General features: G+C 38.7%; 9 protein-coding genes across 35 annotated transcripts; 4 read left to right on the forward strand and 5 right to left on the reverse strand.

Moving 5' to 3' along the window:
* The first annotated feature begins 2,413 nt into the window (after positions 1-2,413).
* Positions 2,414-5,988, forward strand: tmem11 (transmembrane protein 11). 2 transcript variants are annotated; one of them, XM_023265402.3, is made up of 2 exons: positions 2,414-2,565; positions 4,997-5,988. In XM_023265402.3, exon 2 carries the CDS (start codon positions 5,004-5,006, stop codon positions 5,511-5,513), a length of 510 nt encoding a protein of 169 aa, XP_023121170.1. In that variant the 5' UTR covers positions 2,414-2,565; positions 4,997-5,003; the 3' UTR covers positions 5,514-5,988. The 2 variants fall into 2 exon arrangements, with proteins under 2 accessions (XP_023121170.1, XP_023121169.1); XM_023265401.3 differs by lacking the exon at positions 2,414-2,565 and adding an exon at positions 2,882-3,039.
* A 5,301-nt stretch (positions 5,989-11,289) lies between these two features.
* Positions 11,290-23,138, forward strand: dhrs7b (dehydrogenase/reductase (SDR family) member 7B). 2 transcript variants are annotated; one of them, XM_023265366.3, is made up of 7 exons: positions 11,290-11,349; positions 14,924-15,139; positions 17,325-17,443; positions 18,357-18,567; positions 18,770-18,862; positions 18,973-19,125; positions 21,243-23,138. In XM_023265366.3, the coding sequence occupies exons 2-7, from the start codon at positions 14,986-14,988 to the stop codon at positions 21,446-21,448; spliced, it is 936 nt and encodes a 311-aa protein (XP_023121134.1). In that variant the 5' UTR covers positions 11,290-11,349; positions 14,924-14,985; the 3' UTR covers positions 21,449-23,138. The 2 variants fall into 2 exon arrangements, with proteins under 2 accessions (XP_023121134.1, XP_054861133.1); XM_055005158.1 differs by having other exon boundaries at positions 11,292-11,350; positions 14,935-15,139.
* An 864-nt stretch (positions 23,139-24,002) lies between these two features.
* Positions 24,003-38,711, reverse strand: cramp1 (cramped chromatin regulator homolog 1). 2 transcript variants are annotated; one of them, XM_023265365.3, is made up of 20 exons: positions 38,597-38,711; positions 36,409-36,785; positions 34,335-34,537; positions 34,078-34,231; positions 33,520-33,603; positions 33,279-33,327; positions 32,737-32,822; positions 31,946-32,069; positions 31,299-31,380; positions 30,140-31,087; positions 29,577-29,754; positions 28,972-29,144; positions 28,806-28,880; positions 28,581-28,662; positions 28,260-28,370; positions 27,786-27,943; positions 26,546-26,732; positions 26,032-26,199; positions 25,429-25,574; positions 24,003-24,476 (listed from the first exon to the last, which is right to left on the reverse strand). In XM_023265365.3, the coding sequence occupies exons 1-20, from the start codon at positions 38,620-38,622 to the stop codon at positions 24,363-24,365; spliced, it is 3,525 nt and encodes a 1,174-aa protein (XP_023121133.2). In that variant the 5' UTR covers positions 38,623-38,711; the 3' UTR covers positions 24,003-24,362. The 2 variants fall into 2 exon arrangements, with proteins under 2 accessions (XP_023121133.2, XP_023121132.2); XM_023265364.3 differs by lacking the exon at positions 38,597-38,711 and adding an exon at positions 37,168-37,326.
* Positions 38,712-39,609: 898 nt separating this feature from the next.
* On the forward strand, positions 39,610-45,141 carry jpt2 (Jupiter microtubule associated homolog 2). The gene is made up of 5 exons (XM_023265369.3): positions 39,610-39,790; positions 41,257-41,408; positions 41,825-41,976; positions 42,444-42,480; positions 43,623-45,141. The coding sequence occupies exons 1-5, from the start codon at positions 39,735-39,737 to the stop codon at positions 43,886-43,888; spliced, it is 663 nt and encodes a 220-aa protein (XP_023121137.1). The 5' UTR covers positions 39,610-39,734; the 3' UTR covers positions 43,889-45,141.
* A 6,590-nt stretch (positions 45,142-51,731) lies between these two features.
* On the forward strand, positions 51,732-98,775 carry mapk8ip3 (mitogen-activated protein kinase 8 interacting protein 3). Of its 22 annotated transcripts, none has more exons than XM_035945990.2 (34): positions 51,732-52,722; positions 60,764-60,884; positions 61,542-61,612; positions 64,774-64,865; positions 65,625-65,648; positions 68,606-68,756; positions 69,854-70,085; positions 70,182-70,284; positions 71,349-71,467; positions 73,019-73,030; positions 73,587-73,604; positions 75,929-75,986; positions 76,189-76,341; positions 78,493-78,550; positions 78,742-78,893; positions 80,908-80,964; positions 81,078-81,248; positions 82,451-82,577; positions 83,706-83,756; positions 85,672-85,761; positions 87,243-87,398; positions 87,997-88,162; positions 88,651-88,848; positions 90,300-90,477; positions 90,617-90,736; positions 92,610-92,690; positions 92,784-92,851; positions 93,130-93,278; positions 93,379-93,550; positions 93,659-93,772; positions 95,846-95,884; positions 96,323-96,490; positions 96,781-96,927; positions 97,490-98,775. In XM_035945990.2, the coding sequence occupies exons 1-34, from the start codon at positions 52,417-52,419 to the stop codon at positions 97,618-97,620; spliced, it is 4,053 nt and encodes a 1,350-aa protein (XP_035801883.2). In that variant the 5' UTR covers positions 51,732-52,416; the 3' UTR covers positions 97,621-98,775. The 22 variants fall into 22 exon arrangements, with proteins under 22 accessions (XP_035801883.2, XP_035801884.2, XP_035801888.2 ...); XM_023265332.3 differs by having other exon boundaries at positions 51,733-52,722; positions 82,418-82,577; XM_035945992.2 differs by having other exon boundaries at positions 51,733-52,722; positions 68,606-68,714; positions 82,418-82,577.
* A 36-nt stretch (positions 98,776-98,811) lies between these two features.
* On the reverse strand, positions 98,812-104,990 carry nme3 (NME/NM23 nucleoside diphosphate kinase 3). Of its 2 annotated transcripts, none has more exons than XM_023265356.3 (5): positions 104,834-104,990; positions 102,092-102,222; positions 101,870-101,971; positions 101,541-101,653; positions 98,812-99,873 (listed from the first exon to the last, which is right to left on the reverse strand). In XM_023265356.3, the coding sequence occupies exons 1-5, from the start codon at positions 104,877-104,879 to the stop codon at positions 99,756-99,758; spliced, it is 510 nt and encodes a 169-aa protein (XP_023121124.1). In that variant the 5' UTR covers positions 104,880-104,990; the 3' UTR covers positions 98,812-99,755. The 2 variants fall into 2 exon arrangements, with proteins under 2 accessions (XP_023121124.1, XP_023121122.1); XM_023265354.3 differs by lacking the exon at positions 104,834-104,990 and adding an exon at positions 104,389-104,626.
* Positions 104,991-105,948: 958 nt separating this feature from the next.
* Positions 105,949-109,357, reverse strand: mrps34 (mitochondrial ribosomal protein S34). The gene is made up of 4 exons (XM_023265409.2): positions 109,245-109,357; positions 107,641-108,021; positions 107,087-107,129; positions 105,949-106,438 (listed from the first exon to the last, which is right to left on the reverse strand). The coding sequence occupies exons 2-4, from the start codon at positions 107,956-107,958 to the stop codon at positions 106,140-106,142; spliced, it is 660 nt and encodes a 219-aa protein (XP_023121177.2). The 5' UTR covers positions 107,959-108,021; positions 109,245-109,357; the 3' UTR covers positions 105,949-106,139.
* A 1,525-nt stretch (positions 109,358-110,882) lies between these two features.
* spsb3a (splA/ryanodine receptor domain and SOCS box containing 3a) lies at positions 110,883-117,963 on the reverse strand. 2 transcript variants are annotated; one of them, XM_023265404.3, is made up of 7 exons: positions 117,799-117,963; positions 116,759-116,969; positions 116,175-116,355; positions 114,711-114,898; positions 114,465-114,567; positions 114,249-114,374; positions 110,883-113,737 (listed from the first exon to the last, which is right to left on the reverse strand). In XM_023265404.3, the coding sequence occupies exons 2-7, from the start codon at positions 116,888-116,890 to the stop codon at positions 113,346-113,348; spliced, it is 1,122 nt and encodes a 373-aa protein (XP_023121172.2). In that variant the 5' UTR covers positions 116,891-116,969; positions 117,799-117,963; the 3' UTR covers positions 110,883-113,345. The 2 variants fall into 2 exon arrangements, with proteins under 2 accessions (XP_023121172.2, XP_023121175.2); XM_023265407.3 differs by lacking the exon at positions 117,799-117,963 and having other exon boundaries at positions 116,175-116,350; positions 116,759-116,896.
* Positions 117,964-124,322: 6,359 nt separating this feature from the next.
* On the reverse strand, positions 124,323-131,371 carry atp6v0ca (ATPase H+ transporting V0 subunit ca). Its single transcript, XM_023265396.3, has 3 exons — positions 131,138-131,371; positions 128,217-128,400; positions 124,323-125,471 (listed from the first exon to the last, which is right to left on the reverse strand). The coding sequence occupies exons 1-3, from the start codon at positions 131,208-131,210 to the stop codon at positions 125,267-125,269; spliced, it is 462 nt and encodes a 153-aa protein (XP_023121164.1). The 5' UTR covers positions 131,211-131,371; the 3' UTR covers positions 124,323-125,266.
* Positions 131,372-134,837: the final 3,466 nt, after the last annotated feature.

A 134,837-nucleotide genomic window follows, 5' to 3' on the forward strand; every position in this document is an offset into this window, starting at 1 on the left:
TTTTTTTCTTGGCCTTCTTGCCTTTTATTGGATAGGTGCAGTGGAAACAGACAGGAAAGGAGGGAGAAGAGCTGAGGGAAGACATGCAGCAAAGGGCCGTGGGTGAGAATCGAACCCAGGCCGCTGCGTTGGGGACCAGCCCCTGTACATGGGTTGAGCTATCCGCCCCCCATGTTTCTGACCCATTTTAACAAAATTTCTCGAACTTTGCTTGCAGAAATTTGTTTCTATGCCTAAAACAAACAAACAAACAAAAACAAAACATGTTACCCTGATTAAAGAACTAGTCAATAAGCCCAAGAATCTGATCTCATAATTTCAGAGTAGTATTTCTAAAATCCTGGTTGCAACTACTTCTGTCGTTCTTAATTGGTTGATTTTAAATTTAGGAATATGACATTGTTTGATTAACTATTTGTCTGCCAACAAAAAAACCCCCACATATCTTTAAATAACTTGCATTTCTTTTTTTAAAGTATTATTTTTTGGGCATTTTTGCCTTTATTGGATAGCACAGTGACAGAGAGACAGGCAACATGGGTAGAAGAGTGGGGGGAACGACACGCAGCTGGATTCAAAGCCAGGACCGCTGCATCGGGGACTATAGCCCCTGTTCATGGGTCACCCATCCAGCGAGCTGAGCGATCCAGGTGCCCCTATAACTTGCATTTCACACTACAGATGATTATTATTATTATTTTTTTTTTTAAACTCTGCCAAGGAACATGGTGGAGTTATGTGATGATTAGCATACGCTTCTCTGTCTGTTAGCTACATTACTCAAAAACAGACTAATGGATTTGGATGAAATTTGCAGGGAAGGTCAGAAATGAAACAAAGACCAACTGATTAGATTTTGTCAGTGGTGTGGCTTATAGTCTGGATCCATGGATTTGTTAAAGATTACTGTATCACTGCGAGATAGCATCACGGCGTCACTGTAACTATGACAGCAAGTGAACGTTACGTCAGCTGCCTGCTGATGATCACATGATTGTGATCCTACTGCCAGCTGCGAGCCATGATTTTTTTCAAGATTTCATCAATCAGAAATCATACAACAACCTTGCAGCCTTGGCAGTGTACTGCACTCTCTGACTGCTCTTCTTGTTTTTCATGCACTGGTCATTATGAGATTTTCTTTTATTTTTTCTTACATAACATGTTTTCTTTAAGAACCAGTGGACAGAAAATATCCAAAATACACATTTGAGTGTTTATTTTACTACACTTTGTGTTTTTGCACCTGTAGATTTCTATTACCATACATATCTACAGCCGTTTTCTCATAGTGAGTTCCCCCTCCCCCCTCACAATCAAGGCCAGAAATCTGCACTTCAGTAACTGTCACATATATCAAACACACCAGTTTTATTTTTATATGTATTATTAAGGTTTTCACAGAATGGTTTGTTTATAAATTAGACAGAGCCTGAATTATACTCTCACATAGAAGTGTATTATTCCCGAAGGAAATTCCTGTACCAGGTATTGCTCAGTAAAAAAAAACGTGAGAACAAATGCAGTGCCTAATAGAAAAGTAATAAATGAAAAAATAAAAATAAGTAGGCTAAAATAAAGCCAAAATGTTTATGTAAAAAGTAATATCAGCAATGATGAAGTTATAAAGTCATATTGCATATTATACTGAAAATGCTATTCAGAAAGTAATACTGCACACAATATTGATAATTTTGTTCACAATTATGTGTCTGATGTTTCAGCTGTTCTTCCTGCAGAAGGAAGACAAGTTATACAGTTTGATGGCAGCTAGTAGAAAAGCTCTCCTGTGTCAAAAAATATGGAGAAGATGGATTTGTTTGCAGACTGATTACACTTTTTTTTCAGAGGGACAAAGGATACCCAAAATCTCCTGTAAAAACCTTTGACTCCAATATGAAACAAGAATTCTGAAGTTGACTTTATCCAATGTTCAGATTTATATAGTGGAAACGTATGCAAAGTGGTGCATATTTAGACATATGTAATGTTTAGCAATTTGCATGATCTAGAAGTGCAATGTAAATGGCACTACTGTTTTTATAATCCCTAATGTACCAAATAAGTGATCTTTAAAAGAATGAGATATCCCACTGTTTCCATAGACACACTTACACATACTGTTTTACTCTTTTAATAAAATCTGACTGTGAGAATGTACTGACAGGATTGCTCCTTAATTTAGGATTGCTCTAATGTATTTAAAGGTGACATTTCAGAAAACTTGTTATAAAAAAGTAATTGTCTCATTGTAAGTAGAGGAAGTTTCATGGTGATATCTAGTCACCTGATGTGTCTCCCCTTGGATGTTCTAAATCCGGGGGGAGTCACAGGAGGTTAAATATCATTCAGAAGTCATTCAGACTGCACATTTGTCGATATATTTGATCGATTTTTGATTTCTGTATTGATACGTCATGTCCGCGTCACTTAGAGCTAAAGTTGTTGTTTCTGTCAGTGTTTGGTTCCAGCTGATCTGACCGCAGCCATTATTATAGTCAGCTTACAGCACGCAGCTCACACCAGCGCGCGGACAGAGACTGAGCACGCGAGAGCACAATATGGGTGAGAAGTCAACACATACATTTTCCTAGAAAACACACAAACAGACAATATGTAACACCGTGGGTTGTACTACAAACTGTATATTGTCACTGATTTAACTAATGCATGCATTACTACATTTATTACATATAAATGGCCTCTGTGATTATTTGTAGTTCAGTTTGGTGTAGTTAATTAATTATCATAGTTTAAACCAACATACCTTCATTCATTTCTGTTATATTTATTTAGATTGTGGTCTGACCTCTCAAACTTCTATGTGCCATTACAAAATACGTAAAGGGAGGTACTCTTTTTTGCACAGGATCATGGAACTAGTAGTCCGCTTTCCAGTTCAATCGGATGCGCCGATAATAGTAGGACACTACATTACCCAGAATACCAAGTGCTGGTAAACGTCAACCGCAATCACAGTAGTATCTCCAACATGGCGTCGCTGGGAAGGAGGCGCGGTGTCCCAGTAAGCAGGGAGAGGTCAGTTACTCCATATATTGGCCGTTAAACGAAAATATTTCCCCAGGTTGTATGTTTTTTTCGGTGTCACCGTTCGCCCGATCCCGAACATGCACACCGTTCGGGACTCAAAGTTAAACGCCGATACGAGAAGTCGGAATTTTAGCCCATGGTAAGCTAACGTTAGCTGGCTAACGTGTACGGCTAGCTAACGTTAGCGAGGAAACAAACTAGCAGCTCATGTGATGTTTTGGTTGTTCCACAGCAGCCGACTAACTGCGGGAAAAGTTAAACTTTACCGTGTGTCGACGCGGACACCGGAGCGACGTGCTGCCGCTCACACGTTGTTTGCTGCGGCTCAGCTAACTGTTGTCCGCTGTGTTTGTCGACCTGTTCGTTTCTCAACTTAGCTTTCAGTCCTCCAACTTTCTACCATGTAAGCGAGTTAGCTAATGTACCTAACCGACGCTCAGTTACAGCGTGTCCCCTGCTCCAGGACTCTAAAACGACCTTCACTTGAATCATTAACGGCATTTTAAAAAAAAATCTTAGCTATAACTCCTGTGTTTGAAGCCGCTTCTTATCTGTTTAGATGTTGAAGTTTGTTTGCCTTTTACTCAAAGTGCACTTCAAGGCCTCGGAGTGTTGACACTGATCTCACATATGTCTGTCATATTTAAACATAATTTGCAGAAAAAGAGTCATTTAATAAAAGTGTTAGGAGCGTACATAATGCTGGATTAATTAGCTAAACAATCGGAGACATGCTGTCATCATTTTGACATTTAATTATGATCTGACGTAGAGATTAACCGATATGTTTTTTCTTTTAAGATATAATTATTAGTAATGAAGAAAGCTAGTATTTACAAAATTTGCAGTAAAATTTATAATCATGGTGTCAAAATTCCAAATAATACAAACTTCACAACAAACTTTGTCGAAACGACTTTTTTTTTTTTTTTTTTTTTTTAAGTTTTACATATTTTTAATGGAAAAATAAGTTTTCAACATTTAGCCTTCAGCGTTGACTGGCTGTTATACACGTGATATGTAACCAATATATGTGACCAAGACATTGCTCAACACCACCAAGTGTTTACTACAGATGCAAGTGACTGCATAAGAATCAAAGTAGGGTATTTTCAAACTAACATTTTGCTGGGAATCAATTAAAAAAGCAAAACAAAACACACCACCAATAATTTGCAATTTTGGATTCAATATTCGACCTTAGTTGATCAAACTCTTACGTGAAGCAGATCATAGCAAAACTGCTAATGCAACCCAAGCATACACATTGAAATTAAGGATGTTAATTAATAATTTGGGGTTGCATGCAGTGTTGCCGGATCTTACCATAGAAACAAGCCCAAAAAAAGCCCAACAGCTGAACTGCTACATTGTGTAAATGAGATGTCTCTTGATAACAGTATAAATATTTAAGTTTATTTTTGTTTACAGTAAATTGACAGTAAACACAGTCAACATAAAAACTTTAAATAACTTAAATTTTTAAACTGATTAAAATAAAAGACATATGTATTATGCATAAGCAGCAGTAAATAAGCAACTACGCTTTAGAAAACAAGCCTAAAAACATGCAACCCATGATTGATGAGATTTGGAAGCGACTTGTCAGACAGAAAAACAAGCCTAAAGTTGCTTATAATAAGTGGACTTGGAAACACTGGTTGCATGTAATGTGGAACACGATTAAGAATTCGGATTGAACTTGTCTTTATAATAGCATATAATATCACATCTCACAAGTGTCATTTCAACTAAATGTCAATAAGTTATTAGTCTTGGTATTAGTATGGTAAAGTATTGACTGAACAACAGCAATAAATGGTGTTGTTCACCACAAGCAGATAGGAAATAGGATACGCGGTTTTTGAATATTGAGTCTTTTCATTCTGTGCGTGCTCTGTTCTTTCTCTTACTGTTACCTGCCTGCTGTTTTGTTTCTGTACAGGGGAGTGATGGCAGCGTCAGACTGCTACATCGTGCACGAGATCTACAATGGGGAGAATGCGCAGGACCAGTTTGAGTATGAGCTGGAGCAGGCACTGGAGGCCCAGTATAAATACATTGTTATTGAACCCACACGGATCGGCGATGAGACAGCCCGTTGGATTACCGTGGGCAACTGCCTGCACAAGACGGCTGTGTTGTCAGGCGCTGCTTGCCTTCTGACACCACTTTCACTGCCCGTTGAATACTCGCGTTACGTGGCGTTGCCTGCAGGAGCCCTCAGCGTGGCCTGCTCTGCGCTCTACGGGATTTCATGGCAGTTTGACCCCTGCTGCAAGTACCAGGTGGAATATGACAGCCAAAAACTCTCACGGCTGCCCCTGCATACACTGACCTCCTCGACGCCCGTGGTATTGGTACGCAGGGATGACATCCACAGAAAGAGACTCCATAACACGATAGCACTGGCGGCCCTGGCATATTGCGCCAAGAAGATCTATGAACTCTATGCGGTATGAGTGCACTCTGAAGAGGATTTAAAAACCAACAGAAAAAGGAAAAAACAAACAAAAAAACAGAACCTACCCACCCCCAGATGTAAGAAAAGTGGAAGTCACGATCAGGCCCAGCAGTTAGCTCTACATGTGGTGGGTGCTTCCATTTTGAACTTTGATCAGAGGGATATAGTTAAAACTAGAAGGAATTGTTTTTTCCTTTACATTTCCTTTACTTCTATGTGACAACACAGCACACTTATCTCCGTAGTACCCTTGCGCCTCCTCCCCTGCGCTCTCCACCTGCATCCTTCACACGCAAGAAGCTCACTCACAAGGGTATGGCAGCAGTTCCTGTGGACTGAATTGTATTGGAGTAAAGTGGACAGACATGTTTTGTGTACCAAACTCTTTCCCCTTTCCCTCGTAGTTTTACTGTACCCCTTTCTTGCTGATCAGTACATCACCCTTCATTAAACATTAGGATATTTCAAACTCACTTTTTTGTACTTTATTTACTTTTTTCATGAAATGGATTCCACATGATGTCCAGAAAAGAGCAAAAAGCTCCAACTCATTTGAAATTGTGTCTTGTTTATGTAGGTGTTTGGTTTAAAAAATGCAAGGAAGATTTTGTGAGACAAAGATATGGCTCAGTCTCCTCTTTTGAAAAAAATGTCAAACTTTTAAACATATATATTACATTAACATCAAGCTAAACCCAATATACAGACTGTTTGACACTACAGATCATTTACAACAAATTCTGCATTTCTACATTCTTCTATGTAGTATGCTTGTCCAATGACGTGCCTCCCAGGAGGTAGCAATACTGATTATGAGATGAAAAATAAGTATAAATGAAGTAAATGATGATGAAAAAACTGATTTGGAACAACTGGAATTCAGTTGTGGGAAATATAGTTGAGTAGTCAGTGTAGGTGATCACATTACAAAAAAATAATTTTCACCTCTATTACAAGTAGAATAGCAGATTGTTGGAATAAATGTCAACGTATCAAATAAATTCCCCCCAGTTGTTTCAAACTGGAGTCTGTAAAACATTTTCCACTGACTCAGGACTGCAGCACAGTTGCAAGGAGTTCAGTTGTTCATGAAAATATTCACCTGTTGACATTTATATTTGTCCTGAAATCTATGGTAATTACAAGTTGCTTTTTTTTTTTTTTTTTTTTTTTTTTTAAATATATATATCTGTGGTGCTTCCATAGGTAAAATGTATACCTTAACAATTGTGTACAGTGTATGAAAGCAGTTCAGACAACAGGGGCCCTGGCTATTGGCTTTAATCAGGAGAAGAGTCTTTGCAACCTTTGCCATTTTGTTCACATTCACTCATTGACTTTGCAGCCTCAACCTCAGTGTTTATTGGCTGCTGGATGTGGAAAACCACAGGCATCCTACATTTTTTGCTCAATCATTCTGAAATTGGAGAAAATAAATAAAATGCATTGATGCTCACAGAATCCAAATCCTCCTAAGGGTATTTATTCTCACCATATACAAATAAATATGTATTTATATCTTACTGGATAAGTAGAACTTATAGATGATAGCAACTCTGAAGTAGAGAGATGAGTTCTCAGAGGAATGGCCTGAGACAACCTTGCTACTCTGCTGATTTGTGGCCAGGCCAGGAGAATTATTTGTCAGCTGACGTGCTGAAACTAGCGGTCTTCCACAGAGGTTTGGCTGTTTGGTGCATTGGCTGTTTATCAACCAAATTAGGAAGAAACCACTGGGTCTGACCACGCACAGATGTCATCATACAGAGCAATAGGAAGGGCGATGACTGTCCTCAGTGGACAGTGAGTGTAAAAGCTAGCTGATGCTGTTGATTTACATAAATAAGAAACAGTTAACCTTCTTCTCACCCTCTCTTTTTGAAGAACGGCACAGCCAGCTAAAAGAATTTTGAAGAAGTGGAAGGTCCTGCTTACTGCCTCCATTGTTTAGCTGTTTTGGTAGCTGGCTGACATGTACAAGCTGTTCAGCACAAATGACAGCTAAGTGCAAGTGGCTTTTTCAGTTACAATAGAGTTTAAGTGACCTCTGCTGGCAAAATCTGTTAAAGGCAGGATACACTTACACCACTACTACAAAGAAGTGCAATAATCCAGTAAAATTAAGTTACAAGCACTCTTAACCAGCATGACTACCTCAACACTCTGCAGCTTAGAGGGACTTTGATTTTGATTTCAGCAGAACAATGAGCTAAAACACATTTCCAGGCTCTTTAAGGCCTTATTCATCCAGCACCAGAGTGATGCAGTGCTGCATCACATGATCTGGCTTCTGCAATTACTTGACCGGAAACCAACTTGCGATAGTTCAAGATCAGCAGAGTGAAGAAAATCAGCCAACAAGTACCTGTAATGTGTGGAAATTCCTACAAGACTGTTGAAGGAGCTCCACTGTACGATGTTGTGAAGCTGCTGAGGAGAATGACGTGTGCAAAGCAGTTGAAAAATGTGGTCACTGCAAAGAATGTGGTTGATTTTGTAAATCAAAGGTATTATTTCATAGTTCTGATCTTTTCAGTGTTGGTCTAGATGGAGTAAAGAAGAGCCTCTGAATGAGATAGTGTTTTCCAACATTAAACATTTTGGTGGTTTTATTGAAGTGGTCTTCAACCTCAGCATCGGACCACGTCTTGAATTGTCTTGGCTTATTTTTCAAGCTGGCTTTGCCCTCAAGGACTTTGCAGGCTTTAAGAACAGACCTTTGCAGATTTGAGTTCAATCTGCATGGTCTGTTTTGCACTTGATGTGGGATGTAATATGAAGTGTAGGTAGCGATCCTTTCTTGAGGACTTTCTTACTCTACTCATCCCTCTCAGAAGATGAAGGTAATAGACAACCATCCATCCATCCATTATCTATACACCGCTTATTCCTCACTAGGGTCGCGGGGGGTGCTGGAGTCTATCCCAGCTGACTCGGGCGAAGGCAGGGGACACCCTAGACAGGTCGCCAGTCTGTCGCAGGGCCACATACAAAGACAAACAAGCACTCTCACATTCACACCTACGGGCAATTTAGAATAATCAATTAACCTCAGCATATTTTTGGACTGTGGGAGGAAGCCGGAGTACCCGGAGAAAACCCACACATGCACAGGGAGAACATGCAAACTCCATGCAGAAAGATCCCGGGAAAGCCGGGACGCGAACCAGGGATCTTCTCGCTGCAAGGCGAAAGTGCTAACCACTACGCCACTGTGCAGCCGTAATAGACAACCAGTTTAGTGTTTATAATGCTGCTGGTGGATTTGATTAAAAGCAGAGCAGCTCTGTATGTTTTCTATGTCCTGTTGTGGTGGAAATTGAATGAAGTACATACTTTAGCATTAATGTTTTCCTCATCCTGTAATGTAGATATTACATATACAGATATTAGTAAGTTTCACTCTTCACTTTTTCCCAGTTTTGGCTGTTCTTTATCTAATTTATCTTTTCTTTATATCCAAAAAAACCTGAATTAGTCACATATAACAAAGGATCCTGTGGGGCTGATTTACAGTTAGCTGCTGTGTAGTTATTTATTGTTTATACTTTGAATGTAGAATCTATGACAACTAATCCTTGGTTGACTTTCAAGCTGTCCTTCAGCCTAATTGGTGGGAACTTGTTTGGTTGATTTCCAAGTTCTGAAATCCTCTGGGGAATAAAACAGAGTTCATTCAGGAAGCATAAATTTGATGGGTCATATGCCAATAATGATGATTAATTTTATTACTTCTTTCTGTAGTTGTGTAGCCCACCTCAGGTAGCATCTCCACTCCATCTTTTGTGGTCTTGGAGTGGCCCTGATGTCTGTGGGTTTTTTCTCCATTTAGATCTGAAACACGCACGCACACACTACCGTTCAAAAGTTTGGGGTCACTTAAAAATGTCCTTATTTTTGAAGGTCCACATTTTTTTCAATGTAAAGAACATTAAATTAATCAGAAATACAGTCTAGACATTGTTAATGTGGTAAATGACTATTCTAGCTGGAAACAGCTGATTTTTAATAGAATATCTACGTAGGGGTGCAGATGCCCATTTCCAGCAACCATCACTCCTGTGTTCTAATGCTACATTGTGTTAGCTAATGGTGTTGAAAGGTTAACTGATGATTAGAAAACCTTTGTGCAATTATGTTAGCACATGAATGAAAGTGTGAGTTTTCATGGAAAACATGAAATTGTCTGGATGACCCTAAACTTTTGAACGGTAGAGTATTTATGATGTGATATCTGTCATTTTTGCTTCTGCTAGGCGTTGAAGCAAAAATGCTCACACATATTTATCTGTTGTATTCTCTTTTTTAAGTTCTACAGGGATTCAAAACCAACCATATTCTTAACTTAAAGTTTTAATATCAGCATGCATCCACTTCAGGGATGGTAAGGGTCCATAATCTGTGTGGTTTCTTGACATCAAGGCAAGTTTATGGTGTAACAGACCTAACTCCAGAGTGCTGCAGATATACAAAGGGAAGTAATAATAGTCAAAACAAAACAAAACAACAAAAAGGACAAAATAAAAAGACTAATGCAGTGGGGTTTTTTTATTTAAAAAAGTACAATAAAATAGAAGATAAAAATAAACACAAATTGTCAGGTAAAATTTCAATATGTTAAGAAAGCGCTTAAATTTGTATTTTTGGTGCTTTCCATATGTTGCCTTTGATAACCCAGCACTTACTATTAACACAACATCTGCTGGAGTCAGTCTGATCACACATAGTTAAAGGCATTTATCACAACAAACACATCTTGCAGCTCCAGATGACATAATATGAAATCATGTAAAAATGAAAAAATACAAACAGGTCGCCAGCTTAAATTTAGTGTTTTCATTTTTTTTTAAAAAAACTAATCAGAATGCATAATATTAAGAGAATGTCATAGATAGATCAGTTCACAACAGATGCTGGTGGCTGGTAAGTTGTGTAAGTTGTTGCAGTCCGCTGTATGACTCTTTGCTGTGCAAAGGCCTGTAATGTATGAACCACTGACTGGAGGAACAGGCCATGTGAGTCGAAAAATAATTCAAAAATAAACGGGTTGATTGCTTCCCTCTAGAATGAGAGAAGGAATCTTATTTTAACGTCTGTATTTTTCATTTTTTCATTAATTGGTATGGAGATGCATTAGATAATCTGGCAGATGGTGGTGGAAGAAATATTCAGAAGCTTTATTTAAGTAAACGTGCCAATACAGCGAAGCAAAAAATGTAAAAGTACTGGTTTGGTGCCACTGACTGATTATTATGTATGCCTTCACTAGATTATTAATTGCATTGTTGTGGCTGTTGGATGTGAACTACATTGTCTACATTTGGCTCACAAGGACATCAGATACATTTTAGGGGTTGTCAGATGATGACTGGGCAAGGAAACATTGCATCTGAAATGTGACTACACATTGATTTTTGTAAGGCAAAACAGTTAGAAATTGCATGTTTAATATTCAACAATGCATATTTTAAAATCTTGTTTTATTAGGCTTTGTATTGTGTAAAATCTCCATCTTAACAGTTGCTAAGACTGTCAAATAAAAGCAGTGGAAGCATAAAGTACCTTTAACTAGAAATACTAAAAAACAAAAAGAAGTAAATGTATCTCAAAAGTATATTTAAATATAGTACTTGAGTAAATGTACACACTTATTGTCCAACACTGCTGGAAACAAACAACATATGACATGAAATGATTGTGATTGTTGGGTCAGAACTGTGGAACTCAGCCTCCCATAATTCCTAGCGGGGTACAGAGCGGAAGTGAGGTGAGAAGCCGGAACTGCTTAAAACACGAGAAGACACTGCAGCTCCGCACAGCTACACAACGAACCAGGTGAGTTCTATAAACTTATCTGTCGTGTTTGAGTTTGCGGTTTATTACACTGTGGGTGCTAGCTTAGTTACCTTCATCAGCTAATGTTGTAGTTTGTTGTAGCCTGTCTGTACAGAAGATGCAGTGCTAAACTCTGCTGCTGTATTTAAGGTTTTAGCCTAACGTATCGTATATATTGCCAGTGCAAATTTCACCTTCATTAACTCAAACCTGGTGTGTGTCACTAAATAGGTTAATGGTGGATTGTAATTAGTTTCAAAGTGACTTCAAATAACACGTGTAAGTATGAAGTTAATGTCATGGAAGGTGCTTGAGTTATTTTCCTTACGATTAGTTTATACACCTGTTAAAAACAGACAGAGGGACTGAAAGCATTGAGGTACACACAAAGAAAAAATATTACGGTTATGCTTCCTGTTTTTGATATTTGTTCAGGAACTAATCAGCAGCACATACTATGTTGATGATATAAAGTCTTATGAAGTCTCAATCATATCAAAGCTGCCTTTGACAGTTCACACATTGAACTTCTTCAAATGATTTTCAACCATCTAATTATTTACCATTGTTTCACTCTTGTGATGATATGTTTTCATGTGCATGTTAAACACACTTGGTAACTTAGACTTAGATGACTTTATTAATCCCCAGGGTGAAATTAAGTTGTTACAGCAGCATGGATATTCAGTAAAGGGGTAAACAATAAAACAACAAAAGAGAAGTGAAGGTAATATAAAATACAATAAAACAATATAAAAAAAAATAGAAAATATGGAAACAAATCTGCAGAATATACAAGAGTGATACAGAAATGTGCAAATGACATAAGAAGGTGCAGATAAGTTTGATAAAGCATTTCTCCGTCAATACACAATAAGAAAATACAAGAAAATGCAAAACCCTTGACATTATTAGCGTAGTGCACTGCAAAACCCTCTGTTTAATGTTTGTCATGTGGTGCATTGTCTGTACAGATGTGTTGACAGTAAAATACACTGCAGATTGTCAACATGCAGGCATAAATTATGCATTATTTTCTATGCACTCTTGTGCCACTCTGAATTTTTTTTTTTTTAAATGAGATTGTTCTTAATCAAATCTTTTCTAACTGACTTGATTTCTTCCTGTGGAGTTTTGGAAGCAGATTATACCACAATCTGGTTGAATACTCTTTCACTTTAACTACTTGGTAGGTGTCCTTTATCAGTAACTCATTGACACTTTGCAGTCAATCAAAATCAAGAACTCCCACAAACAATGGCATAATTCCCAATAAAGGACACCTTGTCAGGCAATGTGTCAGGGTCGACAGATACGCTTCTTTTCAGGGCTGATACCAATACAGTTAAGTGATCAAGGAGACTGATAGCAACACAAAACTTCACTGAAATGCCTTTGTTTATGTATGTTTTACACGTCTAATCAAAAAGAGAGCTGTGCATCATTTATCCTTCAGTGTTGATTGGCTGACAGCGAGTGGGTGGGACGTTGCTCAACACCACAGCGTGGTGGCTGCAGATGGAGCAAGGCGGCTGCATCGGAGCCAAAGCATTAGCCTGCTCCCTCACGTATTTGACACTGTTGCTATGCTAGTTGTTTGTGTTGTGTTTTGGATACAGGACAAGTGGAAGGGGCTTAACTAAATGATACAGACATTAAAACATCCACAATCCCATCAGTGTTGGGGTTTAAGAGCTTACAGAAAAGGTCAAAGTCACCTTGTAGCCTGTTGAAAGACCCTTTTTGTGTGCATTTTCTTCTAAAATTTGTAGCAAATAAGGTATTTTCTACCAAAACCAGTTATTAACCGACGACCAATACAGTAACAAAGAGTTGTTCGTGTGATCCAATGTCCATCCATCCATCCATTATCTATAGACCGCTCAATCCTCATTAGGGTCGCGGGGGGGGGACATGGGACATGGGACATGGGACATGCAAACTTCATGCAGAAAGATCCTGGGAAGGCCGAGACGCGAACCAGGGATCTTCTCGCTGCAAGGCGAAAGCGCTAACCACTACGCCACTGTGCAGCCCGTGATCCAATGTATTCTCTATTATTTTTTTAAAAGGATGATTCATTTTGCTTATAAGTTGTCAAAAATTATTGAAGATCATCTTAAAGTTACTTACATGGATGCAAAATAACTTTCTACAATTAAACTGTGACAAATCAGACATGATAATCATCGTCCCCAAATCCCTCACAAAAAACACCGACAGTTCCACCCTGACCATCGATGACTCCACTCTGTCCCCATCACCTCACATCCGTAATCTGGGACTCATTCTTGACAGCAACCTCACCTTCCAACAACACATCAACCAGATCACCCGGACCGCCTTCTTTCACCTCAAGAACATCGCACGCCTCTGCAAGTCACTCTGCTTCCCTGCTGCTGAAACCCTCATCCATGCATTCATCACATCCTGAATTGACTACTGCAACAGCATTCTTTATGGTTCATCTTCAGAAGTCCTCAATAAACTTCAGTACATCCAGAACTCTGCTGCCCACCTCCTCACCTACTCCAACTCCTGTGACCACACCACCCCTGCCCTCCAAAACCTCCACTGGCTCCTTGTCCCACAACGTATCCAGTTCAAAGTCCTCCTGCTGACCCACAAAGCCCTCCATAACCAAGCTCCCCATACCTCAGAGACCTGCTCCACCGCCACACTCCCTCCTGCAGCTTTCGTTCATCTCATCTCTATATACAGTCTATGGTTCATCTACTGCAAACCTTCTCTCCCCCCACCCCTGCTCAGAACCAAGCACCGAACCTGGGGGGACAGAGCATTCTCCATATCTGCCCCCACACTCTGGAACTGACCACCTTCAAATCACTCCTCAAGACCCACCTGTTCAGAACTGCTTTTAACACATAACACAAACTTATTTTTATGATATATTTTATGACTTATTTTATGATGTTCCTTTATTTTTAATGTTTGCTGATTTTACGTGTAAAGTGTCTTCGAGTGTTCTAAAAAGCGCTATGCAAATAAAATGTATTATTATTATTATTATTATTATTATTATTATTATTAGTGTGGATGGATGGATGATGGGCAGACAGACAGTATATTCTATCAATCCTCTAAAGGAAATTTTTAGTGTTGCAGCAGCATCACAAGACTATCTATATATATATATATATATATATATATATATATATATATATATATATATACACTAGATAGGATTTAGAATAGGATAAGATAAAAAAATCTCAAGCTGAAGTTGAACGTAAAAGCCTTCAGGAATCTCATCCTTTTACAGAAAGGGATGCCATTGTACAAAAAAGTATTAACTGTACCCTTTGAGTTAGCTGTTTTCTGATATTTGTTTAATTTTGTTTTCCCATTGATAGTGAGCTGAAATCACTGGCAGCCTGGTGTCAAAATAAAGATGGTCTATTCCATGTTATTGGTGGCGGCTGGTTAGGATAAGATGCAGATTTTAAACAGGCCTTTGCTGGGTAACCTTCTGTACAAAAGCAGTGGGTTTGAATGCTGTAATATTCCAAAGTTGCAACAGTTATAGATGGTAAAACTTTTTTTCTCCTCACTGAATTCTTCAGTCCTTGTGACTGGAGGTCATCTGGTGTGGAGAAGACAGCTGACTGTCAGCTATGGAGCGCTTTATGGGAGGAGGAATGCTTCCACTGGTGTTAACAAGCGTTGGGGTTTTGCTGCTCTACCGGATACTTGTCCACTTCAGAAAAGGAGCTCATGTGCAAGGAGCTGTTGTGGTCATCACAGGGGCCAGCTCTGGACTCGGGAAAGGTCAGACTACTACTCATCTCTTTTTCACTGCAGCTTAAATGTAGATGTTCTCCACAAATAACTTATTTGTATAGCGTCTTTCATACAAACATGCAACCCAAACTTTTGCAATATATGTAAGACAATCAAAGGAAGGTTTAATTACTGTGTTTAAGTGAGAATTAAAATTGAAGTCAGTCTAAAATCACTCTGAAGTTTGAGATCTATGTTTTAATCTTTGTTAAGGCCGTCAAGCTCCGAGTGCTGTTTTTCTCCTGCTACTTTGGGACCTCATTTATCAAACATTTGGTAATACCAGTGGAGTCATTTGGCAATACAAAAATAGACAATTGTGTAACATTGCATTAAAATGATAATTTCGTTGTGATGCCTAATATTTCAGAAATCCTTCCTTGAGGAGCTTCATGTTTAATGAGTTTCTGATACAGGCTGAAAAAACTGTCTACAAGTTAAAATGCATAGTAATTGTAGCTGCAGAACTTCTTCTGTGCTGCAGAATGAGCCTCCACCTCATTATCATACTTGTATAGCGGGAAAAACACTCTGACTTATTTGTGTATCTTTAAACGAATCACAATTTTGTTGGGTGGAACTAAGTAAAGGCCGCAGCGATAGCGGCCCCGCTGCCATTAAAATAAGTAGTTCAAAAAAATAATAGTAAAACTGTCTGATTGCATGATCCAAATCCACAGAAAAACTTAAAATTTTCAACATCTCGGCTGCTGCCTGGAGGTTTTTGGGGTTTTTTTTTCCTGTAGTGAAGAAGATTTTGAAAACTTACACACATACGGGCCGTGAAAAAATATTTTCCCCCTTCTTGAATTCTTAGTTTTTGAATATTTCTCCCATTTAAATGTTTTAGACCATCAAGCAAATTTAAATATTAGACAAATATAACCAAAGTAAACACAAAATGCAGTTTTTAAGTGATGATTTAATGTTTTGAGGGATAAAAGCTATCCAAACCTACCTGGCACAACGTAAAAAAATAATTGCCCCCCTTGTTACATCATGAATTAACTGTGGCTAATCACGTTTTTGGAAAGCGAGTTCAATTTCCACACCCAAATCTGATTACCTCCAAAACACACCAGCAAGTCGACATCTGAATGGCTTAAAAAAACAAAATGATGGTTTTGGAGTGGCCTAGTCAAAGTCCGGACTTGAACCTGATTGAAATGCTGTGGCATGACCTTAAAAAGGCCGTTCATGCTCGAAAACCCTAGTTTTACTGAATTAAATCAATTCTGCAAAGAAGAGTGGGACAAAATATCTTGACAGAGATGTGAAAGACTCATTGCCAGTTATAGAAAACGCTCGATTTCAGTTGTTGCTACTGAGGGTGGCCCAACCAGTTATTAGGTTTAGAGGGCAATTATTTTTTTTCACAGGGCCAGATAGCTTTGAATATTTTTTTTCTTTAATAAAATCATTATTTTAAAACTGCAGTTTGTGTTTACTTGGGTTATCTGTGTCTGATATTTACATTTGTTTGACGATCTTAAACATAGAAATGGGGAAAATATGCAAAAAATAAGAATTTGAGAAGGTGGCAAATACTTTCACGACACTGTAGATAGTGAAAGGGGTGGAGAAAGTGTGTAAAATGCCTGGCCACTGGCTGCCTTACACCTGCAATCTACATCTGGTGAGTCAGACATATCAATTAAAGTCTTGTGGTTGATTGTGTCAGAAGCTGCACTGGCACTTATATAGCTTGTTTTCTCCTGAAATAAATTGTAAATTGTAGGATTATAGGAAAGACAGCCACATTGTTTGTGTCCACAGTAATCCTCAGATCATTAATTTTCAGTGAAGCTGTGTCAGTAACTAGATTAGAGCTTTTCTAAAATGCTGTTGTTGTTTAGATGAACAAGTAATTCACAAAAAGCAATTTTCTCCCAAAATTTTGCCAAGAAACAGTTGATTAGGCATGGATCTGTAATTATTTAGCTCTGAGTAATATAGATCAGGTTTCTTGAGGAGAGATTTTACTATTAAATGCCTGAAAGCTGTGGTGAACATGACCAGGTTAAGAGAAATTAAACAGCTTCCTGCCAGTTACGATACTAACGGGGGAGGTTCACTGCTGCGTCTAATAGAAACTCCTTTTTCTTTTCAAAAGTAAACACATGGTATTCTCTGACATTCACAAATTACTAGAGATGTGCTTTTCGTGTTGCAGAGTGTGCACGAGTCTTCCACGCTGCAGGTGCTCGGCTGGTGTTGTGTGGACGAGATGCATCCCGTCTGCAGCAGGTGGTGCAGGAGCTTACAGCGAGCTCAACAGACACACAGCAGCAGGTTGCTACATTACAGGGCTCTGTTTTCTATATGCATGTCGTTAGAAGGACAACATTTTGCGCTGTCTGTAATTATTTTCACTCCTTTTTTCAACTCTGCTTTTCATGCATTTTTTAACCCCTAAGAATTCTAGACTTTGGAGCATCCTGTATAGGGCTGCAGCTATCAATTATTGTAGTAATCGAGTAATTGGATTCCGCGCTTGGCATACAGCATCAAAAGCAAGTGCAACAGAAATAACCATCCGGGTGGAACACGGGCGGACATATTGGTGTAATCTACATATATAGTATAGTACAGGTGTATTGTATAAATAGTATAGTGCAAGTGTATTGTACATATATAGTATAGTACAGAGGTATTGTATATACACTTCAATACAACATCATGTTTGAATATATGAAGTTTAATAGTTTTGTTGTGCAGCTGTCTGTTAGAAATAATCGACACATTGGTCAATAAAACAAAATACATTATGCACATTTAACAGTTTTCTACCAGCGTTCCTGTCTTAATAATAATTTCCTTAAAACATAATTTCCAGTCGCAGTGGTTTACCATCAGAACTTTTTTATTTTCCTCATTGTTATCCATTAAAACAACCTGTTTGCGATTAATTTTGTGCAGAAAAAATGCTGTAAACACTAGAGAAGCTGTGACACGTCAAAATTATAATCCCCTTATAATTTATTGATTATGGGTCCAGGTCTGTATACAATGAAGTCTGGGTCCAGACTAGTTAATGTCCTGGGGTGTAGTATGTAGTGGATTAAATGAAGCCTCGATTCAGGGAATTTTGTCTCAAGGAATTTTAGTAATCAAATTACCTGAATCACTCGAGGAATGGTTTCAACCTTAATCCTGTATATTAGTGAGTGCAGGAGATAACTGATCTGTGTTGTCTTTTCACCAGACTTACACTCCCAGCACCGTTATCTTCGACCTGGCTGACGCTGACACGGTGGACAGAGCTGCAGAGGAGATCCTGAAATGTTACGGACAAGTGGACGTCCTGATTAATAACGCTGGAATCAGCTACCGTGGCAACATACTGGAAACCCACATATCAGTTCAACGGGATGTTATGGAAACTAATTACTTTGGGACCGTTGCTCTGACTCAAGGTTAGTGATGAGCAGAGTGGAGACCAGGTTGATTTTTAATTATTTTACCTTTTGTTTGCTTGAGTTGAGGAGAATATGGCATTGAATAGTCTTAAAATGAACAGGGAGTCATTGATAGTGTCAGAGCTCACATTTAATGTGTGCTTTCCCTGATAAAGATGCAAAGGTGTCCCTAACCCTTTCTTCTTTCCTTCCTTCTCAGCTCTCCTTCCCTCCATGGTTCGCCGGCGAAGTGGCCACATCGTCGTCATTAGCAGTGTCCAGGGCAAGATAGCCATTCCTTACAGATCAGCTTGTAAGTTGTCTTGAGTTATTTCGTCAGAGCAAATGAAGAGGAAAGAGGTTTTTCCCTGTCCCAGTGTGACTTTAAATGAAACATGGCTGGTTTGTCCTCCCTGCGGTCAGATGCAGCATCGAAACACGCCACCCAGGCCTACTTCGACTGCTTACGGGCAGAGATCGAGCGCTATCAGATCCCAGTGACGGTGATCAGCCCCGGGTACATCCGAACCAACCTGTCGGTCAACGCTGTCACCGGAGATGGCTCCAAGTATGGAGGTGAGGCAGTGAAAAGAAGTAGTGTGTCTGACTGTGTTTGGACTAACGATAAGAGATTTAGTAATTGTAGAGCAAGTCTGGAAGGGTGCAACTGATGTGTGGAAACAAAGCAAAAAAGAAATAAAAGTGCTCGGGTTAGGGTTACTGATGACCAATAATGTGTCTTGCTTGGGTTTTTGTCTGAATTAGTAATGCTGTTTTATTTTAGAAAAAGTTACTTTCCCTTTAACATTACATATTAATTGACTTTTAACAATTCATAGACCCAACTTGCACAGGATGTACTGCCTTTTATTTTCTCACATGCAAAATTTTAGTTATCATTTTCAACCAAATCTACCAGAACAGAGCAGCTTTGGCGTTTGCATTAGTACGTTAATGGAACTCACACCTATTTGCACATATTAAAAACTGAGTAAGCCATTATTGGGAAAATGTGTTGACGTTTGAACGCCTCACCTGTCAGTGTTTCCTCAGGAGACTAATCTGTCAAACTAATGGACTATTGCTATGGCAAAGACGCCAACAGCTGGGTTAGTTGACCAAAAGAGAAATAGTCCAGCCTTTTAACCGTAAAAGTTGATGTCTTTTTCTTGGAGCTGAAGCAAAACAAAGATTATGGTATAAAATGTCATCAAAAAAAGGCATGCAATCACATAGCCACCAAAAAAAAGCACAAAGGAGTCAAAACTGGTACGTTAGTTGTGGAAATTGTTTTTACCAAACAGTGAAAGCGTTACCCTGGCTACAGACAGCATCCTTTCCCTGTTGGACAGAGCCAGCGACCTGTGGCTGCTGTGCAGATGAGCCCAGTATAAGATGGGAGTCTTTATCTGTGGCAGAGCTCAGTGGTGCTGAAACCAGCCTGTTGCTTCATATTTCCCCTTGGAAACTATGAAAACAGTAGCGCTGCTATAATTCCAGACTTTCATTGAGGAGACGCTTTTATCCAAAGCGATGTACATCTAAGAGTAGATGCAACATAAGCAAGGACTTAGTCAGGAGAAAACTACCTGAATAAGAGCCATAAAACAAGTTCAAGTGTGATAATAGGACTGTAGTGCCTGCAGGCAGTTTGGACGTAATTGGAATTTAAAAAAATTTTTTTTTTTGCAGTCTAAGGTCAAAAGCTGCTGCTGTACAACAACCATCCACTGCACAGAAGTCTTACCAGTAGTTCTCCACAAAGTGTGTAGTGAGTCATAGTGCGGTCCTGTGCAATAGCACAATGTGTGGATCAGTCTGAGCCTCCTTGCTGTTCAGGGATGTGTACAAATACACATTGTTTCAGTGCACATAAACAATGGACAGCTACTGGACCATGAAGAGATGTCCTCTGTGTTTGACAGAAAGTGTACTGAATGACTTCATCTGTCTTTAATGTTCTCCTACATAAGTGTCAGACTTCAGCACATCGTGATTGTTACTTGCTAGATTGTAATATATATATGAAACATGGGCTCCCAGGCAGCAGAGATAAAATCCATCCATCCATTATCTATACAGCGTTTAATCCTCATTAGGGTCGTGGGGGGCTGGAGTCTGTCCCAGCTGATTTAGGGTGAAGGCAGGGGACACCCTGGACAGGTCACCAGTCTGTCACAGGGCTACATATAGAGACAAACAATCACACTCATATTCACACCTAATGACAATTTGGAGTTCCAGTTAACCCAAGCATGTTTTTGGACTCTGGGATGAAGCCGGAGTACCTGGAGAAAACCCACGCCTGCACGGGGAGAACATGTAAACTCCATGCAGAAAGATCTGGCCCAGGTTGGGATGCAAACCGAGGATCTTCTAGCTGCGAGGCGACGGTGCTAACCACCAAGCCACTGTACATGCAGATAAAATTGTATTGCAAATTTAAACAACCATGCAATTCAAAGTGTTTTTCATGCGATGTAAAACTGCATAAAGACAGACTAAAAAAAACAAAAGATGATAAATTTAAATCAATCAAGTAGACATTTTTTTCTATGACACTTTTCATAAAATATGATATTGATGGGAAATATAATCCCGGTAACCGAACAGTTTTCTGTGTTAGCCGAACATACTGACTCCCTGGCGTCACTGATGCAACGTGTTTCCTGTCTGTGCAACTCTCCTTCCAGTTGTGGATAAAACCACAGCTTCGGGTCGGGACCCCAGAGACGTGGCTCAGTTAGTCCTGAAGGCTGTCCGTCAGAGGAGCAAAGATGTTATTGTGGCCGGACTTGTGCCCAACGTAGCCGTCTACCTCCGAACACTGTGGCCTGCACTCTTCTTCAAAATCATGTCCTCTCGAGCTCGCAAGGAGCAGAAACCTAAAGACGAGTGATGCAGCAGCAGGTGAGGAGCAGGATGTTAGTTTCACGTGGACCAAAGACAGGAGAGACGACACTACACGGAGCTCTTCAGTAACAATTCACCACGATGAGGGCCTGTGGTTAGTGGTTTGTTGTTGTGAGCAAGGATGAGTCGGTGAGCCGTTTCTGGAGATTAACTAGAAACTATCGAAGATGTGATGTTTTTTGACTTTGAAGAACATTGGTTTGGATTTAATTTCTGAAGTGCATGTTAAAATTACTGAGAGAGGGCACAGCATCAGATGGGATTTAATCTGTTTACATACACACTGTACTGCAGGCCTTGCAACTGCTAAAGTCAAATATATAAGAACTTGATGAACCAAAATGCAGAACTTGATATTAGCTGTTGCAGTGACTCTGCTGTAAAACATACACTGTGTTGTAAGAGTTACATTTCATCAACGATCTTTCTTATGGAACAGCACCTGACATGTTTCTGGGTCACTTCTTCCCAGTAGTTCTCAGAACACAACTGAAAATGATTCTCAGGTAATTTTAACGTATACGGAAAACACCGCTCATCTCTGTGCAGAATCAAGCATTTCAGTTTCCTGTTTAAGCAATTTTTAAACCATTTTTCCCCCACTTTATTTCAGTCCAGATGAGCAACATTACAACTCTCCTCTGATATTTGCATCCTGTATATTCCTGTTGACTTAGCTGAAAATTTTGCGTTCCTTTGAGGGGTATGAATTTATTTTCTGTAATGGGAACAGTGAAGGATTCAGTCTGCATGTAAACCACTTATCCATCTCTGGAAAAGCAGTCAAACCTGAAACTGCTAACGACAGCCCTCAGCTGACACACAAACCTGGTAAAAGTTTGCATTTGAACTGGCTTTACCACAGATTACACACAATAAATACAAGAAACAAGCATTTTTTTTTATAACTATCTTTAAACACAGAATAAAAACACCTTTTACAAACTGAAAACTTGAAACAGGTTTTTCCTTTTTAGATGCCACCTTAATATTAAGTTAAACAGAAAACACTTTTTTCTCAGAAATGTTAACAATAAATAGTTCAAATAACAATTTACATTATGTTACAAAAGCGCAGTGAATACTGGAATTGCCATTTGTACAAACAAAGTCCTTCAACAGGAAAAATAAACTTGCCAGATTCAAAGACAAAACCCACCGTTTATTCCTTATTAAGAATCATTTAGTGCGACAACAAAAATTTTCCTGATGTCTTTCGCAAATGAATAAACATCACAAGAGCTTTTACATCGTAAAGTCAAAGCCCCGAAGGTGCTTGAAGGAAACCAACGTTCTAAATTTGTGGAATGACAAGAGCTCTCCTACAAATTGCACTCAGATTCAGTGAAACATGTTGATGAGATGTTCGCAATACTGCATATTGAGGATGCTGGTGAATTAAAATTTGTCTGAATGCAATTCAGTCTGGGCTTCACATGGTAAGTGTGTATTCACTGTTAATAACAGTACATTGAAGCAGTGAAGCTGCATGGAAGTTGTAGGCAAAAAATGCTTCTAAGATTCTATTTACCTTTAATTTCATCACAAAGAGGGAGCTGGTGTTAAAGGGTGTTTAGAATTCAGTCAAGCTGAAATTAGCCATAGTGTTTTGTTAGTATCCAATACCAGTCAAATAATGTTTTGGGATGTAATAAAGGAATCACAACAACACTTAATGAGTCAACTATGGCTTTAGTGTTTGATTTAATGACATACATCTCACTGTCTGTTCTTACAGAGTTTAAACGGAGTGTAACACCACGGTTAACTTTTAATGGTACCCAAAACATTTTTAGTCTCTCAATGACATATTAATACCCAGCTCTTTTATTTGAACTTAGTAGGACTGCAAGATACAAGCAAGAGAGCTAAGGTAAATGAGCAATATTATTATTTTTTTATTGTAGCTCGGGAAAAAAACTGTCAGAGGGCTGTCAGCTGCAGTGACAGTGTTATGTAAAAGTAGACCAAAAATCCTATGTCTGGGTGTACCATCAACCTAAAATTATCAATCAGCAACTGAAAAATAAATATCAACTTAAAGGCCCTCTGAGTTGTTATTACTATCCCTTAAAAGTGATGAAAATTTCACACGACTAGCAAATTCCAATGTGATTTCAGCACAAAAAGTGGAGTCAACCATTGAGCTGCCGTTACGTACGTGGCTGCAGGAAATGATTCCAAACACGCATGGCTAAATACAACCAATAAAACCTGAACTGATAAGAGAGGAAGAGCACGTGAAATGGAGGGCAGCAGGAAAGATTTTACTTCAACCTGCCCTACTGTGTTGTGCTCCACTTTTGCAACTTAACAACGGCAAGTATTTTCACCTTTTTCCAACCTCTTTCTCGCGGTCATTATTTTCAAAATCACACTCCGGCAGCAGTTTACCACCAGGTGGGATCTGAACTGCACATTTTGGCGGATTTACACATTTTGGGGGTCGATCTGAGAGCATATACACACACACACACACACACACACACACACACACACACACACACTCATACACACACAGAGCAGGAACAGACATAAAAGATTGGTGAAAATATTTTGTTCAGATATGGCATAGTATTTTCCTGTACATGAGGTTGTGTTTTGTAAACGCATTTCTTTATCTAAAGTGTTTGTTTTTTAAAGGGCATTTTACCTTAGTTCAGTTCAGTCCAGTGAAACCATCGTGTTTCAAACTTCCTTTGAACGATGCTCACGGTTCACTGTTATTATTGCACTTTTACAAACAGGGCTGGGATGGCTTTGAAGGTCATCCTCCACAGTCGTCTTTCCCTCTGAAGTAAAAGGAAAGAGAAAGAGGAGAAGCCTCTCCTATCTCCGCTCACTCGGCGACTCTTGTCCTCCAGATGGCGGCGGCTCGGTGGAGCCAGTTCCTCTCTTCCTCAGGGAGGTGGGATGGAGGGCTCGGTTACAGCCAGCTCCTGAGCCAGGTCATTGAAGCGAGCGATGTAGTCCACACTGCTCTCGCTCATCATACACGCAAGCTGAGAGTCCATCTGCAACACAACCAAAGAGCTTTTTATGTGACAACAGCCAGAACAGCAGCAAAGACAACTGAAACAAAGATAACACTTTCTTCCTCAGGAACAGTTTGATATTTTGGGAAGTATACTAGATAAGAGGACTCATACTCTCATATACGACCATTAAGTATAAGGCTACAGCTCAGCTTAGCTTATAGACAGGGGGAAACAGCTGACTCATTCTGTCCATCTCCCAGCCAGGTCTGGACGTAAACACGGGGATTTATAAAATTGGAACTGACAGTTCTACAATTCAGTTCTTAAGAACGTTAAACAAAGACGTAACATGTTCATTACAAGGCTTTAGAGGTGTCCGTGGATAGACTTTAGCCAGGCTAATCATTTCCCCCTATTCTGAATGTCTGCACTAAGCTAACCAGGTGATTCTGCACGTTTAACATCTCGGTAATTTTGGCAATTTTAAGACCACCCACAATGACAATTTAAAAACAAGAAAAGCACTCAAATAGCAGAGTACTTTGCCAAGGCTGCTCAGTCATGTGATTTCCAACAGATGAGTCCTGATAATTCCGCAGCGGTCGATTTGTAGTAGGATCACAATCGTGATGGTCAGCAGGCAGCTGATGTGGCGATCATTTGTTGTCATAGTTACAGTGACACCGTGCCGCTATCTCGCAATGATACAGAAATTTTTTAACAAATCTGTGGATCCAGACTATACGCTGAATCACTGCCAAAATCTAATCAGGTGGTTCTTGTGTTATTTGTGACGTTCCCATAATATTTCATCCAAATCTGTGATTACTGTTTATGAGTAATGTTACAAACAAACATATGCCGATCGTCACATAACTCCTTCGCATTCCTTGACGGAGTAAAAACTGGATAAAACCTGTAAATCCGCAGATGACAGTGCAAGATTTATTTTAACTTTCATATCTAAATGGCAAAGGATCTGACTCACTTCTGCCACATCATGAAGGCCACGGGATTGAAAGGAATCATGAGAATTGCAGTCCAGGAGGCTTGGACCGAGCAAAGCTGTGCCACTGGAGGGGCCAGAGGGGGTTAGGGTGGTCCGCCTGCCCTTATCAGGAGACACCATGCTGGCTGGAAGGGGAAAAAAAAAAACAGACAGTGAATAGAAGGGACAGCACAGTGCCATTATGAGCCATCACTGCAAGAGGATGTCTCAAGGTGTATCAGTATATTTGTGTATTATTAATAGAATGAATTTGAAGATACACGGACTACCATGTATGAGTTTTCTATTAATAATGCCCTTTATTTGAATGTATTCAAAGCTGCTGTGCACTGTTCTACAGTCACATTGATTTTCAAACAGCACAGGTAGAAATAGGCCAGTCAGCATTCAGGATTAAAGGTTTTATTATTGTGCAAAGCAATCGTATCAATAAGCTCTGAGGCATTTTTTTAAATTACTCTGTGATTTAGTCCTAACGTTTAATTTCTAGCATCAACGTTGGAAACTGAGTGACCAGTAGATTTAACTAAAGCTACAATGAATAATGAACAGATGAAAAAAACAAAACAGACAAGCACTTACAAAGGAGGCATCCTAACGTGGAGTCAGATGAGTCGCTGGGGTACCACTGGGGGTCGTGGCTGGGCGATGGAATCCATCCTCTGGACGGGCTGACTGACGGAGACGAGGTCAACAGTTTAGAGCCGTCACTGTTGCCTAGCTTGGCTGGAGAGAGAGCAGCCTCCTCACCTGCAGCAGAGCAAGGAAACAGAAATTAGACAGCATACACAATGTTCAATACGCCTCTGAGGTTTCGTTGGTCGCATCTCAGCATCTTTTCTTTTCTCTTTCAAACCTCTCATAAGACCACAAAACCAAACTCGGTCACTGGGGATTAGAAAACTTCTCTTAGCTGTTGTCATTTTTAATTTCAGTAAACAATCTCTGCTGCAGACGTATAATTTCACTACAGTGAAAGATGCCCATCTCCTGTTTCGTTAGTCAAGTTTTCCTTTAAGCAATTTGGCAGCTTCACAGAAATAAATTTTGTACTTCACATTAAATTCCTGCATGCGGGAGTGAAAAATACACATACCATAGTGGGTAGAGTTGATGGCAAGCTCTATAATGGAGTCACTAATGTGTGTTTGAGGTTCTCCAGGGGCAAGAGCCTCTTCAGGGGGACCTGGGAGAGAGATGTCCAGGAGCGAGACGACGCTGGGTGGAGAGAGGAGTGAGTCTCCACCACCAGTCACTCCAGGAGACGGAGGAGGCAGACCGTTCTGTGGAAAGATCAACTTGAGTCAATACAATACAAACAACTTTAGTTATCCCATAAGGGGCAATTTGTTTGGAAGAGTGGGTGTAAAACAATAAGTTGCAGACAAATATACAATACAAAAAAGGATAGTGAATACACAAGGAGCTGCATGTAAGATAAATAAAAAGTTAACAATCAACCCTCTGAACCCCAAGTAGTTTAGGGGCGTTTTTGCTCCCGTCATACTTTGACTCACTGTGGGCTCATTTTTGACTGTAATATAAAGTCACGCAGCTCTATGGAAACAGTGCAACCATGGCTAGAAGTAGACAGAATTTAGAAATCTCTTATGTGCAGTAAGACAAAGTTATAATGCCATAAATCATTTAAAAAATTAGATAAAGAACAAATATACTAAAAACCTGGACACATGTAAAATTTTCCAAGTACCGATACTGGATGCAATGGTGGCTCTTCACAATATAGATATTTTACTACTCACATTTTTAATTTGTCTTGATATTCGCCTTCTATTATCTCTGTAAACACAGCCTGTAGTCCAGCTGAAAAGTCTCTACATTTTTGTCACGTGGCTGTTGTTCACAACTGTCTTGGTTTTTTACTTGTGCCAAGGGAAGCTGAAGTTTTTTACAGAATCTGGTAACTGTAAACAATTTCTTTTTTTTTAAAAAAAAAAATCAGGAGCATCACTGACATAATTTTAACAGTACTACATTATAATAGTTCATCTTGCTGAGTTTTCTACCTCTGCTAACAGTTTCGCACCTTTTCTCAAACTCCACATATCATCTGGTGTAGATATTTTGGCATGCAAAAAAAATAATAAACAAACAAAAAAAAAAAACCTATAAAACCCAGGCTTTAGTATAATAAATACAGGAATAAATAAACAGTTGATGGAGAGTTTTAATGAAAGTGTCAAGGTTTGCAGTATTACCTTACTCTGAGTGGCCTCTAAAGACATTGCCCACTGTTAAAGTAGATATGCACAACAATATTTAGCATGTGTGTGTGTGTGTGTGTGTGTGTGTGTGTGTGTGCGCGCGCTTCTGACCTCTGGGGCATTTTCCTGGATGAGTTGGGGGTCTGGTTCAGCATCAACAGTGGGTGTGGTGGTGAGCAGAGTGCTGTTATCAACAGTGGGAGAATCTAGCTCCCGGCAGGGACTGCCAGGGATGATGCCTGCAGACTTGGCTGCCAGGTCAATGGCACCTGAAAGAGTATTAGCAGTTTAGGAACACATGGGATTTGTAACACGTGTGTATGCAGACACTTGATGCGCATCAACAGTAAATGAGACTAGAATTACCAAAAAACAAACTTCTTCAACTGAAATGAACATACATAATATGACAAAATATTAAAGAACAACTATGTATGCTGTTTTTGTTTATCATAACTGGAGGATAAGAAAAAATGTTAAAATAATATTCAAACTGAAAGGTTTACCATTATTTACTCAGTACGTAGAATTTAACAGCATTCTAAGGAAACAGACAACTATATTAGAATAGAAGACAGTCCATACTGGAGAGCTGGCTGGTCACTGCAGAGCTGGACGCTGCAGAGGAAGTTTTGGACAGAAGAGGGCGGGAGGAAGGAGCAAGTCGCGTGTGGATTGGCCGGAAAGATCCAGTTCCTGGGGGAAAAAACAGGAAGAGAAAGAGTGAGCAATTAACAGCGTTCTTGTTGAGAAAAAGAAATCATGTTTATTAAAGCTAACACTTAAATAAGTCCATTCAAGGGCCTACTGTTAAGAACCAAAGTTTAACAGAATACTGTTCACTAAATGGTTACACCCTCATGTGATAACATGTTGTACTGATTGATTATGATGTCTGAAGCGTACCTGTGGCAGAGGAATTGGAGAGGATGGAAAAGGAGCAGACATGCTGAGGAGTGTCTCCTGTAGTTCTGGGCAGCAGTGTTCGCTGTTAACAAGACAGAAGCAACTGAACTAAATGCACAGTTAAATCAAAACAGTCTTTTAACCATCTGAACAAAGCAATCGAGATGGTGCTCACTTTAATACGAACAGTGGATAAAGTAAAACAACCTGGTGTTCTTCTCTTACCTGAACTACAAGTGGCTTCCGAAGTTGTCTGTTGCGAGGTTTTCTCTGTCTAGAAAGGAAAAGATCGGACTGCATCTGTCAGGAAAAAATTAATATTAACATTGGCGCATAGCTATGTGAATGATGCATCAGTTTGGTGTAAAAACAAAGCGTTGTTCTGTCTTACACTGATAGAGTCAAGCTGCTGTCTGAAGGCAAGCTCAGCCTCCTTGTTGGGGGAAAACATTCTGTTGTGACGTGAGCTGTTGGGGGGCAGTGTGGTGGGAACTGCGAACACTCCACCTTCTGACTCGCAGCCCGCAGTCGAGCCCAGCAGAGAGCGTGGAAGGTTGCGCCCACCTAAGGAGTGAAAGAACAGGTAAGATGCCATGTGAGGAGGGCAGATATTTGAACTGAGCTGAATAATTTTTAAGGCCATTGAACCACAGTTCAACGCCTACACTACACACAAATTATTTAAACAATCACCTATATAGCAGGAAAAATTGTAAGTACATCATTACTTCCCAGTCAAACAAATAAACGACTACAGCACCATCAGTATAAATAGTACTTAAATCCCAATCAAATCCACATCAGTAAAATCAAAGTTGTTATATGGGATGTAATTTATGATTCATTATATATGTGTCCTAACAGTCTGTGGCAATTGAAAGATTTAAAATTTAGTTAAATCCAAACTTAATTTTGTCGGTCTCTACAGTGAATATGACAGCACATTGCGTGACAGTAGTAGCAGCCTCAGAAAATGCAAAAGAAAGCCACAAATACCTGAGGCTCCAGCATTTGGCAGGTGTAACCTGGCCACTCGGACAGAAGCCTGCTGCCGCCCACAGCTAGGGCTGCGAACACCTGCTACAGGACCCTTTCCTGGAGGTGTGACTGCCTGGTTTTGCTCCTCTTGATTGGTCTTAAGAGGTGATGTGGCTGTGGAGCAGAGCTCTGGAGCCTGATGGGGAAGACACAAGACAGCTTTCACTCTTTATGTACATTTCTAAATAACGCTCTCACTACTGGTTAAAAAGAAGCATGGAGGGCACAGTTCACAGCCAGTTCCTATAATGGAAATCAGCATGTTTTGAACCAATCTAAACCTGATCTTTCTAAGGAGGACTTCATGTGGATGAGTGCACTAAAAAATGGAATTTGGTGAACACAGGAACATAAACCCTTAATATTGCTGTCACACTATATCGACTTATTAAAGACCCTATTCGCACATTAAACTGATTTGTAATAAAACTGCACAAAAACATCCCGACAGACATTTTGTTTTGAAAGTTAAAATGAGTATCTGACAACAAGACTGGGAATAAAAAAAAGTTAATTCTTACCAAAGGTTTAGGATTGACCTCAGTTGCAACCAGCTTGAGCAGGCAGCGCAAAACTCGGTTCGTCCTGTTGGACTTGGGCTGTACCAAGGCTTGTCCATTTTCTTGGTTGCTGGGAGAAACTGCAGCTGGAAGCCACTCATATTCCAGCTGCAGCTTTCCTGGCTTCCCAAACATTAGGTAGAGCTCAGCCAGGGTGACATTCTCAGCGTCCCGAGCACTCCAGCCCTCCTCTCTGATCTGCTCAACAGTCCGTTCTTTGGCTGCTGGTGCCGAGCCTTGCAACACAACGTCCTCTGAGCCAGTCACTAGTTTGGCTGTAGGAGCCTGGTTCACCTCTGGGGAAGAGGTGCTGGTATTTTGCTCTTCTTGGCACTGCTCCGATGAGCTCTCGACAACACCACACAACTTGTCCGTGCTTTTGGTCACTGCGAAGCCACCAGTGACCTCCTCAACAGAGCAGGTCTTACCTGCCTCAAAAGATACTGTCCCATTTCCCTCATCTCTGAGCGCTACAGTCTGCTGAGATGAAAGAGTCACAGAAAGAGAAGAGAGAGGTCTCTTCTCCTCTACCTTTGTAGAACTATCTGGGGATGGTTCAAGGTTAGGGGTTTCAGTCCGACGAGTGTCACCCGAGACAGTCGCTGAAGCACCAGCAACAGCAGTAATTCCCCGTCCAGATTTGCTGCCAGTTCGAGGTGGTGGAGCTGTGTGGATGCCTAGGATCTGAGCAGCAGGCAGTTCCTTGGCATTAGGCCGGTTCTTGCCACTCTCTAACCAGTGTACAGTGCAGGAGGCCTTGGAGTGAACTACACGTGCCACACCAGGCAGCGTGGTCAAGGTGCTGCTCTCAGCTGGAAAAAGAAAGAGCTCCTCTTGCCGTGTTTTGCTGGGAGAGGCTGTGCTGCACTGGCTGCCCTCGAGCGCCTCCCTCTCCATGAGACTCTTAAGCTGAAGCATCACTGTTAAGAACTAGAACACAACTGACAGAAACAGATACATCCCTCAAAAATGCATCTGAAGTGTATACAGCTGCTGTAATCCACACACCAAAGAGGGAAAAAAAATTGTACTGTGAAACATGCCAATATTTCTAAGAGGCAGGATAACATATGCTGTTACCAGCCAAGCTTTCAAACAAACAATGTGTTTTCAAGGATACAATCCGCTGGTCGTGGTATGCCCACTTCTGTTTCAGATATTCAATGAGGCTGGAGACTTTCCTGTGGAGCTCCACCACCATCCTGTGTTAGAAAAGACAAAAAAAGTTTACTGATAACTGTTGATTCACAAGCGACAGAACACTAATGGTCCTAACACTCCTGGCATAAACAGTGCTTTTAGGTTTCACACTTACTAAATGACTGAGTAAATATATATTTACTAGTGGATCTGAGCATACATACTTAATAGTATTGATAACTATTTTCCAAAGCACAGTTTTCAGTTATATTTGATAAAACACTTGCAAGCAAGCATAATTTCCCAAGTGCTTAGTGATGCTTTAATGCAGAAAATCTTTTAAAAAGTGTTGCATTTGCCACAGAGTATTGCGATACTGCTTTACTGTTGGAAATTTTTAACATTTTAAGAAAACGTGCATTTGTCTGTTCTTACATTACAAAATGTTGAACTGAAAAGCAACCCGAAATGTTAAAATCAGTTACTTCTTGTAGCAGTGTTGCAACTTGAAAACAACAAAAGTGGACAAAATGTTCATGGTTTGTAAGGAAGTGTATGTCTGTGATTCCAAGACATGGGAAGCAGAAGTAATCAGCAGCCCTTGGAGATTAGACTGCAATGCCTGACCTGAGGCGAGGGTTGTGCGCTAGACTCTGAACGCGGGCCCAGGAGTGGTTGCTGCGTGGCTGGAGCTCCATTGCCACCTTCAGGGGTAGACGCACTGGTTTCTGGTCCTCTTCGTCACTCGCTCCTGCAGGAACATGAAGATACACCATTACTGAATGGGAGCTGCCAACAAAGCTCTCTTCAGACACAAGGTCATGTGTTTTTGAAGAGCAAGAGCAGACGGCCAGTCAGAGGAGTTTTGTGACAGTATTCAGTGAAAGGCCACAAAAGCACTACATGAACAGAACAGTGGAGTTGTCAGTACATTTGCTATTAAGTTTAGAATAGTGTGTCGCACACTTCCATGCTCAATTAACTAGCACACAATGAAAAACAGTCATCAAACTCGATGACACTGGAGAGCAGACAGAACAGGTCAGGATGAGTCCCTTTTCCAAGATGTAGACACAACAATGAGAGCGATGGGACCAATACGTTCTACACTTGACTGAAGCTTTTTTTTTTTTTTTAACTAACTGTGGATGGTACTGAACAGAGGGGTTGATGACAGCTGGTCACAACAGTCATCTCCTGTGTCTTCCTCCTGCTACTCCTCCTCATTCTGATTCCCAGAGTTACCATGGAAACGCCACTAGCCCACACGGTGCCATTGTTTTTGCCAAAAACCCCACCCCCACAAGCCCCATGCCGCAGCATCAATGTGGTTTGTATTTTAAGCAATGATGTTTGTTTACTTTGTCTATGTTGCTTTGTATGTGCTATACGTCAGGTGTCTGCATGCACAGACTCACCGTCTGGATCACAAAGTTTCTTCAGTGCTCGGCACATGGGGGCTTTGATCCGTAGGTTCCTCCCTTTAGAGCGCACAGTGGTGGCCCTGGTCAAACAAACACAGCAATAGTGAAAAACTTTACTATTTTTGAAGGCCAACTTTCCATCAATCAACGAAGTTTCACCATTGCTCTTTTTCTTAAGAGGAAGTAAGCTAATCATTCACATAAATGTAGATTTACAGAATAAGTTGAACACTTGAAATATTTTATAAAACAGCAGCCACGTACTATGTAGAATTATACCATGAAATATTGTGCATATCATATTATACATTAGTACATAATATTTTGAAGAATTACCACTTGTTCAAGCTGCTAATGCACTTTCCTTGTATTTGAAACATGTCATCATGACCTCGGATTAGTTCAGTCTTTCTTAATAAGGGTGATAGCTTATTTGTGTTTCAGCAGATATGATACAGTACATGAAATAAGTACAAACATGCCCTTTTCGTTATTTAAAACAAAAACGGTAAACTATGCTTTTGCGATCAACTTACCCCTGCTGGATGAGCTCGTTCAGCTTTGCCACATTCTTATCATCCATTACTGTCAAACACAAAACACAAATCCAGAGAGCCGTTTGTGACATCGTCTCTGAGGGGCAACAGTCCCACAAGACTGGTCTCATGCAGACTTTAATCACATCCCTTGTGTCCAAAACTAACAGCAGCAAAACGCTCATGTACAAACAGCTTTTAAAAAGACATGCATTGAAACACTTGCACAGCCTTCACTTACATCCTCCAACTTTTTTGCGGAGCTCAGCATAGCAGATAAGACCATACAGCTCTTGAGAAGATTTCTTCAGCACTCGGGAGTACACTGAGAAGGAAAGGAAGCATAAGTCACAACCCTTATGTCACTAGTCACTCAAGAGTCCTGTGTATGCTACAAAAAGATAACACTGAAGGTTATTTGTAGAGGAAAGAGGCTCAAGCTTATCTGGTAAACTACATTAACATGTGTTTTGGCAAAGAATCTCCCCGTATAATAAATGTTACATAAACATTTGTGATCTATTTGATGAAAAAATAGTCCTGGAATACATACTGGTTTTCTTTGTCTTATTTCCAACAGGTTGTTCTACATCACTTGATGGCACTTATGATGCTACTGGACTTCAATAAACATGACTTTTCAGATGTGATGCCAGTAAAGGTCTGACATTATTATTGTGAACAAATGCTCTATGTGGGTCCCTAAATTTCAAAGATTTATTCATTTATACACTCTAAATTTAACTGAGACACTATAAGCTCCACCTGGTTTGGGTGACAAAGATAAAGGGCAGCTTACCATTGGCAAAGTCAATGTGTTTGGAGATCTTGTGCCAGGTGCGGTAGTAGAAGTGGCGGACCTGCTCCTTGTTCTTCACCATGTTGGCTGGCTTGCCTCTTTTCTTGTACTTAATTGCAATGTTGTTCTGGATAGCCTCAAAATCCTTCCCATGCTGGAGGCAACAGCAGTACAGGTGAGTATAAAACATCAAGAGATATACATATGGAAACGTTTTAACTTGGTTTAAGTTGGGTTAGTTAGGTTGCACTCTTTACCTCGTACAGCCCCTCGAAAAAGCTGTTTTTATCCTCTGCGCTCCAAGACTCCCACTGCCGACGGGCTCTCTTCTGGTTACCTGCTTGTTCTTCCTTCTCAGTACACCCTTGGCCCTTGGAGGCCTTTGACAGTCCCCCTGTGGAGCTGGCCAGTGACCCCGACTGTCCCACTGCCCCTTGGGAAGAAGAGCCATTCTCTGCCCCTGTTACACAAAAATGGAAGACACAAATCCATCAGTTATGGAGGATTCAGAGGAAAGGCACAACCTAAATATCAGAGTAAAAACGCAAGGATTGAGCAGAATATTTTGCTTGACCATGCTGGCTGTTTTGCATAGCATGGGAATAAAATACACTGTTGTCCTGCATGTGTGGTTTGGAAGATGTTAAAATACATGCACACAAAGCCACCTACTGCCATTACAGTGCACAATCTGCAGAGCTTCCCTCTCTGTGGTTCAGCTCTGGCAAGGAGGCAGGAAAAGCAATCAGTCCCTATGGCCAGGTCCACAGTACACGGATCCAAAACCAACCCGTGGTGGGCTCCACTGGCCAAGTTTGGGCCAGCACAGAGCACAATGCCAGGAGGCATTAACACAAACACCTAGGCAATTACTGCTGCAGCCCTGCGCTATGTTAAGGAAACAGTATTTCAAGCCTTAATGGGTGTTGATTTACAAAAGCAAATGTGTCCTCAAAAGCACTAACCTAGATGTGTCTCTTCAAAACAGATGCATACCAATATAGCATCATATCAAAATAAGTAGGGCTTTCTTGGTCAAGTGGTCAAAACTTGGGGCAATCTAAATATATTTTATGAAATAATCAGCCACTTTTCCAAAAGCAACACAAGAAATCCACCAGTCATGCCTGTCAGAGCAGAAAGAAGTAAACTGCAAGTGTTTATTTCTGTCTGATTAAACTAATTTATGAAGATATTTTCAAGACCTGAAAAACTGACAAACTGCAGTTGAAAAGCAGTGATAACACCCTGAACCACATCTATAATAATTTTATCTGCACCTGAGGAGAAAAAGAAAAATCTTCAGAAAGAAGACATGTTTCTTATGGGCAGCTTGTCAATAACATGCTCTCAAATGAACAGCGATCTCACTGTAAGTTTAAACCATATAAATATTAATTATCCTGCTACCGAATTGTTTGCCTCTTGTGGGATTTGTGGTTTGGACACCCAGGAGGTGATGCCTCATTTGTACAGATAGACTGACACAAGAAAGCTTTTAAATAGATTATTTGTGATTAGTAATCCACATGGCAATCCTTTGGTGTGTTTAAAAGTCAGCAAAGCCTGCAAGCATTAAGTCATTTCTAGCTTTTGTTCATTGCTTGGACATTCAGTATTACTATGTCAATTCACCAGTGGGATCTCCTGCAGGCTTCAGCAGATACTGTTCACACTGCAAGTGACCACAGCACAGCGCATCAGCAAATTAATTGCGAAAGTAAACCAGCAAGCCACCAGAACTAATAATAAGTGCTCTGGCAAATTAAATTATTAACTGTGGAGAGTCCGCTAGACTATATTAATTCTATTTTAGTGTTTGTTGTGATAAAGTTTAAACACATTTACAATTTTGACAGGTTTAAAAAAATTTGAAATAGTTAACAGGTTGAATAATATATAATTAGACATTCAGATCACTTTAGTAAAAAACAAAAATACAAATATCTTAATGTGGCTTCCTTATGGATATTTAAGTGTTAAACCTGTGATCCATTACTCCTACACCTAGCTGATTTTACTGGCCGTTGTGGCAAGTTTACTAAAAAACTGTGATTGAAAAATAGAAAAGTGGCATCCTAATTGAAATATAAGATCTGGCCTCTCCTCTTTTACTCAGAAGTGCTTCCCAGGATGGTGTTGTAAGTTGGATCAGCCAGAATTGTACAGCCCAGCCAGTGGCCCACAGGGGGATATACAGGAACAAAAACGGCGTCAGTTTAGCCACCACAGATGACAAATTACAAACATGGTGACAAGAAAAACTGAGAGCAGACACCCTGCTAATTCCACCTTCCACACACACTGATCTGGGCTGGTCAATCACGGTACCTTTCGATTTTGCCCCGCCATGTCCATTGATGGTCGAGCCGATTGAATCCTTCCGTATCCGTTTGCTCGGAGGTCGAACGCTGGATCGGAGAAAATGATGCTGGTCGTGACACGGAGGGGCGGGCTCCGCTGAGGTGTGGGTCTGCTGGGTCGAGCCTAGCCCGGTTCGGTTCGGCGGAGACACGGGGGGAACCGGGGCTGAACCGGGGCTGAGACCCGCGGCTGATGGATTAAGAATTTCCACTCCGTCGTCTCCCTTTGTATTGCGCTCCTCGCTCGCCTGCTCTCCGCTCTCCTCCTCGTCGCAACCTTCGGGCTTTCTGGACGGATTCCTCCTCCCATCGACACCGATCCCCTCCCTGGATCCCGGTGTCATGCTGTCAAAGCACATTCACACAAAATTTGTCACATTACGAGCAAAGCGGTGGGCAAAATTAACTTCTAAAGACGACGTTCACTGTCTCTCAACATGGCCGCCGCTGTTTGTTTCAAATCCCCTCTCCAGTCCCGTCAAAACAACACCAAATATATGCATTTAACGTCTTTAGAATAATTATTTCCAACAATTAAAACAGTTCAGCAAGTGGCGACGATGTTTTACCGACTGTCTTTCGCCTCTAACGGCCAATATTAACGGTATAATTTAAACTAAATTCAAATGCGAGCGCTTTTCAGTTTAGCGCCGTGCAGAAACGACAACGAAAACCCCTCGGTGCGTTCGACCTCTAAATAAAGTGTTTATTTCACATATAAATTTACCCATTTTCGTGCTCTTCGGTAGTGGGCGATGTCTTCTTTCTCTTCACCATGGGTCCGACCGGTTATATTGGCAATTATTGATCAAATTGAGCATAATAAAGCCGAGACCGATCTCTTCGCTTTCTGCCCTCTCCTTGCTCCTGCTACGACTGAGCTGAACTCTGCGCAGTTGAACTGTTTTCTATCAGCAACAACATTACTCAATGCTTCTTTGAAACAAGAAATAAAACTAGTAAACCGATGCTAAAATGTGAGATATTTGCTGCAAGCGATAGGGAAATTTTTTGTACAGGAGCTTGTGTCGGTTTAGTCATTTGAATTGGTAGACAGAGTTTTATTAACCTGTGTGCAAGTGGACTTCGCTTGACACTACGTCACCATCGCCTGCAGAAATTATGTCTGCAAACGAAATTATTTCATACACATACTGCAGTTTTAAGGCATTTGCACAACACTTCTACGATCTGTTAGCATTACCATGGCCTCATAAATATTAGTAATAATGCGTCAATACCAGGACCTGGCTTTGTGTGTGCTGTAGACAGGAAGAAAAAAGGGGTATCACTTCAGTAAAACTGTGATAAAATGTATTAACACCACCGAGCCAATATCACTGCATGTTCTCTACTGTTGTCTTCTGATTTATGCATTTCTGAATAATCAGGAGGAGGGCAGTGCAGAGGGATGACAGCAGTAGAAAGCTACACAAAGGAAGATTAATTAGACATGAGTAGCTTGAGTCTGAAAATGACAAGGAATTTCACCTCTTTCTAAATTCCGACACAGCATTTAAATCCCTTATCTCTACCATCTAAAAGCCTCTCATGCAAAATCAATCAGATTTATAATATAATAACTAGTAGCTGTGGGAACCTGAAACTACTAGTTAAGTTGTTCAACGTTAACTTGCGTTCTTTGGGATTTTGAAATAATTGTAATGTTAACAGATATATGTGACTACAATTTAATGCACTCGGTGTCAAAACATTGGTTTAGAGTGACTTGATGATGATCTAGATTCTCGTAGCAGCACATTTAAATCTAACGGTTTTCCACAGAATTACAGTACTAATTCTCCCTTCGATGTTACAGTGCAAGTAGCCCGGTGGTGGTTTTAGTACTCCCACAACGGGTAAGGTGTCATACCCGAAAGTCACTAATCCTTTAGAAGTGTAGTTTTGTAATAGTTTAAGTTATGTTCCGATAGTTGTTCAGTTCTTGTTGTAAGTTGTCATAAAAGAAGACAAGAATCCCCTCCATGCCTACCGTGGCACCTAGCATGACTGCTGTGTCGGCTAGCAAACGTTAACGCTAAGACCAGTCAAACAAGCCATAACGGTACCAAAACTGCTCCGAACATAATGGTTATTATAAGAAGAGTTTCGAATAATTTATTAGGTTGATAACTCTAAAACACTTTTGAAATTACCTGAAGTGGAAGCTTGTTGGTAGCATTCCCAGCCGAATCACGGGCTAGCATTGCTAGCTGACGGCAGACCTCCAGCTTGTTGCTACCGATGACAGTTCCTGCAGATCGAATGTCCACGCGCTTAGACACGCCCACTACAACTCGAAAACAAAGCCTGTGATTGGGTAGAAATCCACGAGGACAGCCGTTGAAATTTGATTGACAGAAAGCTCCGCTAATAGTTAGAGGACGAGGCTCCACAGAGGACCAATTGTGTTTCTCTTCCTGTCATGCCCTTTAAAGTTTTCCGATAAGTACTTTAAAACTTTAAAGTCATCTTGAGTCCTTTATAATCTAGCTTTTTATTTTTAGTAATCTTACGCTATTTCAAAAAAATTGGGATATCCTCAACGAAGGCTGCTGACACTATAAAAAATAAGTTCCGCCCAGAAAATGATTGACATTTTGAAGATCAAATCAACAGGCGGAACTCTGTAGGTGCGCTTGAATTTACAAAGGCGTTTGCTGAGAAATCAACCGGCTCAATGGGATTAGAAATTGATACTTAGGAGAGGGAGCAAAGCAAAAACTACAACTATGTTTGTAACGTGTGGTGGAGAAACAAAGGTAATATGGCAGAAGAGGGGTATGATTCAGCAGTATGTGCTTTTTACTTGAGTTGTTACCGCAGACGCAGCCCATATTGTTTTTGTCCTGGCTGAGCACAGAGATTTAAAACAAGCGCCCCATATGGCGGTAGGTGCTCGGGTGCGATTGTTTGAATGCTCTTGGGCAGACTAGCAGATCGGGGGTTACAGCTTTGTTTCAAAACATGTGTAAAGGATCGCATCTAGATGTAGCATATTATATGGCAAAGACAGCTATAGCATCAGCACTGTTGTACACTATGAAAAGTTGTATCCTCTCAGATTATATAGTCCTGCTTTTGTGTAAAGGGCCTCCGAGTGTAGTGAATCGAGCGCACCCTCTTGGCAGCCGACCAGTCAGCTCTCGGGGAGTCACAGCTGGGTGGACTCAAATTCTTCACTACGGAGTGTGGTTGGGCACGCGCACGCAGGCAGGGGGAACTTGCTGGACGTCCAGTTGGCAAACTGACGAAGTTGTCTTCGGAAACTTGAAGGCTCAAAACAAAACTACTATGACTTCGACGAACATGTTTCAGGGGTTGGATTCGGCCTCAAAACCAAGCTCAAGGTAAAAAAAAAAACAACATAAACACGCCGCGTGGCGTGTTTATCTGTAAAAGAAACGGCCGACAATGCGATATGTTCAGCCGCTTGGTGAGCTAGTATCTCATAATGTAGGTTAACGTTGTCTGACAGAGCGTCTTACTTTATTTTCCTTGCACCAACACTTTTTATGCTAATGTCTTTAAATGTAACACTACCACCAGGCGCTGTTGTAAGTAAGGGAGCTGAAATGCCTTCGTGGTGGTTTAACTTGAGCTACGCTGGTTGGAGTTGTCGTCTGTTAGCAAATTTAAGAGGGGAGATAGCTTTTAAGCTAGCTGACCAGGCGTTGTCTGCTGCGCCTGCGGAAGTGTGAAATGCTCCTCAGGCTGCTCTTCTTTGTATCCGCCAACAACGGCAGTGTGGCCACATTGTTCTAATTACAGAAGGTTCCGTTTTTTAAATCGAAAGCATCAGTTCTTGGGTCAACACTGCTAAATAGTCGAGTACACCCACACAGCGAATTTTGATAACGTAAGAAAGTTTAGCGACAAGCAGCATTTCAGACGTATGGCGCCGTTCCCGGGTCTATAATCAAATAACCTGTCATTTGGCTGCGTTGGCTCAAATTGTCGCCTCCACAGCAATATATTTGTATCCAGTTTACATGTGCAGTTTTCTACATGTCTTCTTTGTGTGTTAAAATATGACCTCGTGTTTCTGACTGACTAATCTGTAATGAAACTGTTTCACCAGAGTCTGCTCTTGGCACAGATTGACAGAACCTCAGATACAGTATGTACAGCTTTGGAAATGGTTATTAGTCCACCTGCTGTTTCTTTACTCCACAACAGGCTTTCAACATTGCTGATCTTATTTTTTTTTTAATCATAATGTATAAATAATTTCATCATTCTCTAACGTGCATAAAATAAGCCATGCAGAATATCAATACATGCAATAAATAATGTTTAAAAACTGTAAAAATTCACCCAAGAGGGCAGCAAACACTATGAGTCAGCATTATTTTGAGCATAACCTGTATATGTAAAGTGGACAGGTAATCCAAGCTTAATCATCACTTAACACCTTTTAAAAGATTATAGTGAGATGACAAGAAGATGACAGCCATCTTGGTGCCTAACGAAGAGGGATACAGCGAACAGACAGACATTACTGAAACGCTTGGAATCAGCAAAACAGCTGTCAATGACAACCTTAAGAAGAAAACACAGTACGGCTCCACCAAGAGCCGCAAAGGAAGAGGCATAAAACAGTGGTCTAAAATATTTCCAAAGCTGTATTTTTACTTTAATGTGGTGACCCAAATATGCGGCCTGTTTTGATTTAGTAAGATGAACTCTAATAGAAACAGTTTAAATCCCAGTCAATCTGTGCCAAGTCACACTTGTATATGTTAACTGATTTAACTGAGATAAGATCCTTTAGAAGCTGTGTTTTTTTTTTTTTTTTTTTTTGTTTTGTCTGCAGAGTGTTGCAGCCTCCTGGGGGTGGCTCCAGTAACGTGTTTGGTGGCTATGAAGATGATTCTGCAGCAATGAGAAGACCCAATAAGATGGCCTCTAAAGTTTTCGCTGCACCAGAAGAGCCCCAGAGTGTACCGAAACGCTCCAATCCTCCAGGTCAGACCAACCTGCCAGGGTTAATGGATATACACAGGCAGACCAATCAAAGCATCTTTCATTTTCCAGGGTGTAAAAACTGTTACTATAATGTGATAATTCCAGGATAAACACTTCATGCCAGCATGTAATCCACCTCCAGATTTTGTGAGGTATCTGGTATAACCAAGTTGAGTTTACTGAGAATTTCTACACACGGACAGGTTGGTCACCCTGACTAACTTATCTGCAATTTTTTCATCTGAATTGGCTACTAATGTAATGTGTCTACTATATGACACTCATACTGTAAGTGTAGAAGGAGCTCAATTTCCGTGTCAAATTTCTTAATCCAATATGTGAAACTAGAGAGGACAGTGTCAAAATGATACTGCCACTGCTGCAAAAGTGAAACATCTTGGTAATACTTTATATAGGTGGGAAGAGTAGTGGAATATTTGGTGAACCTGAAGCTCCAGCTCAACCACGGAGACCTGTGCCCCCAGGAGGACCAACCAGTAACATATTTGGGGCTGCAGAAAGTGCGTCTGTCCAAAGCCCAAGCCGAAGCCACCCAAATAAGCCAAAGGTACTCTTTACACCCAGATTTTAAATTTATTCTCCACTTTGACTATAATGTAACTTGCATTTTAAATTAGTTATTTATTTTTAATTATGATCTTAAACACACCAGCTAATGAGCTTTTAAAGGACTAGTTGACCCTAAATTAGGAGTGCATTTATGTACTCACTACTGTACAGGAATGTAAAACATTTGAATATTTTGGAAATGGTTTGCAGCTGCACATTATGTTGCTTGTATTCAGTTGCATATGTCTCTTTGTTGGTAGACAAAGGGAAATGTACCAATATTTGTGATAAAACTGATGATGTGGTATTAACCCAGACTTCTAAGATGACATGAAAGACGTTACCATCCTGTGTCAAATGTCCTGCTTGCTTTTTCTGACTTGCTTTGAATATACGATTTGAATAGTTAAGCTTTGAGTAGAGCTGTGACCTGAGTGAGGCATCTTTAACTTTCATTATTTACAGGACAATCTGAGTGTGGGACCTGAGCCTGAATCACCAGGTGAGTACTTCCCATAAAGACCTACATAAATGTTATTGAATTTGCAAATTTGTAATATTTACTGTCTTACTCTTATGATTATGAAATATCTGTGACCGAGATCCTCACTATTCAGATTTATCAGTCTGGGTCAAGTCAGTCTACATTATACAGTTAATGGAGTTTTCCACTAGGATTAATTCCTAGCAAATACATCTTAAATACCAAAGATTGTCTTAAGTTAGTACAGAATGCAGCACCCATTCATTATCTATGCCAGTGCTATCCTGTAAAAAATTGTCAGGGCTGGAACCTATTGCAGCTGGCTTTGAGCACGTGGCAGGGTTAAGGAAGGTCCATATAGCAGAAATGTCTATCACGATGAAATGTTTTATTTCAAGCGATGTTGATAATTATTAGTACACTTTTATTAAAAAGAAAAAAAAATAAAGCCCAGATAAAGTACACCCTGTACAGTTTGTCAGGGCTAACACAAAGAGACAGACTCCAATGTATGCTTACATCCAAACCCCGTTTAAAATTACCAGCTAACCTACAGTACATGTTGTTAGACTGTGGTAGGAAAACCCAGTGAAATGTAAATGCAACAACTGCGTGGTATAATCTCATTTGTAATGAAGCCAGGAGGACCCTTCGTCTATCATAAGTGACTGAAAGAAACACAGCCACTGTAGGCGATCCATGTTGTAGTGTTTAGTGCACTTCACAGATTTATAATTTTATTTATGGTGTCAAGAGCAGTTTTTTTCTGCTGGGGAGAACCGGTGCCTTTTGCTTGGGCTTTGGGTTTTGTAAGTTTACCGACCCCTTTACATGCACAAAAAAGCTCTATTACACTACAGGAAAGAAAACACCCTAAAAGCATAATATGGGTTGTTATAGTGCTGAAGAGTAATTTTCGACTGTAATGAGTGGAGCGGGACCAGTTAAGCGCTAGTTTCTAGTGTTTAAGTGGCTTCTGTAAATATGGGATGCATCCATTAGCTCTGTGTTCTCCCTCTTATTAATTCTTTCATTCTAAATGTGACTTTTAAATATGTAATTTCCATTATGTATTACACAGTGTAAGTGGGTTATTGATTTTTTTTTAAGCTATTCTGCTTTGGCCTTTCTCTAAAACTTTTTTTCCCCCCCGTCTAAAGCACCTGAACCCAAAGTCAGCCTGCCTGAGGTCAAGGAAGAACCTGCCCCTCCAGCTCCTGCACCAGCCAAGGAGGAGCCTGCTCCTGTGTCAGCCCCTCCAGCCCCTGCAGCCCCTGCAGCACCTGCAGCACCTGAGCCCACCTCCACCTCGACTCCTGACGATGCTTTGCTGAAGAACCATGAGCCTCGCCTTGGACCCAAGCCTCGCTCTCACAACAGGGTCCTCAACCCCCCTGGAGGAAAGTCTAGTGTGGTATTCTACTGATCAGCTGAGCACACTCCCAGTTTGTGTCCATACACTCCTTGTCTGCTCTTCTGTTAGTCTTCTCTCATTCCTACTCCCCTCTCCTGATGGTTATGCCACCTGTACGTCTGAACACAGACCAGAATTTTTTTTGTTGTTGACACCAGATTCCTGGTCTTGATATTTTGTCCTCAGCTTCTTGCACTTTCAGCTCTGTGTCTGAATCTCAGCTCCTTATCATTATGTTCTTCTTCACCGAAACTTGCAATCATGCAATCACCAATAAGGCAATCAACCGACTAGCTATTACCCAATCACTTTAACTGTAACACTGTTCAATCTCTGTTTTGCGGTTACTTTTTCCACTGTTGGTGTTTTTAAACGTGTAAATGTAGGTTGGTTGAAGGCACAATTTTCTGATTGTGAAAACATTTTTGCATCTCAAGAATGGTTTATAAGATGGAACATGCACAACTTTTAGCTTTGAACAGACCTAAATTGTCTTGATTTGGTGTAGCTAAAATCTATGCATTAAAAAATCAATGCAGACGTGCAGAAATTTCAGGTTGCTTATTTTTAAGCCTTAATGTGTAGGTGTTCAGTCAGGAGGGATGAATAGATCTCACGATGTAAAATGTTTCAGGGAGTTCCACTAGTACTACCTTTTTTTTGTGCTGCCAGATCCTTCTTGGACAACTTTTGTAAAAATATCAAATATTGCGTCAATGCATAATCAGAAGCCTTATTTCCGCTTAGCATTTTTCATCTTTCTCGCCTTCTCTTTAATTATTCCCAAAGCAGTATGTGGAGAACGTTAGTGATCTGCTGTCGGAGCGCAACCTCTGATAATGAACAGATGCCAAAAATTGACTAGAACTAAAACAAAGATGCGTGCTGTGGTTTACTCCCAAAACTTTCTGCTTCCTTAAAGAAATTCCATTTTGATTTTGTGCGAATGTATTGTGCAGGTACTTTTCTGCTTTGTCCTCATTGCTTGCTTGCTTTATCCGAGAACATGCCTTTTTCTTTTGCTTGGGGTAGGCCTCTGTTTATGTTTTAAATTAAAACGGCTGAAGACAAGTGAACTCTGGACAAGCATGTGGCCTATCTGAGTCCAGGTGGGCTCATCGATAATCACCTTTTCACCCACGTCATGACGCACATTCGTGGTATTCTGGCGCCGGCCTGTCCCCTCTGTGTTGATGTGCCTGGCAGGCAATGAGCGCAGCAGAAGGAAGAAATCCTGTGTATTGCAATAAAACTGTTGTTTTGCATTTCGAGTTTGTTTATTGTGTTTATGTCCCATAAACATTGAAACAATAGTCATTTTTCAGATTCAGTAATGACTCATTAAAACTGCTGTAGGGAGAGAAACACAAGTGGTGAGTTCACTTTTTAAAGAGCAAAATCCCATGCACATGTTGTTAAATGTTTGTCTGGTTTAGTGTTAGTGTGACACACTATCCAGGTCTTGTCTGCTCCAGATTTGTAGGTAATTCTCGAATCTTGGACACTGGTGCTTTTGTCTAGCTCTGTCCTCAGGCAGCACTCAAGTGCAAGCTGCTTTTTTTCAGACTAAATGGCCATTTTCCGTCCTGGGGGAAAATCTTGTTTTAGCTTTGCAACCACACTTTAGAACCTGCATGATAGTGTTTTTCCATTTTCCCCTTAAAGCACTGGTGCAGACAAAGTGTTTGTGAGTAAATACAGATACTGAGTTAGTAAGAGTCCTTTTTGTGGTATAAAAGACAACTCAGAATTGGGGTGTAGTATTCAAAATTTTCATAGTTAGCCATGCAGCATAATAAACTCAGATTTTTACCCTCTTATAAGTTCTGGAAGTAATACATGTACTAGATGTCAGCATATCGTGTGATATTTTTACACAACATACACTTGTGCACAATTGTGGGTGAAAATTGCTTGGCCTTTTGGAAAGTAAGTACTGGCTTTCACAATTTTAACAAAATCTTCAGTAGTCACAGTTGTTTCTTGGGAAACTACATTTTTGATTTGAGAAGAGCTAGAGGCAATTAAATGAACTGATTAACCATGATTCCTTTAGACTTGTGGGTGAAATAAAAAACAATGTCACAGATGACTACAAATAATGAAGAATGAAACTCCAGCTTTGTTTATTTAAATCCTTGTAAGCTTCGATCTGTTTTTTCTACACCAAGACTAGACCTCAAACTTTTGTTTTATTCAAAGGACTACCAGTCTTCTGCTGTGAGCCCAAGCAAAATTGATGAATGGTGAGCAATGTAAACTCAGTATTTCACTGCCACCTACTGAGTGAAGAAAAGAACTGCTGAATCTTTACACAAATGAAAGAAAAGAAACTGACATCAGTACACATGAATCAGTATTCATCCTGGTAGATTTAATTCCTTTATGCAGTTTAATATGCAACTCATCACACAATGTTTTCTTGATGGATTAGTTTAATTATTAATACAGTAGACTTTCAGTACTGTTGGTACACACATTGTACATGAAGTCTCTTTTTTAGAGTGGAAATTTACATAGTTCACAGTACCTCCCATCCCATTTGTGATTTACAGAACATTTATGGAGTATTTACATTCTGTTGGCTATTTAGCTGGAAAGCTTTTTTTTAAAATATGGAGGTAGTTGAGATGCATTTGGCATAGAAGCCATTTGCCTTTTATCTTGGCAGTTTTTATGGTTCATTAGCTTGTTTTTGTCTCCATTGTTGATCCTCTTCATGGCGAACAATAGCCCAAGCTACACTTGTCCGACTGAGAGAAAGTTCAAGACAAAGATGTTCGTTCTCAGCTTCTCTTTGTAAATAGTTATTCTCTGGAAGTGATTTCCTACATGGGGAAGCTGTAACTTCCTCTCCTGTTTTGTTATTCGTAGTGTTCATTTGTACATTACTTAATGTGTTGTTTTTTGTTTTAAAGGAAAAGACTTCAGACTACACGAGCCTCTGTGGTGAACTCTGATCAGATATTTAGTGATAAGCTATGTATCATGCAGTCAGGATTTATCTTTTTGCCCAGCTGCTTAGAAGAAATTTGTTTGGATTTCAGCCAATGAAGAGAAAAGGATCACGTAATCCTATCTTAGTTTTGATCTAGATCAAATCTTCAAATGTTTGTTGTTCAAAACCTTCCGTAGGATTGGGATACCTGTCAGGATTATGCTAATCACTGCAAAAGGCTGATTTCAGGGGGGATTTCAAGAACAAACTGAAATAAAACTGTAAAAAAAAAAAAAAAAGATCAAATAATACAGCATTTGTATCATGTATTAGGTACATTTATTTATATTTTGCAGTTGATTTTTTAAACTGTTGGCCAGCATTTAACCAAAAATAAAGTAGATAAAGCAGACATTGGCTTACCTATTAAGCTTTTCAGTGCAATTAAATAGCACAAAAATATGTTGTTCCCATCAAATAATCTTCAAACTTCTGTAAATATCAAACAAGATTAATATGTTTAATCATAACTATCAGGTGCAACTCTATATTAATTAGAATGATATTAGAATTTCTGACGCCTCCTAAAATTAGAGCGTCAAAAAGATGGTCTGTTCTGAAATGAGAGAGCTCTTCTTTGGATCATTCCAGAATTGTAGACATTTTACGTCCCACCTGTCAAATTTCAAATCCAAGTACAAAATACTAAAACATGCAATTATTGTGTGAATTTACTTGTCCTGAGAACACATCTAAAAAAAATTGGAGAAAAGAATGTTTGAAAATATTTTTTGAAATACCAAACAAGTCTGGAGTTCACCCTAAAATGCCATTATTCTCTTGTCCCACCCCCGATGACTAAATTGAATCTCAAATAAAACAGTTAAAAAGAAATTTAAATCTCCTTTTTTTTGGTATTTTTTTCATCGATGTCTGTTGTCATTGCGGGGGGACAAAGTAATCAATGTAATATTTTAAATAATTATTATTATGTATGGCACATGTGCCCCACAACATGCACACATCCCTTTTACCGTAACCTTTTTAGCTGGTAGAAGAAGAAAAAAACTGAATCACGTGATACTTTGGAATTAGCATCATCAAACAGTTTTCCAAAAGAATGGGTAGAGCAAAGCTATGTCCTCTCTTCTATTTTTTATATTTTCATGACATTGTCATTCTTGATTGAATGTCTCACTCTACCTCATGCAACCCTGTTATGCTTATTATCAGGAAAAGACAAATTCTTTTTACTTTTTTCCATCAGTAAGTTTGTTCTCTTGGCCAGCAGTAACAGCAAGTTAAATATCTAGCTTCTACTGCTGAGAAAAAGATCACATTAGCATGGATTTGCAACCCTGTTACTGTGATAAGGGTTAGCAAACAACACATAAAACATGGAATAAAAATTGTACCATTGAAGTGTGCACTGAGCCAATCAAGCCTTTGATAGTTTATTACATACTATTGATTAATATGTAGCAGAAAATTGTAAAAGGGAAGAATAATATTTCAAAAAGCCCAGTTGTCCTCCAATTCTGGAATGACCCCTTTATTTTCTTCATGATTTGACATTTAGTCTTGTTATGATTTTACACTCATATTCAAAATATGGACACATACTTGTAAATAGCTGGTAGGTTACATTTTGAGATGCAGTCCCTTTCTGAGTGGCGGTAATCTAGATTTGGTCATCTCTAAAAAGTTTGTATCTGAACCAGGGTGGTCCAAAAAATGTTGCCATGAAAAACACAAGAGTAAAATGGATTGTCTGATCCTAGACAGAAAATCGTGGGATTTCAGAATTTGTAGAGCTGAATTATTCCCATTCAAATGACCTGTCATGGGAAAATGAGAACTTGTTGCAAAAAGCCTTTTTCCTGACCATATATTTTAAATTTCACCCAGGTGTCAAAAAAGTGTTTTCTATCTCTCGTGCATTAAGTTTCCGCTGTTGTGACAGTGATTTGGCAAAGTAAATGTCACCTAAAACTGGTTAGTGTTTGTGGAGATCAACCAGATTTTGTAAGTATTTAAGTTCATTTCAGGTGGTTAAAATAGTTTTTATATTAAGATAAAATTCAGAATATTGCCAGACTTAACAATTTATCAGTTGATCAATTTATCCACTGACTTTTTTTCTTATTTTTTATGGGTTAAATGCAATTAAAACACTGAAAAATGATCACAGAATTTGAGCTGATGTGATATTTCATGTCTAATCATTGGTAGGATAGCCTCTTTTGATTTTTGTTGTCGATTCAATAGTTTTCAGCCAGCTTTGCAGTTCAGAGGTAATTTTTTACACTCCCATTAAAAGAAAACATGGCAAAAATGTACACAACTTAAGTCTTGTGAGTAAGTAACTCAGTTTTTCAGTATTAATTACATAATCAAACTGGGCGATCTTTTTTAGAAAAAAAGGTGACTCATGATGATACAAGACTTTATGTGGATAGAGATTTTTATAAATGCTTATGCTTTTTTAGGCAAGAATCTTCAGAGTTTATGAGATGTATTGTTGTGTCATTTTTAACTGACATAAGGTGTAGTAATGTACGTTTCCAGCTGTCTGTCTGGATTGTGAAGCATTTTATTTCATTTTTGGAGAGTGCATTGCCACTTTTATTAAATTCTAGCAGCCCTGGTGCGGATTTCAGTCAAGTGAGCTTTTATCAGAACTTCCGGCTGTAGCTTTCAAAATAAAAGTCAGAAAAAACAAAAGTACAAAAGATAGCACATTGAAATGCTGTCCTCGCTCTTGTTTATGTGGTTCTGGTAATAAGATGGTTGTGTAGAGAGAAAACATTTACTGAAAGCGTAACAGAGCACTTAAATGATTCTCTATATTGCAATTGACCTGTGAGACTTTAATCATTTTAGAACATTGCATAGATTTATGACTAAGATAATAAAAAAGTCACTAAAAAACGGTATATTTTGATGTGATGATTCTAGCTTCACTTTAATATGTAGCTAGAATTACTGTCTTATGATTGTGTGTCTTTGCCAAATAGTGAAACTGCAGTTTATTGCTTACCTATTCCTAAGTTATGGTGTTTAATAACAGCTAGAAAAGTGTTTTGCAGAACATCATGATGCCATAGTGACATTCACCTTTAACCTTTTGGATATGAAATGCCATCAGTTCGTTGTTTTAGACTGTTAGATGCATGTGAAATTGTGTCAAAACTGTTTATTATTAAGTCCAAATTTCTACCAGGTATTCCTCGCAAGAATCTAATACATTTATTTTTGAGTTCATCTGGAGGGTTGTGCCAAATTTGAATATATTACCTTCAGATTTTCAAGGAAAACTGTTTATGAGATTGGGTGAGACGGACAGAGAAAACCCCAAATATCCGCTTGTGTGGAGGCTTAATAATGCTGTTTGTTTTATAAATTTGGCATATATGTCAGATTTTTTGTTTGTTTGTTTGTTTGTCTGGTAGAAGAAATAATTTGAAATATTAATGTGACCTGTACTCCTGCAATTAAGCACTGCATTGCACTTTAGGAGGAAGATACAGAGGAGACAGATCACAGAAAGAGTGACAAAAAAAAAAATCTGTTTTATATGCATGTATAAATATATATACAGACAAGCTAAACAATCGGTTTAATGGGGAATTTTTTTGATCAACATGACATACAACTTCTGAACATTAGCAGGGAAGAATCAGGTGATTGTGATACATTAGTGGACGTATGACACACATCCACAAGGTAACGATTTTTCTTTAGGTTTACATACTTTGTGACATTAGCTAGTTGTGCAAACAAGCGGAGTGCAGTCTCTGCTTAGAGTAAAATATGTCTATGATTGGACCAAATATCTCTGACTCTGCTGTTTTTTTTCTTCCCAACTGTGTTAAAATTATTTTAGAATAAGAAACAGCTGCATGGGCCAAATTTGTGAACACATACAAGGAATCTGTGTTTTTTGTTCTCAAATTACTTTCAAAGAATCACACGCATTTAAACATGTTAAAGAAATAAAAATGAGTGTTTAACTACTATGTACAGCATTAGATGTATGGAAAAAGACCATACTTAAAGTGATCCAAAGTTTAGTGAGAATTGTGCAGATTCTAAGCATTCTATAAGAATAGGGACAGTTGTCAACAATAAATACAGAGTTTTGGCACTTTATGTACATGAGGTAGCTGGATGATGAGAGCCATGTAGCCGGAATGAAATATTACCAGGTGTGGATACAGTGGTTCAGAGTTATGGATTCAAAATGATTTTTTTTTCTGCAAAAGTCTGATTTAATTGTTCATATGTGGGAAGAAACTGTTTTTGTGTCAGCTTGTTTAGGTGTGCACTCCTCTGAGTAAGTAGTGAATTTTACCTGCCTCCTGACTGTCTTCTGCAATTCAAGATTCAAGATTTTTATTTGCCACTTGTGCGCAAACAGAGAGTCTAGGCACAATTCTTGTGCAGGGCGCTCTTGGAGTCAAGCAAATATATATATATATATATATATATATATATATATATATATATATATATATATATATATATATATATATATATATATATATATATATATATATAAAACAATCAAAATATATATAAAAGTATCTCTAAGATAATAGACAAAATACATAAATATGAAAAATAAACATGAACGCTACACGGAATTAGTGATGTACTAAACTCACCTTCGTGAGCGGCATCTTTAGGTTAGGTTGGTTTGCAGTAATTTAGAGTAATTCAGTGAATGTAGGAGAAAATACTCAAAGACGCAGTTTTATTGTTCTGCATTGATTAGTATCTTTAAGCACCGTTACTGTAAGATCTTCAGATTTTACGCACAGACTGCAGGCCTTTATTTTGAAATGCTGAAGCTTGATTCATGTGTCGTCAGCGCGACTTGACGCAGTGCTTCAATGCAGACGATGTGACGTCAGCCAGAGTCGGTCAGCTGGCTCCTCCATCTGAGCAGCAGAGAGCCTCTCCCATAGGGAGACATCACCATCACCGCGGAGCCTGGCCAGCAGCACCGGGGACAGTCATGGCAGGGGCGACGCTATAGTGGCGGATCGGGGCGTCGGCGGCGGATCGGGAGCCGTAGATTATTTATTTACCTATTTATTAATTTATTTATTGGCCTTGCCACAGATGGCTGGGGTCCACGGCTGCGGCTGCTGAGAGGCAGGTGCAATATCATCGACGAAGGCGTTTCGCTGCTCGGCATGGACTCAGCAAGGGCCGATCCACAGGCTGGCCCACTGCGCACCCACCGCTCCCCGGATCTGATGCTCTCTGCGGGAGGAGAGCTGTAGCTGGGCCGCCTCAAGGGAGCGACAGACGGTAACTGGCTGCTGGTGGTGGAGAAGGGAGAGGAGGAGGAGGGGGCCTTCGTCATATCAAAATATTACAGACAATATTCTCAGCTCAAGGTTATGCGCACACAACAACAATCTGCCCTCCTGCAGTAAATCTGCGCTGCTGCTGCAAAATGGCATAAGTCTTTATTTGAGGAACTCCAGTGATTCTCTCTGTGCGCTCAGCGGATCCAAACCCTCAGTACAGGCCTGAAAAACTGTTGAGCGCAGCCTCATCTGGACAAGTGAAGCCGGCTCCAGCTGCCAAGATGATGGAGCTGCAGATAGACGAGGTGGTCTACCAGGACGACTACGGCTCCGGCTCCGTCATGTCGGAGCGCGTGTCGGGCCTGGCCAATTCCATCTACCGGGAGTTCGAGCGGCTCATACGCAGCTACGACGAGGAGGTGGTGAAGGAACTGATGCCGCTGGTGGTGAACGTCCTGGAGAACCTGGACGCGGTGCTGACGGAGAACCAGGAGCACGAAGTGGAGCTGGAGCTGCTGAAGGAGGACAACGAGCAGCTCATCACCCAGTACGAGAGGGAGAAAGCGCTGCGCAAACAGGCGGAAGAGGTGAGCTACCGGCCGGACACTGCTGGGCCTTCAGCCGCAGCATCACATCCAGCTCCAGAGGTTTCATCAGACATGTGACTCATGTTCAGGCCTGTGACATGAGATTGTTGAGCTTATTTATAGACTCAGTGCAGCGACAACAACATTGGTTACTCTCTGTTGTGGTAGTAACACTGTCACTGCATTGATAAAGTCATAAAAATTAGGGATTAGGATAGTATGGTTTTACTCAGCAGGGGACTTATTTTGCCAAAATATAACAATAGCAAAGGAATCAGTGAGAGTGTTTTGAAGTGTAGTAATGCAAATGTGTCCTGCAAAATGTAAGTACTTTGAAAATACCTCACAATTTCATGGCACAGTATAGCAGAGCCAACTGATATTTCGATTTTCTTGTATTATTGGCTGATATTGGACATCAGAGGTGTATTGGTAGTGATGTATATGTTGTCTGATATCAAACCTTTTCTGTTGCAGAACATAATACAAAAAATATGCTTGGAGTAGTTTGTCATCACATAGTTTGTCCAACAGAGCAGTTCAAATCCCATTGTTTACATTATTGCATAGAGTATGCAGCACATGTAGCAGAGTATGAAGCTGAGCAAGAAGTGGCGCGGAGTCCAACAGTATCTTCACAGCAAGTTGCACACTAATCTGTGCAAGAAATTACTAGAATGTTAAACAAAGATGCCTTCATTGTCACTTTTCAGTACATATATTCAGTACACACACATATATATATATATATATATATATATATATATATATATATATATATATATATATATATATATATATATATATACACACTACCATTCAAAAGTTGGGGTCACTTAGAAATGTCCGTAATTTTGAAATAAAAACTTTTTTTCAATGAAGATAACATTAAATGGATCAGAATACAGTCTAGACATTGTTAATGTGGTAAATGACTATTCTAGCTGCAAACAGCTGATTTTTAATGGAATATCTCCATAGGGGTACAGAGGCCCATTTCCAGCAACTGTCGCTCCTGTGTTCTAATGCTACATTGTGTTAGTTAATCGTATTCTGCTGTCTTTGGTGTAATTTTCAAGTCATTTAGGACAAATTTCATGTCATTCTGATTCTCACCTGGATGGATGTAAAACTAATCTGGTTGCAGCTTTTTTTTGTTTGTTTAACAGAACTCAAATGTGTTTTCACCCAGATGTATCACTTTTTAATGGACTTTTCCCATCATTTCTGATCCTCAGTACTTCATCAGTACAGGAGAATGACCCTTGACATTTGTTGAGGGACAACACATCTGAGTTCTGGTAAAAACTGACACCAGATCGGTTTTACATCTGTCCAGGTGTCACAGTCTGAGCACTGAATCTGGTTTCTGTTCATTTTTTCTATAACCAACTGTGAGCATCAGCATTATGGGATGTATTATAGTTTCATGTCACAAAGAGACAAAACTGTCCCCTAAGCTCAATGCAAAAAACAAGAAAAACCAGACACAAAATGCCTAAATTTAGACACAAGCAAAAAAAAGAAAGAAAAAAATCAAGTTGAAAAGCTAATTGATCATTAGAAAACCCTTGTGCAGTTATGTGAGCACATGAATAAAAGTGTGAGCCCAAACTTTTGAACGGTAGTGTATATACGAACAATTTTAGGTGATTTTTTTCCCCAAAATCGGTATCGGCTCCAAAAATCCACTACCAGTCGGGTTGTGTAGTATCGTATAATTGCACACTATGTCAGCAATCAAGAATATTACTTTAGGAAATGATAGTAGCTGAGTACATTTATGTAGCATGTGGACTACACTATAAAACAATACTTGAAAATAAGTAAATAATTTTAAGCCAATGTTTAAAATCTATTAAAAATAGTGCTACATGTGTACACATGACAACATGCCACATTTCATTCCGGTTTCAATAAGTGATGCTGCTGTTACAGCTGCTCACACTCCATACCTTGTGTTTTTAGTATTACAGTTACTTCTTCCTCTGCTACTGCTAGTGTTATTATTGCAGCCACTTCTACTAACCAAGTTACCACCAATGTACAGTTTTCAGCTGTTATCATAACCGAATTTTATTTTTAGTGCTCTTTCCCTAAACCAGCAGCAGAAGTCGCATGCAAATATGTAAGCACACATTATGCAAACGCACAGTAAGTACCTGATAGCAGCACATGTAGTACATGGAGATATGGGGACAGTTAGCAGATGGAAGGGTGCAAGCACGACTCTCGGTGGGCGTTTACACTCGAAAACACTGAAAGAACGGGGACACAAACAACAAAAGTGTACATTAATATGGAGCTATTACATTACAGGTCAAATTCCACCTCCTGAATTCTTTTTTCTTCCTCTGGGCTTTCCCTCTGACCAGTGTCACAGCAGCTGTGGGATCCAGCAGGGATCATAAAGCGACTTTAATCCTCCTCCCATCCAAAGAGGCCTCAGCATATCACTGGCAGCTCTGCTAGTATCAGCTTAGCTCAGCTTTTAGTCTGTTTCATCATCTGCTTTCCCCACTGAGTCTGAGTCTCCCTCTGGCAGTTAGTTTTCACTTTATGTTGTTAATTGAGAGACGACTTGGGGTCAAAATGTAAGTGTTGGCGTGTTCAAGCTTCTTTTATTGTAGTGACAGAAAAGAAATCCTGTTGCAATTTACTTAAAAACCAACCGGAGCTAGCTGGAGTCATTGTTGTAAATGATAGATGCCACCAGGTCCAGACAGGTTGTACCCATCCTGAAACTGAAAGGTAAAGCAGCATAATAGTGACAGTACATCTCTGTACATACCTCTTGGAGTTGGGTTTATCCTGCACTGTTCTGTGTGTTTAGTCAGCGAGGCTTTTTCATGGCTCAGTAATCATGATCAGTCCATGTACAGCTGTGTTTGTCCTATTCTACAGAAATCTCTGCATTTTTCTGTTATGTCTGATGATTTTATTTTCAAAAATATCTGTTATGTTTGAGTAAATGAGACTCCAGTTTACCAAACTGGGTTAAAAAAAAAAGAAAGAAGATTAAGCAAAATTTTATTCTCAATTCTCATTGTTTTCATGCAGAAAACCTCTTCGGAGGCAGTAAAAAATCCTCTTTGCAGGCAAAACCTGGAATTAAGGTAGAAAGTATTGGTAGCACAGACATACTGAAGGTATGTAAGTCAGTTCTGTTAGCTAAACTAAACACTCAGGTGGTGGAACTGCTGTGTTTAATTAAGATAAAACCAGTCTGCCGAAACGGTCAATGATGAAGTGTTCTTTAAAAGCTGACTTCTTTTTCTTTCTGCCAAATCTTTAAATGGCATCTAATTATCCGATACCACTTCTCTATTTGAGTCAGACTTCAAGATATCTACAATTAGACTTTAACACCTCCTTTAGCCTTATTAATTACACTCACTAGAACCTTGTTTGATACAGTGGAGCTGCTAGTACTTTCAATCCACTGACTCACTCAATCAGTTGTTTTACAAGGCTTTTTATTCTGTCTTTTCCTTTGCCTGGATCCAAATACAAAACTGTTACTGGCACAGCTGGTGACAGAAGGTGTTAACATTTGTGTAACTCACTAAATCAGTTCTTTGCAACTATTCTTTTGACAAATTTCACAGCTTAGAAATTCTTTCTGTAACCTAAGCTAAGAGTCTTTCTGTTATTTTACCCAGTTGCAGATCACATCAATTTCTGGGATATTTTTAGGCTGTCTTGCAGAAGTAGCATGTTTAAGATCTGCCTGCAGATTTTCAATGATGTTCAAGTCCGGGGACTGTGAGGGTCACTCAGTTTGTGTCTGTTATAATAGTTAATAAATGGTAACAATGTACTTATTTGATGAAATACTTTGGTTACTGTGGCTAAAGAGATCATCCATCTATCCATTATCTATACACTGCTTAATCCTCGTTAGGGTTACTGGTGGCTGGAGTCTATCTCATCTGACTTAGGGGGAAGCCAGGGGACATACTGGACAGGTCACCAGCCTATCACAGAGCTACATAGAGAGACAAAGAGGCACACGCACATTCACACCTACAGACAATTTCAAATTTTCAATTAACCTCAACATCTTTTTGGACTGTGGGAAGCTGGAGTATCTGGAGAAAACCCATGCTGCACAGGAAGAACATGCAAACTCCATGCAGAAAGATCCCAGGCCCAGGCCGGGATGCGAACAGGGAATCTTCTAGCTGCAAAGCAACAGCGCTAACTACCAAGTCACTGTGCAGCCTCCAAACAAATCAATTCAACTTAATTTGTCTGCAGCATTTGGCCACAAAACACAACTGTGGTTTATCCAGATGTTCCTTTGCTTACTTCAGATGCTAACGTTTGGGAGGCTGCAGAAAAGGTTTTTCTGGATAACTTTTCCTTGTAGATGCATCAACGCTGCACAGTGGAACAGTGCACCATTACTGCACTTTTGTGTCAGCGAAATCTTCCTGAAGGTTTCTTGGTCTTCAGATCTTGTCTTAACTCCCACAGTTCCCCCTAATCGCTATTTCATAATGGCATTTCTGACAGTGAAAATTGCAAGGTGGAAGCACTTTGACATCTTTTAATAGCCTTCTTAGCTTTGTAAGCATAAGTTAGCCTCATTTTCAGCTCTGTAGATGCTCCAGAGAGCTCATAGTTGTTGGCTGGTACCACAAAATTTGAGGAGTCAGAGAATTTATCAGCACTGAGCTGTCATCAGCTGACCTCTAATGATGCCTGGTTCAAATGCGTCATTTAACCATTGATTCTTAATATTTGGTCATTTACGGATTACATTTACTTTTTTCACTTCCAAAGCAAACCATTTACCCGGAACTTTGCATGCAACTGTACATTTTTTTGCGCAAATTAGGTGACAAATTTGATAGCAACAGATAAACAGACAAACAGTTTTTTTTTTTTTTTTTGCCTGATTATCCGCGGGGCACAATGGGGGATGGGACCAAGTGTTCGGGGTGGGAGTCGTAGCAGATCAATAGCACACTGAGGGAGCCTGGCACTGTAACCTGATTTGTGCTTATGAGGAGCAGCAACAGAGAGAGAGTGAGACAGAGCAACAAAAGCAGAGAGAAAGAAATGCACTGAGGTTTTCTGGAGCTGAGAAAACACACAGGCCAGATCGGAAACAGCCGAGGGCTAATGAGAAGAAAAAGGCAGGGTGAGGCAGAGAGGATCCGAGCCTGAGGAAAACAATAACACACCCTCTGGCCAGACACGACGAGAAACGAGCAAAAAGCGGCTCAGATTACAAGGTTATTAGGCTGGAGCTAATGGTAAACAAAGCCAGCAGCTCTGCTCATGAACCATTCACCAAGATGTCTGTTATTACAGTTCACAAATTCAACCATTCTTAAGTGTGTTTGTTGCAACAGGCCTATGCTGAAATGATCCACTAACTGTCCTGATTTCACACTTCTCATAGCATGATGTCAGTGAATGATTGATCGATTTGTCTGACCACCTTCTATTTTGATGGGATTTGCTTCAATTAGATCACAAAAAAATGATTTTCCTCGTCCGCTCTTGTCTATTTTCTGCAAAGAAGTTTTAAAAATGGATATCTTAGTCTCCTATATTAGCCGATATCCCATTATTTTGCCTCATTTTGCTTTCTCCTCACGTATAAACAGCTGAAAGTGTGACCGCGGTGCAGTCAAACACACTTAGCCCTGTTTCGTCAGGGAAGCCCATTAGTTCCACTCATTCATCGCAAGGATACTTCTTGAATTATTCATACTGGACACACTGAACACAAAACTCAAGCCACAAATTCATTCATACAAATGTGCGATTTTCCATAGATTTAAATGCTACCTCCTAAAATGCTCCACTTGTTTTTGTTTTTTTTTACATCTTTAGTCACGTAACTACTGTAATGCTCCTGCTGTGTCTCATTAACGCAGAATTTCAACGTTGTAATCTTGAATTTGAAGGTGTCTAATGCAGGTAAATGCAGAGACTAGAGGAGTGGATTTGAAGGACATCGTTGTAGGACATGCTCAGAGCTCAAGGGGATAGGATGAAGGATATTATTTTCTGAAGCGTCGACTTGGCTGCTCAGAAAGTAGAACTGCTGTCTAATATAAAGGCTATATTACATTGTCAGTCAGAAACAAATGCATCCAATATGATCTCTGCTTTTATTTGTTTAGAAACATGTTTTTTCCTATAGCATAATGTGTGGAAAATCACATTTTTAAGCACTAGAAAGCAAAACCCACTGCTCCTTATATATATATGAAATGCTCAATCAATCAGTCAAAATTTATTTATAGAGCACTTTACAACAACATAAAAGAAGTCCAAAGTGCTTTCCATCAGCATGATAAAACAAAACAATACAAATTGGTTACTACAAAACCATAAAACCATAAAAACCATAAAACCTTAAAGCAGCACAGATGATTGAAAATATGTAGAAAATTGGTAGGAGAGGGCTGTTTGATGGTAAGATTCACCTTTTTATCGTGCCACATTTTCTGTACTTTATTAATGTTTTTATGATGAAGCTTGTTAAGTAGCCAGCAAAGCGATTTCTATGCTATTTCATTGGTCTCTTTCTGTCAGAGGTGCAGAATTTCCTGCTCAGATCCATTCTGCATATGAAAAACACATCATTTAACAGGGATTGCTGTTCTCCACAGTGACTTTAGATATCAGTATTACCTGTTTTTTTCTCATATTGTAGTATTTGTTGTTTTGTGTGCTGTATATCTGCTGCTGCATATTGCTGGTTCCAAGGTCTCCCTGCAGTCAGAGGATTACAGTATTAAGACTTTGTGGACGTGCTGCATTGAAAAAAGGACGTCATTGTGAACAGCTTTATAAGGAGAAGGAGAAGTAGGCAGCTCTGTGCTTCTCTGTTATGGCTACTCGGTTTCTGGGTTTATGTATATGCTGAGAGAAAAATTGGGGTATTTTAGAGAGCTGATGAACACTATAGATGCATTGCATTTTACAGACCCTGCACAAGAAATGTTTTAGAATTCACAATAATCCTGTTTTGTACACAAGTATAGCAACTATCGTTTTGTTTTATTTTTCTATTCAATCCAGATATTCAGTCAAATGTTTGGACACACTGTCTCATTTAATGCTTTTTTATTTATTTACATTATTTTCTACATTGTAGATTAGTACTGCAATTTAACACTTATACAACATAATTCCTTATGTATTCTTTTATAGTTGTAATGTATTCAGTATTAATCTACAATGTGTAAAATAATCAAATAAAAACTACTGAATGAGAAGGTGTGTCCAGACTTTTGACTCGTAGTGTACATACACTACCGTTCAAAAGTTTGGGGTCACTTAGAAACGTCCTTATTTTTGAAAGAAAGGCATTTGCATGTGTATGTGTAGGAAAATTCCCACAAGAATTAGCTTAGTTAGCTTTAATAAAGCATTTTCAGGAAGAGCTGAGTCCCCTAACTGCAGTGGAAACCTGCTGTCATGAGGTGAAGTTGCTCCATTTAGTAAAATTTAGGGAACAAAGAATCCAAATTAATTGATATATCAGAAATACTGTATGTATGCTCATCAAAAACATTTATCTTATGTGTGTTTGACTCAGCAGCTTCAAAGTCCAGAACATGAGGGATCTATACTACCGTTCAAAAGTCTGGGGTCACTTAGAAATGTCCGTATTTTTGAAAGAAAATAATTTTTTTCAGTGAAGATAACATTAATCATAAATATAGTGTAGACATTGTTAATATGGTAAATGACTATTCTAGCTGGAAACAGCTGATTTTTAATGGAATATCTCCATAGAGGTACAGAGGAACATTTGCAGCAACCATCACTCCTGTGTTCTAATGCTACATTGTGTTAGCTAATGGTGTTGAAAGGCTAATTGATGATTAGAAAACCCTTGTGCAGTTATGTTAGCACATGAATAAAAGTGTGAGTTTTCATGGAAAACATGAAATTGTCTGGGTGAGCCCAAACTTTTGAACGGTGGTGTATATTATAAGTAGCTGGCAACTTGTCATACAATCAATACAGTGCACTGATTTCTGTTTTTTGCTCGTTTGTCTTCTATCAGAAATTCATCGAATTCGAGGATGCGTTGGAAGCAGAGAAGAAGGACCTGCAGATGCAAGTGGAGTTTCTGGAGCTGCAGGGAAAACAGCTAGAGCTCAAAACAAAGAACTACTCTGATCAGAGTGAGTGGACAGATTTATAAACTGTATATAAATCTGTATACTGTGTATTTACTGTACATGCAGCACATCTGGCTGTAGAAAGCAGACTGACCTTTTTTGAGGTTATCAATAGATTTAATTTGATTGCTCTGTGCTTCTTCAGGAAGTTTTTTTTATAAACAAATAACTGAAAATATAACACTGAGGCTCGAGAGTGTATTTTCATTGTAGTTCTGTAGGGAAGATGGAAAAGGAAGCAGACACACTGAGGACGTATTTTTAGATTGTTTTGAACTGAAGAACTGAAGCATTGATTTGCTTTTGTTCTGTTTTCTGTACTTTATTAATACCAGCACACATATTTAACTGGCTGTTTTGTTTTCTTTGCTATTAACTCTTAATGTTATTTATGTTGTTGTTTTTTCTGTCATAGTCGCATAACATAGATTTGCATTTAACAGAAATTTAAAATCCAGTCCTTGAACTTTCCAATTTTATAGCTTTCCAGTTCAGGGGAAATGAAATTAAGCTTTTTGTCCATTTAATTTGTAACAAATTATAAAGTAAACTGTTCAACCGGAAAGGATTAAAGTCAAAGCTATTTGAATGTGTTACTTTACTTCTGGAGAAATCCCTCTTGGTTTCTAGCTGTTAAACTGCTGTTTGTCTGTTTCACAGTCACTCGGCTGGAAGAGCGAGAATCAGATATGAAGAAAGAGTACAACGCTCTGCATCAGCGCCACACCGAGGTGAGCTAACCTTCGGCCTGGGAATTCTGCTTTTTAATGTATTTTTTGCCATATTTTGTAGCATTTCCACCCTTTTATCCACATATTCAACCAAACATACATGCCCATTGTTTCAGTGCTGATAACATTACCATCTTTGACCCTCTGAACCCCAAAACCTGCTAGCAGGTTTGAAAGACGTCTCATCTTTAGAAAAAGCAAAGCCCTCAAAGAGCGCAGCCTCCACCCAGACTGCTCAGTCATTGTATCATTTCTGATGGCTGCAAGCTTGAAAAAATTCATGGCACTATAGAATGTGGCCATTTAATATAGATGTACCCACAAACAAAATGCCTTGTGCTCAGCACAGGCATGTGTTATGCATGAGTACGTTATGTATGGATACGGAAACACCCCCACAATTTCATCAATTGTTCCTTGTATCATTTTTGACGGATAAGTCCCGATAAGTTCGCAACGGTCGATTTGTAGTAGCATCACAATCATGTGATCTTCAGCAGGCAGCTGACATAGTGTTCACTTGTTGTCATAGTTACAGTGACGCGGTGCCATGATCTTCCCTGAAAATTTCATTCAAATCTGTTGGTCCGTTTTTTGAGTAATGTTGCCAACAGACAGACAGACAGATGGACATACAGACAAACATACACCGATTGTCACATAATTGTGTCGTTCCTTGAGTAAAAATCGTCAAAATTACACCATTTATCAGAGCCCAAAACTGTCGAAACACAACAGAACAGTGGAACTATTTATCTGTGACAAACTGAATCAAATCTAAGCCAAAATCGTGAGATTTGGTTCAACTCACTTCTACATGTATTATTTCAAAATTGGTCAAAGATACACCACTTACTTTAGTCAAAATCTGTAAAACACAAAAATTCTGCGTTCTTCAGCAGAAACATGAAGCCATCAGCGACTCAGTTGTCATCAACAGTCATAAAGACAAAAATTCTGAGACTTTTCGACTGAATTGGGCTTAACTGCAGGCTGTGTTTACACAAAGCAGATAGAAGACAAGTAGAAAAACAAATAAAAAATGTAAGAAATAAATTATCTATAGTAAGTAGAGCCAAGTATTGCTAACACTTGTGGGCAATTGGAAATACCTTCATGTTGATTTAAGGTTTTATCAATTTTATGTTGAAGAAATCAACAAAGAATTTCAACTTTCCCTTTTTTTTGTCTTTTAAAAAAAACATATATAATTTACGGAACTATAAACTTTACAGAACAAACAACATTTCTGAGTTCTGTCTACTTTAACCATGTTTGTCCTTATGTCCAGAGGTATAAGACTTTTTATGATATTACAGTGAAAACTGAGAAAATGAATAAATGTGTCAGTAGGAAAAAACACCCAGAAACTGCTTTGAGTTCAGAGACAAAGCGCAAATCATTTCTATGAAACTATACCATAATGTTTAAATAGTTATTTTATTCCAGCTTTCCAATTTTAAAAAGGAGCTTACAAGGAGACACAATTTTCAGTGAGGTGGATCACCTAAAACTATAATGAAATGAAATCAGTGGCTGCCTGTAAATTAGATGTAAACACTATTAACAACACTATGTGCCTTTAAAATTGATCACCATTCACCAAAAAAAATAAAATACAAGAATACACTTCCTCAAGTCTTTCCAACTAGACAAGCACAAGCATATAAAACATACATGCAACACAAACTAAAGAACATTATTTAATACAATAACCTGTATAAGTAGGCCAAATAGTCATTCATTCAATCATGGTGATTGTGATAATGATCCTAGTGTCGTTCTAAGCAGGTGTTCTTTGACAATCGTCCTATTTAATATACTAATTATACCAACAAAATGCAGTTTATGGCACAAATTTGTGAGCTCATGAAATGTTTTGATATGACATAAAGCTTACTTGCCAGGAGAAGAACTCCAACCCTGGAAGCCAACCTGAGTTCCTCTGTCTCTGAAGCACTTTGCCAATATCACGTCTACATGTTTTGAGACACGTTAAACTACATTTATTGTCAAACTTTCTTTGTAGCCCTTTAAGACCTACCATTGTGCAAGTCCACCAGGGCATCTTCTTACATTTTTACATACTGTAGTGCAATTTTTGGAATATCTTTATTTGCTTTACATCAGTATAACCTTTATACCCCAAGTTTTAAGAATATGTATTGACTTATGTCTTAACTGCTACAATAAATTGCTTAAAAGTGCAATAAACCTAAAGAAAAAAAAAGTTTTAGTTTTTTTCATATATGTTTCAAAATACAGAAATTGCACAGCTGTATCCCTCAGATTTGTAAATGCAAAAAAGTTGCGCAATATCCCGTGGTCTCGTTTATAAAGATTTTTGTTATGTGTGCTTTATTGTGTGTTTTTACAAACCCATCATTGCAATGAAAAAGCACTCTGAGACATGGTGAATGTGTGAAATGTTCGTGTAACTCCCCAGATTCTATATGAAAAAAGAATGATCAATCTATCTTACCTGGTTTCAAATCTACCACCAATCAAAAATGAATATACTATCGTAATGTTGGAACTACGCTGGGCTCTAAAGGTTTAAAAAGCCTGTTTTCCTTTGTAGTGCTGATTTGCAGTTTAAGCAGTGCTGGAAGAGCAACTGCAACATTTTTCTTGCAGGTTTTTCTACCCCTCGATCAGACTTTCCACCATCAGACGTTACATCCACACATATCTGCATTTGTAGAGTAGCCAATAGGAGCACGTTCTCTCTGAAAAAAACTGTAATTGGCCACAATGCCCTGTCATGAGAAACATTTTCTAAATTCTGAAAACAGAGTCAAGAGCAGATGCAGAAGTTGGATTACAATATGCTGAATGGTTATTACTGATTTTTTGTCTAGTGACACTAAAACAATGCAGCCAACCTCAGCTTAGAATAAGTCTTGTTTAATTTGTAATAAGTACTCTTTTGCAAAATGCCCAATATGGTCTTTTTAGCACTATAATCTCACAGTCTGTTTGTCCTTTTGGTTCCAAAATTCTTGCATATAATAAATTCTGTAATTAAAACACCGTAATCCTTATGCATCCTTACTCATCAGTCTGGACTTTCTTTGCTATTATATTATTTAAAAATATGTGATTTTCCTCATTTCCTCGTTTCCAATTTCTCAAATGAATTCTTGTTTTTTGTCTTCCAGATGATTCAGACGTACGTCGAGCACATAGAGCGGTCCAAAATGCAGCAGGCGGGGAGTAACAGCCAATCAGAAGGCCCTGGCTGTGGACGAACGTGAGTGGGGTTTCTGTGTGTGCGTTGGTGTGTTACTGTCTGGCGTCTTTGTGTGTTAAACTGTAACTTTCACCCATCGTTTTGTTGATGACGTTTCATGTTTTGTCCAACACGCTCAGTGCTGCGTTGTTTGTCAGGAGCCGTGATGAGCATCTGGTTCACTGACGGAGCTAAAGTACAAAGACAAGCTGCAGCCATTATGGGCCATGCATAAAGTAATTTGAAAAAACTGAGAGTTTGGAGTTAATTTGCCAGCTTGCAGTGTTCAGCAGTTACCCAGCCCATGTGCATGAAGCACGATGAGGAGCAGGGCATCTGGTGCAGCCTCTGAATATTAGTCATGTCCTGCAATATGTTCACTAATTCCTAAAATATCTCTGTTTCAAAACTGAGTTCTGCTACATTGTCTGCTTAAAAGAATCCCAATGCATCCAAGCGTTAACTGTCTGAATTACTGGAGTTCTGAATGAATCTGATAGGTAGAGTTGTGACCTATTTCTGGTTGCATTGTGAATCCTGTTGAGGTTTACAGAATGTATTATTTATTAAGACAAGACTTCATTGCTAAACTGCAGATTATCTGAAGCAGTTTTGATGTGAGGAGGAGAAACAATCCTTTAGGTGTGTAAAAACACCTAAAACCCACCATCGAGGTGTGTTTGTGTGTGTTGTTGTGTCATGGCATGTTCCTGTCTTTCTCTAATCAGTGTCTGTCTTGTCTGTCTTGCTGGCTTGCTCTCTGTGCTGCTGTTTGCACAGTCAACGCCACACATGGAGGAAAAGGTAAATCCAATAAAGTCCCACAACTCCCCTCAGTTCCGCCTTCTAAACGGGCCTGTTTGGACTTCAAATGTGACTGAGAGATGCTGCCTTACTCTTTTTATGTGCTGTGTTTAAAGGAGAATTCCTTCATGCATTTGCTTTACTATAGTTACTGATGCCTGCAATGTATTAATGATGTTGCATTCTCACGATTAATTATGAAATGAGGAATAAATCAAAGGTCATGCTGAGCAGTGCGATGCATCATTTCCAGATTTCTTCTCCCTCATGTGTTTGTCTGCCACTCCGTCTGTCCGTCTGTCCGTCTGTCCATCTGCCTTCCTTGCTTGTCTGTTGCTCTGTGCTTGTTGTACTGTATATAATATTATACATCAAATTAAGGGTTTTATTCCAGACCTTTTCTGTTTCTATGTTAAGTTCTTGCAACGTTTTGAGTTTTCTCTGGGTGCTTTCTCTCCACAGTCCAAAAACACAGTTTTAATGGACCGGACACTTTGCAGGAACAGTTTGACATTTTGTGGAATACGGTTATTCACTTTATTTGTTAGATTAGACAGACACTCTCATATCTATAGAAAATAAAATATGGAAAAAAATAGGACTGGGAACAGCTTTAACAAGGTAAACTAAAACAGCCTAATTCAAATAGAGAACAAAAACACACGGAACATTTACAGATATTTTTATTATATATTTTGGGGAGAAACACTTAATTTACAGATTTTCCTCAATATTTACAGTAAAACACCTTCTAAAAGTTGCACCATGAAACAGTTTGATTTTCTAGATTTGGTCTAAATTATTACGATCAAACACTCTCAGTTCAATGTTAACGCGTGGTTATTTTGGAAGATAAAGTACAGTTCTTAAATTATTAAGTGGAAAATTTACAATATCAACCAACTATTCACAAATAATTCTGCAGAGCCCCTCAGGAGCAACAAAAACTAAAAATTACCTTTCTACAATGTAAAGTGTAGACCAGGGGTGTCAAACATGCGGCCCGCAGGCCAAAACTGGCCCGCTAGAGGGTCCAATCGGGTCCGTGGGACGACTTCGTAAAGTTGTCCTGCAGGCCGACTTTGGGTCTGCAGTTTTTCAGAGGGAAAAATTACAGAGAAGACATTAACTGTAAATTGTAAATTTGTTAAACTAGAAATTTAAAATAATTTCTAGACCTTGACAACTTGTTTAATCATAAACTAAAATACTATATTGCACATTGTTCTTTTGTTTTATGGTGTCTCATTTTTGTAATATTTTTCTTGCTTTTTGTCTGTTTTTTGTCTGACTTTTGTCATTTGTCTCATGTTTTTGTTGTTTTGTTTCTTGTTTTAGTCGTTTCATATTTCCTTTATGTCTTTCTTGTGTTTTTTGTCTCATTTTTGTCATTTTGTGTTTTGCTTTATTTGTTGTTTTGTGTCGTTTTTATCGCTTTGTTTGTTATTTTTTTCTCGTTTTTATCGTTTGTCCATTGTTTTGTCTCTTTGTAACTTTTTTGTCTAATTTTTGTCTCTTTTTTTTAGTTTCATGTTGTTTGTCTCTTTTTTGTCATTTTGTTTCTCGCTTTTGTCGTTTTGTGTTTCATTTTTGTAATATTGTCTTATTTTTGTTGTTTTTTTTGTCTTTTTTTGTCTGACTTTTGTTGCTTTGATCAGAAAGTAAAACACTATATCATTCAGTTTCAGATACTTGTGACTAAAAGTTTTGTGCCTTTTTGTAGATCTATAAGTTGTAATGTGTAAATGATAAACTGAAGCATAATGTTGTTGAAGTAGTTCCTTAAATGTGAACATTTTCAAAATTGTACGTTTTGGCACTAAAACAAAGGAAAAATATGGAGTTGACGTTATTTATAAGTTATTGTGCTCTGATTTACTTTACTGATCCGGCCCACTTCAGATCATATTGGGCTGAATGTGGCCCCTGAACTGAAATGAGTTTGACACCTGTGGTGTAGATCAACACCACAATTTACAAAAATAAGAGTTTTATTTTAATAAATAAATACCTTAACATTATGGGAACATTATGTTGAATGTAATCCAAAAAGTTTACTTAACTTGTATGGAAAAATTACAGCTGTCGGATGTAAAATTACGCATTAGTATGTAACTAGTAAGATTCGCATCACAATTACGAGGAAAAATGTTAAATTGATGGTATGACCATAAACCTTTACAAAAAGAGCTACTCATGTAATTATAGATAATTACCGTCTTTCTATGTAAATGTTAAATGTATGTTTGTAATTTAAGAAAGCAGAAAAAATACAGCATACATAATGTATTAAATGTTTTGCAAAGAAACCTAAGAAATAAACGTAAATTGGAAACTGTTGGGTTGTTTATTTACAGATAATGTCTGTAATTGTAGAGATTTCTAAATTTAAAAAACAGCAAACAGAAATGTACTGTAAAATTTAAGATATATTTTTCATAAAATTTAGATTTTTTACAGTGTTTTTTACAGTATGAAGCTGGTTAGTTTAACAACTTCACTAGATCTTTACAAAAGTAAAAAATCTGCACATCTAAAGCTCAATTTACGTCTCACAGGATTAACCAATAATAGAGCAATTTTAGCATTTTATTGAGGGTTAGGTGTTTTAATATTTCTTGTTTTTTTGCCTGGCAAATTTAAAGGTTGCCAGATCCAGTCATACTGTTGAAAGTAGTTTTCAATTTAAACCAACTGACATTAACTTCACATTTATACGGATTTAATTTAATATTTTCAGCAAGAAAGCACCTCAGCATAATTCTCAAAATGTTGGGCTGCTCCTTTAAATGTGACTCTGAAATGGCCAGGAATGTGAGGCTATTTTGTGCCTTGATTCTGATGCATGTTAGGATGAGCTGCAGCCCTGCAGAGCAATAAAAGATTAAATGTAATGAATGGAGAAGTGACAGTCATTCTCACGTTAGTGTCCACCTCCTCCGTGTCTTTTCTGCCAGCAGCAAAGCGGAGCGCCCGCCGTCGTTGAGCCTGTACCCCAGCGGCGAGGGCATGGTACGTGGGGGTCTCGGGGGGGCTAGGATGATGCCCGGGAAAGACATCTGGCAGGTCAGCGAGCTCGGCCAACCTACCTTCACCTCCGCCTATCAGGTGGGACAGACGGCGGCCCTGTCCTCCTCCACGACCACAACCGCAGCCCGGGGAGTGGAAGGGGAAGGGGAAGGGGAAGGGGCCGGCCTTACGGCTGCTAGCCGTGGACCGCCTCCCTCCCACGCCTGCTTGTGTCACGTCACAGGGAACTATTTTATATCAGATCACTTGGAAATCTGCTCCTTTAAAAGGCAGATTTGTTGACTCAAGCAGGGACCATTTTTTTCATGCAGTTTCTTTTTTTTTTTTTTTTAACTGTGGAATTCTTTTGTTCTGTGATGGTGGAGCTTCTATCATGTGTCGTGTTTTAATTTACACTTGTGTCGCTTAAGCTTGTGTTTCCAAGTGTTTTTTTTTTTTTTTTTAAAGAAAAACTATGCTCATCGTCTCAGTTGATGGCATATAGTGCTTTATACATGAGAAAAAAAAAACAAGGAGCTTTGCTTTCTTGCCGTTATTCCTGGTAAATCATTCAAATTGTTCTGAGAGCAGAAATAAAGGTTAAAATGTGCATTTTGAGGTTAGAATGCTGCACATCTTATGAAGGCCAACAATGTTTTTAATCCAGGATTTAATGTGCACACTATATTTAGAGAAATAAAGTGAAGTTTTGATGTATCTAATCAGTTCTAAGCCATCACTTTGAAAATATATACAGATTACTTGACCTTTTATCTTCCCTGAGCAGTTCAGGAACAAACAGATGAAGTATTTATATCCATGGCTTTTAGCCATCGAGACGGCTAAAATTACCAAAGAAGGGATGTTAAACTTCACAATTAACAGTGCAAAATGAGGGAATCTAGTAAGAAAATGTGGCTTTTCTCCCAAAATGTGAGCAATAGAACAGTATGTGCTTTAAATCTATTGTTTTCTTCCCAATGTCTTTACAAAAACTTTAAATTAGTGATAATACACTCTCTGGTATCATTTCACCAGCAGCAAAAGCTTAAAAGCCATTAAAACCAGTTTCTAGAGGTCAATGAAGTTGCGCAGGCATTATAGATGAAAGTAAGTGTTGGTCTGCCTTCATTATGGGATGCTCATATGTTGTTTTTCTCTCGTTCCCATATCAACGCGTCATCACACACATGAAGGAGGACGGATCAGAATCGGACTCGGTGGCGGCAACACCCAGCAGCACAGGAAGCAAGTCCAACACGCCCACCTCCTCCGTCCCCTCTGCCACCGTCACCCCCATCAATGAGGGATTCCTGCCGCCCTCTGAGTTCGACGCCATGCGATCCGGGAACCGCAGGAAAAGTGCCAAGCGTCTCAGCCGCAATATGGAAGTGCAAGTCTCCCAGGAAACAAGGAATGTCAGCATCGGTAAGAAGATGTCCACAGGAGCATCTTTTAGTGTCCACCTTTGTAAAAATGTTCATCCAGCGTGTCATCCTGGTGTGTTTCTGCTGTAAATACCAGGAATGGGAAGTAGCGATGAATGGTCAGAATTTCAGGAGATCATTGATTCCACCCCTGAGCTGGACATGTGTGTGGACCCCCGAGTGTACGGAGGAGGAAACAGGTACATGCACAGTAAACCAACAGTAAAACTCTAGAATCTAACAAAAAGTACCCAAAACAAGATTGGTATCTCTTTTTGACTTCATTAAGGGGTTTAAATGGCCTTGCTGTACCCGTGTTTGTGAACTTTCATGCATATTTACTACAAAACACTTGCATTTTACATATATATATTCATCACATCTGTACTTATCTTTGTCAGAATTAAGCTTTGTCAGTACTCTAAGTGCAGATTTCATGTTTATGAAGGCTCAAACATACAGGTACATCAGTGTGGTTTAATCAAGACCAGTAACAATTTTCCAAGCCACAAAATATTCTTGAATCCTTCTGCTAAAGGTGAAAAGTAAAAATCACCAACATTTTGATTGCAATGTTACTCCTACATGTGCAGCGTCTCGTTAACCCTTAGATGTATGAGTGATTGGATCCTACACTCTTCCATAAGTGGGTCAAAAATGACCTGTATAAGAATCAATGTGTTTTTATGCGATTTTTGTCATTTTGGTTAAGAACAATCATTTTTATTATTGTTGGTATTATATATTTGTCCACACAAGAATGATTTCATGTTTGAAACATGTTCATTTTTCACTTTATAACAGATTTCGAATATTTTGATAACTGAAAAAGAGGAATATTATACAGAACAGCAATAGAAGAATGTCAGCATCCATTTTGTTGACATTTTTCCACTCTTTTCCTCCAGCTGTTGCTGCTCTCTGTCTCTCTGATGAAGTCTGTGCACTTCATCACCTCTGTATAATATTATCAGTGTTAAAGAGGTTGGGGTAGTAATACAAATATTACAATTTATTTAAAGTATAAATGGTTACTTAAAAATTTGAATGGAATGATTTCAAAAGCATGTTTTTTGAGGAATAGCTGGAAAATGAAATGGTAAAAAGTTTTCATAACAAAGATATTACAAGAAAACAATCTCACTGGGTCGTTTTTGACCCACTTATGCATCTAAGAGTTAAAGAAGTGATATGTTTTCATAGACTCAAGTAAAAGTAGATTTGGCTCATTGTCTGATTGAATCCTAATTTGTGTGTGCTTCAGCCCCTCTCAGGGCATAGTTAACGAGGCCTTCGGCATCAACACCGACTCCCTCTACCACGAGATCAAAGACGCCAAGTCAGACATCATCGGGGATGTTGACGCAGGTGCAGAGCTGCTAGGTACGGGCTCTGCTTCACATTTAAATGTTTTTATTGGTTCATTATGGAAACCTTTATTTGAGAGGCCTACGTTGTGCCACGAAATGCGTCGTTGCTGGTTGCAACTTTCTGTTTTTGTCAAGAAAAATACACGAGGTGCTCACTTTCAAACAGCGACAGTAAAACTTGATTTGTACTGAATGCTAACAGGCCGATGTGTGATATTCCTCAGAATATGTGTAAACCTCCAAGGCAGGAACAATAAGGGCTGATACATGTGTGTGCTACACAAAGCCGGCATCTGTTTTTTCTTTGCATTACTGCAGGGTATGAGCTCCATGTGAGGCTGTGTGAAGATGTCCCTGCACTCATTATTTCTATGCATGAAGGCTGCAGCACAACTCTGCATCACTGCAGTCACCCACAAAAAACTCACACATTGGACTGCAACCCCAGCAGCTCATTCATGCAATGTTACCTTTACAGTTTATTTAAGTTATGTTTGCTTGTTTTCTCTCTCTCTCTTTTTGTTTAATGGGGCAGATGCCTGTTTAATGCGGTTTGTTTTGAAGGTTTTTACTTTAACCCTCTGAACCCAAGGCAGGTTCTGTATGTTGTTCGCTCCTGTTAAATTTTGACTCACAGTAGACTAAAGTTTCACTGTAATACAAAGTCCTACACCTCTATGGAAACAGCACAACCATGACAATAAATAGAGAGAACTCAAAAATGCTTTTCCTTGTAGTGTACCAAAGTTCTAATGCCAAAATCGTTAATTTCTTGATTATTTATTGCACAGAAATTTAAATGAACTGGAATAAACTGCAACAGGTGTTATTAATACTGTAAAAAAAACTCTATATCTATATGTCTATTGACTCTACATAGTATAGACATTTTAAAACCTAAATTTTTAAGATTTTTTCATACTTGCGTGCTATGTGCTTTGTGTAAACACAGCCTGGCCAAGGTCCCAAAATTTTTTGTCATGTGGTTTTTGGTTGCAGCTGAGTCATCAGTAATTTCACAGTTGCACCAAGGAACTCAGAATTTATTGTTTTTTACAGAATCTGGTTAATGCAAATCATTATTTTTTGAGGAATTTTCAGACATGCAGAATAAGTGATTTTAGGCTTAGATTTGCTAAAGTTTCCAAGGAAACAGCATGTTATCGATGACTATCTTATGGATTGTTGGAAAGATGAAAATCCAATGGTTACTTTCTGTTTTTACAGTTGATAAATGGTGTGATTTTAAACAAACATATCATACTGTTGGTAGGATTGAAGGTTCAGAGGGTTAATCATTAATTTGTCTATTTCTTTTCATATTTTTCAGATATTCAGTGCACTTTGTTTCATTACATCACTCCCCATTTTGGGAGTCTAGTCTTTGGGGGAATACTCGTTTCTTTTCTAGGATTTGGATTGCTTAGGGTTTTGATTTGATCTCCCTGAATTTGATGCAGCAGAAAGATTAAGGGAAGTTTGAGCCGTTCTCTTGTCCATCTGTTAACCTCTCACCCGTTTCTTTTCCCCCCCTTTTATGTGCTTCTGCTGGTGACACCCATAGGCGAGTTCTCAGGTGTGTATCTGAACATGCATTTGTTTTTCTCTTACTCTCTTAACTCTTCTCTACTCTCCAGACTCCACATGGAAAAAGCAGATATTACTCAAATCAGAAAACTGCACTGAAATGTAGTGGCAATTATTAATATATTCATTTACAGCTTGGACGAGCAATTGGAAATTTAGAAATTATCATGATGCAAATATCCATAAATATAGACTGGAGCAGTTTTTTAAAAATCTCTTTGAATTTGTAGTGAGATTTTATTAATATTTAGTGATTAGCACAAGCTGTACCTGTTTTCATGTTCACATATATTTAATTACACCATAAAAAAACATTTGAAAAACATAGAATAGATTCAATATTTTTGAATAATTCACCTCCTGCATCACAGAAATCTGCGTCTTTGATTCTTATTTCATAATGAAGGTCAGTTTGCAGCTTCTGTGTTAAAGTTAATGCTTACTATCAGCATCCTCTCTCCTCCTGTTCTTCTCTTTTTCTCGCTCATCTCTAATCTATGCCCACTCCTCTGTCTCTCCTCTTCTTCTTCTTCTTTTGCCTCCAGTCCGTGATGATTTCTTCGGTAAGGCGCCTCTTGCCCTGCGCTTGTGGCCCACGTTTGCTTGTTGTGTCATTCCCTGACCTCCAGCTTTCACATCCCTCTGGTCACTTCTTTGTGTCTGTTTTCATGTGGCTTTGTATTTATATTTTGTGCCACCTTTGCATCTCACCTACCTGAAATATTAGTATTCCTCAATAAAGAGCTACTGCAGAAGACCTTGTGGTAAACATTCAGCCAGCTGTGTTGACACTAAGGGTCGACTGATGATACTGAATAATCGAAGAGGCCAATAATTGATATTTGGAACAATTTGCAGTAAATATGAACATTTTATTAACAGTGCACCTAATTTGTGTGTGTATATATATATATATATATATATATATATATATATATATATATATATATATATATATATATATATATATATATATATATATATATATATAAATGCATATATATCAACCCTTTAAGACTTACCTTTGTGCAAATCTGCCAGGATATTTTGTTACATTTTTACATACTGTTGTGCAATTTTTTGGAGTATTTGTATTTGCTTTTCATCAATATAATTGTTATATCCCAAATTTTAATAATATGGATTGACTTATGTCTTAACTAGTACAATAAATTGCATAAAAGTGCAATAAACCTTTAAAAATGAAAATCCTTTTTATTTTTTTTCACATGTATTTCAAAATACAGAAATTGCATAGCTGTATCCCTCAAATTTGAAAATGTGAAAAAGTTGACAATATCCCATGGTCTCGTTTATAAAGATTTTTGTAATGTGTGCTTTATTGTGTATTTTTACAAACACATCAACGAAAAAGCGCTCTGAGACATGGTGAATGTATGAAACATTAGTGTAGCTCCCCAGATTTTACATGCAAAAAGAATGATTGCTCTATCTTATTTGGTTTCAAATTTATCATCAATCAAAAATTAATATACAATCGTAGTGCCCATGCTCTGCTGGGCCCTATAAGGTTAAAGAAAGTTTTTCAACATTTAAGCTTTGGTGTTAACAGACTGAAGTTTAAATGTCTATGCAGGACGTTGGTTAAGACCACAGAGTGACTGTCTTTGAGCAAAAGTGCTGCATTTTAAAAAATGCCTTTTATTGGCAGTCAGTTAATGAAACAAACAACACATTAAAATGCAGAAATGCTGAATTTTGGATCCAGACTGAAGATTGGTTGATGCCTAGTTGGCCTGATATTGAGCAATAAAATAAAAACCCATTTTGTTTAAAACGGAAACACAATGATATAATTGTACAGGTATACTGCAGAACTTAGAGAAGAAGAAAAATGTTAAAAATAGAAATGCATGTGTAGGAAAATATGCATGAGAATTAGCTTAGTTAGCTTTAATAAATCATTTTCTGGAAGAGCTGAGTCCCGTAACTGCAGTGGAAACCTGCTGTCATGAGGTAAAGTTGCTCCATTTTATAAAATTTGGGGAACAAACAATCCGAAATAATTGATATATCAGAAATACTGTATGTATGCTCATCAAAAACATAAATCTTACGCCTGTTTGACTCAGTAGCTTCAAAGTCCAGAATATGAAAGTTCTATATTAATAGATTTTAGGTAATAAGTTGTAATTTGTGTTACAGTTAAAACTAATTCTGAGCTGCAAATTGAACCCAAACAGAGGATAACTTGTTTTTCTGTCTCTGCAGTCAGATCACCAAGTAATCCTCGCAGGCTTTTCTAATCTGTGTCCAGTACAACCCACCACCAGTCCTTTGAAAATATAACAACCTCTTGGCATTTTTTTTTTTTTTTTGGTTTGTTCTCATGTCTGAAATTTTCTCTGTTGGAATTTCAGCTCAAAGTTTGTTTGTACTTGGCTTTTGTTGCACAATGCTTGCTGCTTCCGTGTGCGTTTTTCAGTTAATTTCTGGCAATAATTAAGATAATTAAGGTTGATTAACAAATTAATTTATTATGGTTTAGAGATAAACTCTGAATTCAGCATATATTTGCACACATGAAACTACATTTTGTACTTTGAACTGTAAAAATGTATTTTAAAAAGTATATTTTGCAATATTTTACAGCTAACCTTTCTTTGTTACCCTGACTTTACATCATTGTTAAAACCAGAACAATAATCTGACCATAAATTTTAGATTTAATTGATTTATTAAACCTGTCATGTAGAAATCTTTCATCTTTCTCCCACAACAAGCTTTTATTTTGGTTCAGCTGGAAGTCAGTGTTACCAAAGATACTGAGAAATGCATTTTACCTTCACTTAATTGGATTTACTGACAAATGGATGTTGTGTATTATGTGTGATAAGTAACGGAAACGTGAATGTGGCTGTTTCAGGGATGGGCAAAGAGGTGGAGAACCTGCTGACAGAGAACAAACAGCTCCTAGAGACCAAGTAAGAGTTGTGTTAATCTTCATTTGTGTTCACTTTTTCCCCTTCATCCAAAGAAAACAATATTAACTGAAAGATTTGTCATGTTAAAATAAGGCAGACGTTCGTGTGATTGGTTTAAAATGATGGATGATCTGCATGTTCGTCAAGACGAAAGCTTTGATGTGTGATTTTACTGTCTGTCTCTCTGCTCTTTGCTCGCCAGAAACGCTCTGAACATTGTGAAAAACGACCTTATAGCCAAAGTGGACGAGCTGTCGGGGGAGCAGGAGGTGCTGAGGGAGGAGCTGGAGGCGGTGAGGCAGTCCAAGAACAAGGTGGACGCAAGAGTCAAAGAACTGGAAGAAGAACTCAAGAGGTGAAAATGACTTTTGTTTTTTAAACAATTGAAGGTGCTAATGAATGAAGCTTCCTGAATGTGTTAAATTCAGTGTGAAAGAATTTCTACCTGCAGTGTCTTAGAACAAGAATGTAATGTGCAATATGTACACTACCGTTCAAAAGTTTAGAGTCACTTAGAAATGTCCTTAATTTTGAAAGAAAAGCATTTTTTTCAATGAGGATGGCATTAAATTAATCAGAAGTACAGTGCAGACATTGTTAATGTGGTCAGTGACCATTTTAGCTGTAAATCCCTTGTGTAATTTTGTTAACACATGAATAAAAGTGTGAGTTTTCATGGAAAACATAAAATTCTCTGGGTGACCCCAACTTTTTTTTTAGTTTTTATTATCCTTTATTAATCCCACGAGGGTTTTTTTTGAACGGTAGTGTATTTCATCAGGAAATACAGACAAAAGACATAAAATGCATGTTAAACAAGAAAAGTACTCATAGTGCCGAGTAGCTGCTCAATCATTGTATCATTTCCAACGGATAAGTCCCGATAACTGCAGTCTGCAGCGGTGGATTTTCAGTAGGATCACAGTCATGTGATCGTCAGCAGGCAGCTGATGTAGCGTCCTCTTGTTGTCATAGTTACAGTGACGCTGCACGTTTAACAAATCCATAGATCCAGACTATAAGCTGCATCACTGCCAAAATCTAATCACTTGGTCCATGTGTCATTTCTGACCTTCCCTGAAAATTTCATTCAAATCTATTAGTCCGTTTTTGAGTAATGTTGCGCACAGACAGACGGAAGGACAAACATACACCGATCGTCATATAACTCCGCTGCATTTCTCAGTGGAGAAATAAGCACTACAGCAGCTAGAAGAAAGTAAACACAAAAGCTGTTAACCTGGACTCCTTAACCAATGAACTCTGAGAGCATAAACAAACGGATTTGTCTTAGCAACCAACAGAAGAAGTAACATGATAATCTTGAATAATTGCCATTGTTGGCATGTTTAAACATGAGAACCAGAGGACAAAAGGCCTCAGTACAGAGCTCAGTTTTTCTAAGGTGTATCATGTATCGATCAGTTGCGTCTCACAAAATCATTTCTTTAACTTAAGTATCCACTCAGCAGCAGGAGAAGCTCTTTTGTGCTTCTTAAATCTTTAAAGAAAAAAAAGTCTTGGTCCAAATGTGTGTCTTAAACTACTGAAAACCACACATTTTTTTAAATGAGACTGCTAATTTTTGTTAATAGAGAACAGTGATGATATTAGGAGTTATATTAGGACCAACATCTATGGCCAGAATACTGAAGTTTGAAATAGTAAAACTCACCTGTACACAGTTTATAAAGCCACAATATTGTCACAACACAAAATCTCAGCAAGTTAGTTTCACAATACTTATCAAAATACAGGATATTGTTATTTTATATTTAGTTTTTTTGTCTATTTTTTGGCATTTTTTTCCTGCCCAGATAACTTCTTGCAAAACCTCCTTTTCTGTGCAGTGACTCTATTATTATTTATTACACCATATACTTACATTTTCATTCTCCTAGTACAGTTTTACATTTTACACTTAAACTTTCATACTCATGTTGACATTTTTAGGATATATTTTCCGCTCATGTTTATCTTGTATTTTTTTCTTCTGCTTTAATTTCTAAGACTTTGAATGGGAAAAACTGTAACATAAGCAATCGTCCCTCAGGGATTAATAAAATCTGATTCTGAAGATGAGCACAGGAAAAAGTCTAAACGTATAGTTAGTTAGTAAAAATTACAATATAATCATAAAAGCAACTTGCCAGAATACAGATTATTAAACAGAATAGTTATTAGTTTCATAACTTTTGCTAGAAACGCTTTATGAAAACTGATATGGATATTGAGAAGCACAGTGTAAGCCCAGATACAACTATTCAGTACTTGTCTTGCAAAATAAAAACTTGAAAATTGTGTAAGCTTTAAAGTAAATGCACCCATTTGACAACCTCTATCCTCGGGTTGCATCATGTTTTGTTGTCTGATTAAATCGACCCCAGAAACATCTTTAAAAAGACTGAAGCCCCCAATTTTTCTACTAAAATGTGTCTCCTTTGTGTCTAACTGTTCACTTATCTCAAGCAGAATAAAGACGTCTAACTGTGTTTTTGGGCTGCAGGTTAAGAGCAGAAGCTCTCGGTGCGTCCAGAGATTCTAAGGATGAAGGAGGTGATGATGTGAGTAAAACTACTGCTGACAATCTAATACTGTTGTTGATCCTCGTATTACCTGAAAGAGTGAATATTCTGCTCATATTTAATCAGAGTTTTAGTCCAGTGGTTGATTTGTGAGAAAAAATAAATATCTCTGGTGAATTTACTGCAGAAATTCTGTCTTAGTAAACAATAATCTGCTCTCATGTGCCCAGTTTTCATCACCGATGCAAGATGGCGACATGACAATGACCCAGCGGCGGCGGTTCACTCGGGTGGAGATGGCCCGAGTGCTGATGGAGAGGAACCAGTACAAAGAGAGGCTGATGGAGCTGCAGGAGGCTGTACGGTGGACGGAGATGATCAGGTGGGAAGGACAAGATGCTGATTTAAACTGGGGGTCAACAACTTTGGGTTTAACTCTTTTCTTCATTCTTTCATTGCAATATAAGGGTCATTCCAGAATTGGAGGAGATTTGGGCTTCAAAATTTTTGGAAAATAGACTTTCTCTTTTACAGTTTTCTGATACATGTTCATCAATAATAGGTAATAAACTATCAAAGGCTTGATTGGCTCAGCTTACATGGTACAATTTTTATTCCATGTTTTATGTGTTGTTTGCTAACCCTACTGTAATCACAGTAACAGGGTTGCTAATCCATACTATTGTTAGCTTTTTCTCAGCAGTAGAAGCTAGATATTTAGCTGCTGTTACTGCTGACCAAGAGGACAAACTTACTGATGGAAAACAGTGAAGAAAAAGTGAAAAGAATTTGTCTCATCCTGATGATATGCAAAACAGGGTTGCATGAGGTAGAGTGAAACATGTGACAATGTTATGAAAATATGAAAAATAGAAGAGAGGACATAGCTTTGCTCTACCCATTCTTTTGGAAAACTGTTTGATGATGTTAATTCCAGCGTATCATGTCATTCACAGTTTTCTTCCTTTTCTTCCAGCTAAAAAGTTTGTGCTGACAGGGTTGAGTGTATGTTGTGGGACACCCATTCTATGCATAATAATTATTCTTTGAAATATTATGTTGATTAAAAAATGTTCTCACTATTACAAGAGACATCAGTGAAAAAAATAAGGCCAAAAAAAGGAGATTTAAATTTCATTTTAACAGTTTTATTTGAGATTCAATTTGGTCATTGGGGGGTGGGACAAGAGAATAATGGCATTTTAGGGTGAACTCCAGACTGATTTGGTATTTAAAAAAATATTTTTAAGACTTTTTTTTCTCCTAGTTTTTTTTGATTTGGTCTCAGGACAAGTAAATTCACACAACAACTGCATGTTTTAGTATTTTGTACATGGATTATTTGAAATTTGATGGGTGGGACATAAAATGTCCTCCAATTCTGGAGTGATCCATAAAGTCCTGCCCCTCTTAGGAAACAGCACAACCATGACTGGAAGTAGAGAGAGCTCAGAAATGTCTTATGTCACCTTACAATACCATAAATCTTTTTTTTTTTTTTTTAACAGAAATTTCTTTGATTATTTAGTTCAAAATAACTGAAAAAAAAGATATCAACATGCACCAGACAACAGGTGTTAATGATGGTGAAAAAGCGGTGACTCTACATACTATACATACTTGGATTTTTAGTTTCCATACTAACACAAGCTGCAGTTCAGCCCAGTTCTACAAAAAAAAAAATATTTTTGTCATGCTATTGTTGGTCACAGCTGAGTCACTAATAGCTTCTTGGTTGCACAAAAGAGCACAGATTGTTATGTTTTTTTAGAGTGTTGTTGGAGCATATGGTTTATTTTTGGCATTTTTTTAAAAATAAGACATGTAAAGTAAAGACATTTTGATGAAAAGTCTGAAGTTTGAGCTTAGATTTGGCGATCCAATGCAACGATTAGTTCAGGGACTCTTGGAAAGTTGGAAATCTGACAATTCTTTTTGTGTTTCTACAGTTTCTAGTTCTGATTAAGTCAATTAAAGGTTGTCAACATACCAAAATAAATTGAAACATAAGGTTTAAACTTATAGCAGTGTTCTCCAAGAAACTAAGCTACACTGAGCTGAAATTTTATAGATAAGTTGTTTTGCAGTTGTAGACATTTTATATAACTTCCGGTGTATTTAAATTGTTATTTTAAGCTACTCATAGTAAGTTCTCTCACTTACAGAACCAAAATATTAAGTCAACTGTTTTTGCTCTTAATATTTTTACTACTTCCTTTTATTTCCTTTATCATAATTTTGTTTATTTTATTTGGTTTTAATCTATTTTTTAATGGATAGTTGTGTCTTGCAAAGGCTTTTAAAATGTTGTTTTCCCCAGGTTCTGTATAAATAGATAAAGTTTATTACTATTATTATTTAATTCCGTCTGACTTCACTCCTCTGTTTCCTCTCAGGGCGTCCCGGGAGAGTCCTCCAATCCAAGAGAAGAAGAAGTCCACCATCTGGCAGTTGTGAGATTCTGCTTGAATTTAATTTATTCACTCAAGTTAAAATTAGAAACACCTTCAACGGAAATAAACGCAGAAGAAAAACTTCTCCTTCTCTTTATTTCTCCTTCCTCCAGCTTTGCTCGTCTCTTCAGCTCTTCGTCCAGCCCTCCGCCGGTCAAGCGGCCGTATTACAGCGTCAACATCCACTACAAGTCGCCGTCGCCGGCTGGTTTCTCTCAGCGACGCAGCCACACCATGTGTCAGATCTCCACCTCCAACCGAACGCTGGAATTCTTCCCTGAAGAGTGAGCAGCAGCCACAAACTGTCACCACATTTACACTAAACCACAAAGCTTCTCACTCTGCTTTGGCCTAAACGTTGGGTTGCTTGCTCGCTTGTGGCGCAGAGTCGAAAGCTTCAGATTCAGTATTCTGCATAGAGACATATGGTTAAATTTACTGCTCTGATGTTATTGGAAGGAGGTTATAATCACATTTACACAGATCTCTTCATGTATGCATAAAGAATGTCACTATAGAAACTCACAGCTGCAAGAAAAAGGATTTCTGAATAGATAACGCATAAAATGTTGTCTGATTTTCATCTAGGTCACAATTATGGATAAGATCAACTTTATTGATCCTTCACCTGAGAAATTTACATGTTACAGCAGCTGGATACAGACAAGGCATAAAAGAAACAGGGCAAGAATTACAAAAGTACACACATATCCACATGTAAATTCACCATGACTTATACGTTATTACACCTAAGTCATGGTGAATTTACATGTGGATATGTGTGTACAGACGAACACAACCTAATAACACACAATAAACTGTATTCATTTTGGATTATTTCATTTATCTTTATTGAACATACTGAGTTGTTAATTGTGACTGAAATGAACATTAGACAACATTTTTTGGAGGAATCAGTACAGAAATCCCAAAGAAACTTTATTAGGTTTTTAACTGTTGATGATTGCAGATGATTTATTTCATATTAAAGCTTCACTAAGAGTCATTGCACTAATTAAAAGGATTATTGGACCCTGAAAGAATCAATTTTAAGCAATACGAGTGAACATCTTGTCCTTTTGTGTCTAACTGTTCTGAATGTAAAGCATGGTTTACAGTTTTAGCTGGAAATGTAATTAATTTTCTGTGTATTTTTGCTTTTAAACTCCATTTTGCAAACACAGAGACACATAAATACATCTTAGAAGCACTAAATGTACAAGAATCTCCCCAGGAGCTTCATTTTAAAATGATTAAACAATTGCTTGGCTTCAGCTACGTGAGAGCTTTGTTTAACCAGAGCGACTTTCTGCACTGCTGTTGCTTTTCTCGTCTTCCTCTTCTTCTTCTTCTTCTTCTTCTTCCCATCTTGTTCTGTCTGTCTCCTGCTGCTGGCTGGCCAGGCTGCTAACGCTTCGCTATCTCTCTTCTTCTTCCCTCCCGTCGCTTCCAGACTGGCCAGTAACGGTGTTGCGTCTCTCCTCAGTGACTCGGCACTGTTGGCCCGCCGAGAGCAGCGGCGTGAACAGTATCGGCAGGTCCGAGAGCACATGCGCCGCGACGACGGCATCATGCAGGCCTGTGGCTGGAGTGTGCCGTCCAGATTCAAACAGGTAGAAAACCCGCAGAGTCTCCACAAGCAGAACGAAAACACACAGTCAACTGAGTTTGCATGAGGAGAATAACACTCCAGATGTTTGATTAAATGAGTCACTGACAGATCAGGAGGTGAAAAACCTGTTGGGCTCAGATTTGTTGGAAATTGTGTTCAGAAATAACTTTAAAAGCCTGCGTGGAACCGTGCTTTAATAAACCTGTGAGAAGCTCTCTGTGGAAAATTCAGTGTTGTAAATGGGTAGAAATGATTTGTAGTAAAATGTAAAAATGCCGTACAAATAATATCAGTAATGAGGTCACACAAAGACCCATTTTTGAACATCTTGTTTCAGATTTTAAACCAAAAGAAAGTGTGAAACTGCATTCCTGCACTGTTCACCAACCACTGACTTTGACCAATAGCTGAGCATCATTTCAAAATCTTACTGACTTTTATTTCAACCCATAAAAGCCTGTTTTAAGGTTAATTCTCACATGTGGAAGTGGAGGTAAAGTTGCCGTAGAGAAAAGACTCACAAAATTTTTACTTGTCGAGCTTCTCATTGGTTGTCCAACATCCCTAATTAAATTATTGATAGGACAACCAAAATTGATCGTGGGTTCAGGCTGCTAATTAATGCTGTTATTGTTTGCAGCATCAGGAGAATCCAATTTAAAATCCATAAAAAATAGTTTCTTGTTTATCAGCTAAATGTGCAGAATGACAGATATGCTTTAACAAGGGTAGCTGTTTAGTAAGGTAGCTGTTTTCCTCTATTTTTTATTGTTTAATAGTTTGAACAGAAAACACCAAAACCAGCAAATCAATACTCCTGCAGGGAACCTCACGTATTTCATTTCTTCAGTATTTAACTACACAGGGGAGCTGTTTTCACTTTTCCGTGGTCAGAAATGACAGATACAACCTTTATAAAGCACTGGATTTAGCTTTCTTCAAATGTATAGTTCTATCATAGCAGTCAGAGTAGTAGAGAACTTTCTAGATTTTCCACTTTGCTTTCAAGCGTAAGCATGATTTCACAGCATGGAAATGTGCCTCTAGCTGGTCTGGCAGGCTAAAGGTTTGCAGCTGGAAGGCCAGAGTGTGCTGGTAGGCAGGTGGCTCTAACTCTGGTCTCCCACAGACTGGTGGTCAGACGGACAGCGCTCAGGACAGCCCGCTGAAGAGACAACAGGCAAGTGAGACCGACAGAGAACCAGCATGCACCTTTATGGCTTCCCATCCCTTTATCCTCCCACCTAAAGCTCAGACGGCAGCGACGGCACACTGATTATACACCGATCAGGCATAACATTATGACCACTGACAAGTGAAGTGAATAACACTGATTATCTCTTTATCATGGCACCTGTTTATGGGTTGGATATATTAGGCAGCAAGGGAACATTTTGTCCTCAAAGTTGATGTTAGAAGCAGGAGAAACCATCCAAAATGACAGAAAATTACTCGTGTGTCCAAAATAAAGTCATATTTGTCTTTAATGACTACAATGTTCGCAAAATGACTTGAAATTAGTCTAAAATGACATAAAACTTGTCATAAATATTTTTCTATATGCCCCAAATGACTAAAATTTATCCAAAATTCCTAAAATGCGTCAAAAATTTCATGAAATTTGTCCAAAATTACCTAAGTTTATCCTAAATTAGTCCAAAATGTCTCAAGCCTGTCCAAAATGCATAAACAATTGTCCAAAATGACTCAAAATTCACATGGATGGCCAGGTGCGTCGCTTACCTGGGGAACACATGGGACCAGGATGCACTATGCGAAGAAGGCAAGCTGGTGGAGGCAGTGTGATGCGTTGGGGAATGTTCTGCTGGGAAACCTTGGGTCCTGCCATTCATGCGGATGTTACTTTGACACATAACATGTAACTAAGCATTGTTGCAGACCATGTACACCCTGTCACGGAAACGGTCTTCCCTGATGACTGTGGCTTCTTTCATCAGGATAATGCACCGTGCCACAAAGCAAAAATGGCTCAGGAATGGTTTGAGGAGCACAACAACAAGTTTTAGGTGTTAACTTGGCCTCCAAATTCCCCAGATCTCAATCCAATCCAGCACACGTGGGATGTGCTGGAAAACAAGTCCGACCCATGGAGGCCCCACCTCACAGCTTCCAGGACTTAAAGGATCTGCTGCTAAAGTCTTGGTGCCAGATACCAAAGCGCACCTTCAGGAGTCTAGTGGAGTCCATGCCTTGATGGGTCAAGGACCAACACAATATTAGGCAGGTGGTCATAATGTTGTATCTGATTGGTGTATGTGCAGATAATCAACACAGAATTCTGTTTTGTAGACAAACGTAAGACTTTCTGAGCTCCATGTGAAGGTTCTGTGACACGACTTTACAGTTTCTTCTGAAAATGCATGAATATTAAGTGATTTTCCCCCCATTTTCAGGCATGAGTCATGAGTTAGAATCACCGTATTTCACACATTTCAAACAAATGCTACTTGTAGACACATAACACACTTTATGACTGCAGCCCTCTGATAAAATCCTCTGATTTTGTGGAGTTAAATCCAAGTGATTTTCTGTCCCCTCTACCAATTTTGTTGCAGCCTTTTAACCTTTAACCTCTGTCTGTCTCAACCTGCCCGACTTACCATACTGATGTTGTCATCTCTTAACTCCTGTGTTGTTTTCTCAAAGGCAAAATCCACTCTTAAATAGTTTCCAATAGTTATTAAGTATGTTTTTTCAGTTTTTAATTGTGGAATAATTGGAAAGTCACCCCAGATTAATGCATTTTTAAAGAGGCAGAGGTATCAATTCCACCTCTGACAGCTCCCACTGCAGAGGTGTTAGAGACACTTTTTTCCAAACTGTTCAAGTTCTCTCTCTTCCTGCTTGTATCTAAATCCCTCCTCATGTACATGTTCAGATTTGTGAAAACAGTGGAGTTTTCCTTTATTGCCTGCTGAGAATGTGCTGTACATGAATGCAGCACATTCACAAACATTGGATGTTTCTGTTTTCCGTCAGTACCCAGTAAAATTGGAGATGTTTTCATGGAACCAGACAATAATTCTCTACTTTGCTTGTCTCCTCTTAAACACTTTGTCACCTCTGATTTTTAGACCACCAACGAGAAAGAAGACAACCGCATGAAGAATGTTCCTGTTCCAGTTTACTGTCGCCCCCTGGTGGAGAAGGACCCCAACAGGAAGGTGAGAGGTTCAGGGGTGTAGCTCCCCAGTTAAAGGTCCAATCCGCTCAGAAATGTGTGTTACGTGATGTTTGACGCTAGAGGACTGTTGTCAGATCCATTTGTAGATGGAAGAAAGTTTCTCTGTGCTCACCTTAAATCTCAGCTTGAGACGACTTTGTGCAAAGTAGATTTGTGACATCTCAGCTTGTTTTGAAGACGTAATGTGAAAACCTCAATGCCTTCAGGTCAAACAGACTGAGAATGGACTTTACTATGAAGGAGAAGACATCTTTTGTTTCATCCCAGAGACAAAAGATGTCTTCTTCAGTTGAAATCACATTTAACTATGATCACCTGTTAAAGGAGATTCAGAACAGGTTCGCAAGTTTATAGACTATATCTGAAAGGTCACGCTGACACTATATTTCACCAGGATTTAGTGAAAACTTCCATTATGTAATGTACAAATAAAAGCTTAAGCTTAGATCTGGTCATGTTTTCCATTGAAAACCATTTGGAAAGTTAAAAATCTTTCTGTTCTAGAGTCAGCAATGCTGATAATTGGCGTCACTTTGGTGTTTGTTTTTTTTTTAAAGATAGCACATCATTCAAACTTTTAGAGGGGAAAGTGCTAAATGCATTTAAATTTTCTCATCACGTGGCATTTCAGCTACCGGTGTAACAAGACTTTAGAGAAACACCTTCACAGTAATCAATACCATCACTCTCACAGCCTGCAGTTGAGCAAATGTTTAACAAATTTGTGTTTTGGACACGATGATGTTTTAACTTTATTTTAGCAGGTTGAAAAGTTGGCAAAATATGTGTTAATATCAACAAAATGGACACTGAAATCTCACTTGTTGCTCACTGGGGTACTTAAACTTTTCAAATAGTCAATACTTGAATATTCATGACATCTGGATTTTTGAAATGTAATTTAATTTATATTCAGTGGCATTATAGTTCCATTGTGTCACAAACAAAATATTAATCAAAGCAGGCTTGTTTTGGTCGAAAATGCAGTAAAATCTAATTTTCAGAACTGATCGATAGGATCTTCTTATGACCACAACATTTTCTGCCAAAGTTACAGCTTTGGTTTACTGGTTCTGTATGGGTGATTTCTGTATTTGTGTTATTTCTGAACTTTTCTCTTGAGAAATGCTGCTGAAACTCACAGGATCAACCCACAGTCATGTAGTTATTATGACCAAGATGAGGGGTGTTAACTGTCTTTGTAACAACAATATCACAACTTAACATTTTATTTCATTTATTTAGTCATAAATATTTAAAATCCTGATAACACCAAATGCATATGCGATCCCAGTATAGAGTCTAAGCTGTATAAAACATGGATGTTGTCTCAGTGATGTTCCTCTCTTTCCCACCAGGACATCAAGGCTAAAGGGCGCTCTAGCAGTAAATGTAAAAGGAACAAGGACAGCAGCTTTGATTCAAAAACCCACAAGTGTCTTTCATGCTTCATTTCTGCAGCTATGGTGTGCAGCTGGAGTGGACCTGACGGGATGGAGGGCCAGTAGCCAGGACTCGGCACCGAGCAAAACGGCGTCAGGTAGCAGCGACCCACTTCATGCTGAGGAGGACGGAGGAGATAAGAAGAGCAGCCACACGTCTCCAGAGAAGAGGAAGGTAGAGCAACTGTGGAACCCATCTGGGGGCTTTTATTACTGCAGTTTACTTCAGATATTGCTGCACACTCGACTGTAAAGTAATAACAGATGTGAAAGGGTCGCACTCACCTCCCCAGACTGAATCAATCAGACTTTATTAATACAGCACCTTTTATACAAATAAAATGCAACACAAAGTGCTTTACAGATAACAAAAATAAAAATGCAATAAAAGAGTACAAACAACGCCCACAGGCTATCCCATGTAACACGTGCAATGAGGAAACACCAAGTGAGATAAAATTAAATAAAACAAGATAAGTTAGATAAACAAATAAATTAAAATGTCTATTATTAAAATAGGGGTAGATAGAAATAGAAGTCAAAAATTACAAAAACAGAATAAGAAATGTTAAAAATGAAGCACGAAACTGAATAGACTAAAATATGTAAACAGGTAAATAAATAGAGAAGGCGATAGATAAAATGAATACTAAAACCAGTAATACGACAGACAAGAACACAGCACTGAGTCTGTAAAATATAGGAAAAATGGCTCTGCGTCTGTAAAAATATCCAGTTTTCTGCTGTAGCCTATTTTCTCTCCGTCCTCTCAGTCGAAGGAGCTCCAGGAAACTGACACCATGAGCAGTCGAGTGTGGATCCTGACCAGCACTCACTCCGCCAGCAAGGTGGTCATCATCGACGCCAACCAGCCTGGTTCACTGGTCGACCAGTTCAACGTCTGCAACGCCCACGTTCTCTGCATCTCCAGTGTGCCGGGTGAGTTTGCTCGAGACACTATTGCACTTTTTGTTGCATCAAATTCTGCATTTTTTTTTTTTTTTTTTTTTCTGTTTATATTAAGGGGGCTGCACAGTGGCGTAGTGGTTAGCACTTTCGCCTTGCAGCGAGAAGATCCCTGGTTCGCGTCCCGGCTTTCCCGGGATCTTTCTGCATGGAGTTTGCATGTTCTCCCTGTGCATGCGTGGGTTCTCTCCGGGTACTCCGGCTTCCTCCCACAGTCCAAAAATATGCTGAGGTTAATTGATCATTCTAAATTGCCCGTAGGTGTGAATGTGTGAGTGCTTGTTTGTCTTTGTATGTAGCCCTGCGACAGACTGGTGACCTGTCTAGGGTGTCCCCTGCCTTCACCTGAGTCAGCTGGGATAGGCTCCAGCCCCCCCCGCGACCCTAGTGAGGATTAAGCGGTGTATAGATAATGGATGGATGGATGGATGTTTATATTAATGTTTTTGTTGTTTCACCAGCTGCCAGCGAGAGCGACTATCCACCCGGAGAGATCGTGTTGGATCCGGGTGACGGTGGAGCCGGTTTGGGAGACGACACCGGCAGCATGGAGGGCATGTTGGCCGGCATCACGCTGGTCGGCTGCGCCACCAACTGCAGCGTCGCCCGTAGCAACTGCTCTTCACGCACCGACACACCCATAATGGACAAAGGACAAGGTTGGTCATCACAAATACTCCTGGGTCATTCCACCACAGTACACCAATTTTTTATTATTTTTTTTAAAGTTCACACCTGGGCATCTTTAATTTGGCTGATTTTTTTTTTTTTAAAGTGGTGAATATTGATTGAGCTGATCATGCATACAGTCTGGACATGTTAGGAACATTCGGTTTTGAGTTAAAAATAAAGTGCGGTTATGTCGATTTTTGCATAATTTCTTTGCTCCAATCTGTGGATCAATGTTTGAAGGGCCATAATTTGAGAAATAATGTAGCGAGAATCCTCATCTTCAATGGTACAACCCTGCTTTGATGAAACAATAAAAACCCATCCATCCATCCATTATCTATACACCGCTTAATCCTCACTAGGGTCATGGGGGGGGCTGGAGTCTATCCCAGCTGACTCAGGCGAAGGCAGGGGACACCCTAGACAGGTCACCAGTCTGTCACAGGGCTACATACAGAGACAAACAATCACTCTCACATTCACACCTACGGGCAATTTAGAATAATCAACTAACCTCAGCATATTTTTGGACTGTGGGAGGAAGCCGGAGAACCCGGAGAAAACCCACGCATGCACAGGGAGAACATGCAAACTCCATGCAGAAAGATCCCGGGAAAGCCGGGACGCGAACCAGGGACCTTCTTGCTGCAAGGCGAAAGTGCTAACCACTTCACCACTGTGCAGCCCACAATAAAAACCAATTTTGAAAATATTTTTTGAAGCACTATGAGTTAGAAAACCATGATTTTTCTTGAAGCCCGGTAAGAATATTGTAACTGCTTTCAGAGTAATTTCACCAATTATACCTGTTTATTGATTGTCCTAGTATTAGCCATAAATGGAAAAAAAAAAAAATTACAAAATTTTCTCATCAAGTCCACCTCTGACTGGCACCATAGTCTACATTTTAAGGCTCATACTGGTACCAATCACAGAAAAAAAAAATCTGCCTCTTAATGTGAAAAATTAAGGTTTTATGGTTGGTGGACTATAAGACCAGATGGACAAATTTGCACCTTCAGATAACTGCTTTTTATTATTCTATCAAAGCAGGGTTGTACCATTAAAGACCATATATACATATCAATGAGCCTGTACAATTTCAGGACTTTAACTACATTATTTCTCAAGTTATGGCACTTCAAACATTGATCCACATTGGTGGATTGGTACAAAGAAAGATGCAAAAATCAACATGACCCCAATTTGTTGAGGAATTTTTAACTCAAAAACTAATAATACCTTTGACTCCAGATGGCACATGGTCAATTCGATCAATATTCGCCACTTTTAAAAAAATCTGTCAAATTGAAGATGATGAGGTGCAGGACACTGAGGCAGAATGACCCTCCTACAGCTTTGTTGCATTATACAAAGATGGGAAAACTGTCAAGGCTGCTGGTCTTTGCATTTATTTAAATGGTGGTGCCACTTTCAGCTCCCACTGCTCCCCCCATGAATGGGAAGATCCATCCTGCACAGTCGGCTGAGGAAGCCACGGAGGCCACAGAGGTTTCAGAGTCGACGGCCAGCCACACAGAAATGGGACCTCCAGGACCGTTTACCGAGCACGTTTTTACCGATCCTCAGCCTCGTCCAACAGATTCCTCCGACAGGTAGGAAGTCTGACAAGTCATCAGGAATGCTAAATTTATGAGTGTGTGAGACAAGAAATAAAATGATTACTTTTAGTGCACCACCTAATGAGCTACAGGTTCTACAGTTTGAAAGTCTGCGTGGTGTCTGTCCACACAGGAGCTCGGGACTGTCCAAGGAGGAAGCATCTCAGCCTGCAGAGTCGGAGGATGGAGGAGACGAGGCCAAAAACTACACCAGCGTGGCCCCCACTATGTGGCTCGGAGCCCAAAACGGCTGGTGAGTCCCTCAGCCTCACAGTTTTACATATTTATTACACAGGTTTATAACTGTGACATTTAACATACGGCGCTTCGGATTAACTCTTTACATCGGTTGCACTTCTGCACATAATTTAGGCTAGTTTCACTAAGGAAATGTTTTGTAACCTGGAGGATGATGCAGAACTTAAAGTTAGCAAAAGGTAGCTCTTCTTTGGCTAAATTATAAGTAGTGTTAAAAGTTCTCGCTTTTTAATTGTCACTACTACGGTTTGCTCGAGATTGCTGGAGACATTTTGTGCTTTTTTTTTTTAACATTTCAGTGCAAAATGCTGATGCTGACATCAAAAGCTCCTTTACCAGCCATACTTTGGCTGCAATAAATACCTCATGTGGGTTGTTTTATCATCCAGTTTGAGAATTTACTCGTAGTAAATTCACTCATAGGTGGTGAGTGGTGTGAATACTGTACATGCAGAGACTCGTGCACGCAGGTTGTTTGTTGAAACTGCAAATTACTCATGTCCCCTAAATGCCTCACATGAAGGCTGTCGGTAGGCATAACAATTTACTAAAAGTCCCACTAGAGCCACTAGAGTCTCCCCACTTACTTACTACAGTGTAGCAGCTCAGACAGATGTGTGGCCAAAATTAGTTTCAGGGAAACAAGGCATTATACTTTAAGATTTATATCAAGGGTGTCAAACTCATTTTAGTTCATGGGCAACATACAGCCCAATTTGATCTTGGCTGGACCAGTAAAATCACAGCATAGTAACCTATAGGAATTTGGAGTTGTCATTATTTATAAATAATGACAACTCCAAATTTTTTCTTTGTTTTAGTGCAAAAATGTTCATATTTTAAGGAATTATCTTTTTACAAAATATTACAAACAATTTGAAATTTCTTACAAAAAATAAATTAGATTTCAACAAGATTATGCCTCAGATTATCATTTACACATTACAACCTACAGATCACAGTGGATCTGCAAAGGCACAAAACATTTTGTCACAGATATCTATATAGTATTTTACTTTATGATCAAAAAGACAAAAGTCAAACAAAAAACAACAAAAACAAGACAATATATTACAAAAATGAGGCACAAAATGACATAAGTGAAAAAGAAAATGACAAAAAAATGGGACAAATGACATGAAACAAAACAAAAAGGAGACAAAAAAATTGTCAAAAAGCTACAAAGTGACAGAGAAATGGATGAACGACAAAAACAAGACAAAAAATTACATAAATGACACAAACGAGACAAAATGACAAAAACGAGAAACAAAACGACAAAAAAAAATAGACAACTAACACAAGTGACCAAAAAAACACACGACAAAAATAATGCTCAAACAATGAACAAAACTCAAAATGACAAAAATAAGACAAAAAACTGCGACACAAAAAGGAAACAAAACGACAAAAACATGAGACAAACAACAAAAGTGTCACGGCCTCCGTCTAGCCACGCCCCCTCCGGCCATCCTCTCCTGGATGCAGAGCAGCTGCTAGATCTAGATCCAATTTTAACAGATTTTTTGTTTCATTGTATTTTTGTCACATGAGACTGCAGATGAAAATTGCTTTTCTGACTAAATCTGATGTCATATTAATCTTAATTAATTTGTCCCAAATAAACAAATCAAAAAGTCTAGTAAAGCATTTCTTTAGCATGTTTAACACTAGGAAAACATTAAGTAGGAAGATTCCATAAAAAAAGCTCAAAGTTAACATTAGATTGATTTTTTTAATGCATATAAAAACTGTACAGCTACCAATTATTTAACCGAGTGCACACGTATGTTATGACATGCATCTTATGAATTCAGCGTGCTGTGTGCATTTGCTTTGGAGTGACTTTGTTCTGTTTTTCCCTCAAGGCTTTATGTCCACTCAGCTGTTGGAAACTGGAAGAAGTGTCTCCACTCCATCAAACTCAAAGACTCGGTGCTCAGTCTGGTGTAAGAAACAACATCACAGCAGCTTCTTCTTTCTGTGGCAGTTTTTTTATTTATAGCTGTTCCTCCAACAGTCTGTCTCCTTTCTGTCTGCAGACATGTTAAAGGCCGTGTGCTGGTCGCCCTCGCTGATGGGACATTCGCGATATTCCACAGGGCCGAAGGTACTTGGGTCGTATTTGAATATTTGTTTTAACGGAGCTTCACCAAATCTGTTCTAGGATTTTTAACGTTATAACCATTCAGGCGCCATATAATCTTATTTGAACTATGATATCACCAAAACAAACCAGTGATGCATGTCCAGTTAATTTCACATGGATTTGGATGGATTACTTGAGTTTTTTTTTTTTTAAAGCTTGTGTTGCAGCTTCATGATAAAACAGTAGATGGTTGTCAACCGTTGAATTCACTGTGTGTGTGTTTGTGTTTCTGTCAACAGATGGCCAGTGGGATTTGTCCAACTACCACTTCATGGACCTTGGCCGACCTCATCACTCCATTCGCTGCATGGCCGTGGTCCACGACAAAGTGTGGTGCGGTTACAAGAACAAGATCCACGTCATTCAGCCCAAAACCATGCAGATTGAGGTGCGTGTTGATGTGACATCAGGAAAAAGAAAAAGTGTTTAAGTGTTTGTCTTTTACGTTGCATCACTTGTTGCTGATTCGGTCCACCTCTGCTTGGTAGAAGTCCTTCGATGCCCACCCTCGCAGGGAGAGTCAGGTGCGGCAGCTGGCGTGGATCGGCGACGGTGTTTGGGTGTCGATCCGGTTAGACTCCACTTTGCGTCTTTACCACGCACACACACACCAGCACCTGCAGGATGTAGACATTGAGCCGTACGTCAGCAAGATGCTCGGTGAGTTAAGAATGATGATTTGTTACATTTTTTAGGGTTTAAGTGTGGTGACTGAGCTGCCATGGATGTTATATTCTCGCTGACATACAATCTGATTGTCATTCACAGGTACTGGAAAGCTTGGCTTCTCTTTTGTGCGAATCACGGCACTTCTGATTGGTGGAAATCGTCTTTGGGTGGGGACTGGAAACGGTGTCATCATCTCCATCCCTCTGACAGAGAGTGAGTCTTATAATAAGAACTTTATTTACATGGCAAGGCAAGTTTATTTGTATAGCACAATTCACACACAAGGCAATTTAAGGTGCTTAACAATGGCAAAGAAATACATCCAGAACTAGATAAGCACTCAGAGAGCGCAGTACTCCAAGGCTGTTCATTCCCCCATATTTGTCAGAAATGCAGCATTTCTTTCATAGAAATCTAGCATTTGTTTATTAGTTATTGATGATCAGAAATCACGGCAACATACAATGTGGCCATTTGATATAGATGTACCCACAAACTAAATGACCTTGCGCTGAGCACAGGTGTGTGTTATGCATGTGTACATTATGTACGGATACCGAATCGCATGACCTAAATATTTAATATATTAAATATTTAAATATTTAAATATTTAATTTAATCAATTATTCCTGGTATCATTTCCGACAGATGAGTCCACAGCAGTCGATTTGTAGTAGGATCACAATCATGTGATCATCAGCAGGCAGCTGAAGTTGTGTTCACTTGTTGTCATAGTTACAGTGATGCCGTGGCGCTATCTCACAATGATACAGAAATCTTTAACAAATCCGTGGATCCAGACTATAAGCCGCATCACTGATAAAATCTAATCAGTTGGTCCTTGTGTCATTTCTGAGCTTCTTGACCTTCCCTGAAAATTTCATCCAAATCTGTTAGTCCGTTTTTGAGTAAACAGACAGACAGACAGACAGACAGACAGGCAAACCAATGCCGATTGTCACATAACTCGCATAACGCCACGTTCTTTGACGGAGTAAAAATTATTTTAAGGTAGGCATACATTAAAATCATAGAAATAAAACATAAAAGTAGACATTAAGATCATAAAAGTGCATTAAAAGACAAGAAAATAGATTGAGCATCTAAGAGAAAGCTGCAGTAAACAATGAGGTTTTCAGACTTGATTTAAAAGAGCCGACAGTTTGAGCAGAACCTCAGGTATTCAGGAAGTTCGTTCCACAGGTGAGGAGCATGATAGCTGAATGCTGCTTCACTTGTATCGGTTCTGATAGCACACTTTGTAATCAGTTTACAAAGTGCTTTACAGACAGGAAAAAAAAAAGAAAATATGATGAACATTGAGTCCAAATATGATTCTCAAAATAAGTTAGTACAACAATACCAGATCGAATAATAAGCATCCAAGCAAGGGAAAGAACAAGGGGAATTAAAGAAAATAGAGGGTAAAACCATAAATATGAGGCTAAAAATGATAATTATTGTAAATAATTAAGTAAATAAATGGTAAAAGAGAATACAATGAATGATAAAATAAAGAAAAAACATTTAGATGACAAAAATAGACAATTAAAAATCATATTTTTTAAAAATAGGTGTAAAAATAGAAATAGACAAAATCACATAAAAGTAAAAGCTAATTCTGTAAGCCTATTATGTATGTAAGCTCTGTCACCCTTAGATTTCAGCCTCCACTTTGGAATTTCTACAACAAGTCGCTCAAAGCAAAACAAGTACAGTAATGAGAAGTGATTGAAAACTTCAAGTTTTAAGTTAACTTAGAAACTGTAGAGACAGTGTAGTTGCCTCTGCTAAGTAGATACTTAGTGGTGATTTGTTTGACTTTCTGGAAGCTGAATGTGGAAAAACTCAACAGATTTTAGTTACATTTAGTGAAAAATACATTACAAAGAAAGGAACATGTGATTTGAGTACAAATCCAGCAGTATCAACGTGTGATTTTAAGATTTTTTTTGTGATTGTACAAGACTTTTACAAACCAAATCTTGTCTGATTGTCTCAACACTAAAGTTTAATTTGGTGGCCTGAATTTTTCCATCAAAAACCTACTACAGCAGAGCAGACCTACCCCACATCCCACTGTAGCTCTGTTGATCTGTATTCTTCTTCAGCTTTCCTTCCTCTTCTCCCCAAAAGCTCCCCAACTTCTCCCTCTTTCTCTTTGTCTTCTTCCCTCAGTGGTTTCATCTCTTTCACACATTGTTGGTCGTAACTATTACTGTCACTGTCCTCTTTCTCCTCCTCTTCCTCGTCCTTCCACCCTCCTCTACCTTCCTCCTCCTGTAGCGGTGGTCCTTCACCGGGGACAGCTCCTGGGTTTGAGGGGTAAGTGGGAGCCTCCCAACCTCCTGCTGTTGTGATCTACCTGTTCTCACCCAGTCAAACCTCTGTGTCCCTTCAAACAGTGTAATTTCTGCTTCTGTACGTTTGTGCTACAAGGGTACAAGTCTCAATAAGTCGTGGATATTTAGCAGAAGGTCACAAACAGTTTTCTGTGTGCAATGATGTTTTTACAGTTGATGTAGTTGCTTTGCATGCTTGTATCATTGTGATTTATTGCACTGGTGACAAAATCTGTGTGTACAGAATCTGTTGCATGAGTTATTCTACAACATCTTTCATTTTCAGTTGGAAAAATTTGAATTTTCTTGGTGGTTTTTCCCAGAAAGATGGGGGGTTTTCTGTATTTTATTTTCGCCTGTGTCGGGCTACAAAATGTGATTTTCCAGTAAATATTAGTGACTGATGTGTTTATCACCTCAGCCAATAAGGTATCTCCCACGTCGTCCGGTGGGGTGATCCATGTGTACAGCGACGACGGAGGCTCCGAGAAGAGCAGCGGCAGCTTCATCCCCTACTGCTCAATGGCGCAGGCCCAGCTGTGTTTCCATGGACACCGGGATGCAGTCAAGTTCTTCGTATCTGTACCGGGTAAGTCCGATGATCTGCTGATGTTTGCTGCTTATAAACCAACACCTGGAAGCTGGCAATATCTGTCTCATCTCATACAAACAAAGACAAATGTCTAGGCAATATAAATCTGTGAAAATACTGTACTTTGGCTCTGAAAAAAGTCATAGTTTTAAGTAAATAAGAGTTCTTGTGAGACAGGTGTGAATAATCTGATTGGAAAGCCAGTCCAGATGAAATGAACAGTTTGTCTATGAATGTGTATCTACTCTTGGTTTTCAGTTCGTTATTATTTTTTTTTTTTATGACAGGCAATGTTCTGGCCACCCTGAACGGCAGTGTGCTGGACAGTCCATCAGAAGGTCAGGGATCCACAGCACCCACAGAGACGGAGGCGCAAAGTGTTCAAAATGTGTTGGTGCTGAGCGGAGGAGAAGGTTACATCGATTTCCGTATAGGTGAGTGTTCACGTGTCCTTAAACGCCTCACACAAGTATCATTTATGTTTGTGAGATGCAGCAAATAGCTGAGATGAAGAAGGTTGTTGGGACATGTAGATATTTAATCAAGACATTGCAGACACAGGATAATAAAACAAATAAAAACTAACAAAGGAGAAATTAGCACAATTAACTGACAGTAATTAAGTGCTGTATTTATTTAACGTTTATGTCATTATTAGTTTGATTTGTATGATTATTTTGTATGTTTGGTATGTCATCCATCATCATCATAGTTTAGTATGTGGTCCGAAATCTCCCAAAAACGTCATAGTTTAGTATATTGTCCGAAATGTTAGAAAAACGTCATAATTTATATGATGTACGAAATATCACAAAAATGTTGGAATTTAGCATGTGGTCCAAAATCTTGCAAAAACATCATAGTTTAGTATGTCGTCTGAAATGTCATCAAAAATGTCATAGTTTAGCATGTCGTGCAAAAACTCACAAAAATGTCATACTTTTTTAATTGTAGCACTGCAATTCTTAAGTTCTGATTCATCTGTTTCATTTCCAGGGGACGGAGAGGACGATGAGACGGAGGAAGGAGACAGTTCTGCCGCTGTGGCTTCGCAGATGAAACCTGGTTTATCCAAAGCCGAACGGAGCCACATCATCGTCTGGCAGGTGTCTTACGTACCTGAGTGACACCTGGACCTGCTTTAACACCCTGCCCACCCATCTCCTTAAACAAACCTCCTCCTGCCCCGAAGCTTCCAGCCGCTCAAACCCTGTAATTTTCCCCCGGTCATGTAAAAGTTCCCTTTCTTGGCTAAAACGACCCTCCAAGCCGTGTATCATCCCCTGTAACTATTATATCTCCTCCTGCCCCGTCACCTTGTAACTTTAATGCCTTGTAAGTACCTCCTCTGATCTAGTAATCTGCCTGCCATCCTGTTTCTGTCCCACCCAGGGCATTGTAACTATCTTCATGAGCCTTGTAACCCAGCCTCATAACTACCTCCCTCCTCTGTATCGATCTTATATTCACCCTGTAAGCACACCGTAACTCCTCCTATATTTACCTCAATTGTCCTGCATCTGCCCCTAAACTTACTCCTAATCTTCCTCCATTTAGTTCTGTGAAACCCCTACTTCATCTTAAAGCAAAGCCCAGAGCCCCAACATGCATCAAATGCACAAAGAGTAAAAGATAAAAGAGCAGCAGCAGGTGCAGCAATGCGAATGACAGCACTGACTTGCATTTTCACTAGAAATCTGACTTTTTAACAGCCAACGGACCCTGTTTAAATGGTGGTAATGATGCAGATGAAGTGTTTATGGTCTTTGTCGGGGGGGCAGCATGCTGAAGTCTTGGTTTAAGATTGTAGTTAAAGATGTCAGACTTAGTTGGAATTTGAAGTGAAGATAAGCAAATTACTACCTGTCAAATTCAGCACAGAAATCTAGGTTCTTCTGGCTGTTACCTGAAATATTTCACATCCCATCTTGCTGTCACCTCAGTTTGAAGTGTCCTGATTGTTTCACAAGTGTGTGGTTACAAACCCAGTGACAGGAAATATTGTGATGTGCCTGCAGCAGCGAGACAAATTCAGAATGAGTCCAGTCGAAGGGGGTCGAGTTTAACGCGTCCAAAACTCTTTTCTCTCATCTGACTGGCTGTTGATCAGACGGTTCGGTGTGCAGCAGGTGAACGGTGGTGTGAAGTCATTACATGTACGAGGATTACTGTAAATCTCCAGACGCACTGAAGCCCATGCTCTTTGTTCGATATGGAAATTCTTGCATTGATCTTTATCTGTGTGGATTAAATATTAAACGTTTGTGTGCTGAAAACAACAATGTGTGGTGTGTCTCACTTTGCAATGAAATTAAACATTTTAAAAAGGTTAGATTTATTGTTTTTGGACATTTTGAAAGGAGCATCATAGCAGTTGATAAAAGCATGAAGAACTAAACTGGCAAGATCTCTGTAAAAAGACAACAAACTTCATTCAGTTTTACTTTAATTTGCTGACTGAGCCGGATATGAATGTTGCATGAAATTACAAAACTACTTTTAGAGCCGTATGCTGGAAACTGTACATTCAAGTAGTTCAAAGCGATGCAGTCTGTTTTTACATTCCTTTAACTTGAAGGTACAGGAAAAGGCAGTATTTTTGTCAGTTAATTGCATCCATTTTTTTACTACAACGGCCGATACAGAAGAACATGGACATAAAAATTATGAATTAAATTAAGAGGCTTATTTTTCAAGTGCCAAAAGAGGATTTTTTTACGTTAGATTTCGGGTGAATTGGATACAACAGAATCTGAGAAGTTTTGTGCAATTTTTGCGCAAATTTTCCACACTGTCTGCATACAGATAAGGATATAAAAACGGACTGTACCTTTAAATAGAAATAAAGGGTAGATTTGAATGAAGCCATCTCCCTAATACATTATCTCATAAACATAATGACGCCACAAAAATTTATTGCTTTCATTTGATCTTCTTGCTTAAAAACTGAAAACATGATCTAGTGCTCTGGACTTAACAGAAACTACGATGAACACAGAAGCAGACACTGTCAAGTTTCAGATCAGGTTATTGATCACCTTAGTGCACTTTTGCTTGGTAAAGTTGTTTCACTTTACTTTGGATAAACAAATAATGAAACATGAAACAAAAAAGAAACCAGCAACACAGGATGACCCTTTTTTTTTCTCTGTGCGCCTACAAACTACTAAAGCCCCAAAAAATATCTGCATCTGAGGTATGAAGTGATCCATCTTGTAACAACACTGGTAGAGGACGGTGTTGATGCAGCACACACACACCTTCAGTTGTAGATCCAGCTGTTGCAGCTGTGCTCCCAGCACTGAAGCTCATTCTGACGAAACCACAGAGAGATTTCCTTCTGGGCGCTCGACACCGAGTCGCTGCCATGGATCACATTCCTGCAACACAAACATTTTCAGAACATTAAGACTCAAAACTGCCTCAAAAGCTAACCCCTCGTACATTAATTTAAAAAATAAGCATCTAATCAATATTCAATATTATAAATAGCTTTGTTTTTTTCATTTAAAACACTGGATTCGTAGCACAATGTTTATTCAATTTAATTCAAAAAACTTTATTTGTCCCCTGGGAGCAATTACAGTCACAGAGAGCAGTTAAATACAGAACTGTAGCAACAACTGTACAATAATACTAGCAGCCAAGTGGCAGTTAAAATAGGATAAATACATTTAAATTTAAAAATTAAAAATGTAATATGGTGAGATAAGAATAAAGTAAATAGCATATTAACAACAAAAATAATGTACAGAAGGTGCTATAATGATTCAGAGGTGCGAAGCGGAAATATGTTGGGCAATATATTGATAATTTTCATCTATTTCATTATATTTACCTTTATTTAACCAGGAAGTCCCACAGAGATTAGATTTTCTCCAATAAAACGTAGATTTTTATTTAGAAAACATCATAAAATGCGCTTTACAGTATCTCTAAATTGAAAGTGATCTCCTTAAAGATGTAATGCAAGTAATTTCATTAACAATGATAGCAAACATTCTGGGTTTCTGAAGTCAGTTTCAGCACTGGAGAAGCTGAGACAGGGAACCTTTTGGTGTTTTCTATTTTTTTTATCAGAACAGACAACTGTTGTAATAAAAATTATAAATATCTAATAAATAAAATATGCTTAAATCAAACACAGAGTTATGGTTTTGAATGTCCTTTTTCCAAAGCTATTAAAGAGAAAATGTTATGTTACACCACAGGCCACATTTTGTTCAAAATTTTATGATTGTATTTAACTTCTGCTCTGCTTTAAAACATCCAGATTAACATATTGTATCTCCACCAAGGAACGCAGTGGAGTTATGTGACGATCTGCATATACTTGTCTGTCTGTCTGTTTGCAACATTACTCAAAAACGGACTAACGTGTTTAGATGAAATTTTCAGGGAAGGTCAGAAATGACACAAGGACCAACTGATTAGATTCTGGCAGTGATGCGGCTTATAGCCTGGATCCATGGATTTGTAAAAGATTTCTGTATCATTGCGAGATAGCAGCACAGCATCACTGTAACTATGACAACAAGTGAACACTATGTCAGCTGCCTGCTGACGATCACATGATTGTGATCCTACTAGAAATCCAACGCTGCGGACTTATCTGGACTTATCCACTGGAAATGATACAAGGAACAATTGATTAATTTGTGGACGTGTTTCTGACTCCCATCAATTCTCGCCACCCGCTACATATTAAGGTCAAGTGATATGGTATCTGTACACAACATGCATAACACACACCCGTGCTCAGCACAAGGTCATTCAGTTTGTGGGTACATCTGTGTTAAATGGCCACATTCTATGTTGCCGTGATTTCTGATCATCAATAACTGATAAACAAATGCTGCATTTATAAAAAAAAAAAATGCTGAATTTCTGACAATGCCATTTTGGGGAATAAACAGCTGTGGCGAAGTACTGCACTCTCTGAGTGCTTTTCTAGTTGTTAATGCAAACAATCCGTTGTCACTGAGGCTTTTTCTCCAGTTATTCACAATTATTTCATGAGATGTAGAGTTCTACTGTCAACTCTTACCTGCCCACTTCCACACAATAATCTCCTCGGATGGTTCCTGGCAGCGAATCTGCAGGGTTGGTCTCTCCCAGCATCTTACGTGCCGTCTTGACCACGTCCAAACCCTGCCACACCTGTACACAAACAGAAAAGTGTTTGAAAATGCAGATGACCAAATTTATTCCTGAGAAGAGCTGTAACACAACACACTATTCCCACTCTAGAGCAGCTTATTTCCTCCAACAGGAGGAATAAATTATGACTTATTACTGTGTGTTAATTAAACAAACAAAGCACTGCACAATACTGAATGTCTCTACTATCCTGTGAACGTGAGTACAGCCTCTCACCATGGCAACCACCGGTCCAGAGCTCATGTAGGTGATCAGTCCGCTGAAGAAGGGTTTGCTCCTCAGGTCCCAGTAGTGTTCCCGGAGAAGATCCTCAGATGCCTGATGCACAACCACATAACAGATAAACACATTCAATTAATAGCTAATATTATTAACTTATTACAGTAGCCCTGATCATCTGTTTGGGCCATGAATTAAAAAACTCCACCCTCGACATACCTGCACAAGCTTGAGGCCCACCAGTTTGAACCCCTTCTTCTCAAAGCGACGCACGATTTGTCCCACGAGCCTCCGCTGAACGCCATCTGGTTTCACAGCTATGAAGGTTCGCTCATTCACCCCAGTCCAGCCTGGAGAAAGATGACACACATGAGTATAGCTGTTCATGTTTAAATGAACACCAGCAGCCTGGAGCAGCTTCATGCACCTCAGCACACACCGTTAAGGAACATAACCACTGGCATCAGGCAAAACAGGCACACTGTGCTATTCATTTTAGATTCAAGGCATCCACAATGGGAAAAAAACACATTTTAATACACTCACAATATGATACGACACAATAGGTTGCCCATGACAATGATTATGTGATACTCCAAACACTACAAGACAAGCATCAATGATACATCACATTCTGAATTTCTGACTTGACCAAAAAAAAAGTATTAAAAAAATGGAATCAACAAACATAGCATTTTCTCAACCAATTATGGAAAACAAAAGCGTCTCTACATGCAATAGATATTTTACCACTTTTTTTAACCACATTTTTACATCCTTTACAAACTATTTTAATCTGTGTACATCAACTTGCTCCTCTGAATATCATTATTGAGCCATGCTGTATTTATTTTATTAACCAGGCACGTATTTTGCTCTCAGTCTAATTTGCTTCTATACTTGTGTGTCCTACAAGCTCTCTGTAGAGAAGTCTCTACAGTTTTGCCATATGAAATAATATAAAAACTGGGTGCAGAATTGAATGTTTCTCTTAAAGATCTGCTGGAAATGGTTAATTTTTGTCATTTTTTTGAAAATGAATCATGTGGAATAAAGGGATTCTGATGATGTCATGGTTTTTAGCTTTGTGTATTTTTTCTGACAGAACTGAATGTCACAAATGATCACTTGAAGGACTGTAAGCTTCTGGCAAAGACAAAAGGTGTAATGTGTTGTAATGTAGTAGATCCTTGCTTGTGGTGTATCTACTCTCTGATGTAAGTCACTTTCGGGGCGGCATGGCTCAGTGGGTAGAGTGGCCGTCTTGTAACTGGAGGGTTGCTGGTTCAATCCTCGCCTGCAGAGCTCATGTCCAGGTGTCCCTGAGCAAGACACCGAACACCTAACTGCTCCTGATGGGTTGTGGTTAGTGCCTTGCATGGCAGCTTCCGCCATCAGTGTGTGAATGAGATGTATAATGTAAAGCGCTTTGGGTATCGTTAGGTATAGTAAAGCGCTATATAAATACAGACCATTTACTTTGGATAAAAGTGTCTGCTAAAGGAAACTGTAGAATTGTAATGTCTCAGACCTGCTGGCAAGTTGGTTTAATTATCTCTCTGGCTTTGTTTTCTCCCACTGTCTTACATTTTCATCTAGTGAGTTTCTTCTACACCTCTGGTTAGTTACCTTCCATTTGCTTTGCCCTCATTCATTTGACAAGAAGTTGTGACTGGTAAATCAGATTGGTTGCGACTGCAAGTTTGCAGTAAAAAGACTCTGTAAAAAACAAAAAAATTCTGTGAATCTTGTTCCAACTGAGTTTTTAGGTTGAACTGCAGGCAGTGTTTCCACAGAGCAAGTTTTCTTTTTCAAAAAATGGTCTAAATTACACTGTCTACCAACCAGAAACTGTAAAACCAAAAAGATTTCGAACTTTACAATGGTCTTTTAACGTATCACGAGTGGTTCAGTTGGGAAAATGAACCAAATCCAAGCTTCAAATTGAGATGTTAGATTAAAAATCACATTATTCTACATGTCTCACTTTAAAAGTTCCCCAGTTTAGTTGCACTAAAAAATTCTGTTAAAACAAAAAAATTTCTGCATTTCTTGGTGCAACCATGAAGCCAAGACTGACTCAGTTGTGACGAACAGTCAATACATCTATTTGGTGCAGCTGTATTGATAATGTATTACATGTGGAAGCTATATCATATCAATATTTTGTCCCAGTTTTAGTAGCGAACAGACATCTTGGCACAATGGCTACAAAAAAGATCATCCAGTGTTGACAGTCAGTGTCTCAGGCTATTTCTCTTGCAAACAGCTTCTGTATTTACACCTAAAAACCTTCACATGCAGCAGTACAAACACAAAACCCCACTGCATGCATGTCTGCAAGTTTGGTGCTATTTTGGTCATTTTACAAGCCAGTGGAGGATAAACTTAGAGCCTCTGCTTGTACAGAAAAGAACAGTTGAAGGAGCTCAGCAGGTTAAAAAAACCACCTAAAATCTGCACTTTCTGCAACAAACCTCACAGCTGACAGAGTCTAAAGGTGTCTACAATCTCACCAGACTGTTCAGTCCTCGCCTGTTTAACCACCAAATCCTGCAGACCTCGCTGTGACCTTTTTCTCGGGCCCATGTCGGTGCTGCTCCTATTAATAGGATGATGAATCAACTTTTTCTCAGTGCGGACACATGGTCGGACGAGCAGGCGGAGACAGTGAAAGCCAAGCTAACTTTAGCTTCAGCCACACACTCATGCTTGTTACCGGGACAGGACAAAACTCAGGCAGTCTGGGGGTTATTAATATCGCTTCAAACCAACTTTACACTGTCAAATTAAAGTTACTGAAGGCTCCATGTTGTGGTCGTCAGCTAGCAAAGCCGAGCCGAGTGGAGCCGAGGCGCCCGTCCGGCGGCTTCTCCTGGAAACTGTGACCAAATCATCCGGTAAAAATCAAACTGAAGGTCCGTGAAAGACAGAAGAATTAGAAACGGTAACGGCACCAACCTGACTGAAAAATGTGGGCGAATATAGACAGAAAGAAGCAGATCATACTGACGGCGGACGGAGCAGCTCTCAGGGCTGAAGGAGGGAGCGAGGACGTACGTACGTGCAGACAGACGCACGTTGCCTAGGAACGGCCCCAAAGCACGTCCACGTGGTGTCTCAAAAGGACAGCACGTGAATAACAAGAGCCTGATTTCTACACAGAAAGGTGGGGAAAATGTTAGCGATGATCAACAAACAAAAATGTTTAATCAAAATAATCAGATAGCTACTAAGAAAAGAATCTCCGACAATCAATAAAAAAATATGTATTTACTCACTATTAGTAATATATTATGTTGCTAATTAAGTCCCAAAAGATCATGTATATCTATCTTCTGCACAATAGCAGCAGCACCGCCATTTTTTCATAATAAAATTGAGAAAAACAGGATAATAAATATCTTATTATCCTGTTTTTTCACTATCTCACGTCACATTTAATTTGCAGGTGCAATATTTTAATTTACTTAGATGATGTTTTGTGTTCTTGTACAACATGATCAGTGAATGCGTAAAATTTTACATTTCTCAGGTGCAATATTTCAATTTCACGTGTAATGCTTCATTGTTATGGTGGGTAACATTTCATTTTCACATGCATCAGTTTGATTACATGTGCAATATTGTCAGTGTAATGCGCAATATTTTTTTTAACTCATTCTTTAGGTGCAATGTTCATAATGTGTGATATTAGCTGAGTAACACTGTCAGCATTATTTTTTTACAAGCATATTTTACATTATTTTATTTCAGTAATGTATTGACTTAAAATCTTTGTTTTTTTACTTGCTAAGCACTGCATTTCTTCTGTTATGCCATTTTATTGTTTTCCGAGCATTATCTGGCACAAGAATTTTCTTCAGGATTAATAAAGTCTTATGTTAAATTTGAAAATTTAGACTGACTATCTACTAATATGCCGAGGAGCTTCAGTAGAGGACAACTGGATATCTCCTTCTGGTTCTTGAAAACATTTATCCTCTCATCTTCTTTATCTTCTTCAGTTCTAAATGACTGTTGTCAGGTTATAGATTATAATACAAGTGCCAAATGGTCAAAAACAATTTAAAGGCCCGTCTTTCATCTCAAATTTAATATTCTGCACATGACACAGTTACATATACACACAGAGGCCTGCATCAGAAGAAAAGAGAACTCATATGAGTCCAGGACTAAGCAGGATATCGAGACACATCTGTCAACACTGATTTGGTCCAAAAATGTCCAAGATTTGTGACCTTTCAGGCTGAGAAGCAAGTCGCGATCACACCGCTGTCCCTTCTTTTCCCGGTTTCTCTTGTTCCTGCTGACGGAAATAGTCTTTGTTGAGCAGGACGTCCCTCTTCAAAGGTAAAGCCGGTTCTTCCGGCGGTACACTGCCTGCTACTCTACTGTTCTGGGCCAGCATCATGGCCCGGAGCAGCGGAGGGTACGGGACGTAGCGCAAAGGCGGCTCAGGGAGTGGTGTAAAGTCCTTCATCTGCTGCTCTAGGTGTTTGGGAACCAGGCGCCAGTCGTGGTACATCACCTTGTCAACCTCCTTGACATCAGTCTCCTGTTTTCCTGCAAATAACGATATTAAAGACATCTGAGTGAGTATCAAAAATCACTGGACTGGTCAAGCTGATGTCCATAAAACCGGACAGACAACAGTGAGAAGTTGATCTGGAAACATGTTTTTCATGTTTTTTTAAAAATACCTTCTCAATTTGCAAACAAATTTTAAACATCATCTACTTCAGGGACATTCGTTGACATTTCAGGAATACTGAGGAATAAAAATACAGATTAATAAAATTAAACAGAAATACTGAGGCCACTTTAAAGCATCCCTATCTGAAAAAGCCCTCTAAAACATTTAAATTAATTGGATTTTTCATTTGTTTTATTTGGTTAACTGTATATATAGAAATAATATTTTAGGTATATTTTATATGAAAGTTATCAAATTTAATTTCAAAGCTTCCTCCCCACACCCATGAATATAGTTCTGGTGGAAAAATAAAGATGTTTTTGCCTTAAACTAATTTAACTTTGCTTCGTTCTACGTCTAAATATATTGTAATCACTTTAATTAAATCCACCACTTATTTGTAGCTCCCATATTGATTTCCCCATTTATATATACAGAATAGAAAAACAGATAAAACAGATAAATGTTTAGATATTTTTAAGCTTTGTCTTCAAGCTGAATAAAGAGTGTAGTCTTACCTTTGTATGTGAGGATCCCCCACGCTTTGCCATGATCCATGTTCTAGAAAACAGAGGAACAGAGGACTGCTTTCAGTTACGGGACGTATTAGGGTCGACCAAGCTGTTTTTTTCAGGGCTGATATCAAAACAGATCATTAGTAATGACAGAGCCTGATTAGCAATATTTTGGACGGATATAAATTTGCAGTAAAGATGATAATCTTGGTGTCAGAATTTAGAAAAATATAAACTCCAAAACAAATCTTTGTTGAAATTCCTTCATCTTCTTTTTTCTTCCTTTAGTGCTGACAGGCTGTAATTATTTAGCTACTAATTTATCATATTAATTAACAATTACTAGAAATTCATTGAAAAATTATATCAATAATCAGAAAACTGCTGAATATTAGAGCCAATAATCGGCAGAGCTGGTAATACCGATACCCCTAGGCTGTATATGAGATCCCTTCTGCAAAACCAAACGTGCTTCCATCACATTTCTACCCATGTTTAGGGTGACAGTATGCAGACTTGACAATAAGTGGCAGTGACTGAATGTGTCATACTCTCACCTCAGCTGTGTAGTCCACCTTGACCTTGGTGATCTGCCAGTAACTGGGCTCTGTGTGATCCTCGAGCCACGACTTGCGGGTGAAGAGGCGACCCACTCCGAACGTTCTCATACCGGCCAGCAGGGAGAAGAGGCGGCTCTCCCTGCGGACATCCTGCCAGGCCATCACAGGCAGCATCTTCCCCGTGAGAGGCCGCTTCATCGTCTCGTAGTCCACGGCATACTTCTGAGAGTCCCGCGGCCGGGACTTCAGCTCCCGGTATGCCCGGATTTTCCGAGCCATTTCTGCAATGAGGCGAAGTCTCTTTTTCTTCACCATGACTGTATGAAGTCCAGCAGCTTCTTCGCAGTCCTCACCGATACACACTGGTCAGCGTTTATCCTGAAAGAGTGGGAATTAAATCAGGTACACTCAGTCATGAAATAAACATTCAGATATTTTATCGAATAAAAGTGTGGCGATGTAAAATACTCCATCACAAGTTAAAGTCCTGCATGAAAAAACCTACTTAAGTAAAAGTATTGGCTTTAAATGTGCTTTTATTGTGACCTATTGCCCTCTGTTTCACTGTTATGTTTTTTTTTTTTTTTTTACCTGCCTAGGGACTGCTGATGTAAATTAGCATTGTTGCTATAATCCAGCATATTTACATCTATTGCTGTCTAAACAGACATTCATTAATGTGCACTGTCCGTATCAAATAAGGAAAGAAAGAAATTAATTAATTGTCACTAAGGTAGTAAAAGTAAAACAAATTGGACAAGTCCCTCTGACTGTCAGTATTATCAATACTTAAGTATCAGTGTGTCAGCAGCATGTTACTGCTGCAGATTAATCTAGTTTGAACTACTTCATATACAGTTTTATTTACAGTTACAGAAGATAACCCCAAGAGGTTGTAAAGTGGTTAACAGAAGAGGGAAAAAGAATGCAAAAGTTTTGATATGCAAATCTGTTTTCTGGACATCTTCTCTAATCTTTGACTGTTGTTGTGATAGTGTATCATTTGAACAATTACTGAAATGAAACCATGTCTGATGTTTAAAGGGTAAAATTACCATTTGGTGGAGCTGATTACAGTTCATAGACATCTGATATGGGACCCTGACTACTCGCTTTTTTTTGTAAAGTTATCAGAAGCCAAAAAGGTTGGAAATCACTGGTTTAACCTTTAATACTGAGTTGTATATATAAAGTTTGTTTATATGGAAAATATTCAGAGAAATGTAGTGGAGCAGAATATACAATATTACCCTCTGAAATATAATGGAGTAGAAGTAATAAAGTAGCATAAAATTGAAATGAGCCCAAGAAAAATACCTTAAAACTGCAATTCAGTGCAGTATTCAAGTAAATGTACTTGGATGTTTTCCACTACTGGGTATATCTGAGCATAAATGAGCTCTATGTTGTGTTCGTTCGAGAAGAAATTATATAAATCTGCCAGCACAGAGAGCAGTGGGGAGAAAAAACATATCATAGCTCTGGTTTAGCAGGACAAGCCGGTTAGCTAGCTTCATGCTACAACAACTTATAAATCATTTCGCTCGCTGACGCCAAACGATACACGATGAATGTTTCTATTGTTAAATAGCTACAATTACCTGATGTGCAGGACTTCTGCTTGACCTCCGCAAGCAAGGCACACTACTTCCGCTCACTGGTCCGGTCGCAAAGTGTTCCGTGCGGACTGCATGTGAACTTTGGTTCCGTACTAGAAAAAAAATTCTTAAACACTTCAGGTAGAACATTTAAAATGTTATAAATGTTCTACTAACTAACATTTAAGAAATTAAAAATATTAATATTTAACATATCTGAATACACATGGGACCAAATGAGCGCGGAATTTATAATATTACACTCTATATACTTATATGTCTCCAAAGATGTCTTATCACTAACAAATAAAGTTGATACAAGCATTTCTGTGTATGATTTCTACTGATTTAAATTAATTTTATATGCATTATTAACAATATATTCATGGGAAAAATAAATTATACTATCATAACAAATGTTTCTGAAAAATTTTAAACAGATTTTTATAGGTTTGCAGTTAAGTAAAGTCGCCTCCAAAACATTTTTGGATTGGTTTTTGATGCTATTTTTGACATCAACACTTGGCTTGTGAAGTTAGAAATGTTGCTAAGCAGTTTGTTTTTTCTTTAGCAAATGAAAATGGTAATTGTACATAAAATTACTGATAAAAATATTTAGGAATCTTTTTAGTTTGTTGTCTGACAGGACTTTTTTGAGTATTTAATAACTGATATTATTCGAATATTGGATTCATGTTTACAATTATGTGATCAGTTTTTATAAATAAAAAGCAACATTGTTTCAGAAGGAATATTTATCAAATTCGCTAAAAACTGGGCTGACAATTTCAGTCCAGCTGTAAAGACCTTATTCCTCTTCTACCTCCCTCTCTTCCATATAAGACCTCAACATTTTTCAAGGTCTTTAAATTGTAAAATTTTCTTTCCACTCCAAACCATTCCCAAATGTGATTAATCTTTGCTTTAAGTATCTATATTACTGAACAAAGAACTGATTTAGAACACTGCACTATTATATAGTTAAATAAAAAACAAGTTTGCATCTTCCATCCATCCATTATCTATACACCGCTTAATCCTCACTAGGGTCGCGGGGGGGTCTGGAGTCTATCCCAGCTGACTCAGGTGAAGGCAGGGGACACCCTAGACAGGTCACCAGTCTGTCGCAGGGCTACATATATAGACAAACAAGCACTCACACATTCACACCTACAGGCAATTTAGAGTAATCAATTAACCTCAGCATATTTTTGGACTGTGGGAGGAAGCCGGAGTACCCGGAGAAAACCCACGCATGCACAGGGAGAACATGCAAACTCCATGCAGAAAGATCCCGGGAAAGCTGGGACGCGAACCAGGGATCTTCTCGCTGCAAGGCAAAAGTGCTAACCACTACTCCACTGTGCAGCCTAAGTTTGCATCTTAACTACAGGAAATAACAAAAATGTTTTCAGCCAACATGTGCACAGGACAAAAGACTGTGTAGTGACAAATTTGACAGAAATGGCAATGACTCACTGGCAGCTACAAAAAACAATCACGACACGATGAAGTCCGCTAGTTATTGCCCTGGTGATCTACCGTCAACATTTGTCCCAAGCACATGCAGCACATCTAACTTCCAATAAGCTGGAAAAAATGTTTAATATTAGGCTACAAATTGGAGCAAATTCCAATACATTTTACTTTGTGCATATTTAGCATTCAATTTATTTTCAGCTGAAAATCATGCTGATAAGTTACACAGAAAAAGGCAAGTAAAGGCCTTCACATACAGTATTATTAGTATGACATGGTACAGAAGAAACACTTAGATTTCTTTCTATTTACAGGAGAACAGCAAGAAAAAGTGCTTCAATGCATCGATGCGAAGACAAAACACTGTGAAAGAAGACAGAATTTTCATCTGCTGGACCACAATTAACCTCATGGTGGTTACATTGCTCCATGTATAGCGGGGATAAATCATCACTCGACTGGACATAAAGTGAGTCATGTCACTACTCATGACTGATGGTCCTCTGGTACTATCACTGCTGTTGTTGTGCCTCCATAATGACATCCTTAAACACTCACCATCATAGAAAATGCTTGTATTGTACAGTACCTTAAATCTTAGTATAACCTACATGTACTAATACCAAAACCTGGAGGAGTGAACATGATCAGAGGTCAATGTAAGCAGGTGGCGAAGCTTCAACACCCGGGTAAAACACTAACGTTACATTATTAAGTTTTGGTACTACAAAGAACCAAATAAATAACACTTATTTACATATCTGACCCAGGTGTTGTGTTCCTCTTCCCACTAATAATCAATTAATACTTAAATCCATCTTTTAATTTCGCTCAGCCTCTGTAGGCTCGGCTGGAAAGATGATTTAAAAAGTTTATATTCTGGGACAAGGAAAATTACTATTGAACTACTCTTGCAATCCATCTTTCGGCGGATCGGCGGTTCGGTTCCCGCTCTGTCCTAGTCATGTGCTGTTGTGTCCTTGGGCAAGACACTTCACCCACCTTGCCTCCAATGCTGCTACTCACACTGGTGTATGAATGTTGGTGGTGGTCGGAGAAGCCGTAGGTGCAGATTGGCAGCCACGCTTCCGTCAGCCTGCCCCAGGGCAGCTGTGGCTACAAATGTAGTTTACCACCACCAGAGTGAGAATGTGTGAGTGAATGAATAATGGATCCACTGTACGCGTTTGAGTATGCCTTAATAGAAAAGCGCTATATAAATCTAATCCATTATTATTACTATTATTCTTTCAAATATTCAATACAGATATCAGTTATGTCAAAATATGGCTAAATACATAGCTTTAATCTCAACTGCAGAAATCTTTGGCCATATAAAGTCATATTTTGACACAATGATAATCATAAGAAACATATAAAGAACAACCAATTTGAGCAGAAGAGTGGAATAGACTGCAGGAGGTTTGGGAAGTTTCTATAGACATTTGCACTGTAAAGGATTCAGCTCATTGAATCAGATTTGAGAATAATCTGTAAAAGAAATGATGGAACAAGGCTTTGTGGGAACAAACGAAAAAAAAACATAGTTGCATAAACAGATTAGTACAAAAAAGTTAAAACTATTGTCAAATAAAATCATTTTTAAAAGCTTTAAAAAAAGAAAACAATAAGGTGTAACAGCGATGAAAAGTGACTTAAAATGTGTGGCAGTCTCTTATGAGTGACATCTCATGATCACAGTTAAAAGAGTTACTCTACGTAACAATGCATACTGCTTACATATTTAGCATAAGGTTTCAGTTTTTAGAAAACTTGTGACAGATGGATGCTGCCATGAAAGTAACAAATACATTTGTCAAGAAATAATTTTCTGATGTGCAGTCAGATTAGAGTATCAGTTTCTTAATTGGGGCTGTTTTGTGAAAAACAAAAAGACACATTTTTTTCTTTTGTAGGACTTAAAACTGCTGAGTGCATTCCAGTTCTTAGGATGTCCTTGTAACATTTAAGATTTTAACAGTTCAATTTTCAGCAGTAATCGGTAGTTATGAAACAGAGAATCAACCGATTCTCTCTTTGGCACCAAACAGAAACTTGCTGATGCCATTGAAACATATAATGAAGTACTTTGATAATGCTTTAGGTTCAGTACAACATACAATATTTGCATACAGGATGAAAACACTGAAAATATTTATACAGTCTGTTTTTGTTTTTAAACCCCCAAATTTGCAAATATACCACAATGACCACTAAAATCTGGCCATATTTGTCTTCAGTGTTGCACTGTACAGACCATTCCTGGACATCACCGCTCTCCATACATGAATGGTAACAAGTAATCCAAGCTAACAAAATAACATCATATATTCTCACTTATTACTGAAGCTAGATTTGGATACTGAATATGTGCTAAACATGAAGACGTTAGAATGGCATGAGAGAAAATCACAGTAAAAATGTGCAGGCAGGAAGAATTACCGCCGTCACAGTTTTCCTCCGAAGCACCGCTCCCTCTGCTCAACCGGTCCTGGTTCTTTTCTTCACTTCTGGATAACACTGATGATAAAGAAAGCTTGAGGCAGATAGGTAACACTAGATCAGATGCCATCAGACAGTAATGTCTGCCAGTGTTTACCAGGAGATTCGATTTCAGCTGTCCAGTCAAGTCCAGCGGCATCTCTTCCGCTGACAGGCTTCGGGGTCTGACGTACAACCCTCCGAGTCACTCTCAGAGGAGGAAGGTCCAGCCAAAGGAGGGACGGGCAAATGTGAGGACCCTTCCGACCCGTCTGGGGTGTCTTCTGTGGTGCCACTGTTAAGCCTGAGCACCCAGCCCAGTTTGTTGTGGAGCAACTGACGAAGGCCTGGCGGAAGTGGCAGCACATCCAGGGTGTCCATACAGTCTGGCAGCAGCTGGCGAAGACGAGCACAGCAAAGGTATAGCAGGGAGGTGGGTGCAGAGCAGGATCTGATCACCTTCATGCTGCTCTTCGCTGCAGTGGAGCACGCCATCGGATAAAATCTCTTGTTTTGTAGCTCTGTGGCCGCAACGCCTACATTCAGAAAGGGGACAAAAATTTTAATCTGTTATATCTTGTTTCAGCACCACATTATGGTTTATATGTATTTAACAAAGAATCTGATGTGTAAATGTTTTGTTTGTATTTACACTACCATTCAAAAGTTTGGGGGCACTTAGAAATGTCCCTATTTTTGAAAGAAAGGCATTTTTTTTTTCAATGAAGATAACATTCAATTAATCAGAAATACAGTCTAGACACTGTTAATGTGGTAAATGACTATTCTAGCTGGAAACGGCTGATTTTTAATGGAATATCTACGTAGTGGTACAGAGGCTATTTCCGGCAACCATCACTCCAGTGTGAGTTTTCATGGAAAACATGAAGTTATCTGGGTGACCCCAAATCTTTGAACGTTAGTGTATGTTAAACAGTGTTTCTGATGTGAATCTGCAGGCTGAGTTCAGCTGGTCCACTTTTGCATGTAATTAATCTATCATTTGTGTGGAAACATGCTTGGCATCATGTTGTTTTTTGTACTGACCTATACACTTTCGATTCTTGAAGAATGTAAGTGTGCCGTGCCACGTGTCCAGGTGAACTCCGATGATGGATCCTTGTCCAAAACGAGAGGAGAAATTCATTTTGTCGCCTTTATGATGCAACAATCCTGCAAAATGAACACAATCAATGATGTCTAACTTATAACAATCCTTTCAAACTGTTACTGCTACATCCCAGCATCTTGTGTTGGTCTTACCAGTGTAAGAAAGACCCCAGCTGTCTGCATCTTTTCCCAACAGGCTGCAGAACGTATGCCTGTATTTGTCTAGATTGACATCAGACGTACCAATACCAACCATCTGTACAGAAAAAAAAATTCCCACTTAGGCATGAATAAACATAAACGACAACAAACATGAATTGAACTCTTGTATTAAACAAAATTTTGCCCTTGTCACAAAAAGAGCAGACAAATGTAGGAAAGCAAGGAGGAAAGATTTACCATGTCTGTTCCATACACTGGGGACGTCATCTTGATTTCCCAGAAGTGCTGACCTTCAGCCAGCTCCTTGGAGCCACGGATTGCTGCTGTGCCACAGCTGTACTCAGAGTGGAAGTTTACTTTGCGATTGTCACAGCTCAGTAATGTTGCGGTTGATCGGCTGTTAGTATCCCAAACCCAGTCAAACTCTGAAACATCAGAAGTCACGGTATTTATAAGATAAGATAATCCTTTATTGCTCCCCACGCCAAGGGAAATTTACATAGTCACAGCAGCCACATTTTTCAAGTGGCAATAAACATATGCATAATAATAATAATAATAAAAATAATAGCAATAATAATATGTACACTATGTACAAGGATGAAAAATTTAAATGAATAAATACAGTATTAATACACTGTAGACAACAGCAAAAGAAAGTGTCTTTTGAAATAAATGTAAAAGTGCAAGATGTAGCAATGCAAAAATTGCTGTGCAAATTTTATTACTCCACCAAGAAACACAGCGGAGTAATGTGATGACCGGCGTACGTTCATCCTTCTGTCTCTTAATCTGCCCATGCGCAACGTTACTCAAAAACGGACTAACAGATTTAGATGAAATTTTCAGGGAAGGTGAGAAATGACACAAGGATCACCTTATTAGATTTTTGCAGTGACGCGGCTTATAGTCTGGATCCATGGATTTGTTAAAGATTTCTGTATCATAGCGGCATGGTGTCACTGTAACTATGACAACAAGTAAACGCTACGTCAGCTGCCTGCTGACGATCACATGATTGCGATCCTACTACAAATCCACCGCTGCGGACTTATCGGGGCATATACGTCGGAAATGATACAACGACTGAGCAGCCTTGGCAAAGTACTGCGCTCTCTGAGTGCTTTTCTTGTTATGGTTTGCAATGATGCTGATGATATAAGTCCGGTAATATGTTAACATCAGCCAGTGATGCTGATGTTGTACAGTCTTACAGCAGATCGTATGAATGACCTGTCATAGTGCTCCTGCTACCAGGGTGGATGTCTCAGCCTGCTGCTGAAGGAGCTGCTTAAAGTCCCTACGGTCACATGCTGTGAGGGACTGTCCGTGATGGATGTGAGCCTGGCCAACATCCTCCTCTCACCACCTCCAGGAAGCAGTCCAGGACAGAACCTGCCCTCCTGACCAGCCTGTTCAGTCTCTTTCTGTCCAAACAGACTGGTCAGTAAGGCTTGTCCTTAAGTCACACAAGAAACTAAACATTACATGCCTCGTCTGTTAATTATTGTTTAACAGAATAAGAAGAGGCTCACAAATATGTTACTATTAAAATCTCTATGTAAATAAACCCTAGAGTTCAATAGTAGATAACAGAATTGGCTACACTGGTATAAATTTGTGATACCACACCTTGTTAAAATCCACATGTAGTTGCTCCCTATAATAATTAGTTCTTGAAATGTAGCAGTTGTCTTGTACCTTGGTCATCCTCTCCACAGTGGCAGTCTTTAACTTGGTGAAAACCTCGCAGGCGAGGGTTGTAGCTGGTCTCTGCCTGGGAATCACAGCCACAGTAGGACTCTCCAGTGACAGGCACTGCGCTGGGGACTGGAGGGACCATCACAGCTGAGAAGTCTGCCTCAGAGTCTGAATCACTGTACTTGGGAGCAATAACGCAGAAAGAAAGAGCAAAATCAAATGTCAGCAGCACTGCTTATGTAACTACACACCATAGGCTTACCTGTCAGTCTGCTAAGAAGCCACTGCATTGGAAGAAACATATGCATCTCCAAAGTTAACCGGCAAAAGGCATACATTTACATTATACCCCTTTCTATGTAAATGACTGTCTCTGGCATAAAGCATGTAAATAAGAAAATCTTAAGCTTCAAGCATATTAGCATTACTAAACACAAATTGTTCATGACAGCAAAAGCTAATCTGGAGGCTTTTAGTTCGACAGTGTGCCCTGAGGTGAATACTGACACCATAGTGACACAGTTTATCTCCTTCATCAAGTCATACAAAGAAAAACTTAACTCACACGCTTGTTGTCTGCTTACCTCTAGGTGGTCATAGCCCCATTCTTCACTTTCAGAGGCCAACACAAGGGCCCGGGCATCAGTATCCCTCCGTATGCCCCCCCACACGTATCCGTATCGCCAGGCACGACTGTTCCTGCTTCGCCTGGACATGGCAACACCACAGTCTGACCAGTGTAAGAGTCGGATCAGGTTTAGTCCAGATTTTGGAAGAACAGCATCAGTCCAGCTGCTGAAAGACCAAATTACAACATAATTATCTTGAGAGGCACAGTGTCAGATAACCTGGTCTGCTTTTGAAACTGCTGCTTGGAGCATTTTTGTACTTTAGGTCCTCTATAAGTGTTTATATGATAAGAGACACATCTGCAAACTTTGTATGGCACAACTTTGTTTTTCTTATTTAATCCTGCTTATTCAAAAAAAAATGTTATTCATCCTTTCGTCCAGCAGTAATATATATTGCAAATTTCTGCTATATTATTATGACTCGATCCTACAACCCCAAATCTTATTTTATGTTGTTTAACTAATTAAGTTTAGCACTGGCATCTGTGGAAGCCCCGTAGACTGTTTATATACAGTCTATGGGAAGCCCTCATAAAATCGGTAATACACAATAACAAACATCATCCTAACTGCATAACATAACGGCGAATTATTGGCACCAGTTTCATCGTAGTCCACAAATCGTTGTCATTACCTGTCAAGTTAACATTATCCTGTAATATTATCTGGATGTGTGATGCCGTTTTTCTAGTTAGCTTCAGTTAGTCATGATAACAGGAGCAGCTAACGGTAGCTACAGCCTCGTTAACATGTTAGCTGGTACAACAAGGTCAGAAGCATTACAATTAAAGTCAGACTTATGGTTATACATGTGTGCGCGGATTCATGCATTAGCAGACGTCGCGAATTTGTCATTTTTAAGACAAATATTAAGAAAAGGCTAAACGGACTTAGCTGCTGGTGCAGACACAGACCTAGCTTAAACTAGCTAGTTAGCTTCCGTTAGCCGCGAGCTGCTACAACCCTGAAAAACAGGTTGGCATTAAAATTACCTGTTTGTTGTTGTCTATCAGCGTTCACACAAACTGACAGCACCACGGAGATGCTGTTCACTGAGTCACAGTGTTGTTAGATGGCAAATAAACGACAGCAGAGTAGGTGGATGGCTGGACTTCCTTTTTCCATGACCTACTTTACATGAGTGTGACAGTAAACAATAACAGGCTCCTGCACAGCAAGTTTTCAGCTCCCAGCAAACACTCCTGTCAGCACAGAAAACATGACAATACAGGTTATTATACTCAGTGGTAGCTATGTTTTACTTTAAATATCACTAAATGACTCCATTACCAGTTTAAGTTCTGCGTTAAAATGAGCAAAACCATTTTATGATAATATGGGTAATTATTTTTCAGTGAGTGAAAATGATGGGGGACAGTAGTTTATGTGAAGCTAAAATGAGGCTTCAGCAGTTTTAAAAAAAAAAAAAATATAGAAATGTAATATAAATTTTAGTACATATTTGCCTCTTTTTTGTGCTGTTTTTCCACTCAACAAGATAAGAGAGATAAGATAAGATCAACTTTATTCATCCCATAGGAAATTGTTTTGCCAGAGCACAATACAATAAACAATAAACAAAGGTTAATGGAATATACACAATTACACAGAGGTTAGTTGTAAAATAGAAATCAAAAAGAATACAAAGTACAAATTGCAAAGTGTATGTGTGTAAAGTGTCAAAGTACAAAATGTAAACTATAGGCTGTAGACAAGAAACAGATTAACAGAAAGTGAACTGAAAGTAAGAGTAAGTATTGCACTAGAAATATTACACTTGAACACTACTATTAAGGAAAAGTCCGATGATTTTGCACATGAAAATACGTCTGCTGATTGTCTGTTGAACAAGGAAATAACTGATGTGAGAACAAAAAAGCAGAATCAGTGTATTCTGTAGTACAAACCCAAATTAACAAAACTGATTTCAAAGAAATAAATCTTTTAACATTTTTGCTCTTGAAATTTTCCTTTGGTTAGATCTCTTGAAGAAATGCCTCTTTGCAGGAAAAAACCCTGTCCTTTAAAGATTAAGATAAAACAAAACCAAAAAAAAATTAATTGCTCTTGTTGAAATATAATTTTGCGGTAAAGGGCCAAAACAATGATCACTCAGCCCTCTGCATCTCTTTAGGGCATTTCTTTTTTAGTAAGTCATCAGCCAATCTAATGTATAAATACACATGGCAGTGATGTCAGTTAAACAATTAATCAACAAACAAAAACTGATCAACGAACTGGATACCCTGGGCCGCCCCCCTCTCACATGCATCTGGATCAAGGACTTTTTAACCAATAGACCCCAGTGTGTGAGACTTGGTCCCCACCTTTCCTCCACCGGTGCACCACAGGGCTGTGTGCTGAGCCCCCTCCTGTTCTGTCTCTACACCTATGACTGCAGACCAACCCACAGAAACAACATCATCACCAAATTTGCTGATGACACCACAGTGGTCATCTGATCTTAGAGGGAGGCGAGACAGCCTACAGAGAGGATGTCAAGAAACTCACAACCTGGTGTTCAGAAAACAACCTGACACTAAATACCTCAAAGACAAAGGAGATCATCATGGACTTCAGGAGGAACAGAACCGACCTGCCCCTCCTCTACATCAATGGTGAGTGTGTGGAGAGAGTCCATACATTCAGGTTCCTGGGAGTCCAGATCTCCGATGACCTCTCCTGGACAGACAACATCACAGCTATCATAAAGAACGATGGGGCAGTGGTGGCACAACGGTTAAGTCTCTGGACTACTAATCGGAAGGTCAGAGGTTCAAACCCTGATGCGGCCACTGTTGGGCCCTTGAGCGAGGCCCTTAACCCTTCCTGCTCCAGGGACGCTGTACCGCAGCTGACCCTGCGAAAAATCTGAATTTCCCCTTGTGGGATTAATAAGGGATAATAATAATAAAAAAAAAAAAAAAAAAAAAAGGCTCAGCAGCAGCTAAACTTTCTCAGAGTTCTCAGGAAGAACAGCCTGGACAGGAAGCTCCACCAGCTGCTTCAGCAGAGCTCAGAACATCATCAAGGACAGTTCACATCCCAGTTCTCAGCCTTTTGATCTCTTGCCCTCTGGAAGGCGCAACAGATGTATTAAAGTAATGACAAACAGACTTAAAACAGCTTCTTTCCGAGAGCCATCATCACCCTGAACTCTCACATGTAACAACCCAGCCAACAATACAGTGTAAAATGTGCAATATACACCACTGTCTCTGCTGCTGCTCCATACTACCTCAATATTCACTCTGTTATTTATATTGTATATTTGTAAATAGAAACTGTTTGCACTATCTGTAAGATTTCTAAGACTTTTATCTTGCACCTTCTGTTTGCACTGAAAAGGAGAAGCTCTCCAATTTTACTGTACACTGTATAATGACAATAAAGCACATTCTATTCTATTCTATTCTATTCTATTCTATTCTATTCTATTCTATTCTATTCTATTCTATTCTATTCTATTCTATTCTATTACTAAATTAACTATTAAATGATTAATAATACAGACATTTTTGTACAAAATTCCCTCTTTTGTCTTTTTTGTTCTGTTTCCATTGGAGCTCAACAAGGAATTAATTAACATAAGGAATGGGCAAAATAAATAAATAAATAAAACAACAACAAAGAAGTGGAATCAGTGTATTCTAAATTTATGAACTAAAAGGCAGTAAGAGGTGGAAACAGTTCCAGGTGCTCCGTATCATCATTTATGTAAAAACAGCACCTGTAAAAACTATTCACCACCATTGAAAGTTTTATCTTTTTATTGCTTTTCAACATTAACTCATGGTCAATTTAATTTGTTTTTTCTGAAAACAAAAAGCCTTCCTATGTCAAAGTAAAACCTGGCGTCTACAGTGTAATGTATAATAAATAAAAATATAAAATGTAAAATAATTGTGCAGTGAACGTGTCTCAGTGATTGTAACAAAGACTCCTGTAACGGGTGAATCAGTGCTCCTGGATAGAACACCAGGAAAACAAAACAATATTGTAAGGAACACAGTGAACGGGACATTTTTTTTTAAATAAGAAAAGTCATTGACTATCCCTTGGAGTCAGTTAAATCCATCATTAGGAAATGGAAGGATTATACCACATGTGTAACTCTGGAGTTAAAGACCTCACCTTCTGTCCTCCAAACATATTTCTGGTCATTGTGGCCCAATAGCTGAATTTTAGTTTTATCTGACCACAGAGACACATAGTTTAATTCACTGTGCACCTGCACATGCAATAAGTAAAGTAATCTAAAGCTTGACTCAGTTTTATCCTTTGTGTAATTCAGGTTTTTAATTTCATCCTATTTTACTTCCTGCTGCTCTTGTTTTTAGTTGATTTATTAGTTTTTAAAACTGAAATGCACTAATAAATACTTACACTACCATTCAAAAGTTTGGGGTCCTTATTTTTGAAAGAAAATGATTTTTTTCAATGAAGATAAATTAACTAGAAATACAGTCTAGACATTGTTAATGTGGTAAATGACTGTTCTAGCTGGAAATGGCTGATTTTTAATGGAATTTCTACTTAGGGGTACAGAGGAACATTTCCAGCAACCATCACTCCTGTGTTCTCATGGTACATTGTATTAGTTAATCGTGTTGAAAGGCTAATTGATGATTAGAAAACCCTTGTGCAGTTATGTTAAGCACATGAATAAAAATGTGAGCTTTCATGGGAAACATGAAATTGTCTAGGTATCCCCAAACTTTTGAACGGTAGTGTATATTTTACTAACTTTGCCTTTTAATGTTACATTGCTTTCTGAGTTTATTTGTGTGCTGACATCTTTTACTCTCTCACTACATTGTAAATGAGGCATTCATACATCAGTACACTCTGAGTTTAACCAAAGGTTGATGATGAGCTTTCCTCCAGAGGGCCTTTTCTTTGTCCATGTGATCAGCAGCAAACTTGAGTAGAGCCTTCAGGTTCTGCTTCTAGAAGAAGAACTTTCTTCTTCATGGAGCCTCTCAGCTCATGTTGATATAAAACACTGTGGACACTGACAGCTGTGTTACAGCGGCTTTTTGCTGATTCTTGGCTGAGTCCTGACCATCCTTACCAGCTGTCTCTCAGCAGCAGGTGATAATTTGTGTTTTCTTTCTGATCGTGGCAGTGACTACTGTACCATCGACTTTAAACATACAATGTCTACACAGTTGATTTTTGGATCTGTAGTTAGTTTGAAAGTGACTTTCGTCACCAAAATTGATAATTCAAATTGCTGTATGTACATTTTTGACCCAGCAGATTTTGTCATACTTCCAGAAGACCTACAGTGCCGCGAAAAAGTATTTGCCCCCTTCTCAAATTCTTATTTTTTTAATATTTCCGCCATTAAATGTTTAAGACTATCAACCAAATGTAAATATTAGACAAAGATAACCAAAGTAAACACAAAATACAGTTTTTAAATGATGATTTAATGCTTTAAGGGAAAAAAGTTATCCAAATCTACCTATCTCTGTGTGAAACAATAATTGAATTAACTGTAGCTAATCACATTTTTTGGAAAGCAAGTTCAATTTCACTGACCACGCCCAAACCTGATATGGACCTGTTCAATAAAGAAATCACTTAAATAGAACCCGTTTGACAAAATGAAGTGGGCCGAAAGATCTCAAAAAGTTGCAACAAAATGCCGCGATCCAAAGAAATTCAAGAACAGATGAGAAATAAAGGAACTGACACCTATCAGTCTGGAAAGGACCACAAAGCCATTTCAAGCTGTAGGACTCTAGCAAACCCTGATGAGAGTCATTATCCACAAATGGCGAAAACGTGAAACAGTGGTGAACTGCATTTTATGTTTACTTTGGTTATGTCTGTCTGATATTTACATTTGTTTGATGATCTTAAAATGGGTTTTGGGGGATTAAAGAGTCTGGAACTTTATCTGACAGACATCCATGCTGGGTTTTTTGTTCTGAATATTTGATAAACAGAAATGTTACAAAATACTTCAGTAAATAAGACACAAAACAGGTTAAAAAAAACACACACACACACTTTTTCACCTTCCTGTTATGTTGCAGGTCAAACTCATCCATTTTAAAGATATTTTAAAGAAAAATATATCTAAAAGAAAATTGTTAAAAGTATTGTTTTGGTATGAAACATCTTCTGCTTGGCTTAATATGTGTAATCAACACATAAAATGGTTCATTTCATATATTTCTGGTTCAATAACAGTGCTTAATTAAAATTTACTTTCAGTACAAATCCTCATGACTCATTTGTCTTAATTTTAGGTCAGCAGGTTGATTTATCAATATCACTCCATTAAAAGTAAACATTCCAAAATAATCAATGTCATGTAACACTTATATTTTATATGTACACTACTGTTCAAAAGTTTGGGGTCATCCAGACAATTTCATGTTTTCCATGAAAACTCACACTTTTTTCATGTGCTTAACATAATTGCACAAGGGTTTTCTAATCATCAATTAGCCTTTCAACACCATTAGCTAACACAATGTAGCATTAGAACACAGGAGTGATGGTTGCTGGAAATGTTCCTCTGTACCTCTATGGAGATATTCCATTAAAAATCAGCTGTTTCCAGCTAGAATAGTCATTTAGTACATTAACAATGTCTACACTGGATTTATCATTCATTTAATGTTATCTTCATTGAAAAAACTGCTTTTCTTTCAAAAATAAGGACATTTCTAAGTGACCCCAAACTTTTGAACAGTAGTGTAGGTCTTTCCAATGTACATTTAAAAAGTTTCAAATATGCTTTTTTTAATGAAAAACGAGTGATTGAGTTATCCTCATTGAACCTCCTCGATATTTCTTTATATATTATTTATTTTCATATACATATATATTTTGCATAGTATATTTTTATTTATACATTCTATCGTTATGTTATCATTTTATCCTATGAAGGAGATGCACTCAAAATTACGTTGTACATATGTCCAATGACAATAAAGGCATTTGATTTGATTTGAACCGTGATCTGTGAGAGGTAAAGAACACCACTGAACTAAATATTGTTAAAAATGGTAATGGAGTTAATGAGATATAAACAATGCTTATTTTTCTCTGATGCCTGTAAAAATCTTTGTGAGAAAGGCCTAAATGCCCTGTTGCAGGAAAAACCCTGTTGTTTAACCAGTAATAAGGGTAAAACAAAGAAATTCAAATGCGGCAACTGAAATTCTTGATTTCAGGAAGGAAACTATGCTGTATATACTGTGGTATAATTTATGGTAAAGGGTTAAAACAATGATCCCTCAGCCCTCTGCAGTCTCTAAGGTTAAAATTTGGCAGAGTTACCAACTAAAGTATTTTTGTGCAGCATTATTATCCATTTTCTTACCCTGTTAATTCTCTTGGAGGAAGCTGAAAAAAGGCTCCACTTATTGCATTTTCTCATCATTGCAGTTAAAATAAAAATTCTATATATTGGCTAGCGTCAAGTTCTAACTCCTTACATTTGTACTGTATGTTTGATCATCTCAATATTAAAAAAAATACAAGACAGCGACGATCTGGAGGAGGTTGAGTTTTATTTGGAAATCTGACAGGCATGGCTGAACAGTGAGCTCTCACCTTAAACAAAAAAATCAAGACAGCAGCACTACAGGTAAACGATACTAGTGTTTCAGAATGTCATATTAAACATAAATCCACTTTCATACGCATTTTACACTCACACTTTCACACACACACACACACACACACACGCACACACTGTCAACTCCATGTGAACATGTGGACGTCCTCCATTAATAATCACACTACATCCAGAGGAATTCCAAGCACTTAGAACAATTACCCACAGTGCAATTAATCTAACTATACACAGATAATTTATATATTTTATGTATATAGGGTATTCAATAAACAGTATTCCATTTAGACAGCTTCAAAATCTTCATAGCTTTCCATAAATAGTGAAAAAAAAAATGTGATTCAAAAATGGTCCCCGAAAAAGAACATGAAAAATAAATAAATAAATAAAACACTAGTGTGCACAATTTTTCAGTAGTCTCAAAACAGAGAATGACAATAAAAACCACCAACAGAAAACAGAAGTCAAAGGAGGGGAATGGGCAGAGGGGTAAACGTTGATACTCACACTCACAGCACAGACTGGTTACTACATTTACTGGGGGTGGAGGGACTCTGGATCACTGTACAGTTTAAGATCAGACAATAAATCAGGCAGACCGTCCATACATCATCCCACAACAAACAGTACATCTTCATGCCCGTTCTGTACGCACAGGACCTGACACAACTGGATGGCTTTAAACAATATGGATAGATCACATCTACTGAGGACTGAGCTGTCGAAGTTGACCGCCAACTTGTTTCTGTCGCCATCCCATCCTGTCAGACCCACGGGGTGTAATGGAAGTAGGTGAAAATCTCCTATTTGTTCTTGCTGCTTTGATGTGGAATGGATGAGATGGTGTTTGATGGAGACATTTATTTTGTAGATAGGATGAGGGCCACAATAAGGCCATAAAGACCCAGGACCTCAGCGAAGATCAGGATCAGGATCATGCCCACAAAAAGCCGGGGCTGCTGAGCAGTGCCTCTCACGCCGGCATCCCCGACGATGCCAATGGCGAACCCAGCTGCCAGCCCGCTCAGGCCCACACTCAGACCAGCACCAAGATGCAGAAAACTCCTGTGGAGGAGGACGAGAGTCAGTCAATGATATCTCCATGTTGTTCTGTTAAATTGTGCATGAAATTAAGATGTAGAATTTGCAGTTATGCCAGTGCACAGATCGGAACTGGTGCCACCAACAACTTAGAAGTGATTTATTTTGCTTTGTTTTGGAAGCATTTACACTGGGAGTCTTTGAAACAGAAGGTAAGTGTTTAAGGTGGTGTGTTACTTAAGCCTTAGATGCGTGAGTGATTGGACCCTACACTCTTCCATGAGAGGATCAAAACTGACCCGTATGAGAATCAATGTGTTTTTCTGCCATTTTTTGCCATTTTGGTTAAAAATAATCATCTGTATTATTGTTTGTATTGTATTTTCGTCCACACAATAATGATTTCATGTTTGCAATATGCTCATTTTTCACTTTATAATAGATTTTGCCACATTCTGATCATTGAAAAAGAAGAATATGACACAGAACAGCAACAGAAGAATGTCAGCATCCATTTTGTTGACATATTTCCACTCATCCTCAAAGTGTTACTGCTCTCCGTCCCTCCAAGTTGTGCACTGCGTCACCTCTTGTATGATATTAGCAATGATAAAGAGGGTGGGGTAGTAATACAAATATTACAATTTCTTCAAAAATGTAAAAGGGAATTTAAAAATTGAACTTGATATGAAAAACCTGTTTTTTGAGGAATAGCTGGAATATGAAATGATAAAAACTTTTCAAAGATACTGAAAGAAAACAACCTCACCGGGTCATTTTTGACCCACTTATGTAAGGGTTAAAGAGGCAGTTTACTCAAAAGCAAGTCCATGTAATGTCCCTAATGACAGCCAAAACTTTACTAAAGGTTCCTTATTGCCTACATTCTCATATACAACAGAAACAAGTGTAGCTTTCAAATAGTGAGAACAATAAAGAACATATTTGTCTGTTTAGTAGGAGATGACCAACATTTTTTTTTAGGAATTATTATTAGTAACCAAGCAGACTGATATTCAATGGTAAGAAACACTACACAATATGTTTGCAGTAAAAATGTAAATTTTGGCGTCAAAAAAACCTGGATAACACAAACTCCAACATATGTTTATATATGTTTTACGAGTGTTTAGTTAAAATACATTTTTCAACATTTGTCCTTTGGTGCTGATAGACTGCTACTCATGATGTGTAACCAAGAAAAAAAAAGAAAAAAGACACTGATAATTGGAAATGGAAAAGCTGGATATTCCTCTGGAACATTTAACACAAAGACAAATAACGTAACTGAGCTTTAAATATACGGTTCTGTTAGTTATCAATTCTAATATGCCAAAATAATAATTTTCTATATAAAAATTTCTGTATTTTGTCTTCCTGTATAGGTTTCTGGGCATATTTCTGATTTATTATCTTGAACACAGTTTTATACACACATTCTTCAAGGCTGATGAACCCTATCCATCATCGATATCACCCCACTATGAAATATATTTAGTTATATGAGTGAAGGCTGGAGTAGCTAATGTGACTCATGTCATGTGATCAAGGGTCTCCCCCTACCTCCTAATGTAAAAATACAAATAAAGCAGGCTCCATGTTTCACCACACGTCCAAGTCACAACATAAATCTGCTCATTCTGATAGAAAAAACTGTAGTATGTGGTGGACTAGTCGTTAAATTGTATGCATTAAGTATATGTTTAACTCACACACATACAAAAATGACACACGGAAAAACCTCTAAGAAAAAAAACTGATATTTTTTTCTAATAAACACACACTTCCGTTCAAAAGTTTGGGTCACTTAGAAATTTCCTTACTTTTCAAAGAAAAGCAGTTTGTTTTAAAAAGAAGATAACACTAAATTAATTAGAAATACAGTCTAAACATTGCTAATGTGGCAAATGACTATTGTAGCTGGAAACGGCTGATTTTTAATGGAATTTCTACGTAAGTGTACAGAGGCCCAGTTCCAGCAACCATTACTCCTGTGTTCTAATGCTACACTGTGTTAGCTAATGGTGATGAAAGACTAATTGATGATGAGAAAACTCTTGTGCAATTATGTTAAGCACATGAAAAAAGTGTGAGTTTTCATGGAAAACATCAAATTGTCTGGGGTGACCCCAAACTTTTGAACGGTAGTGTATGTTCAAATAATGTAAAAGGATACGTAAAACCATTCGAGACTGCATTCAAATGCATCATGACGTGCTTCTCAGTTTACGTTGGAAACACTTGAGAAGGAGACAGCAAACGCTCGATGTCTGAATGCAGTCGTGTAAACTTATTTTGGTTATTCATCCCACAGACACAGTATGACTGAGCCTCCGCAACTTTTTAAAAATGTAGTCGGTCATTTTCAGGAAACAAGTTGTGATGCGTTGACTGTTTAAGGCCTGCCCAACAAAACACAGAAGAGCCGCATGTCACAAATGTACCGTGAAGGGGAAAGTCAACCTTTCAGTAAAATGAGGAGCCAGATGTTTTTCTCAAGACTTGACAGAGATTAATGAAGCTAGAAGAACAGTAACTACTGCACTTAAAGTCATTAAGTGAAATTTTTAGTGGTCAAAAATCGATTGATTTTTAATATCACAATTTTGTTTTGTGTGTTGTTTACAAGCTAAGGTAACTGGAGAGTTACATGTATGTATAGGATGTAACCCAAGTGTACAGATATGATAAAAAGACATAAAATATGTCTGTCATGTTGCCCAATTAACATGAACAGACACAACACATGAAAATATGAGTTAATCTTACTTGTAAAGGGTGACTGTCTCTGAGATGTTGTTTGCTATCAGCACAGCCACCACCAGCCCATAGATGGCGATGATACCAGCCATGACCACAGGGATGATGGACTTCATGATGAGCTCTGGCCGCATGACGGACATGGCAGCGATGCCTGTGCCGCTCTTTGCCGTCCCATAGGCTGCTCCTAATGCTGAGAGATGAGAGTTCCAGTTCATTCAGCCATTTGTTTCAGAATGAATCAGTGCTTCACAAATGATAATTATTAACTCAAACCCGACAGCAGATGGATTAAAATGGATCTTAATTTAGCAAGTTCATTGGAAACAGTCAAATACGACCCAGTACAACACAGAGGTCAGATATAGGGCTAAAAGACAAGACGTTCAATTTCCCCTTGTGCAGCAATGAATACGTCACATTCATATTTAACAAAAAAGTCATATTTGCAAATCACAACTATTTTCCGGTTTTCCACAGAAACCAATTCCGAAATATGAAACTAAAAATGTGACAAATGGTTACACCGTGAAGCAAAGATAACACCGCCCACTTCAATACTTTGATATATGACTATTTTTATGACTAATGACACGGATTGGAGATTCTCCTGCAGTTTTCCGCACTGCTCTGCTGTCACCTCATGGTTCACCGATGCCTGGTCTGCTTACATTGTAATAAACACTGTACATCCCTGGCCAGAAATGTTACCAGTTTATCAGGTTTGTGTAGAAGATACAATAGTTAGATGTACTGTCTATATTAGAGAGGACTTTCTATTTGCCTCTTGGTCAGATGTGCATTATTGCATGTCTTTCATTAAAATGTTTTAAACGTGTAGCCAAACATTTAAAGACTGAAGATTGTAGTACTGAGCTGATATGGAAACTATTAGAGGGGTGTTGATTAGGCTGTTTATAGAGACAGCACTGTGTTGGACGTCACTGTAGCTTTAAAAAAAGAAAAAACAAGAGAAGTCTGTATATTTTAAATTAATGTATTTTGGGGGAGTTTTCAACACACAACAAGGACTTAAAAAGTGTGCTTGAATGACATAGCAAACTCTTTTCTTCTGTTGAGGAAGGGATCAGTTTTACTGTCAAACTAATCCGATCAAAAGAAAGAAAAGGTTGTGGCATTGAGCAGTGGAGATCACATTATTTGTCTCACATCTACACTTTTACTCCACAGTGTTCAGTGCTATTCTTCTTTACCTGAAGGGCAAAGATCATGAGTGGCCGATTACTGATCACTGTATGTGACTGGACACAAGCAGTGAGCAGGATTTTATCTATTTGCAATGACGACTAGCTGGAGTGAACGAATAAACAATTCACACAATAACACAGCTTTTGACACTTCTCACTTGGCCGGCCATGCTGTCACATTTGGAGGCCATGTACTGAGACTAAAAACAGTTTTTACAAAGAACTATGCAACCCAGCGCCTCATCCAACAATTTATCTGCTTTACTCAAAGCTCCTCTTGTCTTTGTAATCTGTGAGGGAAGGGTATTTTTTGCAGTTTGTGTTGGCGTAAAGTTAAAGATTTGAAACATCATAGACTGAATCTGAACTGGGAGTGTATTCACATCGCTTTGATAATAAATAGTGTTGGACATTTCTGTCTGTGTGTCTACAGCTTCACAGATATCAACTATTAAATGCTTGATTGAGGAGCCTTGAGTGCATTTTTTAAAAATTAGCTTCAGTTTCTTTAAAGTTACACCAGTGCTTCACGCAACTGAACCTAGAGACGTTACTGAGGACATCATTATCCGATTCACAGCAGTAAATCTGAAATTCTACCTTTGTATCAAGGTGCTGTTGTATTCTTATGGTGCGTGACATAATACAGTTATATAGTACATTTAAACATTTATATTAAGGAATGGGAATTAAATAGTTTGTGAAAAGGTAACCACGACTTAAAGATCAGACGCCTCTTGCACACACACACTCCAATATATGTGTCAGTAAGTCTTTAAACTTTAATTATGGATGCACTGATGCAATTAGGTGATGGACAGAATGTCACTAATCCACATAAAAAAACAACACGTCTTTTTCGGTGTCAGTTTAAAACCACTGTCACTAATACTAAAATACTTCATGGCTTTACATAGAAGAAAGTTGGATTAGTGTATTTGTAGATTTATCATCTTAAAACTAAGCAAAACAAAAAGCCAAGCTTGTCTCTCAGTGAAATCATCATCAGTGATTTCCTAGTGACAGAAACAGTAGCATTTGTGAATCTGCATTTACATTACATTAACAGCAGTTCACTGGCTTAACTTTCTCAAAATTTCTCCCATCAAGAGCTTTAGTGGAGTCTATTTCCTCTGTGACGTGCGGTGTTGGACATGAATGAATGGATGGATGGATGGATTCCCCCTTTAAATCCTTACACTGATGTTTAGGCCTCAGTGCTGCCGCTACTGTGCAGCTGACTAAAACCAACGAGAAACCTGTGCTGTACCCACACCCCTGCAGGAATCGTGTTTTGTCCCTATAATTCACTAAGACCTGGTCTTCCCTTCATCATGACAGATTACAAATGGCCTGACCGGAGCAGCTGCCACCCTGGTGATGGGCTGCGTCACCAACCAGCAGCAGCAGCAGCTTCCAGAAAACATCGTTCCAGGCTGATCTGATCTAACCTGGATCACACCGAGGGAGGCAGCTAGCTCACCGAGGAGCTGGCGGTCAGCAGCTTGATGTCGGCGGAAACCTTCCCCCCGCCTCTCTCTCACTTCTCCCTCGCATCCCTGACAGGTGTCTGAGCCGTGACCAACCACAGCGACCACCGACACGCATTCTCTATCGCGACAGGCCGCATGTTTTCCGTCTCTAACACCGAATTCACGTCCCGGCTAAGCTAATGGTGACAGTGAAGGGTGAGATGTGAGATGGAGAAGCTGGTGTAGTTACCGCTGAAGACCATGGCCGCAGAGGCACCCATCACAGCGAAGAAAGGCGAGTACTCGGGGCTCTCGGCGGACATTCTCGCTCTTGTCTCGGGGCGATACAGCTACGGAGCGGACTATCTTCTCTTCAGGGTCTCCCCAATCCCACCGTCACCTCTGGGCAGGTTAAAACACGGAGAGGGGGCGACAACTTAGCTACCAGCAGGTGCACCGGTGTAGAAGAGGAAAATGGCGAAACGGAAAAAGTCACATGACCAACCATCTCGGACGGATCCATTTGCGCGGACAAGGGGGGTGCTCGAAACAAACAAGGCGTATAAAATTCTACTCTTCTGTTTATTTCATGGCAAAATATCTCTTTAAAATTATTAACGCCGCATGTATATCTTAAATTGAAATATATGCTACAGGTGGTTGTGTTTCGACGAGACATGATATGAGTGGTTACTATATGCGTTTGATGTGGTATGTTCTGCTGCAAGTGCACTGACTGCAGCTGAAACGCTAGTCGTCACTACACGCTGGCGTATTAATTATTAGGGTGTCAAATAGATAGTAAAAAAGCAACCACAAACAGCGTGTGTTCGCTATAATTAAAAAATACAACAGCAACAATTAAACTGTGTAATGTAGACACGGTCAGAAAACACATTGACACGGCGTTTATATCGCCTCTAGCATTCATCCATCCGAAGGCACAGTACAGTGTGTGTCTGTTGTATGTTGTTATAAGCATGTAAAAAAGCTGCCAGGGATACGTTAACCTAAAACAGCACTAGATCCCCTCCAGGAGTCAAACTAACACAATCTTCATTGAACAAGCTGGAGTCGCATCCTGGAGCTGCCTTTGTCAAGGTGACACTAATAAAAATGGGTGTTACTGATCTCAGCTAAAGGGACAGTTCACCTCATAATTTACTGCAGAACATTGTTTTCCCTGCTTCTGAGCAGATTTTGTTCATAGATTTCATTTTTAACACTATCTCAATTTTTAAAAACGCAATTTAATTTCATAACAAGCATATTTTACCCCAAACAAAATTCACTCTTAGTTATCCAACCCCTCTAAAATCCAGTTCACTTCTTTAAAAATACATTTTAGGTAAATTTGAGTTTGAAAATATACAAAAATGATTGAAACTCCAAATTTCGTTGCATCAGTTGCCCTTAAGATTTTTTCTGCTATTTCACAATGAGAGACTGAACAGTAAACTTTGTCCCAGATCATCAAATTCATGCACAGGACAAACATTTGGCATCAGTTAAGACCAAACTGTGCTAACTGTGCCGAGAAAATTAACTGACCATTCCTGTTTTTTCTTACCATTGTCGTTCTGAAGTGTCCTAGGGCAAGGCACTAAATCCTAGTGTCCCTAAAATGTTTTTTGTTTTATTTTTTCCAGACATTTGGTGAAAAATGTATGCTGCGCTTCCAGCTTTATATGATAATATAAATTTATGTGCACAGATTAAAGTCTTTGAAGTCTTTAACTCTAAGATACACAAGTGGGTCAAAAATGACCTGGTGAGGTTGTTTTCTTGCGATATCTTCGTAATGAAGAGTTTTTATCGTGTCATATTCCAGCTATTCCTCAAAAAACATGTTTTTGACATCATTCCATTTAAAATTTTAAGGTACCTTTTATACTTTTAAAGAAATTGTAATATTTGTATTACTATCCCAAGCTCTTTATCACTGATAATATCATACAAGAGGTGATGCAGTGCACAGATTTTGAGGGACAGAAAGTAGCAACAGCTAAAGAAGAAGAGTGGAAAAATGTGAACAAAATGGATGTTGACACATTACTCAGAGCAGCAATAAAAAAATGTCAACATCCATTTTGTTGACATTTGTCTATTGCTGTTCTGAGTAATATTTTCTTTTTCAATGATCAAAATGTTCAAAATCTAGTATAAAGTGAAAAATAAACCTATTTGAAACATGAACTCATTCTTGTGTGAACAAAAATATAATACAAACAATAATACAAATTATTACTCTTAACCAAAATGACAAAAATGGTACTTCGATTCTGATACGGGTCATTTTTGCCCCACTTATGGAAGACTTAGATGCATGAGTCCAATCAATCATGACTCATGTTAAATTTACATTTTGATTTCGTTTCACTACTAAAGACTTAGTTCATGACTGCTGAACCTGGGAAAAATAGACTAAATAGACAATCAACTATTTGACACTTTGATTTATTTATTTTTGCTTCTATCTATCTATCTATCTATCTATCTATCTATCTATCTATCTATCTATCTATCTATCTATCTATCTATCTATCTATCTATCTATCTATCTATCTATCTATCTATCTATCTATCTATCTATCTATCTATCTACATTCATTTGTGTTTTTTTTCTTTGTTCTTTTCTATTATCCTTATTATTGCTTCGGTGTGGAACAGTTGCTCAGTGCATTTCGCTGTGCATTCTACTGTGTTAACTGTGTGACAAACAAAGGTCTTGAATATTGAATCCAGTAAACCTGAACACAATACACAATTTTTCTGGTTAGTTTGGTGGATTTGTCTTTATCCCAAACCACAAACCACAATGACATTTTACTACTTGGTGCCATGATCCATACCACATAGTAACCCTTTTGTCTGCCTCTATGTTATGCAGGACTAAAGAAGAAAAAGGTGAAATTAAGAGCGGTTGGCACTACTGGTGCCTCAAGGGGCTGTTTAATATTTGTCACATGGGAATGTACTCAGACAACATTTTCCAGGAATGAAAAGTGGAAGCAGAAATGTTCTGTGTACACATGACCGTCAGCAGCCCCTCCAGTCATGTAAAAGAGAAAAACAGCTATTAGTTCTGGTCAGAGATCATTCATGTGACCTGTTCCTGCTTAAAGTATCATCACTATTTCTTAAATGTTTCAAAGAGTCACTGTTTTATATTCCCACTGATTTCTCAGGGAAGCTGACTCCTTAAAAAGCACAACTGCTTATATATTTATATATATATATATATATATATATATATATATATATATATATATATATATATATATATATATATATATATATATATATATATATATATATATATATATAAAGTACTTTATTATTACTCACGTATTAATGAAAACAGAGAGAAATGCTATCATTAGTGCTCTGATATGTACTAATCATTTCAGCCCACTTTTAGTAACTTTAGGATATTTTAATGTATACCACAGCATATTATTTTTTAAGTTCTTTGTGTGTTTTGTGTGCAGAAATGTATGGTTAATTGCTATGTATCTAGCAACTAAAGCTAGCAGATAAAAGTAGTGAAGTATAGTATAATATTTGCCTCTGACATAGTGGAATAGAAAGTGCCGTGAAAAGAAAAGTACCTCAAGTTAAGCCAGCACTTGAGTAAATGTACTTAGTTTACATGCCAACAATGAAAATTACAGTATATAAACCATGGCTGTTAATAAATCATATCTATCAGACACACACTGGATTCCTGCTGCAACAGCCCTTAAATAACCATTATTTGAGTAAAATATAGCTAATTCAATATACTACTTTACTATTGTAGGTTTTTTTTAATTAAATGTTTATTGATTTATTAGATCATTCATGAGTGCACAACAGATCCTTCTAATACTGATTTAATTTGTGTTTATACTGGCCTCAATCATGTTCCGGATTGAGTTCTGCAGGTAACCAGTAAAATACTACTGAAT

Source organism: Amphiprion ocellaris, chromosome 19, assembly GCF_022539595.1.
Source record: "Amphiprion ocellaris isolate individual 3 ecotype Okinawa chromosome 19, ASM2253959v1, whole genome shotgun sequence".
In the NCBI taxonomy this organism is placed as follows: domain Eukaryota; kingdom Metazoa; phylum Chordata; class Actinopteri; family Pomacentridae; genus Amphiprion; species Amphiprion ocellaris.

What these genes read in the sequence shown, in the direction of transcription:
- tmem11 (XM_023265401.3), top strand. Translation starts at nt 2,993, where the DNA reads ATGGCGTCGCTGGGAAGGAGGCGCGGTGTCCCAGTAAGCAGGGAGAG. An exon ending in GTCCCAGTAAGCAGGGAGAG is followed by an intron (nt 3,040 to 4,996) that starts GTCAGTTACTCC and finishes GTTTCTGTACAG; the next exon opens with GGGAGTGATGGCAGCGTCAG.
- dhrs7b (XM_023265366.3), top strand. Translation starts at nt 14,986, where the DNA reads ATGGAGCGCTTTATGGGAGGAGGAATGCTTCCACTGGTGTTAACAAGC. An exon ending in CAACAGACACACAGCAGCAG is followed by an intron (nt 17,444 to 18,356) that starts GTTGCTACATTA and finishes TCTTTTCACCAG; the next exon opens with ACTTACACTCCCAGCACCGT. An exon ending in GACCGTTGCTCTGACTCAAG is followed by an intron (nt 18,568 to 18,769) that starts GTTAGTGATGAG and finishes CTTCCTTCTCAG; the next exon opens with CTCTCCTTCCCTCCATGGTT.
- cramp1 (XM_023265364.3), bottom strand. Translation starts at nt 37,217, where the DNA reads ATGGTGAAGAGAAAGAAGACATCGCCCACTACCGAAGAGCACGAAAAT. An exon ending in GGAAGCCACTTGTAGTTCAG is followed by an intron (nt 28,663 to 28,805) that starts GTAAGAGAAGAA and finishes TCTTGTTAACAG; the next exon opens with CGAACACTGCTGCCCAGAAC. An exon ending in CTCCAATTCCTCTGCCACAG is followed by an intron (nt 28,371 to 28,580) that starts GTACGCTTCAGA and finishes TTTTTCCCCCAG; the next exon opens with GAACTGGATCTTTCCGGCCA.
- jpt2 (XM_023265369.3), top strand. Translation starts at nt 39,735, where the DNA reads ATGACTTCGACGAACATGTTTCAGGGGTTGGATTCGGCCTCAAAACCA. An exon ending in GCCTCAAAACCAAGCTCAAG is followed by an intron (nt 39,791 to 41,256) that starts GTAAAAAAAAAA and finishes TTTTGTCTGCAG; the next exon opens with AGTGTTGCAGCCTCCTGGGG. An exon ending in GCCACCCAAATAAGCCAAAG is followed by an intron (nt 41,977 to 42,443) that starts GTACTCTTTACA and finishes CATTATTTACAG; the next exon opens with GACAATCTGAGTGTGGGACC.
- mapk8ip3 (XM_023265332.3), top strand. Translation starts at nt 52,417, where the DNA reads ATGATGGAGCTGCAGATAGACGAGGTGGTCTACCAGGACGACTACGGC. An exon ending in CGTCTCCAGAGAAGAGGAAG is followed by an intron (nt 87,399 to 87,996) that starts GTAGAGCAACTG and finishes CCGTCCTCTCAG; the next exon opens with TCGAAGGAGCTCCAGGAAAC. An exon ending in CTCGGAGCCCAAAACGGCTG is followed by an intron (nt 90,737 to 92,609) that starts GTGAGTCCCTCA and finishes TTTTCCCTCAAG; the next exon opens with GCTTTATGTCCACTCAGCTG.
- nme3 (XM_023265354.3), bottom strand. Translation starts at nt 104,461, where the DNA reads ATGGGCCCGAGAAAAAGGTCACAGCGAGGTCTGCAGGATTTGGTGGTT. An exon ending in GGCGAGGACTGAACAGTCTG is followed by an intron (nt 102,223 to 104,388) that starts GTGAGATTGTAG and finishes ATCTTTCTCCAG; the next exon opens with GCTGGACTGGGGTGAATGAG. An exon ending in CTGGACCGGTGGTTGCCATG is followed by an intron (nt 101,654 to 101,869) that starts GTGAGAGGCTGT and finishes GTTTGTGTACAG; the next exon opens with GTGTGGCAGGGTTTGGACGT.
- mrps34 (XM_023265409.2), bottom strand. Translation starts at nt 107,958, where the DNA reads ATGGTGAAGAAAAAGAGACTTCGCCTCATTGCAGAAATGGCTCGGAAA. An exon ending in AGGTGGACTACACAGCTGAG is followed by an intron (nt 107,130 to 107,640) that starts GTGAGAGTATGA and finishes TCTGTTTTCTAG; the next exon opens with AACATGGATCATGGCAAAGC. An exon ending in GGGGATCCTCACATACAAAG is followed by an intron (nt 106,439 to 107,086) that starts GTAAGACTACAC and finishes CGTTATTTGCAG; the next exon opens with GAAAACAGGAGACTGATGTC.
- spsb3a (XM_023265404.3), bottom strand. Translation starts at nt 116,890, where the DNA reads ATGTCCAGGCGAAGCAGGAACAGTCGTGCCTGGCGATACGGATACGTG. An exon ending in GGGGCTATGACCACCTAGAG is followed by an intron (nt 116,356 to 116,758) that starts GTAAGCAGACAA and finishes ATTGCTCCCAAG; the next exon opens with TACAGTGATTCAGACTCTGA. An exon ending in CTGTGGAGAGGATGACCAAG is followed by an intron (nt 114,899 to 116,174) that starts GTACAAGACAAC and finishes CTGATGTTTCAG; the next exon opens with AGTTTGACTGGGTTTGGGAT.
- atp6v0ca (XM_023265396.3), bottom strand. Translation starts at nt 131,210, where the DNA reads ATGTCCGCCGAGAGCCCCGAGTACTCGCCTTTCTTCGCTGTGATGGGT. An exon ending in TGCGGCCATGGTCTTCAGCG is followed by an intron (nt 128,401 to 131,137) that starts GTAACTACACCA and finishes CTCATCTCTCAG; the next exon opens with CATTAGGAGCAGCCTATGGG. An exon ending in GAGACAGTCACCCTTTACAA is followed by an intron (nt 125,472 to 128,216) that starts GTAAGATTAACT and finishes CCTCCTCCACAG; the next exon opens with GAGTTTTCTGCATCTTGGTG.